This window comes from Ixodes scapularis, unplaced genomic scaffold (genome assembly GCF_016920785.2).
Source record: "Ixodes scapularis isolate PalLabHiFi unplaced genomic scaffold, ASM1692078v2 PGA_scaffold10__122_contigs__length_95168666, whole genome shotgun sequence".
Classification (NCBI taxonomy): Eukaryota; Metazoa; Arthropoda; class Arachnida; order Ixodida; family Ixodidae; genus Ixodes; species Ixodes scapularis.
In genome coordinates this window covers 92,804,998-92,924,657 of record NW_024609836.1, presented here as the reverse complement: position 1 = coordinate 92,924,657, position 119,660 = coordinate 92,804,998, and the positions used below count along the sequence as shown (strand labels likewise).

At 45.7% G+C, this 119,660-nt stretch overlaps 3 protein-coding genes across 4 annotated transcripts; 2 read left to right on the top strand and 1 right to left on the bottom strand.

The window, feature by feature from the left end:
• Positions 1-37,956: 37,956 nt before the first annotated feature.
• LOC115316775 lies at positions 37,957-61,844 on the top strand. 2 transcript variants are annotated; one of them, XM_029976261.4, is made up of 8 exons: positions 37,957-38,319; positions 40,466-40,685; positions 41,782-41,926; positions 44,680-44,801; positions 48,026-48,152; positions 55,500-55,661; positions 60,031-60,150; positions 61,426-61,844. In XM_029976261.4, exons 2-8 carry the CDS (start codon positions 40,525-40,527, stop codon positions 61,573-61,575), a joined length of 987 nt encoding a protein of 328 aa, XP_029832121.2. In that variant the 5' UTR covers positions 37,957-38,319; positions 40,466-40,524; the 3' UTR covers positions 61,576-61,844. The 2 variants fall into 2 exon arrangements, with proteins under 2 accessions (XP_029832121.2, XP_042144667.1); XM_042288733.1 differs by lacking the exon at positions 55,500-55,661 and having other exon boundaries at positions 61,426-61,831.
• A 4,483-nt stretch (positions 61,845-66,327) lies between these two features.
• Positions 66,328-115,321, top strand: LOC8026098 (cap-specific mRNA (nucleoside-2'-O-)-methyltransferase 1). Its single transcript, XM_029976263.3, has 27 exons — positions 66,328-66,553; positions 68,285-68,398; positions 72,266-72,328; positions 73,142-73,198; positions 74,424-74,513; positions 76,670-76,735; positions 77,843-77,941; positions 80,315-80,352; positions 80,662-80,823; positions 81,988-82,080; positions 82,291-82,362; positions 82,460-82,554; positions 83,912-83,984; positions 86,805-86,997; positions 88,046-88,164; positions 89,724-89,820; positions 93,315-93,447; positions 95,953-96,138; positions 101,343-101,399; positions 102,105-102,162; positions 103,787-103,855; positions 104,323-104,478; positions 106,539-106,664; positions 107,419-107,510; positions 108,688-108,810; positions 113,850-113,980; positions 114,937-115,321. Exons 1-27 carry the CDS (start codon positions 66,520-66,522, stop codon positions 115,161-115,163), a joined length of 2,823 nt encoding a protein of 940 aa, XP_029832123.2. The 5' UTR covers positions 66,328-66,519; the 3' UTR covers positions 115,164-115,321.
• Positions 98,913-100,627, bottom strand: LOC120847883 (tigger transposable element-derived protein 6-like). The gene has a single exon (XM_040219810.2). The coding sequence runs from the start codon at positions 100,470-100,472 to the stop codon at positions 98,934-98,936; it is 1,539 nt and encodes a 512-aa protein (XP_040075744.2). The 5' UTR covers positions 100,473-100,627; the 3' UTR covers positions 98,913-98,933.
• Positions 115,322-119,660: the final 4,339 nt, after the last annotated feature.

The window sequence follows — 119,660 nt, the reverse complement described above, 5'->3', positions numbered from 1 at the left end:
AATAGCAAAGGTAGGACATAAAGTGCGCGAACTGAGTGCCGGTTGTCTCCGTTGAACATCGCAGTGCTGACGATGAGAAGACTGACTGCATGCTTTCGAAACGTAAGTTTCTTTACCTGCAGGGGTAAAGAAACTTCGGAAATAAATACAGTTCGCGGAAAGCTCGTGTTACGTTTTTATTTCCTGCTCCTCTCGCCTCGTGCAATAGACTTAGTGTTCTCGTTAAGCCTTACCGAGCTCGATTTGCTCGATTCGTGGCCGCCATAATGAGATGCAGTCGACGGAGGAACTTTTCCTCCCCTGCTTAAGGGACGAAAGTTTCTCCCTTTCTGAAGGAACATATGTGTCAAGAGCGTTCCTCCCTTTAGGGAGGACTATACTGACCCTTTTTTCTAAGAGTGCACGGTCTAGGGCACATCTCGGCGGCACAAGCTCTCGTACGTTAAGAGCAGCTCCCAACGCTACGAGCTCGCGCTTCTAACCTTGTCTGCGGTACAACATAAGGTGAAACGGAGTATATACAAACGTCGCAGGTCACTAATACTGCTTTACGGAAAACGTTTGAAGCAAAGGAGGCAAAACAATCCGATGCACCACATATTTTTTATATACTGACGCAGGTGTTCTGTCGGGCCACTCACACACTCAGTAGACCTACAGCCTCCAAATGAGCTACGCTAGAGCCACTAAGTGAGCGGCGTTTAGAGTATCACCGGCTCTCTGTTCCCCGACATTGTTGTGGGAGCCGTCATTTTGGTGCTTGTGCAGAGCAGTCGCAACCGCCGATCGCCAGGATTCAAAAGTGCGATTTCCTCAGCATTAAATGCGGTGTTAAGAAGCTCATGCAATATTGCCTTGCTCTGTCGCGAACTGTTTACAAATCTATGGAGGGCGGAAAAGCATTTCCTCTGATTTCAGATAAAACTTCAGATAACTGGCCACCGTGATTTTAAGCCCCAATACGGGCAAGTGTCGTTACTCTGAAGCGTAGCTTATATAGTGACTCTATAGGGTGGGGATCATAAGCAAAGATTCCTGGGTTCTGCAGCGCGAGCTTTAGCTTCTCGTGGTAATAAAACCCGAGACTCAGGAACACAGAAGGGGACGAGTCTCGGGTTTTATTACCATGAATCATCATCAGCTCGCTTGTTTTTTAAGTATTATTTTAGCTTCTCGTTAGGGTATATTCTCGTGCTCCGAGTTCGTGTAGTTTGACAGTTGACAATGAGGCTCATGCATATGGTTCACTCTTGAACAAAGAAGAAAAAGAGAGACGAAGAAGTGCTCGCATGGTGCTCCTCCCTGTGTCATAGGCCGTCCCAGCTCAAGATGGAGGAGTTTTCAAGCTTCGGTAAGCATCCTAATTGTAATGTATGCATCCTAAGACAACACGTGAGCGTCCACGTTCCTGCGGGGCACAGGTTCAGCAGATCACTGCGGTCTGCGGACTCCGGAAGTGACGAGCCGATGGAACGTTTTCACCTTGAGGCCTTCGTTCTGGCACTGAGCACGGCATTTCTTCACGCACTGACGTCGCACACGCAAAAGATTTTACGCCTCTGAAGGTAGCACTTGTAGCCGTGGGAGTAAGTTCAGAGACTTACTTCCACTGCTACAACTATTTAGCACCCTTAATATAAGTAACACACCCTTTTCAATTGCTAAGACTAACCAGAAACAAATATCAATCGAACCCCATACAGCAGTGAGGGTTAAAAAAAAGCCACTTTACCTCGCTCCCTCTAAAATCTTTACGCATGCAAAAAAAGAAAAAAAAAAAAAGCTTCGGTTTACCGTTGATTTTTACTAGACTTTTATAGCGGTCCTTCCCTTTGACACGTATAACCTCAAAGACTGTTTTGTAGACACACTGTGCAGTCAACCCCTTATGTCCTTGTTCTTTTCATAACACGAGAGAAACCGACGCTTGGTCCTGCCCTTAGCCACAAAAGAATGAAAAGTGTTCTTTGGAGTCCCTTTCCGGGCTAGGCGGCACGCGTGGGGTGAACTAGAAAAACTGGTTCGCATATTTCCGTTTGACTGCGGTCAAGTCCATTGGGATCTCTTGTAAACGCTTAGCACACTGACGCCACCTGACGGGTAGACTTGGAATATTCCAGACCTGCGTACATTTTTGTATAATTTTTTACAGATCATTTTTCATATCTGTGGGCATGGGCGTATCAACCGGGGGGGCAAGGGGGGCGCTTGCTAGTTATACACATGTTGGAGCAGTTCCAGGTCTACTCGAAAGTGGCGCCTAAACGGGACACGCCTATGATACCCAAAAATCGTTTCCCGGACTACTTACGTTGCTAGAGGAAATTTATTGGAGAAGGCGGAAGCAGGGACTCAAACCGTAACCGTAACCGAAACCGAAAATCGTTTAGGAACGAAATTTTTTCTGTAACCGTAACCGGAACGAAACCGTTATTTGATATTTATAAAAACCGTAACCGTAACCGGAACCGTAAATTATTCACCGGTAACCGGTTTTAACCAATATTAACCGAAAAATAAGCTATTAGTTTTTCTGAAGTATGACCTGGAGGAGGGATCTTAAATTGTTGTGGCCATTTGACAGAGTTACTGTCAGCGAGTGGTGCATCTGGTTACATATTTCCATTCAATCTGACTTTAGGATTAAGAACACTCAGATTGAATTAGTGGTCGAGCTTATAATTAAAAAAATTCTATATTTCTAAATCTGCCACACTCCTACATCGCTACATGTATTCAGTACGTGTCGCTTTCAGTGTATTAACTAATAAGTTCGAATTCTCAGATGTCCATCCAACTCGGTTCTATCAAAACCACCTATGTTCCTGACATGCAGTAGCCACTATAAAGAAACGAGGTAAATTGGTCATCATGCAGAGCTGGCGGAAAAGAAAACCTGGGCCCGTTTGCTCGAAGCGCTAACCGCGGCTAAAGTTAGCAGCAGTACCTAGGAGAGGGAGTTTGAAATCACGTGACTAGGGGCTGGGATGCCGGGAAGCATGGCGGCGCCCCGGTGCGTGAGCGCCGCTCGCTTTGTAACTAATATGTCGTTGTAGCTGCACTATCGGGCGCGTTAGTCAGCAACGAATGGTGCAGGAGGCTTTCGCTTTTCCTTACCTCGCTTAAATCGCAAAGCACGAGCAATGACTCCGCGGCATTTGTTGCATAGTCTTTCGATTCTGGCCTTTCTAAGCCTAAATGAACGCGATAAGTGTCAGCATGGCAACGTCTTTGGAAAGCGGATTGCCTTGACTCAATCGACCGGATATTAATAGTACACAAAAGAAGACCAGCGTCCCGCCCCGACAGACCTTTTTCTAAATTACCCAAGCATCGAGAAGAACGCTGGAAGCGTAATTCTATGGTCCGCGCTCGCTGTCCTTCCTCTTATAAAAGATTCGAAGTAAATAATCATTATAAGACTTGGACGAACGCGCGTGCAAGGCCAAATTTGTTTTAGACTTTTTCCTTTAGAACGATAGGCCCGTAGCTCACAAGTTTTGAGAAGCGCTGCAAGCGAGCAAAATAGAATATTTGGCTCGCGTTTCGAACATGCATCAATATGCTTCCCCACTAGAGTTTTTTCTACTCAGTTCCATTCTAAGTTCCAGCGTACCAGAGGCTACAAGAGCGAGCTGCGAGCTTTCCTCGTCCCTGCCAAGCACGCGCGCTCGTGCAGTGCGAGCATCGTTCAGGATGACGCGCTTTTCCGAGTAGCTTCGGTTTCACTATCACGTAAAGTGAAATATACGTGCTCGCGGAAGCTGTGAAAGAAAGCAAATATGAAAGGAATGTTTAATGGAACGCTGCGGCCGCAAGCAGCATAATTCTGTTCTTTTTTTAAACTTTTTTTTAGACGTTTTGTTACCGCACATCTACAGATGCTGACAGTGGCTTGTATTCGAACGTGGCACGTGCAAAATCGAACGTTACAGCGCCACACGGATGATGCAGCCAGCAAAACTTGGTCGCGTCTTGCGTAAGTCTTCCGGACGCGCTCGCTCCCCCTGCCCAGAGCAACGGGTATATTACTACTGCATACGCCAGCACGCGCAATGCCTGCAACTACACTCGTAGCATGCACCTCGGTGCTTGGGAAATTTGTGTGCTATCAATACAAGGCCGATTGAGTCAAGGCAATCCACTTTCCAAAGACGTTTCCATGCATGCCGACAATTATCGTGTTCATTTAGGCTTAAGAATGGCCAGAATCGAAATACTATCTAAAAATGCGGCGAGGTCATTGCTCATGCTTTGCGATTTAAGTGAGGTAAGGCAAAGCGAAAGCCTCCTGCACCATTAGTTACTGACTAACGCGCGCGATATTGCAACCACAACGACATATTAGTTCCGAAGCGAGCAACGCTCACTTTGCGGGGCACCGCCATGTTTTCCCGCATCCCTACCGATCCCTGTCACATGATCTCAGAATCCCTCTCCTAGGTGCTGCGGCTAACTTTAGCCGCGGTTAGCGCTTCGAGCAAACGGGCCCTAAAGCCCCTGTATCCTGGGAAAAGTGGCGCCTTCATTGTTGTGGAAACGCGCGAGACACGTTCAGCGCGCCACTTCTGGAAAGAACATGGTGTCTGAAATCTAGCTCAGTGCTGCGCTGTGCCGCCATGACCTTCCCAAGGGATGCACGTTGCACGTGCCTCGTGCATCGACGCACTTTGCGCTACTTTTGAAACATGAAGGGGCTTTAATGGGCCCTGCTGTTCATTAATAATGTTTATGTTGTTCATTTAGTGTGAAACGTGTCGCGAGTGACGATTTTGAAACAACACAGAAAGAAAAAAAAAAAGTCAGGGGTTTGACATTGGCGTTTTGTATTACATATACAATATATATATATATATATATATATATATATATATATATATATATATATATATATATATATGTGCTCGGGCTGAGAGTGGTGGAAGGAGCGAGGAAGCGTCAGAAGGGTGTCCGAGTTTTTTTCTTTTCCTTCCCGCGCCGAGACCCTTCTTCAAACCGAGTGGCACCCGCCGCCTAAAGCCCTTCATGTTTCAAAAGTAGCGCAATGTTCGTCGATGCACAAGGCACGTGCAACGTGCAGCCCTTGGGAAGATCATGGCGGCACAGCGCAACACTTAGCTATTTCAGACGGCATGAATTTCCCAGAAGTAGCGCGTCGCACGTGCCTCGAGCATTTAACAACAATGAACGGCGCCACTTTTCCCAGGATAGAGGGGCTTTACCGTCGCCGGCACTGCCACGCCTCTCAGCTTCTCAACATGACAAAAGAAAAAGCCAAGGAGAAGGATGCCTCCTCGTCAAACGCGCCAACGCGCCACCCTCGTCCAACAGACATGGGATGCAATTTCTGCCTCCTTCGCCTGAACCTTGGGAGCTGCCCTGCTTCCAATCGTCGATGGCCTGGCCAATCTCGCCCCACACGGCCAGCAGTCTCAACAGTCTCTCTCGCAAAACTGTGAACGCGAGCTATTCGAACGTCGGCACGGTGAGCTCGAACATCCACAGACGCGCCGAGAGATCGCTTCCAGCATCGCGGGAGGCCTCCCCCTGCCACCGCCGAAGGTATGGCTTCTACGAGAATCATTTCTACCAGAGCCACCAGCGCAATCCAACTACCTCTGATAGAGCCCCCACCACCCATGCCGGAGCGAGGGTCCGTCATGCCTACGACATTCTGAGCGACCTCGCCCAGGACACCATAAGTTTCTCCACGAGAGATGTCCATGAGATCAGGCATCTCCCCCGCCATCGGTTCTACTGGGATGACATGCTCCCCGAACACCAGCACCTCATTTTCGATAGACTGGAACTCTTCCACGTCGTCGCGAGAGGGAACTGTAGGACGGCAGTCCTATCCCAGACGTCGAGGATTCGAGTCTGAGGTTTTCAGAGAGCTCCCCGACCAGCTACCCAACCAGCCTCGACGCGGACGCCACACGCCTCGTGCTCCCGCGCACACCAGCTACCGCCCAGACACCAAGTCGAAGAGGCCCCCTAATCGTGAGTCCGGCAGCTACGCTGAGTCTTCGAAACCCACCAGTGCCGTCATCGACGGCACAGTCGTCTCCTCGACGCTCCTGTGCGTTTTTCCTGTCGAGGACATTCTCGCCCATGCTCTTTGCGAAACTGGCGTCTCGGCCGACCGTGCCCGAGCTTGATCTTGGATCGAAGAAAACGACCCAATGGATCCCGACTCGACAACCACCGCCACCGAGCGAATCCTGGAGTGGCTCAGCAGGACCGACAGTTATTGAGCCCCACGCCGATGACGGCTCCTTCGACACGTACGATGGCAAGGAGGAAAACCACACCAACACAAAGGAACACACTACAGACAAACAAAGCGTCGTCGAAGACTCTCAGTCGGACCTGGGTAGCACTGCTTACAAGTCAAAAGCGACGGGACCTACACCGCCAGTCCACTCGACCCAGCAGGCACCTGAAGTCGACTGGGCAGTGTTTAGTGAGGCAAGTAGTTTTCACGGGCCGCCCGACTACGGCGGACTTTCCATTCGCTGCACGAAGGCTTCTTGCCTCACGGCCCGCCCAGCCCAGCTCTCAATTTTATTACTTCATTCCACTTAGCAGTATTTTACTAGTGGATGGCTGTAGTTCTGTTCCTTCCTTCAGTGAAGCGAAGACTCGCCTGCATGTATGAGGTTGAAATCAACTGTAGCGACTAGAAAGTGCGAATGGTTCTTCCAGCATCAAGTGGGAACTTTCTTAGGGTAATTGTTTATAAATGGTGCCAAACAACAGACTAGCGGTGTTTATTTTAATTTTTATTATATAGAACGCGATGATCCCCGAGTACTAGAAGTAACATGTATGTTCGGGCATCAAACTAAATAATGTAAGTAGATGTAGTGAACAAGAGTTGGAGCTAGGAACGTGTGCAACTTCTGACCAATTAGAAGTATTAAGACGTTTCTAGGTTCCTTGTATTTCACGTTATTGTATATCTGAGACTACTTTAAACAGTTTTTTCTAAAATGGCTGTCTAGCATTTCAATTAGACAAATTATTGGAAAAACCGAAATAAACCGGTTTTTATGAACGTGTAACCGGTAACCGAAACCGTAAAAATTAAAACCGTAAAAAACCGAAACGAAACCGTTATCAACACGAAGCGGTAACCGTAACCGTAACCGAAACGTTATATTTTTCGGTTTGAGTCCCTGGGCGGAAGTCTCGGCCCACTCTAAGCCCCGTCCAGTGCTTATGCCGTGTGTTACACCTCTAATTGACTGGAAAGATGATTGCAATGTTGGTTGTAAAAATGTTTCTCAGTGTCGTGATATTCTTTGGTTTGACATATGTTTACGCTTGAAAAAGAAATTATCTAGATTACGACGGATAGAGAGAAAACTGGCGCCATCTGTCGGGTATAGCCGTGGAACACTTGGCATTTCCTTATATCCATTTCGTTTTTTTTTTTTTTTTTTGTCGGGCATCCTTCTTTTTTTTCTAAATATTACATAAATTTGATCTCGCAAATCCCGCAAAGACCTTCGCTTTCGTGAGATGCAATTCCTGGTTCACCTCATAGATGGCGCCAGCGTGCCAGTTGGTTTTCTCGCCGTAAGAGGTCGCAAGAAGTCAGTCGTTAGTAGAGTTCCTGTATATGCTACCTACGGTAGCAGAGTTGCGCATTCAGCCTCGGCGCGTGGCCGTAGCACCGGCTTTCCCGCACGAGCTGGATGCTTTGCTCCTCACGTGACTAAATTTGGCGAATAGGGGCGCCGCGCGCGCCGCCACGCATGGAAAACAGGAGAGGAGGAAAAGGAGGCGGAAAGCAGGGAAACATACGCCGGGGCAAGAGAAACGTCGGCGGAGCGACCGTAAAGGTGGCTTTCTTGCACGCCAACGGATGCTTTGCTCCTCACGTGATGGATCTCGGCGAATAGCGGCGTGGCGGCGCGGGGAAAACAAATGCGCAACTCTGGCTCCCGTAGGGAGCCTATACAGGAACTCTAGTCGTTAGCAGAGCCGTATATTGGGAGAGTTTGGCCAGTGGGTGTGGCGACGAAGGCGCCGGAGAGGAGAAAAGAAAATGAAAGGGAGAAGGGCGCCGGAAGGAGCGAGAGAGAAAGAAGGGAGCAGAGAGGAGACGACCGCCATTTTTTAGCAACGCTGTCGGAGACTGGTCGGAGAAGAGCACTGCTGAGGCTACGCGTCGTCTGCTACGGGCCGACTTCTTTTTCGCCTAAATAAAAGTTTGTGGCCATACGCCGAAAAATCTTCATTTATTAGCTTTTTAACCCACCGAGGAATAACAGAATATCATTTTCCTGCCAGAGCCAGCGATATAAAAGGCAATAATCGAGATTTAGATGCCGATCCCACGCATTCCGCCGGGAGAATGATCGAAGATGGCGGCCCAACCCCACTCAGGTGGGAGCAGCCGGGAGTTCACGCGCATGCGCTCATGCCTCTCGCTCTACGCCGCGTGCTGATTGGCTCACTTGGTAGGAGAGCGTTACGGCGGCGAGATCATAGACTGACCAAACTCTCCCCATATACGGCGCTGGTCGTAAGCAAGCGCAAGTGAATGAACGGGCCTTTAGAGTTCCTGGGGAAAACAATAGGTGTTCATCATTTTTAGGAAGAAACGCTGTAGGTTGTGGCTTATTATACGCTCATGCTCCTCGCTTCGTGATTGGTTCTTCCCGTTTCTTATGGCCAAATGCCGCCACCTCATTGGCTTGGAATCGATCATGAGGATATGTTCAGGTTTTACCGCAACCTATCTTTCTTATGCCGCCAGTGACTGTAAACACTGATTGTTGGGCGTAAAGTGTTGAAGTTACGTTCAAGTCTGCAGCTGCAAGGCTTGGAAATACTTATCACCTCGATACACTTAAGCGTAGGTTGTTACGGCTTATTCTAAATGGTGTTCTAAGCCACGCATAATTTACGACGTGACTAAGAAAAAATATGAAGTGTTTTTTTTTTTTTTATTGCAAAATTAAACTATGCATCGTCGAACGCTCATTCTCCGCTCAACTGCGGCACTATGTGGTTCCAACCAGATGCCAAAGGTTCAGTACTAACCGTTATCTCTTTCGAAAGTTACACGATTTTCTGAAATTTTCAATGGAAAAATGGAGGCCGACAGAACTCTCGAATACCGGGAGCTCTATGGTGCAAGTTACCAAAAAACGGACGAAGGTGATTCCCTATTTCCTCACTGAAGATGTCAAAAAATCGCTTATGACTTTTGAATGAAACGTTGGCGCCTGGTTCAGACCCCGCTACATTTTGAACGTACAATGAGCGTTCGGCAAAGAGTAGTGTATTTTCGCGGTAGAAAAAAAAAAAACACTTCGTGCATTTTTTTTAACACGCAGTACAAAACATAATGTAAAACTAACAATTATAATGTATTCTAAAGCTGTTTTTTGTATTCGAGATTTTCTTTTTCTTTTTCAGAGGACTACTCTGTCAAGGAGGACTTGACGGAAACGCGTAAGTTATAGATATTGAGCTTAAAAACTTCCCTGAATCGCTTTACGACATTCTTACGGGCTTATGTCGCAATTTGACCGTCTGCGTTGTTTTAGCTCTCAGCAACTGTACTTTGTTTACCTTGAAGCTGAGACTGCAGCCAGTGACACAAGCACGAGAGCACGAGGTCGCTACTTTGAAGCGTTCTTCCGCTGCAAGAGCACTCGCACTGGAAATGCACGTCTCAAAGCCGGGAGCGCGAGCTCCTGGATTTTGCTGCAGTCTCAGCTTAAAAAAGTGTCGTTGAACACGTCGAAGATAAAGTTCGTAACCTGCTTTATTTCTTTTCAGCTTTGCCACCGTAAGACAAAACCTTCCTTGATCAGCAGTCGTCAATATTTTTACACTTTAAAAGACGTCTTTGGGGTCACACTCCCGCAGAACAAAGAGACCGCCGAACGCGGCGAGCGAGAAAGGAATTCCCGCGATTGGCGCATATACCTCGGAGTAAATTGACACAGAACAGATGCATTGTGCGGGACAATATGAGCGTGGCTTTTGACTTGCGCATTGTTTCCGTTCATAGTGCATTTTTCAGATCTTATTTCATTCTGAGTCCTGTCATTCATTGGGAAGCTTTGGATGTCTGCCGTGATTGACTGTTTCTGCAACCGGCAGAAAAAGTGAACTCACACGCGTTTTTAAGAATGTACTGTAAAAAATAAAGGCTCTAATTGAGAAACAAAAAAATAAATGAAGATTGCCCTTTTGGCCGCGTTAGCGTGACAAAGGCAGTGGTAACACGCACGGGAGTGTAGTATAGTCTCTAAGGGGTATTCACACGAGGGAGGAATCCCGGGGATTTCTCCACGGCACGCGCATCCCACGACGAAAACGTCAGGCTTTGCGATGTGCAAAAGCCTCGCGTTTTCGTCTCGTGATTCGCACGTGCCGGGGAGAAATCCCCGGGATTTCGCCCTCGTGTGAATGCCCCTATAAAAACAAGGGAAGCTCGATGGTACAAATAGCTTCCTTGACGCCTCGCCTCTTTCTCATTTTCCTCCTTACTCTCACCACATCACGTGACCGTAGCTAGCCTTCGTCTAGCCTTCGATTTGACAAAAACCTACCGGACAGAGAGCGCGCAAGCCTGCAAGGAATCCTCCTACAATCAACCATCCATCTCGCACGTGACACCGCACGCCCACCAATCGCCAGAGAGATCTGCGGTGCACTGCCCAGTGCACTGGCGGGAACTTTGAATTGGGCCTTGTATTTCTATTTATATAAAAAAAAAACAAAAAAAAAAATGAAAGCCGCTTACAACTCCCTGTAACGCCGAATTAGAGCGCAGCTCTTGAGGAGGAGGAGGGAAGGGCACGGGGGGGGGTAAACTAACCAGGGGGGGTCACGTGACCCCCAATGCCGATGATGTCATCACTGACGTCACTGATGACGTCATCCGTGACGATGACGATGCGGGTACCGATGACGTCATTAGTGACGTCACTGATGGCTTCACCAGTGATGATGACGATGACGATGCGAATGTCGGTGACGTCATCAGTGACGTCGCTGATGACGTCATCAGTGATGATGACGATGACGATGCGGATGCCGGTGACGACATCAGTGACGTCACTGATGACGTCATCAGTGATGATGACGATGACGATTCGGATGCCGGTGACGTCGCAGTGATGATGACGATGACGATGTGGATGCCGGTGACGTCATCAGTGATGATGACGATGCCAATGTGGATGCCGGTGACGTCATCAGTGATGATGACGATGACGATGTGGATGCCGGTGACATCAGTGATGATGACGATGACGATGGGGATGCCGGTGACGTCATCAGTGATGATGACGATGACGATGCGGATGCCGGTGACGTCATCAGTGATGATGACGATGACGCTGTGGATGCCGGTGACGTCATCAGTGATGATGACGATGTGGATGCCGGTGACGTCATCAGTGATGATGACGATGACGATGGGGATGCCGGTGACGTCATCAGTGATGATGACGATGACGATGTGGATGCCGGTGACGTCATCAGTAATGATGACGATGACGATGCGGATGCCGGTGACGTCATCAGTGATGATGACGATGACGATGTGGATGCCGGTGACGTCATCAGTGATGATGACGATGTGGATGCTGGTGACGTCATCAGTGATGATGACGATGACGATGTGAATGCCGGTGACGTCATCAGTGACGATGACGTCATCGGGGGGTCACGCGACATCGGCGGGGGTCACGTGACCTCGAGGAGGGGGTCACGTGACCTTGAGGAGGGGGTCACGTGACCTCAGGGGAGTCACGTGACCTCGGGGGGGGTCACGTGACCCCGGTGGGGGGCTCGCGCGGTGCATTATGGGACATTTCCCATGATGCACCGCGCGGTTACGCCGACGGCGACGCCGACGGCGACGGCGACGGCGACGGCGACGCCGCTCAAGCCGGAAACGGGCCCCTAAGAGCTGCGCTCTAAAAACTACGCAACTAAATCAATCAATCAATCAATCAATTTATTTCCTCTCCATCTGAGAGGGGAAGGCAGGGAAAAAAGCAGCATGTCGCTACTTGACGAAGCCCCCGCCTCCCCTTTACATCCGCAGAAGAAACACAACATATGAGTGAAAGAACAATGCAACATATATAAAAACAGATAATCGAGCGCTTACACAGGACAGTGGTGTCAATTATATACAGTGCGAAAGAGTTAAACAAGGTAAACATAATTCAGAGTAGCACACGCTTGCTCCAAGAGTTTAGTAATGAGCACATGCACTACAATGCACATTGACTTTGAAAAATATATACGCAACTGCCTCTGCACCTTCAAAACATGACAACACCTATTCAATAGATCACTCAAATACGTCACGAATTTCCTTTTTGCTTGTGTTGGCCACGGAAATTCCCTTTGCCTCAAGGTTGTTTAAAATTCTTGGGAGAGTAAAAGCCAGTCTCTGGTCACCATAAGTAGTTCTGGAGCGCGGTACGGCCCAGTTTCGAGAATGACGAGTGCTGTATGTTGCGTCTCGCGACTCCAAACCTGAGACTGAATTAAAAACGCTAATAGGGTTGTTTAATGATCTTTTATATGACATCAAAAGCTTGTAACTATAGTAATTGGTGATTTTTAACGTGTCAAGCTTTTTAAACAAAGATTTTGTGGAGTGATCATACGCTACATTACATATTCCTATATAGTGAAACAATTTTTTTGTAATCTCATGATATGCCATTTCAACGCATAGCATGAATTTTTTTTTTTTTTTTGGCGTGTCATAGGCTCTTTACGCTGTAACGAAGTATATCATATAATCAAAGCCTGCGTACAATGCGTAGAGGAAGTCGTCTGCTTATTGCAGAGGGGTTGCAATGATGTCACAACACCGAGCTCTTATTGGCTGACTAAGAAAAATAGTGGTTAGACCTCAAGGCATCTAGCATTGAGGTCTACTCACTATCCTTCCAATCGGAGCCAATCAGAGCGTGGCGCCTTTCTGACGTCACCGCAACTCCCGTGCAAGAAGCAGACAAATTGCTCTCCGCATAGAATTGTGACGTCATCAAAGTGAGATCCAGCGATTGGACACGAGCGCCGCGTCATTGCTCGGCTGGTCCTCGTGCTTAATCGACGCGTCGAAGGACGTACGGCATCGGGCTCGGGTCCAAACGCTGAGTTAGCGCCATCCGACTGCAATGGCGTTGCACGGAGAAAGAGTGGGGTGCGCGGAAACCTTCATTGGATGGTATTTGCAATGGCCGCCAGGGAATAGCACTGTCGACAAAACCTTGCCGACACCACGTGTGGGCAGGGCTCGTGCGCGGGAACCAGATCCGCGTCGGGTGATATACATCTGCGCATGCGCGGCGTGGACAGCGGCGCCGCCGCAGCTGAGTGACGCTGCAGAGCCGCGTGTTGATGTTGAGTTGCGCCCTCTTTGTGCAGTGTCGAGAAACCAGCCAATGTCGTCAAAACGGTGATTGCGATGATCGTTGTCCTTGTCCTTCTCGCTGCCCTCGTCGTTGCCTTGCTCATCTTCTCCGGCGCATGTGAGTCACACGAACAAGTTATCGAACTCGTTTTCTGGTTTATAATCAGTTGATCTTTTCAGTGCGAATGACCTCAATTGCGTCCTAGAGTTGTAACTGAATGCTGTAAATCCGTCTGCAATACCCCTTACGGGTTGTCAGCATTTCAAATAAAAAATAAATAAATAAAACGAAACGTACCAGTCAAAACAAAAAGTAACGATGGAGATATGCTGTCGCATTAAAACATGCATTAAAAGATTTAAACATCTACGCAAAACTCTGCGTCGCTAGATAAGCAATAAGAAAGGGTTACTTATGAAAGGGCTAATTACTCTAACCAATTTCTTTATCGCGCCCGTCGTTTCGAAGCTGGCTGCTTCAAAATATGCATCGCGCAGTATTTTAGTATTATTATTATTATGATTAGCATCATCATCATCATCATCATCATCGCTGTACCCATTGAGAGTTTTGCTAAGGCTTTTGATATTCTAAACCAGGAACTATTATCGAAAAAGCTGGAATATTATGGAATTCGCGGACAAGCTTTAACTCTTCTTCAATCCGATCTTGGAAACCGCAAACAATACGCTTGTTGTAATAATTTCATTTCCACAATCAAATCGGTAATATCGGGCGTACCTCAAGGCAGTATCTTAGGACCTTTTGTTTTTAACGTTTATGTCAATGATATCGTGAACATTGACCAGACAACTAAATTTGTTATATATGCTGACGATGCGACGCTTCTTTTTACTGCTGATAAGGCAGACCAACTTATATCTATGGCCAACACAGTACTAGATAAATTAGGAGAATGGACCAATAAAAACGCTTTAAAAATAAATAACTATAAAACAAAAGCTATAATATTGAGGCCAAAAAAATGGTTTTCTCCATTTGAACACATTTATATAAACTCGGTAAATATTGAATTGGTTGAGTCATCCAAAACGCATGGCGTTGTGTTTTCACTAAACATGTCATGGGACCACCATATTGAGTATTTAAAAAAAAATTAATTAGCAAAGGTTGTAGGTCTGGTACACTGATCTCTATGACAATTGCTGGATCGCGCTTCCCCGCTTGTTCGCTGCAGCGCAAGTGAAGCCACCGGGCTTCACTCGCTTGGGATACGATTTGCCGTTTTTGCTAGCCTTTGCTGCGGTTTTCCAGCGTGCTGACGACACGTTTTCTACTCGTTCGTCGTCATTCGCCGAAGAAGTTTTTTGAAGACTCTGTGTATTGTTGAGACTTTCCGCTGTGAACACGTGGAAAATTTTACGAAAGTGCAGTGTCGCAGGAAAAAGGCACAACGCGTCGAAAGGAAGGGCTGGCGGCGTGTTCAAAGCATCCTTGGCACGCCGAAGTGCCGTGTCTCTGTGCCTTCGCACGCTTGGATACCGACCAAGAACCGACGCCGTGTGTATGTGTTCAGCGAGTGCAATGTGCGTGAAGCTGTTCGTGCCTCTGGATCAGCGTCTTTTCCCCTCGCGGTTTAGGAACGAGCTTAATCCAGCGTCCACTAGCGACGGAGGATGGGGAGAAGGTACGTCTTTTTTTCGTCCTTAGACGATTTACACAATACCGTGCACAACAGCTCCTCATCACTGATCAGTGCCGGCTTATTATCAACCTACGCGACTCGCCTAATTGTAATTGGTCAACAGATTGCACACGACCATATCGGCCGCGCTTCAAAGATTTTCATTCTCGCCGTCTTGTACTTTTGCTTTCGAAAACCCGCCTGGCTCCACGTACAACGTTGCCCTATTCGTGCTCCCACGGAATCTATTAGAGTAGATTTGGGACCTAGCCATGGTTAATATAGAACATAAGAATACGTACAGATCTCCCCCTTTTATTGATAGCAACTCACCGGAACAGCTGGACGATCCAGAACTCCGTGGCCGATATATATAAATGATCTAAAGGCATCTACGCGCGACACACGTTCAGAACTTTGGCGCGGCGTCAATTCTTGACCGGTATCCAAGCGTGCGAAGGCACAAAGATGCATCACTCAGCGTGCCAAGGAAGCTTTGATCACGCCGCGACACCGGCGACACGTTTTCGACGAGTTGTACCTTTTGATACGGCTTCACGCACATTGCACTCGCTAAACACATTCACACGGCGTCGGTTCTTGGTCGGTATCCAAGCGCGCGAAGGCACAGAGACACGGCACTTCGGCGTGCCAAGGATGCTTTGAACACGCCGCCAGCCCTTCCTTTCGACGCGTTGTGCCTTTTTCCTGCGACACTGCACTTTCGTAAAATTTTCCACGTGTTCACAACGGAAAGTCTCAACAATACACAGAGTCTTCAAAAAACTTCTTCGGCGAATGACGACGAACGAGTAGAAAACGTGTCGTCAGCACGCTGGAAAACCGCAGCAAAGGCTAGCAAAAACGGCAAATCGTATCCCAAGCGAGTGACGCCCGGTGGCTTCACTTGCGGGAGCGGCAAGCGCGATCCAGCAATTGTCATTGAGATCAGTGGTCTGGTATATCGGAATCGACATATATTTCCGAGGTGGGTTAAATTATTACTGTATAAATCTCTATTTTTTTTTGCTGATTTAAATTACTGCCACCTGGTTTTGGGTACTACCACGGCAACAAATCTTAAGATGATATATTTACTCCAAAAACGAATGTTACGTACAATTGCTAATGTGCCGTTCTGCTTGCTTACAGAAAACCTGTTCAGAATCTATAACATATTAAGTATCTACAGCATGTATAATTTTCGGCTTTCTACAAAGTACAAACATGCATTGTTCAGTAACCGTACCTACATAATTGAAGTTTCTGGTTTAAACTAACGCGTTCCCAATTATCAATTTAAAAACCCTGAATACCGGAATGTACTTGCCGATTAAATCTAGGAAAAGAATGTTATGGTACAGATTATCTAAACTGCTTAATTGTTTTATTCATTGATGTTCACGCAGATACCATCAGCATGAAAGAATTGCGTGCGCTGACCTGCCATTTTGTTGTAGAGGACTAATGTTTTTGGTGTGCGCGTGTGTTTTTTAGTTCTCTCTCGCCTTGTCACTGCTGCAGAATGCAATTTGGGGGCCGAGAGCTAGTCAAGCAGTTTCGTGCGGCTTTTTTTCTCAGCCTCCACCATTGTAAATAAAAAAAAATATATACATTAAAGATATTATGTTAGTAAGCGTAGTCAGCTTGATGTGATTTATTTTGCCCCGAGCAAGGCATTTGATGTAGTAGACCATAATCTTCTCTTGAACAAATTACAGCAAATGGGAGTGAAAGGATTAATGCTTGCTTGGTTTTCTTGTTACCTAAGAGGCAGAGAGAATAGAGTTCGAATTGAGGGTGTGTATTCTTCTTCATATCACACGTCTTCTGGTGTCTCGCAGGGCTTGGTTCTGGGGGAGGCACTCACTTGATCGAATGACGTTTTAGCGAACGCCCACGTTTCATCGAACGACACTTTAGCGAATAGTCGGACGCCGCGAAGCGGCGTTTTCGGTCGGGCCAAATGAGTTCATATTTTTGTAATGAGTTGCCGCAGACTGTCGCCGCGAAGCGGCGTAAAGCGCAGCGCGACGGATGGGTTAACGTGCGCCCCCGTTATTCGCTAAAAGGACCATTCGCTCAAATGTCGCCGTTCGCTAAAATGTCATTCGCTCTTGTGATATGGACCCTGGTTCTGGGGCCCCTATTGTTCACATTGTTCGTCAATGATATACAGTCATGCCTATCCTACTCATCTGTTCTTCAGTTTGCGGATCATGAAGATATTTCGAGAAATCCAGTCAGAGGCGGACTGCCACGAGTATAGTTGGAGTTGGAGAAATAGACAGATTTGGAAACTGGTGCTCGGTCAATCATTTAGTGCTCAATAGAACAAAAATGAAAGTTGTCACTCTGAGTCGTTAAACGGGAAAATTTACGTTCCCCTACGAAACTGAGTCAGAGAGAATTGCGCATACTGAAACAATTCGAAATCTGGGTGTTTACTTCGACTCAGAACTAAAGTTTCGCTCTCATGTAGAGAGACAACATTTGTTACTGCTATGAGAACGCTAGGACTGATCAGCCGTATAACAAGTGAGTTTTTGGAGCCTTTTGTATCTATCATCCTCTTAAAAAGTCTTTGCCGGTCCCGCTTGGAATATGCATCTGTAGTCTGGAACGGGTTGGCGAGATCAAACGAAGCTTTACTGGACCGCGTTCAAAAGAAATTCGCCTACATTCTTAACTTCCGCTACTTGCAAAACGAGCACTACAGTTATTCCAGTGTCTGTAGCCACTACAACAGCGAATATTTGTATCACCGCAGGCTCTAATCACGATAAATTCAAAGATCTTTGCAACGCACACCTTAACACTTTTCATAATTAACATGTTTTGTTACCATCACCTTTTGTAGCTTTTTGTTTAGTCTTGTGTTTCTGTTGTCGATATTTGAATGCACCATGTCCCTAATTATTGAGCGTTTTTTTCTGATATACTTGCTGCTCTAATTTTTCTTTCTGTCACCCCCTCGTGTAATGTACTTCCCATGTACGTTTGAGGAATAATAAAATGAAATTAAATAAAGTGCCGTTGCCACAAGCATAATAAAATGAAATCACGTGCAGGCCATATCTTGTTATTTCTCTTAACGTCGCTCTTCTCTTGTTTCCTCGGGTTCAGTTGGCGATCTCGAGTCGCAGGCAGAAGACAACTCCGGGGTTTCTGGTGGCGGTGGTGGTGGAGGTGGAGGTGGAGGTGGAGGCGGAAATGGAGGTGGAGGTGGAAAAGGAGGTGGAAGTGGAGGTGGTGGTGGTGGTGGTGGTGGTGGTGGTAGCAACGACGGCGGTCCAGTCTTGCCAGGACCATACGAGACAGCAGGGCCGATACAGGACAAGACAGGTGGCCCTGGTTTGCCGAGACCGCCCACAAGAGGTACAGGTGAGCGAGATTCCGCTCAACTTCACCGCGGTGCGTCACTTCCATGGATTTCTCTTTAGTCCCACCAGGGTTGCTTGAACTCGTCTCTAACTGGTGCGCTGTAGTTATCGACAACTCAAGAAACGCGGGGCGTGAGAGTCCAGAGCGTTTCATTATCAGTCCGCAGCCAATGAGATTGGAGCGTTAGCCGATAAAGACGTTGGAGGAGGACCAATCACGAAGAAGCATGAACACAATAGGCCGCGCCCCGCGTTTCTTAAACTCTCGGTGATTATAAATATGTGCAAGAAGTCGCGCTTTAAAAGCTGGACTGGCCACAGTGAACGAGACACGCTTTCTTGTGGCGGTGGCGGTGCGGGATGTCGTGGTGATATGACCCACACCGCCTGGTGATAGTTACAGAAAGTGCAAAGGGAAACCACCATTTCAAACAAACCGTTGCTAGGGCCTTCTTACTTTTTATCTTTTTTTTTTTTTAATTGCATAGAGGCTTGCATTGCCGTTCGGCATTATAGCGAGGGTGAGTACATAAAAACATTAATTTCTAACAAAAACATCGAAACACAAACAAACTTCTATGAACGTCAAACACATCCTTCAATAGCTAACCTATTGCATTCTTTTATTGTTTTCGGGGGAGAAAAAACGCCAAACCATCAATACGGTAAAAGTAGGGTCGAATTTTGTTCTGGTGGTCTGCCCTTCCTGATATATCAAAAGGTTACTGTAAAAACGTTTCTCGACTGATTAGAAGTCGATTGTTAAATATGTCAAGTAAAACTTTTAACGTAAACATTTTCGGCGTTCAACTAGTGATTCCCAAGTTAGATTATCCTTCATGATGGTGACAGCCGTCCCGCGTTGGTAATCATTTAGAACAAATCTAGCGCACTGATTACGTGCCTAATTATTCAAGTTTTATATTAGGTCATTGTGGTGGGGATCCCACACAACTGCTCTATATTCAATACAGGGGCGAACACGCGTAAAATAAAAAAAGCTTTTTTTTAAATTTTGCATGAACCCTGTAGAAAATTTCGTCGTATAAAATTAAGCATGCGTACAGCCTTGTGAGTTATCATTTCCACATACCCTTTCCACGTTAAATCGTTAGACAAAGTGACCCCCAGTTATTTTACGCTTGTGCTAGCCTGAAGTATTTCATTATTTATTATGTAGGTAGAGCCGATGATTCTTTTCTTTCGAGTAAATCTCACTTGAACACATTTTTTAACGTTCTGATTAATTTTCCGATTGTTGCAGCACATAGAAATATTGTCAAGATCAGTCTGTAAGAAATTTACATCATTCGGATCAATATTTACTCTATAAATAATGCAGTCGCCTGCAAATAGTGTTGTATTTGATTGTATTATATTAATATCATTTATATATACCAGGAAGGGTAAAGGTCCCAGAACAGAACTCCGGGGAACACCAGATGTAATATCAACGTAATAGGACTTTTTACCATTCAGCACAACACACTGCTTTTGTTCTCTCATGTAGTTTCGGAGCCAATATAAAACATTGTTATCAATAGCAAGTAAGGTAAGTTTGTAAATGAACATTTCATGGTTTCTTTGAAGTCTAAAAACAAACAGTCTACTTTATTGCCAGTACCTACGGCGCCCACCAAAAAGTAAAAAAGACATCAAAAAGCACAGTCACAGGATGCTCCAGAACGAAACCCATGCTGACCTTGGTTAAGAAAACTATCCGTGTTCACTCGAGAAATAAGATTACTATAAATCACGAGATCCATAGGTTTGCAGCATACGCACGTTAGAGAAATTGGTCGGTAGTTTTCCACGCAGTTTTTAGATCCTGATTTGTGTCTTGGCACCACATTTGCGATTTTCCAGTCTGTTGGAAGCTTTTGATCCCTTAAAGATTTGTGGTAAAGCACACTTAAATAGTTTTCCATATTTATGAAACAGTTCTTTAATTTAAGTGGATAAATATTATCAGGCCCGGATGATTTCTTTACACCGCCATCTCTTAGTAACAAAAGCTATACATCTGTACGTAATATTTATGGTTGACATGACATTTTTCATTACCGATCGCACATTAGGGTAACAAATTGTCACAGTAGCTTTCGAGAAAACACATTCAAATTAATTATTTCGACACGTAGCTTCGTTTTTCTCGTTCACTATCAGCTGTTCGTTTACTAGAGGTGGAGGAACAGACGTATCAACCTTCTTATTACCTCAACTACCTTCCAAAACTTCTTAAGGTGCATTTTTTGTTGTGCTTCTAACTCTTCGTAGTACTTTTTTTTGGCTCCCTTAATTGCCGTTTCAATAAAGGTGTCACTCTGTTCTAATCTCGACCTGTTGGTTGCGCTCCCGTTATCTCTGAATCGCATATAAGCTCTTCGTTTTCACTTAATTATCTGCTTTGCCTCCCTCATCACCCAAGGTTTGTCTACCGTTTCAAAAGATTGTATTCTAGAGGGAGCGTAATTGTCAACAAGCTTGTGAACTTTCAGTTTAAAGATGTTCCAGAGTTCATCAATGCCAATATCACCTTCTTGTTTTAAGAAATAAGGTAGGAAACCAACCAGTTCATTTCTTATGGCATCATATAGTTTCTTTCGTCATAATATACACTCTCCCCTCTTGACACTTTCCTTTATGCACCATTGGGTGAGCTAGCGATGCTGTCACTATCCTATGAGCTTAAATACCAGGTATTACTCAGACGTTGTCAATCGCTCCTAGCGAATTGCAAAGTAGAAAATCTAAAATATTTAAAAGACGTGTTCCCTTTGTGACATAATGCGTTAAATCAAACATTTCTTGAATAGCATTAAATTTACTATGAAGTGAGCTTCCCAAGCCATGGGCCTTTCCATTCTCCTACACCAAGTAGGGGAGATAAAAATCTCCACCCGAAATGACATATTCCTTAGAAGCCGCAAGGACTCCATCCGTTAGTTCTTCTAAAGTTTCGCTGCTCTCGTTTGGGGGACAATAAAAAACACCTACTGAAATATGTTTACCATTAACAGACATTAGGCATCACACTGTTTCTATGTTAACATCTTGGAAGAGCATTGGCGTTGTAGGAATATTCTTATCCACAAGTATGAAGACACCTCTTTCATGTAGGTTTTTATCCGTTCTGTATAAGGTATAATTTTCTGGAAAAACATCGCTTGAAACTAGATTGGCATTTAACCAAAACTCTGTAGCTAATATAATTGCAGGTTTAACTGTTTGAAGTAAGCGCATAATTTTATTCACCTTATTTTTAATACTGCGGCCATTTATAACCATTACTGTCCCAACGTCCAAGTGTCCGTTGACAGTGCTTTTTTTATTCTGTCTTGATCTGCCATTTGAGCCGGAACAGCCAAAGTGCACAGCGTGATTTGCAGAGTCATTCTGTATGGTGTTATGTTGCAAGTTGATTGTTGTTTGGCGACCTGGCAGACATTTTCATTCTCAAGGTGAAATATAAATCATTTTTCATTAATATATTGTAGGTCCATACGCAGCTTGAATCGGTAGCCCTGGGTGTTTGTAAATTTAACTAGCTTTCTTCTTGCCACTGAATCTATATGCATGAAAAAGCAAATTTAACTACAATAGGCATTTTCTTTTTTTTTTTCATTGTACGCGCCGATTCGATGCGCCCTATCATTGGGTTGGGGATCTAGTTTTATTTTCATTTTGTTGGCGCAAAGTTTCCAGATAAGGGATTCTAATTCCGCCCAGGTTTTGTATATATATATATATATATATATATATATATATATATATATATATATATATATATATATATATATATATATTTCAATCCGAAGAGCACGAGATTTGATCTGCGTGAGTGGCTTTCCCCATTATTACAGCTCGTTTTGAGGACAGAGCTCGGCGTGCGCTGCTTTCAATTTAAAATCGTTGCTTTGCGTAACTTGCGTATCTTCTCTAGAGACAGCAAGTCCTTTTTCGAGCGTGCACACACCTTCTGTCACTTCTGATCATTCTTTTTTTGGCATTCGTACGCTCCTCGGAAAGTTCTCTCGCTTTCTGTCTCAATGCCTCATACCTGGCATACCTGGTTTCCAACCGTTGAACAGTAGCTTAAAGGGCGATTACTAACGCATTTAATTCTGATTTAGTTCAAACGTTTACCTTCGAGGTGCCAAAAGAGAGGTTACTTCAGTTCCTGGATCTTTCACTTTACCTGGGTGACATTCATGTTTGTTGGTCGTACTGCCCACGATCCAAGATGGGCATTCTAGACTCTGACTCGGCCCACTCAAAAGTCATCAAGAGGGGTATAGCTCTAACGTGTCTGGGCTCTGCACTAAAAATTGATCGCGTTCATATAATGGCAGTTAGCTTCAATATGCAAGCCGACATGCTAAAAAAAGCAAGCTATTCGTCAGCTCTATTGGCTAATCTGGCAAACGCTGTGGTAAAGAAAGCAAAAGGCTTCCAGACCAACAAGAGCAGAGTCAAGAAGACAAGGCCAGTTGTAATACCGTACCTGCACAAAATGCCCCATAATTTAAAATATTTTGCAAGCCGCTATCGAGTCAGAGTGGTTTTTCAGCACCGCAAATAATGAGTCAAATTTGCGCTACAGTGAATTCGAATGCTGAGGGTGCCACAAAACACAAGTGCACCAAGAAGCATGCAAAGCAATGTCTTCCATGCGCTTCGGGCATCGTATATAATATACAACTTTCGGGTGGTCGAGAGCTACATAGGCCTAATGGGCAGATGCCTCAATGATCGACTCCGTGAGCGTGATTACTCCTTGAAGGGTACAGTGGGCGGACGTCTTCCAATCCATTGTATGGAGTGCACATGCAGACCGTTATTCGGCGAGACACACATCTTGGGGAAGAACAACGACATATTGACCCGCCAGGTGCTGGAGGCCTTCCACATCCTCTGTGAGGACATGGACTGTATTACTGTAAAATCCCTGACGCCGTCAAAAAGGAAAGATAATTTCTTCAACAGACAATGAAGGGACCACACGAGCCTGGATGAACGAGCCGCTATCATTCACGGGATCATTTTGCCTTTTTTCTTTTTTTTTTCTTTCCTGTCAGTAAACGCAGTTGTGAGTGGCGCTCTTTTCTGTTCTGTTCTAGCTGTTCTTTTTTTCTCTAATTTGTGCGCCTATACCTTAATATGTTAGACTACCAACTAGACCAAATATCAACTTTACCCTAAACGTTATTTTCCAGGCTCGCAATATAGGCGTGTGTTTTGTACGTGCTTGTAATCATCCCACCGAGGCAAAATCCTACCGATTCTTCTGCTTTATGTAAGACCCCACATAGCGAAGAAGCTGGGTAATAACATCGGGTAAGTTAATTTCCGCGTGCACGACCAAAAAGAAACGCTTCTCCTTACACCGAGAAGTTTCGTGTTAACTCTTACCACGAGTGCATAAGATGAGAAGCCCAGAATGGACCTTGCCCAGTCAGTCTCAAATATTCTAGGTCGAATGTTCGAGATCCCGAGTCTAGTAGATAAGGATTCGAATGTGAGCTTTGCCAACTCACTCAGGTCCACCGGCGATGAGGCACATTCCCTCTCGCTCGAGTCAGCTGTCACGCCGACGCCGCGACGTTCGCCGCTGCTGTTACGACGCCTTCCTTCCTTTCGTTTTTGGCACAAGTTCGCCGATTAAACCTCTATTTCAGGTTACGCGCGTCGAGCCTTTTCCATCGGCGAAATTTTCCGGTGAAGGTGCGGGCTAAAAGGGAGAGCTTTCCTTCAAGGTTATGCACGGGGCAATACTGTATATGTGTTACGGACAGTTCGTTTGATCACACAAATGTGTGCTGAATAACTGTGCTGTCAGGAATCTTTGAAACGTGTATTGGCCTGCACTTCGACCTTGATACACTTCACGACGTCGTCGTCGTGCGTGATTGGGGTTCAGAGTGTTTTCACCTTGTCAAATATTGCGGAGGCGACCTCCGTACGGAAAGGCGTTCGCTCGCTCGCGCACCTCGACTGTCGATGAAAGCTGTGTACGGGCCACCGTGGTACGGGTACTCTTCGCTTCCGAGATACTACAGAAATTTTAACACCGACAATAGAAGTTCTGTCGATCGCCACCAACTTCATTCAATGCAGTCGCGTACTCTCTCAAAAATAACCACTGAACCCCCGATGCGACCGTGTCGTAAGCTAGCAAGGCAAAACCGGCTGTGACACTTTATTAGGGGCTTTTGTAGTCGCTTTATGACAATAGAAAAAGTCTTCCCTGCTGGAAATGGCAGGCCTGTTCCAATTGAAATGCATAGCCAAAGCCTATGAGCATGAATGTGCAATTGGCGCCGATGAGAAAATCCGATGTTTTGCACATTGGTGCAACTGGAAATGCTGCAGAGAAGCCGCAACACGGGGGAAGGCCAAAGAAGCGGTTGAGGGAAAGCCAACTTTAGGGGGCAAGCGCCATGATGCCAATTGCGTCAATGTGCACGACACTCAGTTTGCTCATTACCGCTCATTGCAGCCAGTGGCGCTATGTGGCAGAGCCATTGTACGGGAGATAGCAAAGAGCCATGCACTGCAGAGAAGTGAACTCGGTGCAGTATGGCAGTGACAATGCTCAATCGCCAAATTAGCACACCCTTGCAAAAATTTTCTAAGGGACCGATAGAGATTTTTATGCGATCAATAGGATTTCATCGTACCGATGGGCATTTCTACTGGGGCGATAACAAGTTATATCGTACCTATACAGACTTCTCTTGTACCATTAGGAACTTCTGTGGGACAAGCAGGAACTTCTATGGGACAAGTAGAAACTTGTATGGGAACAACACGAATGTTTTCTGGTCCGGAATACAAGTGCCTATTGGTCCTTCAATAGGATCAATAACAAGTTGTACTGGTTAAACTGAAAGCTTCATTGGTGAAATGGAATGCATTTCGGATCGAGAACTTTTAATGGTCGACTGGGAATACAGAACATAAAATCTATTAAGTGGGCATCTATCAGGTTAAACAGTATGCTTAGTGGAGAAATTAGAGTTGTTATATACTAAAGTTTTATGTTTTGAGCACAGGAAAATAATTTTTGCCGCAAATATACCCGATGGCAGGCACGCGGCCAGGATTTTGATTCGCCCATGACAAAATACTGTATGAGGGGGAGGGGGGAAAGGAGGCCCCACCAAATGAAAGGTTTGGGAGGAGGGGGGGGGGGGGGGGGTCCCCTGGTTCCCCCCCCCCCCCCCCCGTGCAGATACGTGCGTGCCCGATGGGTTCCTCTCTGTCAAATAAACATTTTTTTTAGCTATATAACTTGGGTTGGGCCATGTAGACACTAATTAAAACATTCAGTTAATAAAGTGAATATGAACTCTTTTTGTCACGTGTTTTAGAATTTCCTGATTACGTACTGTCCTCCTTCGTATTATAAAACATGCGGCTGCCAGTAAAACATAAAGAAAAGACTATGGGGAACGGTAACATTGTGTGTGCACATAGTATGCACAAGCTAGATTCATGAATAATTATATATATAGGCAAGCCACGAAATTCAGGTACCATCGGAACTCTGCAGTTTTAGCGGTGTATTCTGTCCTTTTGTTTTCCAGGATGTTTCAGTAACAGTAATAGCGTAAACGATTGCACCAACTGGATTATGTATTCACATTAGACTTTGCTCCGTTTTATTCAGTTTTACCTGGTTTCGGAGTGGAACGTTCTCGTTTTTGTATAAATTTCGCTCCAGAACCGAGCAAATCAGAGTAAAACCGGGTCAAAAACAGAATAACACTGACTCAAAAATCCTATTATCATCTTTCACGATTGGTCCAAAGCTCTCCGACTTCCGACGTCGGGACTTTAAAACTTTGGCAGAGTTGGCGAAAAAATGCGATACTTCAGGCTTCCATTTTGCCATGTGAACGTATCCTGTTTGAGCCCTAGCAGAGGCTACGCGCTCGTTCTGGGGCGGCAGATCACGTGCACATTCTATCGTGGGCATGCTTTTTATTAACAGAAAAGAAAAGCCGGTAGTGCCGAATAACATCCAATAATTATTAACACCATAGAAGTCATTAAAAAAAACACATAAAATGCGCGCACACACACACACACACGAAATAAGGATGACCTTCCCGAAATTATGATTGCACATTGTTTCACGCACAGTAAGTGTCAGGCAGCGCTTTCCACTTTGTAGTTGAGCAAGGAAGTTCCTTTTTGAAAGGCATTTTACGCGCTGTTGGCAGTTTGGGCCTTTAGTTTGGCTTCTGGCTTCCCAATGTTGTAGTTTTCCTTGATGCCGGGAAGAGTGTACACTCCAGCAATGAAGTTTTCGAGATTCAAAAGCCCTTCATTTTGCGTCCAATTAAAATGAAGGCCAGCCGAAACAGGGTACGTCAGACTCGTTACATTCGTCTTTGGCAGTAGCCTTTTCGGAAACTTGGACAGGAAATTGGTCTTCAAATCTCCCGTCACTTTCACAGTTTTATCACTTGTGTCTTCACTAACTGGCCCAGTACTGTGACCGCTTCTGGTTTCATTGGTACTACTTAGTTGACGGGGAGTTTTTGTCTCGCCGTGTTCCGAGACAACCGAGCTTACAGAAACTGCTGTCGGCGACGTCGGTTCTGGTCCCTGGCCGGTTGTAGCATTTTTCAGGACACAACTTCGTCTCAGGACTGTTGTCCTTGGCAAGCTGGGTATACTTAGTGGCTCCAAGTATATTTTTTTGTTTGGGTTCATGGTCGCACAGCGCGACACCCTACGTGTCTCAAATCCAAATTTTAAAATTCGCGCCGACGTCGTCCCGCAGCAAATGCAATTTTCTAATTAAAATGACAAATAAAAATTACTCCGTTATAAGTTTAATATATATTCAGTATTTACATTTGACAATTAAGTAATACCATAATTTTTAGAAACGTTTATTATTTTCTTAAGTGCATCAGTCACACTTGCGGGCTTGCGGGTTACACCACGTGACAATATAGAGTGAGCTGGAGTCAATAGAGTGAACAGTGGGGTCACCCGCATGCATATAGCCCGCATGACATATAAAACCAAAATAAGTTTTCAAAGTGCAATTTATGCAAATTTTTGCTAAATTAAGGTCAATAAGTAAATTTTTTAAGTATTCGTTTACTTCAGCAAACAAAAACAAGAGTTAAAATACGAAGTATTATAGTCACGTGATACATCCCCTGCGTCAGGAAGTGGTTCGACGTGAAAAACCGAACGGTCCGGCCGGAGGACAAGGAAGCGTGGAAGAAGAACCGAAGCTGCCGAAGCAACGTTCGCGGGAAGTCTAACCGCTTGAAGCACGTTGCAGAGTCGAGACCAGTTGAGCGGCCGGAATTTTACGAACGATTATGCAAGCGTACGTCTTGAGGACGACTATGAGCCACATATCATCTCAAATTTCTGCCCGTCAAGCCTTGTGACGAAACGGAATCGGACTTCTTCAAGGCGCGGATCCTAAAGTTGTTTGGTAAGTTCCAGTCTCCACACGCGTTGTGCCCAGTCTAGTGACCATCTCCTTTAAGTTAAAAATTGCAGCTTTAAGCACAATATGTGGGAGTAACTCTCGGCGCCGGTTGTTTCAGGATCGCCGAGTGACGCGGAAACCCAGTGACAGTAAGCGGGTGCTAGTACCTCCGACGAGATGAGTGACTGCCCGGGAGGGCTGGTGGAAGCTTGTATGAGACAGGTAATTGTAATTTCATTTTCGCGCTTGCGAAGCAATTCATAAGACGTATTTTAAATTTGAGATTTTCTTTAGTTATGCCGCCACAAGTGCAAGGAATTTCATTGATGGGGGTGCCGTGTGTTTGTTTTCATATGTCCAGAAACTAGGTGAAGGTTATGTGTTTTAACATTTTTTCTGTGCTGATAGGCTTAAGGTTAGAATGAATTATATCTGTCAAGGCGTGGCGCAGTCTGTGTGTGTGTGTGTGTGTGCGCGCGTGCGTGCGTGCGTGTTCATTTGTTTTGTTAGTTCGTTGGGGGAGAGAGAGGAGATGAAGAAGAGGAGGAGGGTGAGGGGTCACGGCGAATCATTCAAATCGTTAACTCTGACAGTAATGAGGTAAGAAGGATACCTGCTAGTTACACCAGTTTGGTTTTGTGCCAAACTCTAATTGCGTTATGCCGCGTAAATATTGCTACAATTTTTTTTTCATCAACAAAATTAATTTTGAGGCATGCCATTGACAAATAGGACCCCTGTTTTCAATCCCAGTCCAGGTTATTCGCGACTCCAGCGAACTATAGATGGCGCGCTGCTCAGGCAAAATTCGGACGAAAGAAGGTCGTTTTCGTTGTTCAGCATGCGGACCATCACAAATTCCTGCACTGCAGCGTAAAATTGGTGTTACATTTGAATGCAAAGCGATTTTTCGACCCTAGAAACGTTCGTCTACTCAGTGCGTAGGAAGGACCCGGTGGAATCATTAAAATAATTACTGGAAACAGTGTTTGTTTCTATGCTGCCTACGAGAACCAAGCAGCGATAGCAGACGACAGAGTCGGGACAACCTCCTCTCCTGAGCTTCTCGGCGCTGCCACTACGAGGCGTCGATTTCGCTGGAGTCACGAATATTGCGCTGGTAAATTTCCTGTACATAGTGCTGCTTCAAAGATGAACTGAAGTTTATGTCTTCTATGTGTGCATTGGCAATGGCATGTGGCTCAACAAGACTTCACACACAAAAGTTCTCAAATAGAAGAGGGAATCAATATTCATCCGGTAAGGTTTGGTAATTATCTCCGCCACAGATGGCCTCCTTGGCGAATTGTAACCGGCAGACCTTCAAACCGCACAAAGGCTAAGCAAAGCCACAACTGGATGCAGCAAGACTAAAAGCTTTATAACATACTGTAAGGACTATGGCTTTATAATAAGCCTTTTATAGCAAAACATACTGATCTGAAAAGCGTTGTTTGTGGTTATTTTAAAGTGGTATACGGAAACTTCGTCGTATTGTATTAATTCTGGTTCACTGCACAGTTAAAAGGTTTGTCTTCGTTTGCTGCCAGAGAAATATAGCTTGCGATGAACTAAATCAAAGTTATGACTGCTGGTGTCATGTACATATTCAGAACTTTTTTTTATTAAAATAATTGTAATCAAGTGTTTTTATGGGTTTTAGCACTGTGATTAAGATACGTCAATGTGTTTTCTAAGAAAGACTACTAATTTGCAGTTTGTATGTTCTCCTAAAATATTTTGTAGATCTGAGCATGTATTCATACCTGAATATGTGCCAGGCATTCCCCAGTATGTGTATAATTGTTTACTAGGCCTGTAAGCTTCCCCACTACATCATTGCCGCTATGTTAGCGCTTCCCAGCTTATTCGAGAGAGATAAGTGTTTCTCATGATCAATTAGGTTGAGATTGTTTAGCGTTAATGTTTTTGAGTCCCCCATTTTTAATTCCTGACAGAGCGCTTCAATGTCCGTTTATTTTTGGTTTGCCGCTATTTATCACCACAAGCAAAAACATCACGCCACTGGGACTAACCTGAAGCTCACCTCATGATGAACGACGCTGCCGTCCACTGTCTTAAGGTGGGCCTACGTTCATGGGTACTTGTCTAGTGGTTCTGGAGTTGATGTTGCTGCGATAACCGAGACGCCGATTTTTACGATGGCCTCTGTCAGCATCATGGTCAATTACAGCTGGCCCGAGCCCGAACCAGGCCAATCGACGTGCTGGCCCGAACCAGGCCAATCAACGTGCTGGCCCGAGCCCAGCCCGGGCCCACAGTCAAAAGTCCGAGCCCATCCCAGGCCTGGGCTTTTGGGTAAGCCCAAGCCCTTGCCCAGTGGTATAATCTTTAATCCAATCGCCATATTGAGATAAAGACGTCAAAATTCCTCAGTTTAAATGTCGGAAGTGCCTCAATAAGAGCAGGTATAAATATTAGTAGCAAATTTAATGATAAAAAAACTGCGCCGACTTTACTCAACAAGATTAACAATTTAATCAAGCGTTTCGTCTCCCATGCGGGGAACATCATCAGTGAAACCTTCAAGCAGGAATGAGCGAAAAAACTTCAACAATCTTATTTAAGCAAGTCCGCATAAACATTGGGTGAGGGGGCCGCGGGTGGAGTTGCAAGCTGATGAGTCACTTCAGATGAACCATGATTCCACCAACCTTTGTGGACCCCTCCTTTGTTCACACGCCAGAGTGGAGGCATTCTCAAAGTCGAAACTGTGACCCGTATTCCAACAATGGTCTACGAGTTCCGTCTTCGCTGTGTTTGTTTAGGCGAGTGCAGCGCTTCCAGCCTGTCTCCCCAATGTATGATGTGTCACAGTCTAGACAGTTCACTTTATACACAGCACCGCACTGGGACTCTGGGGGGGTGTAATCTTTAGGTTTAGAAATGAAGTCACATAGTTTATGGTGGGGTTTGAAAGCTGTGCGGATATTCAAAGGGGCGAGGGCCCTGCGAATGGACAAATGGACTTTTCCCCTTATCTAACCGTGTTGTTTAAAAAGTCTTTTGAACAGAGCAAACTTCCTCTCGACTGGAAAAGCGCCAACGTGGTTCCAGTACATAAAAGTGGAGATAGAACCAGCACATCCAACTATAGGCCTATTTCTTTAACAAGTGTTTCTTGTAAAATGCTAGAGCACATCATTTACTCAAATTTAATCAATCATCTACAAAATAATGCATTCTTTTCTCCTATGCAGCATGGTTTTAGAGCGGGATTTTCTTGTGATACGCAATTAGTAGAATTCACACATGACCCCTCTTTTTCAATTAACAATGGTTTCCAAGTCGATTGTGTCTTTTTGGACTTCCGGAAGGCCTTTGACTCGGTATCTCATAGTTTGTTATTAGAAAAGATGGCAGCTGTAAACATTTCGGATTCACTTTTAACCTGGCTTGAGGTTTATCTTGTTGAAAGGAAGCAATGCGTAGTTCTAGACGGTGTGAGCTCGTCAAATGTTAGTGTTTTTTCAGGTGTTCCGCAAGGATCGGTGTTGGGCCCCCTTCTTTTTTTAGTTTTCATAAATGATCTTGCTGGTCATCTTTCTAGCCACGTCCGACTGTATGCTGATGATTGTTGTATATACCATGATATCACGTGTGAGGATGACTCCCAGATACTGCAAGACGATCTCGATTCTGTGATGTCATGGTGTCAAACATGGAATATGGCCTTGAATCTAAACAAATGTAACATAGTCAGATTTTCTAACAAAAGACAAATTCTGGCCACAGAATATTTCCTTGGTGTCACACGTTTAACGGTTGTACCTGAATATAAATATCTGGGAGTTTTATTTTCTAGTAACTTGTCATGGAATGCTCATGTTGATTATTTGCCATCTAAGGCCAGCCGCACATTCAACTTTCTGAGACGCAATTTTAGTCAGGCACCTACTAACCTTAAAGAAACATTGTACATATCGAATGTACGTCCCATTTTGGAATATGCATGTGCCGCATGGGATTTACTTACCCGTCACACCATTGAACAACTCGAACGTATTCAGAAACGGGCAGCTCGGTTTGTCTCCGGCAATTATGATTTCTCTATAAGATCATCTGAAATACGCCGCAACCTGGGATGGCCTCTGTTGGAAGACAGACGAAGGTTCCTTAGGCTCACTTTATTTTTTAACATAGTAAACGGTAGGACCGGCATCGAGGAAGAACGTTATATTAAGGAGCCCAGTTATGTGTCGCCGCGTACAGATCATCACTTAAAAGTACGAGAATATAGATGCAGAATTAACGTTTTTAAGCACTCATTTTTTCCACGAACAATACACGAATGGAACAATTTACCAACTGAGATTATCTCTGCGGCTCCTTCATCCTTTCCTACTGCCCTAAAAGACTTGCTGTTGGAATAATTTTTCACTTTGCCCTTCTAATAGTGCCATTCACTATACTTTGTTTTCATATATTGTACAAAGTGTTGTATGTTGTATTTTTCTCCTAAGATGTCATATCCACTATTTCTGCATCACAATAGTTCTTGTGTATCTCTATATGTATCGTTTGCTATTGTTTTGTATTGCCTTACCCCCCTACAATAATGCCCAGATCTGGGCGATGTAGGTATTCGAATAAATAAATAAATAAATAAAAAGCACCTCTCAAATAGGGTATTGTTGCTTGCCCTGTCCTAAGTTGTCCATTATCCTGACTTCTTTGTCCCATCTGTTTGTGCAAATTATCAATAAAACGTTTCGGATAATTCCGCTTCATCAGCAGGTCAACGATAACAGCATCCTCAGAAGCGCGCAAGCCGCCTCGGTGGCTCCGAGGCGAGAGCGCTGGCCCTTGGATCCCCATGTGGCGGAGGCTTATTGCGGAGCAGGCGCCGTGTAACCGAGCTTTCGGTTGCACGTCAAAAGGTCCCCAGGTAGTCTAAATTAATCCTCAGTGCTCCGCTGGGGCGTGCCAGATGCCCGTCGTTGGTTTAGCACGTAAATCCCCCAAATTTGACTTTTTTCTCAGAAGCGCGCAATTGAGGATTAGAAGAAATGCATTCGGACCGGTGTAGTAGGTTTTTTACGACAGCCCTTTTATGTTCGACAGAATGATGCGAGTTAAAGCTTAAGAGGTTGCCTGTATCACAGCTTTGCGGTACACTGTTGTATATAAGCGAGCGGTACTATTTCGGAACACATTAACATACAGAAAAGGCTTTGCACCGTTCTGTTCAACTTCATGTGTGAATTGGATTGATGATTCAATGCTGTTTAAAGCTAAATGAAAGTCACAAAAGGGACATGGCAAAGGCCACGCATGCGACAAGAGCGAAGACGGAACTCGTAGACCGGAATACGGGACACAGTTTCGACTTTGAGAATGCGTCCACTCTGGCGCGTGAACAAAGGTGGGGTCCAAGCAGGTTCGTAGAATCATGGTTCATCCGAAATGACTCATCAGCTTGTAACTCCAGCTGCGGCCCCCTCCTCAATGTGTATGTGGACTTGCTTAAATAGGACTGTTGAAGTTTCTTTCGCTCATTCCTGCTTCAAGGTTTCACCGACGATGTTTCCCACATGGGAGACGAAACGTTTGATTAAATTGTTAATCTTGTTGAGTAAAGTGGGTGCAGTTTTTTTTATCATTATGATTTCCGGCTTTTGGAATATTTTTGCAGCACATTTAATGAAGAAATGGATGCCGATAAACACCTGCCAAGGTTGACTAAAAATAAATAGAAACATCCAATCAATAGTTATGATTGCACTAAGCGGTTGCTATGTGGATGTTTTTTTATGTTCGACAGCTGGGCAAAGTCTGCGGATCTGGTTATGCTTCCTGTACGAGACAGATCACGAAGCGGTTGCTGACTGACCAGTTGGGGCGAAAATTTTTGTGGGAAGGACGTAAGGGAAAGTTGACATTCAGGAACCTTCACCTTGCTGAGTGCATCATAAGTAAGTAATCTCTGGAACAATAGTGCAGATCGCTTCACATGGAACCAGATTTATGGAATTGTTGGTGTCATACTTCTGTTGCTTTCTTTTATCAGATGCAGTGCAGAGCTGTCATAAATGTGAAGACTTCAAGGTAGAAACCATGGTCACGGATTAACTTCGCCACGCACCTGCCTGACATCAGTCATCTCAAATGGTAAGCTGGTCTTATTAAGCTGATGTTAGCACAAAAATCAAACTTTTCTAGAACAGTAAGTATGGTGTGCAATTTCTTCAAAGCACAATTTCTATATGAGAGTATTTGAATGCTTTAAATATTAAAGCCAGTGACACCTTTTTTGGTTTAATTTGAGAGCAAATACTACAGGTGTGAACAGTATTGAATAATTTTAAATTAAAAAAATTTTGTTTGGAGTGTTTATCTAAGAGGAAAAATTTCATTATGTAATAGTACCTTATTATGGATTAAAAAGAATGCATAGACAACGAATTTTAAGAACACTGATATTTGATGTAAATCTAACAAACAAAAGTTGGCAATACAGTACACACATCCAGCATGAATGTGCTTTAAAAACAACTTGTGATTTATTTACATCAGTTCCAATTCTTGCATATTTGAGTCACTTCACTTTGAACTTCTCTGTTTTATTAGTTTTGTTTCAAAGAATGGTAAACCACTGCTTACATATCTTTAACATAACATTTTTTCGTTGCTTTTCAGGAACATTCTGCACCACAGGAGAGAGAGATGTGAACTGCCTTAAGTGGGCCTTGAATGCGCTGAGCTTTTTATTATGTTTATCAGACATTTTTTAAGCAAAGTATCCTGCATTGTTCAGTAAGTATACTTTATTTTGAAAACCTCATGCAGCATTGCTCAAAAATTATACTTTATTTTAAAAGCATCAAGAACTGCTCGTCTGTCTAACAGTAACAATAAAGAGTTAATGGCGATTTGTTTGGCACTGCAACTTTTTCTACAGAACGGATGTGCATGCCTTACAGGCTGGGGAGGAATTTAGTGCGCTACTCACGTTCAAAGTTACGCTGCAAGACTGCAGCGGCATCTTTTGCCATGCAGTCGGTGCTACAGCTCTCATGGAATTCTGGTGTCCTCGTCACTAGAGCATATGACTACTGAAGCCTTAGACTTCAGTAGTCAATTCCTCAGGGCCGTTCGTCATAGCTTATGACAATGTTTGTGTCCAGTATTTCAGTTCTCTCGCATGTGGCGAGGTCCACCTCACTAAAACGAGTCAGCATCAGTAGTGTCGCCTTCCTTGTCAGTGTCGTCTGCATTGATCCTGTGGTAAAGCTTCTGAGCTTGATGGTGAAAAAAAAACTTCAATATAAAGAATGTCTGCTGCGGGCCTGATTGCTACATTATACATCTGTAATGCGCCATTTGGGTATACATTGAGAGCATGCACGGGCCATACAGCAAATCTGCCCTCTGAGCTCTTGTTTTGTAAAGAATTGGACTCTTATCCGTTTAAATTTTTCTGTAGGACAGTTTACACGCTATATGCTAGCATAAAATGAAGGCTGCTTAGGCACTTCCTTGCCCTCCTGGCATAGGGCTGGTCCCTATACCAGGAAAGGTAATATTTCTGAGGTATGTACATGGTACATCCACAGGATCAGGCTGAACATCCTACAATGGTCCTGAATGTCCAGCTGCATCAACCAGATTGCGTTAGTGGTACGTTTTCTGGGGAACCATTTTGCACTGCACAGTAGATACTTTCAATGTTGGATGAATCGTAGCAGATATCCACTGGATATGTTAAATGTCCGAACAACACATCTCTTGGATGTTTAATAGACGGTTGCTGGTTGACTGGGTACCATCAAACCAATGTGCACCGGGGCACCTGTTGTCAATTACCGCTCATTGGTTTTCGCCCCCTAAACGCCATCAACCCAATGTGCACAGGGGTGCCTGTCGTCAATTGCTGCTTATTGGTTTTCGCCCCATAAATACCATCAATCCAATGTGCACAGGGGGGCCTTTTGCCAATAGCCGCTCATTAGTTTTTGCCCCATAAATACCATCAACCCAATGTGCACAGGAGCACCTGTTGCCAATTGCTGCTCATTGGTTTTTGCCCCATAAATACCCTCAATGCAATGTGCACTGGGGTACCTGTTGCCAATTGCTGCTCATTGGTTTTTGTTTCATAAATGCAATCAGCCCAATGTGAATTCCCTAAAGGATTACCAATTCAGCCCAATGTGAATTCCCTAAAGGATTACCAATTGGTGCACATAGGTTTTTGTTTCATAAATGCATATTGCTCAATGTGTCTGGACCTACAGTTGCACATTGGTTCAATGTGAATTTTGGCCTCATTTCACATCGCCCATTTCCAGCAGGGTTAAAGGGACCATGAAATGACCTTTTTACTTTTTCCAGATAACTTTTACATTAAACCGTCAATGTTCACTGAATGCCGAACAGGCATCCGTTTTCGTCTCGGTTTATTAACTTTTACACAAAAAATTATTGAAATATCGACTTTTTCATTCTCTCCAACTGACCGCAAAAGAAGCCGTGACGTAGACCGTTTCCGGAACCGGAAGTTCTCTCGGCAGTAGGAGAATGGGAGTGTTAGCGGCAACGAGTTGGGGTGCGCCGGTAGGTTTTACTGCGCTGATGTCACCGACGTATTTTCTGAATCGGCGCCTCTCATCGCCGCATCGCAGCTGAGCGAAATTCAATGAGATATGTTGCGCTACAGCGACAGCATGGGACTAGTCCCATACGCCGGTATGCCTGTTGGGAAGTGCAGCGAGTCTTCCGGTGAAGACTCCAGAAGTCAACCACCCCGTCATTGTTGGCAGAAGGGCCGGCCCGTGTCAGTCGTTTGCAAAGCGACGTAGATGGCGTTTTTCGCGGCCTCGGAGATGCAGGAGCGGGCCGACGTTAAAAAAGATACGTTTGAACTACGAGTGTCAGCAAGAGCCACGTAAATACCTGTTTACACTCGGAGCGGACGCGCGCGCTTGATGGAAGTCTTGTATTCGCGCTGTTGGTAAGCGCTTCGGGACCGTTCTTTTACGATTGCAACTCGATACTGACGCGACACTCGGCAAAGAAAGGTTGGACCGGGGTTGTACGTATACCTCCCACGAACTGTTATAGCTCGACAGTGACGTGCAGTCTGTCAGAATAAAAATGGCATACCAATAACAAAGTGTACATACCGTGTTACGAAGGTAATCCATACGGCGTTTATTTCAGCTCTATATCACACAAAACAAGAAGATAGAATCGACGAGAGTCCCTTTTCGACGAGTGTTCGTCAACACTGCCTCGGAAAACAAGGGGAAGAGATTGACCTCCTCACCTCTTAATCTAGAATTGAGGTCAGTGATCAAACTATAATACGGGAAGGGTCCACAAGGGTCGCGCGGGCATATTCCATTTAGCACGCCAGCCAGTCGTAGGCAGACGGTCTTGCGACGAAGCAACGCAGCGCCGAGTCGGAATGCCTGCTAGGCCTATACGCTTCGTCGGAGTCGGTGAATCCAGCGTTCTTGTTCGTCGTGGTCTGTTTTAAGTACTGTTTTCTTGCTGCTTGAAGTCGGCACGCGCGGGAAGAACACGTAGAAAAATAAACGTTCAGTCAGTCAGAGTTTTGAGAGGAAGGAAAACAAAGAAAATAAATGTTCGTCGGTCGCCGTCGCGCGCAGTAGTTGCTTCGTTTACCACACGATAGATGGCGCTTGGCTCTCAGCATTATCAAATTTGGCAATTTTCGCCACACATCTCTAATTATGCTACAAAATGTGGATCTGAATATTATTTAACAAAACTTTTAGGAAGCATTCGCCGGCTATTTATTGTTTACGATCGCGGTGCTGGTGAGGTAGGCTCTTACCCAATAGGCGACCTGGATTTGACTGACGTGCTCCATTTCCGCGGATGCATCGTAGTGAACAGGCGAAGGAAGGAAGGCGCAAAAGAGTCCAGTTTTCTTTTAAAAGTTCTATAGCAAATAATTTTTTTTGGCTCCCTATTTTTGTGTTTTTGTGTTTCTTTTCACACCTTTTACGACGTACGGTGGATGAAACTCGATTTTAAAATCATTTCATGGTCCCTTTAATGATCAGATGTTCAGAAGACACAATTCTCACAAAAAATATTTTTATCAGACAATTTGTAACCTCACGTCGGGCCCCCTCGTCCATAACAACGACCCTAGCAACGGCTTGTTTGGAGCGGAGCGTCATGCTCTGCCGTGATAACTTACGGGGTCGATTGGTTTATAAGGGCCATGGGAGGAATCATGTTTTTGGTTTTGAGTTTCTAGGCTAGGTGGCGCAAGCTACCACCGGTTATGAAGGGTAATAGCCGTTAGCATCTATCCATCCATTCATACAGGTCGGCCGCATCCAGCAGTTCCTGGACGGCCGCCTCCAGCAGTTCCTGGACGGCCGCCTCCAGCAAGACCTCCCCCAACAGCCACAGGTGAGCGAGGCTCAGCTTAACTTCTTCGCGATGAGTCACTTTCATGGATTTTTCTTTAGTTCCATCAGGGTTGCTTGAATGCGTCTCTAACTGGTGGACTATGGTCATCGACAAATCAAGAAACGCGGAGTGTGAGAATCCAGAGAATTTCATTATCACTCTTCAGCCAATGAGATTTCAGCGTTAGCCGAAAAGGACGTCTGAGGACCAATCACGAAGAAGCATGAACACAATAGGCCGCGCCCTGCACTCCTCAAGCTCTCAGTGATTATAGATGTGTGCAAGCAGCCACGCTTCAAAAGCTCGTCTGGCCACCGTGGACGAAGCACGCGTTCTGGTGGTGGTGGCGTTGTGGGATATGGTGGTGATATTCCACACCGCCTGATGATAGCCACAAAAATGCAGAGGGGAAGCAAATTGGCTTAAAAGGGCGGAGGGAGGAATTATACTTTTGGTTTTGACTTTCTAGGCTTTGTGGCGCAAACTGCCACCCGTTATAAAGCGTACAGCCGTTAGCATTTATCCATCCATCCATTCATCCAGCTTGAGCGCAAGTCTGACAACCGTTGGGACGCCTCAGCAAGGCTCGTCTGTCGACAACCTACACGCGAGAGCACCAAGATGGCGGCGCCCAGAGGCCGTTCTTCCGAACGTCTATACACAGAGAATTCAAGTAGAGGAGAAGGTGCGAGCGTGTGGTGACGTCAGATGACCGAGCTCTGATTAGAAGAATTAGTGGGTAGAGGCAAAGGCTAGCTTCGGCGTTTGGCGTTTGAACGCCATACACTGCGCGTGGAGCAGAAGACACTCAGTGGCTGGCGTGAGACCTGCGAATTGCAGCAAATACAAAAAACAATAACTATGACATTTACTAACCGCGTTTTCATTCTACGTAAGGAATATACTATCATGAATTCAAAACTAGATAAAGTAACTTCATTAAAATATCTGGTATTTCATCTAACTACCAGTCTTTCCAGGTATGCTTACATAGAGTACATTCTTAACGAAGCTAAACAATCTTTAGGTTTTTTTCAAGAAGGGCCCTTCTACATGCCCCCCCCTTCCCCAACAGCAGAAACCAAACTATAGCATATACTACCCTGCTTCGATCTAAGTTGAAGTACGCATCTATAGTTTAGGACCCGCATCAAATGTATTTAATTGACGGGCTAGAATCTCTACAAAACATGGCACCTCAGTGCATACCAAAGTTTTATACAATTGTAAGCGTCACTCAACCTAAAACATCAACAGGATTATTAACGCTTCGGCAGAGAACATATCTTTCTAGGCTATCCCACGTCCATAAAATCTATGACACACCAACTGAATTTCGCGAAAATAACGTCACACCACCCACTCGTATCTTTCCTCGTCATGATCACCCAAACAAAGTCCATATTCCCTTTGACAAAACTTAATTGTATAAATTCTCTCCGCTACTACAGGCTACGGCCGACTGGAATGGGCTGTCAAACGAAATTGCTCTCACCAGAAACCACGACGCTGTTGTAGCACAGCGTGAATCATTGCCGGGACAAAGGATTTGCGTTTATTATTATTTTTTTTTTTCATCTTAAACATCCCTTCTACTTTTTGATGCGAAAACATTAACTGTCCCATGAAGCGAAGCCGGCGGTGTCCGCAAACGTCTGTAGCAGCGAAACAGCAGTTAAATTCCCATTGGCCAAAAGCGCAGCAACGCACTGCTTCTTCAAGGAGGCCATCGTGAAGCCGCTGGGGTTCACCGCGCCTGCGCAGTGGGGAAGCGTGATGATGTCACCGCCGGAGCGCCGTGTGAAAAAGGAAAACGTGGCACGCTGCTTGTAGGAATGCACTGTGTGTAGGAATGTTTTCGCATTCCTACTTGCAAGCAGTCTGAAATGTTCTTGTATTTCAGTATGTGTGTGCGTGACCGAGGCGTTTGTGTGCGCGACCATGAGCAATGCTATTCTTCGACGTCTTCGTTAAGTTCTGTTTAGCGTGATTTTCTGTCTCTTTTTATACTTGTTTTTCAGTTTAACAACATTGTGCGATTATGTAAACGTTACATGTATCGCCCCTCTAGGGCCTTTAGGGGTGTTTAAAAAAAACCCTATCGCGAAATTACTGTTAGAATTACTTTTCTCCCCTCCTTTTTTAGGACCGTCGGCTCCATCGATTCTGCTGTGCACTTTCGGAGCGGCGGGAGTCGTGAGTGCGATGATGCCGGACGACGGAATTTGCGACGTCATCTTCTACACGCACGGATTCGAGAGCAACGGCACTTTCCTGGGCACCGGTGACGAGATGGCCTACGGCGTCTTTCTCGAAGCGGCGGGGAACTTCACCCAGACTACGTTCGGAGTGTCCATCGGCGTAAGGTGAGTGCGGATCCCTCAAACACGTCACAAGTTCCTGAGCGCGTTCTTCTTGAGCACTTGCATAGCTTCCTATGTACTGACAAAGCCTGGCAGATCGTCACGAGAAGCGGCCGCCGAAATGCAAAAAGGTGGAGCGGCAGACAACGGATGAGAGGAGAAACACGTAACTGGCGCCCCGCTGCGGCGAGACGCCGAAACACACTTCTCCCGAGCGAAAAAGTGTGTTTCGGGTCCTCGCCGCTGCAAAAACTGTGCGCTGACGTCCAGGTTCCCCGAGATTGGCTCTTTGATGCTCTGCGCTACCAGATCCTCGCGCTCCAAATCTGCGGCCGGGTAATCTATGGCTCCGTCGTCGAACTGCCAGGCTTTGTGAGTATAGAGGAGGCTATGGCAGTTGTAACCGTTGTCGCCGACAGTTTAAAAAACGTGGGGGCGTGGCTTCTTGTGTTCACGCTTCTTGCTACCTGATTGGCTCGCCGGCGTCATTGTCGCTGGATGCCACGATCCCAATGGCCACGGAGCATTAATGAGGCGCTGGGGACCCGCCCCGCCCACTTAAGCTCGCAGTTGCTGTAGTTACGATTACGAGTTCGTAGACGGTTTGCTTCACCTGCGGATGTATCTCACGCGAGTCGTTCGACAGCTCCCTTCAAATAAAATGATTGAGTGACAAATTTCTAAAGCGAATTGCTGAACAATTGTGTTGCATATACATAAAACGTTCTAGCATTACGTGACATCAGGGCAGGTGACGTCAATGTCCCCGCTAAATTTAGCGGGGAAACTGATTTAGAAAGGTAGATCACGAGACGTCAATTTTTCCGCAAAACATAGCTGGGAAATTGACTTCAGATGACCTGATGCCAGACGACATATGCGCCGATGTAACTTCCGCGCTAAATTTAGCGAAGAAACTGACCTGGTGCGTAGGTCTGTGACGTCCCATGATGCAACACTACGCACGTTGAATTATGGCACGTCACAGGCCGCGGCTTCAAGAAATCCAAAGCAACTAGCCAAATAACGTTTCACGTTAAAAATTGGGAATGTATACTTTAAGATGCTATATTTAACATCACTGCACATATTGCTGCAGAAATGCACGCGACCGCAAAACTTCCGACATCGTAAAGGGATGTCAAGAAGCTTGGGATGCCAACGTGAGACACTTTGGAATGCTGGACGTCTGGGAACTTGAGGACTACGAAGGCGCAAAAGATAACGAAATGATTACGCTTTTGGTAAGTAACTCTTGTCGGGCCATTTGTTTCGTCTCGTTTATTTTTTTTTTTTTATTTCTTTTTATCGAGAAGCGGGTACCGTATTACTTGAGCAATATATACTGGAGCAATATGGGAAATTATTCAGGAGTTCCAGCCCAACAAATGATTGCTTGAAATTATCGTTTGTTTCTTTGTTTGTTTTTTTCAATTGCCGATGAAAAATGAACCAGGTTTCCCGAACACGTTGTCCACGCGAGCTCGCTCTCCCTTTTATTACAGCGGTGTTGAGTTCATTTTAATGCAACAACATTGTTTTTGATCTGTACCTGGTTCCGTTTGTGCACATGTGCTTGTAAACCACCCTACAAAAGTCCTCAAATTAGCATTAGTAGTATTGATAAATAAATAAAAAAATAAAAATGAAACATAATAAGGCTGGTGCACACACTTGTGACTGCTTCCGACCGAGGGCATTAAAACTTCTTGGGATCTTTTATGGCGAGAGAACTTGCTGGCGCCATCTATCGGATAGCCGTGGAACATTTTTGATTTTCGTATATTTTTCCACTTATTTTCCTCATCATTCCTTTTTAATTGGCTTTATGAACCTTTGACGGTGTTATTAACGACCATTTCTTATAAATACTGCCTCTTATCCCGCAAATCCTGTAAAATCTTTGCTCTAGTGAAGTGCAGTTAAAGGGTCCCCTCGTAGATGGCGCCAACGTACCAGTGTATTCTTTAGTCGTAAGAGGTCACAAAATACTCGGTCGTACGCAAACACAAGTTTGCTTACGCTGGGCTCTGCTGATTCGGAAAGCCAGTCCTACCTTGGTGCACTAGCCTTGACAGACACGTCGTGATTCTTTCAGACAGGTTGTATTTGAAGACTTGAGTACGCTCAGTCTCGCTCTCTTGATGAGGAACTAAGGGTTCGATGTCGTTGTTCACGGCATCTAGTTCCACCTTAAGTCCCGTTAGTCGGTCGCGTAAAACGTCCGCACTGATGTCAGTTGCTGATTGAGTGGTTCGTTGCACTCTGACGCACCAGCGTACGGGCTTTCGCCTTTCTGTTTCGCCTCGCACGCCCCCAGGAAAACACCTGCTTGTGCAAATAAGTTAAGAAGATTATTATTATTATTATTATTATAAGGTGTGTCGTTTGAGTGCGAAGTACCTTACGTTTCTTGGCCTACCGATTCATCGTTTGACAGTCTCGCTGCAGATGTCGCGTTGAGAGTCTCGTTCAGGGCTTTACTAGCAGCCTTTGTCTCCACTGCACTCGTGGAACGCATGAGAAGGCGGAACGCTGGCGTCTGCGTTCGGCTCTAGCATTCGAACACATTTGACGAGTGCAGTTGGGATAAAGGCAGCTAGTTTTTTTATCTGCCCACTAACCATTCGAATCAGCTAGAGCTCGGCCTTCTGACCACAGCCATATGTAGAAAGAGTTTGGTAAGTGGGAAGAGCGGTCAGAGCCCGAGCGTGCACAAGACGCAGATATAAGACGTGGCGTGCTCACTTTGCCAACCAGAAGCCGAAAATAATCCCCTAGCGGTGGTAGTGAGAAACAATTTTAATAAGTGCGCAAGAGTTAAATGGAGTAACTCTTCATGGTTGAAAATAAAGTGTACGTGATGTTTCGATTATGTTCATGCAAAAAGATGTAAGAATCGAATGTTCCGCTAGAGCTTTTTTTTTTTGCTCGGTCGGAGTCTGACCGCTCGGACGGCATTATCCCGGCCGTCGGCGCCTGGCGCACGGATTACGTCGATCGTTCGCCTAGAATTTGATTGCATGACCGTGATCGAAAAATCACGTGCAATATATTCTCAGTCACCGAGGGCTACTCTGACGCACTTATTAATTTTGATTCGCGCGACAACCGCCAGGTCATTATTCGTTGTTTCTGACTGGCCACATTCGAATATGTGAAGACGCCCTGGAACACGCCCAGTCCGTTCTCGGCCAATGCAGCCTCGTTGTTTGCCTCCTCTACTTCCCAATGAATGGCCGAACTCCCTCAATATACGGCTCTGGTTCGCACGTCTCCGCGCTCTCGTTTCCTCCTCTCCATCACTTTCTCGGCACATCGATAATATTCCGTCGTCAGCAACATAACAGCAAAAATGTATCCCGAATTGCCCTGCAATGGTTTTGCTGCATGGAACGATCTTGGTTTAGCGCTAGTAACCCGCAGGCATTTCTTCTCGAGCTGTGCCGTACCCGAAACATGGTTTTGAAACCCGACAAGAAAAGAAGCGGTAGCACGAGGAACGCGAGAAGCACGAGCGGACATTCCATCGCTCGGGGAAGCGTGTTTTGGCGTCTCGCCGCAGCGGGGCGCCCGTCACGTGGCTCTCCTCTCATCCGTTGTGTGCCGCTCTACCTTTTCACTTTCAGTGGCCGCTCCTCTTGGCGATCTGCCAGGCTTTGTCAGTATAGAGGAAGCTATGATAACTACGTTCCCGGCATTATTTTTGACGTTCGGGTAATTCGGCAAGATTGGTGTTGAGGTCACGTGACGTCAATTTCCCCCTAAATCTAGTGGGGAAACTGAATTTGCGCATTGGACATGTGACGTCATTTTTCCGGCTAAATTTATCGGGGAAATTCGCGGTTACGCTTTTTGAGGCTTCACTTCACCTAAAAACCTAGCCCATAAACGTTTCACGTTAAAAAAAAAAAAGATATATATATCCATCATGGGGTCGTCAAAGAGTCGCTGAAAAGTCAAACAGCGATCACCTTCGAACATTGTACGCTTGCAGGACTTCAATGGCTTTCACAAAACGAAGCGAGCGCTGTACACGGGCCCGCTCTATATTGCCTTCGCGGCGTCGTCGACAACTGACCAGGCCGGCACGACCAAACTCATGAAACGCGTGCTCAAGTGAGTGTTGTCTACTGTTACGAGCGCACAAATCGACGCAGTAAAGACTGGTTCACGCACTTGCACCCGCTTAAAACTAGGGCTGGGCGTCGAATGAAAATGTTAGCTCGATTATTCGGCACCCTTTAATCGATCAATTGATCGGCTAATCAGTTGCGCTAATTTTTTTAAGAATATTTAAAGAGGGGAAGTTTGCATTTCTTCTCTTTGCTGATTTTATTTACTTTGGTAAAGAGCGCAATGTATTCAATATTGCTTGTTGTTGTTGTTGAACCTTACTTGAATATTCATATTGAAGTAGGGTTCAGCTTCGATGTGTATCGAAGAACAGTCAAAGAGACTCGCAGACTTATTCCTGTGGAAGTAAATACGTTGTTGATATCCTCCGGCAAGAACGAGCTCATAGCTTGTTCACAGTAGTCACTGCTGCACTAAACAGACACTCGCTTGGCATTCAAGTGAGCCTGTCAGATGTAATCTCCTCGCCTTATTGTGGGCGTGGGTTGCAAACCTTGGCCCTGCTGAATTCAAACAAGTTAAATTAAGAAACAAGTAAAAGTAAAAAAAAGAAAAACGCCACGCCTTTTTCCTTTTATGGTACTTAACAGTTAAAATGTAGCGTTGCTCATATGTCCTCTACCCAACCATCTGCAGATGAGGGCACTCGTTAAAGGGAGGTAGATGGCTTCAATCATTGTTTTGTCCAAAATCCAGATTAAAATTTAAAAACAATACCTTAATTGGTGCTTTCGATCCCCTTGGACTATTCCGCTGCCTTCGCTGTGAGTAATTTCGAACATTGTGGACTTGCAGTTATTTGAAAGTGCCCCGCGATATATATATATATATATATATTTTTTTTTTTTTTTCAAGGTGGGACAGCGTTTGGCGCGAGCCGAGGAAATGTCACGCCAGGCGGCTGCCGGCAGGTCTTCCTGCCCAACGGCTCAATCTCGCTAACGGCCAGCGTTACTTAAGTACTCAATTGGGAAACTCATTCTTGAAACCTGGACCGCTGGCGTCCACCGAGACCAAGCTAAACACGATAACAGCGCCACCCTTTAGTGACGAGTTGAAACATGAAAGTTCCTTTATATGGCTGCTGCTATAGTCACCGAATGTTCCCAGAAAACTGACACCCCCAGGCTCGAGTTGCAAAGATGGCTGCTCAATCTTTTTTTCTTTACTGTGGTCACCATGAGCTTTTAAAAAAGCATGTTTTTACGTAAAAACAAACTAAAAAAGCTCGTTTTGTAGGAACTCTTATTGGAGATTCGTACAACAATACAGGAGCGTAATGGTTGCATAAACTTTTAGTTTACAGGGTTTTGCGGCACAATGAATATTGTTTTCATACAACCATGTCTCACCGGTGACCTCAGGTAGCGCGTCCCGACCTGGGTACGCCCTGCGGCGCGTTCGCTCGGGAGACGGGGGTTGGCATCCCTGAAATTTCTTCCATCGTATGTGTTTCGGCGACAAAATGGCCAATCAAAGCCAATATAAGACAGTCACCGTTACAATGCAATTAAATGCGAAGGTGCAAGCAATCTGGGCAAGAATGACGAAAATAATCCCTGGAGAAGGGGAACGAGAGGGACAAAGGACAAAAAAGGATCGCAATCAAATGCGATAATCCCGAACCAATGCAAGCAGCCCTCCAGTTCCCTGAGTGGCCGCTGCGGGAGAAACGGCGGGGTTGCAATCTTCATGAGTTCAGGTCCCGAGTATGGATCGGAGCTACTCTTTCAGGGCAGGCTCTAGGGCAGTTTCCCAACTGAGTTGTTCTAGTAACGTTGCTAGAGACGTAAATGCGCCGTCCTCCCTCTCTGGATTGAACCATGGTTAAAAGCGCTAGAAAGACGTACACAAGATAGAAGACAAACTCGGGCGTGGTTCAATACAGTCAACATTAACTAGCCCTACAACAAGTTCTTTTACAGTTCTCCCACTCTGGGCTCTCGCTAGTTTGACTGGAACCTCAGCCGGCGGAATGCCCAAACTTGACCCCGTGAATATCCAGACCATTGTCCAGATAAGCCGCCAGGCTTTTCTGTCGGACCGCCACCGCTAAACGACTCGCCGCGCCAGTTTCCCATCGGCTTCGCCGGCGACCAAACTTGGTGACCTTGGATACATAAATCGCGATTAAAGCGTTCATCGATTAAATGGAACGTTGATCGATCAATTACACAGTCCTACTGAAGTCCTCTTAGGACCCGGTGCAGCGGAATGACCCACAGGCGCAATCCATTGTGTAGCTGTGGAACACTTGGCATTTCCGTATATTTCTTTTAACCGCATCATACTTTCTTTTCTGACTTAAAAAACCTTTTTAACGGTGTTACAAACGCCAATTTCTCATAGGTTGTACGTACATCTGATATCGCACATATTGCAAAATCTTCGCTCTGGTGACATGCTGTTCCAGGGTCACCTCATAGTGGCGCAAGCGTGCCGGCGTGTTTTCTTTTCGTAAGAGATTACCGGAAGCAAGCGCAAGTGTGTAATCGTGCCTCTAGCGCAAACACAACATTCGAGCTTTTATTTTATTTTATTTTTTACTTTTAGGCAAGACGTTTGCAGTTTAGTGGTTTTTCAAACATTTTGCCACCTGTAGTTTCTTTAAAAAAGAAATAGGATTACTAAGTAAGTTACGCTTTGAAGTAACGACACGCCAGTTAATTAAAGCTTTACCGGAAATCGCGGGAAACGCTGTTCCGTCCTCTAGAAATATCAAAAACAATCTGCGACAACGCAAAACGTGATGTCGTCTGAGCTTTCTTGACACCGCATCTAAAACTTACCGGAAGTTTGATACTTTAGATCCATGTTACGAATAAAAAAACAGGGCGCGGGATGGCCAAAGAAAAAAAAGAGAACACGCTTTTCGTGTAAGACTCCTCAAATTCTGAGGCGCTGGAGAAAACCAGCCTGCTGTGTTAGGTCCTTATTTCGAACTATTTTTGCTCGCATTCCGCCCATTGAAGACCATGCAGAAAGCGACTCAGCACGCACCTCGTATCGCTGCGCCGCAGTGCTCTTCCGCAACACAAAAAGCCGTCTGTAACGAACGCAGAACGACCTTATCGGACGGCGCGTGTATCACTGGGCGCGCGTATCACAAGGTTAAGTCCAGGAATTGTGTCCCCCAACATTCTCATGGCGCGGCCGTCGCCACCTAGTGACGGAGAACTCCCAATCAGTGCTCGCACATGTTCCAGGGATTACAATTTCCTGAACCTGGTGGTACTCAAGAGCCACGTGTCCCAATGGATGAACCAATCGTTCCTCGTGGCCGTGGGACCGAACACCAGAACCACGGCTTCCATTCCTTCACAGCCCCTCAGCGTAAGAACAGCGCCGATTTATTGGCTCGTTTACGTACTCTATACACTAACACAGTGTTTAGAAACAAGCCTGCGTTTGCCCACAGTGCGTGCGCAGAAACTAGATTTCGCGTGAAGCATCTGCGCATGCGCAGTGCCGACACCAGCGCCACCGCAGTGCCCTGACGTCAGAGACCACTGTTGAAGAAGAGAGAGAGGGAGATGTCTGAACGGCGCCCCCTTGCTACAGAGCGAGTGTGTCAAAGGTTTGCTCCCATTTCTGACAAACGCCGCGAGATGGCGCAGCATGACAAGAGCTCGAGAGACATTCCTCATTCGCTCACACGTTTTCAAGGCATCGAGGCGAAACATCACCGAGACCCAACCGGACAGCTCCCCACCAGGTGACGCGCGAAGCCCGAGTGGAATTTCGACACCCTTTCTGTCCTTGTTCAGACAGCTCTCTCTTCTTCCGCCGTGCTCTATTGACGCTTTACACACGCGCCAAATTACAGCCGCCATTGCTGACCTTCTTTTGTCTTACCGAGATGCCGAGCAACTGAAACGGTAGTTGACGATTCTCTACAAAGGCCGATGCTTTAGAAAATGACACAGTTGAATCTAATATGCCAATAACCTGGCCTGCTGTGGCAATGATGAAGTGAAATAAACGGAATAAGAGGAAACAAAAACTGAAGGTCAGTTATGGCGGCGTCCATGCACAGCTACTGCAAAGCGTCTATATTCTAAACCAGTAGTTCTCAATCAATGATGTTTGGCGGACCCTTTGTGGATCGGCGGAGATGATGGAGGAACTTGTTCGTGGTGAAGGGAAGAAAAAGGTATAGGTTATTTATGATAATGATTTTAAAAATGAATATAATGAAGAGCTGTGTGAAGTACACTCCTCTCGTTGACGAGAAAACTCACCCGAGAAGTGGAATATTTCTTCCCAATCTGAATAAAGACAACTTTTATTGCCGGGCTTGACTGATGAGGTAGGGCTTCGCGGACTAATAGAATGCCATCGCGGACTCCTATTTAAGAACCACTGCTCTGAACAAAATCTCTGAGTTCCTTTTCTTGCAGAAGAGGGAATCAGCCACTAATGCCCGGACCATAGAAGGATCGCGGGAAATGATAATTAAAGCTCAGAATATTTGACCGAAAAATTCGATGCGATCAAGACTTTTTTTCTTCTTCTTTTTTTTTCTGCTTTAGTTTAGGTTATAGGAGTAAAACAAACATGCCGGTGCGTCTATGGGCAACTCCAGAGGAGGGGCCACCACCCAGCGGCCTATACCGTGACTTTTTGAAACGGGACCCTCTCGCTTGTCGAAATGTACTGCGAAAACTTGCGCGATTCGTCGCCAGAAGTGTGGAAACGGGGATTAAATAGAGACCTCAGGGGTCACATATACATTGTATCACCCCACTTCAGAGTACAGTCGACGTAAAGGGGTGTCCAAAGAGGATACTTCGAAACGCATGGGGCGACAGTTCTCGCATCATATGAAGCAAAACTTGAAGTCCGGCAGTGCACTCTAAGCCCGGTCCCACTTAGTAAGAGGGACATTTCTTCGATTTTTTCCACTTAACTTTAAGGGGGGCGACAGACCTTTTAATATTACATGGAGATGCTCCCTCTTAATTAAGTGAGACACCACCCCTCTTAAAGTAAGCGAGGCGGCGTCTCCCTTAAATTTGAGGTCAGAGTCCCTTAGTAAGAGGGACAGTTTTTAGATAGTTTCTTCCTTAAATTCGGAGGGACGGTGGCCCGCTTAAAATGCAGGGGTATAGTCCCCCTTAAGTCGGGGTCACGCTGCTTATACTTCATACAAAATACATTCTGCAGACATTTTCCGAAGCGAGTCGCCTCGACATCCGCGCTTCGTACGCTACGAGGTAACCAAATCAAGAGGTTACTTTGTCACGAGGCATATAAAGCACGGATGTCGCGGTGACTCGCATTGGAACATGTCTGCAGAATGTATTTTGTATGATGTATAAGCAGCGTGACCCCGGCTTTAAGTTACCTCTGTTATTGTATCGTACAATTTCTGCTCCTTCGTGTTTTGAGTGTCAGGTGACATGCTGCACTGCACTTCTCGCACTTTCGCTGATATTGTTTAACCAAAGTTATTCTGTGCTGCGTAGCAGAATTGAAATTTGATCTGTATATCTTGTTTGATAAACGGAATCAATGTGTTAAAGAAAACAGTAACAATCTTTAAGAGTAAACACTGTTTTATTTGCCATGACACAAGAAAATATTTTGATATGTCTTTATCAAAATAATAATTCTATAACGATGTTCTGGTAGCTTTTACGAATAAAAAAGACTTAGAACGACGCCAGAAATTGGCGTTTCTTGGAAACTATCACCCAAAAAATTTCGTGCTGCAGAGTGACTCATTTTGCCTGTCATAAACAATAACAATACAATCGTGCTGAAAAAAAAAGTTTTTTTAGCGGATAACAGAAAAAGAAAAGTACATTCTAAAAAAAAGCCCGTGCGTCTACTTTCCCGCACAACACTTGGAAAGACAATCACCATAACTCTCGGAGGCAGCTCAGCGAATGTAGATGCCCAAACATATGATTATACCAAAAAAATGAGTTGCGACATTAAGCACAACAAGCGTGATGTTTTGCATTGGTTAATGTCACAACTCGGACTGGCTTTTTTGGTCTAATCTTATGTTTCGGCATCGTGATTCGCTGAGCTGCTTCCGTGAGTTACGGTGATTGACTTTCCAAGTGCTGGCTCGGGAAAGTAGATTCCTGTGCTTTTTTTAGAGCGTAGTTACCTGCTTCATAGCATTAAAAACTAATTATTCGGCGTCTCTTGCCATCAGCAGAGGCTCAGAATTTCTGTTGTTTTTGAACGGCCATAAGCGATTTTATGAGCTTCTCCGACATAAACTGAATCGAAACACTTTATTTTCAACGAGCAGCCCCTAGAGGAGTCCAAGAGTTTGTCCACATGCCACAGGGTAGGAGAGTCCCGTTATGTAATACACCCATAAGCACATGACTAGTGCCCCCTCCATAGTCGTGCTAGCGGAGAGTTTCACTGACCAGTTCCCAGAAACGATCCCTTTCTCCGAACCGAAGAAAGTCTTGGGTCTTGGAACTTTTTCGTCAGGGGTAAAATCGTCCTGCAAGCAGCAATTGTTAAAAAAAAAAAAAATTGCGTCAGCGTCAAACTTAGATTTCTATTTTTGCATTCGCTTTTTCACATACCATAGGTGATGAAAGAACTTCTGGCCAATCGAGGCCGGAGGATGGTCTTAATGTTCAAGAATGTTGTTGGGTTGTCTCCGCAGAAGGCCCCTTTTACCTCCTCCAGGTTTCCCAGCATGGTGACGATCGTGTTATGGAACCGAAGTTGTGCATCCACCTTTAGCTGAATGAAAGACCATATTGTTTTCCTTTAGATACAGAGAGTGGGAATTAGAATAAAGGGAATGAAGCGCTTTCACCTGTTATCAAGCAGGCGCTAGGAAACAAATGCGAAAATAAAGTGCAAACAGTTCAAAGATTCGGAACCCAATCTGTATACGATGAAATAGCGAGTGACATTAGCTTATGACGTAACTTCTGCTACTATTAATTTTTGTACGAGAATAGACTGCAGTTTTAATTAATTTACGAGAATCAATCGTTTCTGTATTACCAAGACAAAACGAAAACGCAAGATGAACTTTAGAAGCCCCATGTGCTTTGGAAAGCACGGATTGCATTTGCGGCTCGAAGCTGCAGAAGAGATCTAGTGCATGTTTTAGAAAGCAACATAATCAAATAAAAAATTACATTACTGTAAATATTTCGCCGCAAGCCATTCATTTTTTTTTTTTTTTTCAGAAGCAGTGCATATGTTAACAGAACGTAAATAGAGCCTACCTACATACCAGAATACAAAAAGTTAATAATTACCGAGTTCGTTGTGAACCGTGTGCGGGTGGCCGCAGTAGGCTCACCACTCAGGGTGGTGCGTTCCACCGTGCAGAGGGTCCCGGTAGAGCTCTTTAAACGAGCAATCCGAGCGGAACCCCCGCCTGATTCCCTTCATGTCAACGTTCGTTGCCATTGCCTCACTCTGAAAACAAGATTGTTAATAACGGTCAGTCATTTAACGCCCATAGTCAATTTAGCCCTAAAGCGCATAAGAAAGAAAAAAAAAAAAAACTTCTGTTTATATATTTTTCGCGGATGTACCACACAGAAAAAAAATATATTCAGCCAGCTACAGAAAACAAAGAGGATAATAAACATCATAAATAAAATCTCCAAAAACAAAAACATGGTCGGCACCAAAAAAAAAAAAAAAAAAAGCCGGTAGCTGTGCCGGCATAACCGTCAAAATATAACGAACAAAACAGTACGCCAAAGAAATAAAAAAAAAAACAAAAAAAAACAACAATGTACTCCCTGGCCACCGCTACACCCTTCCCCCCTTTCCGCAGACGCCGCGACGCCGACGCAACGCGAACACATTATTTCTTCTTTTTGTTTTGTGCTCGTCCAATCCCCCTGCCCTTTTCACAAACATACATACACATTATGGGTTTTTGCTCGCCGCCCACTTGAGAAAAAAGTGTTCATAATCACTGCAACGCTAACGATGTCTACAACATAACGTTGCAGTGTAAATGGCAGTAATGAATTGTGAAGGCCAACAAACGCAAAATCGCCAACATTGTTTCTGTCACTCAACGCTCTCGGGCGGTCAACCTCAAGCATTTAGTGTGCACACAGAGAAAGAAATCGGCGAGCCAAGCTTACAAACACTGACTGCCCCAGCTAGGGTGCCTCTATGTTGGCTTTGCCCAAGGGAGGGTGATGCCATCCTTTGTAGTACCCGATGCCGACAGTGTACGCTCACGGATAAAATACCAGGAAATTGCCGGTAATAAAATGCCGGCGTAGCACTGCCAAAGGTAGCAGCTCGAGCTGGGAGAAGAACGATCGCGCGTTCGAAATTAAAAAGTAGACAAAAGCGTCGGACAGAAAATGGTCTGATATCACCAGCTTAAGACAGACGCGTACACACTGGGACACCCTAACCCGCTAAAAGTGTTTTGTGCGAAAGACAGCCCGGCGGCTCACGGCAGGGCAAACGATTAGCGTCGCTTTGTCCTAGCTGAACGAGCAGATCCAGGAAGCGACCGCGTCCGCGGACTACAGCTGGACACTCTCACTCTACATGCAAAGCTCGTGCATCTCACAGCCAGCGTGAAAATATTGATGGCTCGTTATTCCCACCCGCAATGCACCCAAAACAAAAGCGCCAATATGACAGGATTACTCACCCGAAGGAAGTCAAACGAGCAGCATGACGCTTGCGACTCTCCGGCAACGACCGTTTCCAGCTCTCCGTGAATTGGCGCGAAGCCTTAGCACCGTCCGAACTCTTTGCCGTGGATTAGTGCGCCTGCCCCCCTCCTCCTGACCGAACTACATTGGTCCAGTTAAGAGGGACCAGTCCCCTCTTAATATGAAGGGACACGCGTGAATCTTTTTGTCTGTCTTTCCTGTTCAGAGGGACTAACGAAACGGTTTCCTTGGTTTCTCTTAATATGTTGGTGTCCCTCTAGATGTTGCTATTTTATTTTTCAATTTCCCTCTTAAAAAGGGCTGACCCCCTGAAAGCATTGTTGTCCCCTCTAAAATCAGAGGGACAGCGTTTTTTATGAGAGACCGGTTTTAGAGTGTGCGCCTTCTGTTTGGACATCCAGCAGGCAAACATCACGGCAGATTCCCTTCTCGCCTCCTCTGCTTTTCTGTGATGCCGGTGCGCAGTCAGACTCAACGTCTCACACCACTTGCCGATGGTGTGCCTGTCGCCTGTCCATCAGTTGCGTCGTGCCCTATTTTCCGTTTTCGGGACTTCTCTTTCCCGCTTTCGGGACTTGAAGAACAACAGAGGCCTTGAGCGACTGACTGAGAGCCAACAGAGCGTGAGACGTCAGGACATGCGTGATGAGAATGCTCTAGGCCTCCATGAAAGACAAAAGCAGACGGAAGGTGGTGGAGCACCACGTCACCGCGTCTGCCTGGCGATACTTACACTGCCTGGTGATAGTTACAAAAGGCAGAGAGGAAGCAAGTTGGCTTAGAAGGGCGAGGGGAGAAATAACTTTTTTTTTTTCCTTCTTAGGCTAGGTAGCGCCAGCTACCTCCAGTTATAAAGGGTACAGCTAATAGCATCTATCCATTCATCCGTAACCTTTTCATATTAATGTGTGTGTCTGTATCCGGAGGTCTTGTAGCCTTTGACCGCGCCCTGACTTATGGCAGAACGAAGTATTCGGTACTCCAGGAATGGAGATGGCACTCATCGGTAAGGGCGCGAAAAAGCAGATACCGCTTATCCACGCACGCAGCAAAAACTGGAGTGACCTTGCGGCTGATATGTGAATCAGAGGAACAAGAATTGAATGCACAAGGTTTGAGATGAGATTACTGTTTCCAAGGTGGATCATTTCGAACGAATAGGTGATTGTGGCTGCGAAGCTTCTCTTTGTACAGTTCTACGGTTTTCTACTCTCGCGAGCACGAAAAATGCGCGACACTGTTAGCAGAAGCACGACTTCAGCGCGCTTCTTTTTTTCGCATTTTATTTTGAAAGAGTGCTGGCCGCCATCAAACTTTATCACTCAGGCTAGCATCCCAACTGAGCACTTTCCACCACTATTAGCGATGTGCGCGACCAAAAGCGTCGCTGTGGTCAGCTTTCCACGATTGGCCAAACCATGGGCATATGAGCACTGTCAGATTGTCAACTTTGACGGTGTTAGTTTCGGATTGCGATGGCTCCTAGCTTCTACTGTGCTTTTTAAACACACCATCGAACTCGTCGTCGCACCCGATGGTAAGTAGCCAGAATAACAACTGGTGACGTCACGGTGAGGCCAATCCCAGTCGTGACGTCACGGAGGGAAACCATAAGAGGGCGCCACCAATACATCTCGGCGCTAATACTAGTTTTCATGACAGTTTTAATACTGAAGAGAAGACAAAGGAAACCGGCGATGCCTTGTTCGTGCTAACAGTCATGGAGCTGTACCCTTTGGTCTTTCTTATTCGCTTTTTACTACATGTTCATCATCGCTCAAGGGGAACATTTTTTTTTTACATCGGCATCTCCTCGATTATGGCAGGAAAACAACACCTTTCGCATTAATTAGCATATTCGCCCTTCCCGTTTCATACATTTAATCCCCTTTGCCCTGTTCCTTTTACATTGGTATCCCCAAGACGAGTGGACCGTTTCACTCGCTTTTTCTTCCGTCTCTTCTCCCTTTATATTTTTTCTTTTTCTTTTTCTCTCTTCCCGCATGAACTTCGTCTCTCCCACCCAAAGACCGTAATCGGGCCGGGGCTGAAGACGACCAGACTATCCAAGAATGGCAGGCACCTGATGATGTCGCTTACGCTGGGCAGCGCGGGCTACCGCATGCCGAAAAACTGGACCGGAGGTACCGCGGAACAGCCTTCGCACTACCATCTCATGTTCTACATGCAGGTCGGTCTCCCCGCCCCCGAATTTTCGGCCAGCGTAGGCCGCAAGCTGGGTGCAGCTTTCACGCCCTTCACTCTAGCGGGAAGTTCCCGTGGTAGATTTGAAACGGTTCCGGAGCGCTTTCTGGTTGGAAACTTGAGGGTGCAAGTGGGCGTTCGCAGCTGTACCGCAAAGGCTCGAGCACGGAGCGCTTTTGGATCTCTCCAAATCCACCAAAGGAATTTCACATGAGAAATCAGGAGAGTCTGCTTTCCCCCAAATCACTTGTGGGAGCCAATCGCTGTATTATACAAATGGCTTAAAAAGTATAAAGCGCCGAGAACAACAAGGACCAAGACGAAGTGAAACAACACAAGGCGCTTTTGTGTTGTCTTGCGCTGTCTTCATTCGTCTTGGTCCTCATTTTCGGCGCTTTATACTTTACAAGCTAAGAACCAACTAGTCCTATTAACCACTTTGCTACGGATGAGTCTCAAAGAATGACGAGGCTTAATATGTGTTTATACCTAAGAACCTAAGAAGTTGATACCTAATGGTGAAATATCATGTTCAATGCCATAGCCCAGACTTTTTTTAAATTAGGTCTAAACAAATTATCGGCCTTCTAATTTGCTCAAATTCCTCCGCAGATTGCAGTGATTGGCTGTCCCAAGCGTTTGGTGGGAAAGTAGACGCTTCAGATTGCTTACAGCCGGAAAGCCTCAGAACCACAGCCGACGTTCTGACGAAAGACATTCGAAGCTAAGTCATTTAACAAAACGTCCGCTGCCACTCTGAGGCTTTGAGGATGTTTCCGTGTAAGTTCTGCATATCAACTTCGATTACCTTTGTTCCAATGTATGTGTATGACTTGCATTGACGACACGTGAGCTCTCCATCGTGGCGGCCTTACCGCTCATTCACACTGGAAGCGGATCCGCGATCGCAAAGCGGTTGCGAACGCGGTTGCATAAAGATCCAGTGCAATTGCACGCGCACTCGATGACATCGAGTGCGCGTGCGATTGTACTGGATCTTTATACAACCGCGTTCGCAACCGCTTTGCGAACGCGGATCCGCTTCCAGTGTGAATGAACGGTTACTGATGAGCGAGTTGCTCCTGCAGCATACACTTCGCACCCCCAAATTCGTTTCTATGGGAAAGAACAAGCAGGAATGGCCCACAGCACAATGCGTTGACGTCACGCCGAAGTCATATATGTGTATCTGTCTAAGGACCAACGTTACTACAGTCCCGAACGACTTAAGAACGGCAGGGGCGTGATGAGCCCCAATGACATCACTATCGCTCCACAGCCAATGAAATCGCACCATTCGGTGATAAGAACACGGAAAAACGTATTACGAAGCAGGAAGCATGAACATAATACGCGACGCCCTCAGTTCCTGAAACTATCAGGCTGACTATGAAACAACCCAGTTGGGAAACGTACACCTGAAACGTGGGCCCCTCACGCCGACCGGAATGTGGGCCAGGTTCGATGACAAGGGCGCTCTTTGGCGCAACCAACTAGATTTTTTTTTTTTTTTTTAATTGGCGGTACACAATGCGTTTTGACGGCGGAGGGAACAGGGCTTAAGAACAGTTTACATTGTTCACAAAGGCAAGATGTTCCTTAGTTGTTTTTTTTTTTTTGTTGTTGTTTTTTTTACTTTATTAATGTCATTTCTGGGATGGACAATTCGTGGAGACGCCGCAGCGTAGAGTGGCCGTGCCATCTTCGTTTCGGTACGCGTGTAGCTTCCGAAGTGCCGCTGCGGCAGCAGAAGCGGCAGCGCTGCGTTTTCATCCATCTCGGCATTGAAGTCCGGGTTGGAGCCAGTCCTCCAAAGCAGGTTCCTATGGATGTCTCCCAACGAAGTTGTTCTGTAACATTGCTTGTGACGTACATCGTGTCATACCCTGGAAGAGACGTCCTTTTTTTTTTTTTGTTTTGTTCTCGGAGCACTAGAAAGAGCCCCTCTAGGATTGAGCTCTTCCCTTTGACCGGTTGCTCGATGCTGTGCATTTGACACTTGTTTCTACAAAAAGTGGTGCGACCCCAAAAAGAGCACTTGAGGCCACCCTGCATTCTTAGAAGGTGACTGCATACGGCATCACAATGCCTTCTAAACACTAGTCAAGGGTCATTTTTTAATTAATACAGACAAAATGAAAGGTCGAGTGGTGTCCAGTATTACTTACAATGCAGTTTCAGTGACGAAAGCTCTTCACCCCTTTTGACACTGACACAACGTGGCGCCATGTAGTGTAGCAAAGTGGCCAGTTGGGCGAATTGGTAGGCATTGAGTATGGCAATAAACAGCGCACAGGAGACAAAAACACAGCGCTTGTCCTGTCTGTTTTCTTCTACGGTTTCCTCGTCTCCTGCCCGCTGTTTATCACCTTGCTGTCTGAAGGTTGGTACCGATCGCCCCTCTCATTGGCTAATCTAATTCAACAATAACCACAGATTTCTGTTTTAGAGCGCAGCTCTTAGGCGCCCGTTTCCGGCTTGAGCGGCGTCGCCGTCGCCGTCGGCGTAACCGCGCGGTGCATTATGGGAAATGTCCCATAATGCACCGCGCGAGCCCCCCACCGGGGTCACGTGACCTCGTGGGGGGGCACGTGACCCCCCCCCCCCCCGAGGTCACTTGGCCCCCCGAAGTCACGTGACTCCCCTGAGGTCATGTGACCCCCTCCTCGAGGTCACGTGACCCCCGAAGTCACATGACCCCCCGAGGTCACGTGACCCTTGCCGATGTCGCGTGACCCCCCCGATGACGTCATCGTCACTGATGACGTCACCGGCATCCACATCGTCATCGGCATCACTGATGACGTCACCGGCATCGTCATCGTCATCATCACTGATGACATCATCAGTGACGTCACTGATGACGTTACCGACATCCGCATCGTCATCGTCATCATCACTGATGACGTCATCAGTGACGTCACTGATGTCGTCACCGGCATCCGCATCGTCATCATCACTGATGACGTCACCGACATTCGCATCGTCATTGTCATCATCACTGGTGAAGTCATCAGTGACGTCAATAATGACGTCATCGGTATCCGCATCGTCATCGTCAATAATGACGTCATCAGTGACGTCAGTGATGACATCATCAGCATTGGGGGGTCACGTGACCTTGGGGGTCACGTGACCCCCCCTGGTCAGTTGAACCCACCCCCCCGTACCCTTCCCTCCTCCTCCTCAAGAGCTGCGCTCTAATTCGGCATTACAGTTAGTTGTAAACGGCTTTCAATTTTTTTTTATTTTATTTATGTGCCCTAAAGGCCCTCTCGGGCATTGCATGGCGTAGTATAATGAATTATACGAAACAAAAAAGTAACACTCAAAAAGGGAGGAAAAGAAAACGGGGCTGAACAAACCTAATAAGATGAGTCGTATCACACAACCAGAAAATATACGCCAACAAAAGTTCATAGGCTGTCGCACTGCGGCTAGAAGAGAGAGGTGTCTCATAGCCTCCTCTATACGGAGAAAGCCTGGCGCGTCGCGAGAAAAGGCGGCCGCCGTAAATGGGAAAGGAGGGGCGGAGAAACGGGAGCGGAGAGAACCTTATCCGCTAGCGCCACAAAAGAGCGAGCGGCCAAACGCAGAAACAATCTTTTTTTTCTCTCTCTTTTCTTGTCGCTATCGTGGAGAGGAGAAACTCAACGTCCACCCTTTCCCGTTTCTCCCTGCGCCCTTTCGAATCGCCGCGCCCGTTTCTCCCGGAGTACAAAAACGACGGTGACGAAAACACAAAAACAAGCGTGGTTCGGGGAGCGGCCGCTCATGACCCAAGCGCTCGCTGTCTAGGTCTGCCCTTTCTGCTCTGCGCTACCATATTAATCACCGTTGGGCGCGCTCCTCCTCTCCTTTTTCCTGCGGCCGCGCGCGCTATGGCTCCGTCGTCGATGTGCCAGGCTTTCTCCGCATAGAGGAGGCTATGGGTGTCTGAATAAGGCCGGAAAGGGGGGGCTGATACTTCACCGGGGCTTCGGCCGTCTCCCGGCAGGAGTTGGGATAAGCCCCCGCGCACGCGCAGTCGTGCACTGCGCGGCCTTGAAAGGCGTGTGCACGAATAAGAACGATTCCTCGTGCGCATCTCATGGTGTTTGCCAAAAAATGTAAGCAAACTTTTTGCAAAAAAAAAAAAAAAATGTGAACGAACCGTTGACACACTTGCTCCATGGCGAAGCGACGCCGTTCAGACGCCCATCTCTTCTTCCACCGCGGATGCTGGAAGCGGTAAGAAACTTCCAAAAACACTGTTTTGCAAAAAAAAAAAAAAAAAAAGTAAAAAGTAAAAACACATTTAATGGTTGTTTCATGATCTCTCTAATGATGTATTCCTTTCTAAAAAAAAAATAAAGACGTGTGACGCCAACTTGGGACCCGAGATCGAGACTGCCGACGACATGTCGAAACGGAAGGAAAACACGGCGGTCAAGTTCATGATCATGTACGACGACGCCGGTCTGCTCGCGAACAAGGTAAGGGCAGTTTCGTCCATGGTGCCCGTTACAAGCTAACAGCTATTGGTTCGAACCTTAGGACAAGCTAAGAAGCGTATGAAATGGCTGGTCCCGATCATCTTATCACCTCTCGGCTGCCAATCAGTACGGCCGTAACCGATAAGAGCTTCCAGGGTCCAATCAGGAAGCAAGGGAATAAGCTACACCCCGTTGGAAGCCTTGGTTGGATGCGATACCTCTCGCCCTCCTCATTAACCGAACGGGTTAATTAAAAAAATAAAAAAGCTAAAGAGCTTCTTAAAAAAATAAAACGAATTAGAGGTGAATTATACAGTATTATTATCCCGTGAATCTCAATATCACGTTCGTTGTCCCCGAAGATGTAGCTAATCGCAAGAAAACACAAGAAACCAAAACCTTTGATGAGTCGTTACGCCATACCCAGATCTTTGGGCCGCCAAGCGCGTGTCGCTCGTGTGGACAGCTCGTGCGCAATTGCAAGCTTCCCAGGTCTTTTCTTACCTTATCTGAAAATAGCAAGGGTGCGCGTGCACAGCTTTGATATGCGCTGAAGTTGCGCGAGAGCGGAGATTCCAAAACCTTTGGATGTGACGTCACGCTCCGGAAAGAGGGGCTTGAACGGTACTTTGAAAATTATATTCTGCAGCCTTTGTGCACCAAATTAAAAGAATTACCTTGATATTCGTGATCCTGGAGGCCAGATGAAGACGATTTAAGTGTTTCCACTCAAATACAGAACCGCTTCAGTTTCTCTTTAAATAAAAATCAAGGACTGACGTTTTCATCGGAAGGCAGTATATAGCTGCTGGGAGTACGCTCATGCAAATTACCATTTCCGAAAGTGTGCGCCATCTATACTCGTCACTTCAAGAAGAAAGAAAAAAGAAAGATGTTTTACGTATTATTCCTGCGCTGCACGAAATAGTTCTTACAAGATTTGCTTGTCGAAGAAAAAAGCAATGATTATGACTTCTGAAACGCGTGAACGTCTGGATAAATCGACAGGGGGGAAACTAGTGAGGTTCAACGAGGAGCCGGATTCTTTTTTGACTACTGTTCTTGAGGTGAATACAAATATAGTGGCTGCTGCGACAATCATTCGGTTCCCTCATAGTTTGATCAGCTACTCGTGCGTGAATTCGATAAGAGTGCAGGCGTCAGGGTCCGGTGAGGACTCGGACGCAATCACGCGCTTTGTGCTCAACAGACGGCGACGGCCCATATGTTACTCGATGAACCTTTGAAAGGTGTCTATTGTATTTGTCTTTACAGACGAAGCTCTTCTTGAGCAGTTACCTGAAGCCGACTTCCTCCGGAATCGCGGCGTTCAACGTCGAATACGACGACTTCTCTGGCGTGTGCGCCCAGGGGAGGTTTGCCAGACTCCGGGCAATCAAGGCAGCCATCGCGCCCCACGCGTGACTCGGTCACCGTCTTCAGGTTCCCACGGTCCACCGAAGAGAACAAAGACCGCTCGCGTACATAACAATTTGATTGTGTGTCTGTGTGTGTGTGTGGGGGGGGGGGGGGGACATTTTTATGACCAATGGAAACTTGCATCTCTATGAATTATGCGGCCTCAGAGTTTTCATTGAAGGATAACTGACAGTTTGCAAAAAGGCTCTTGGCGACGTGAGGTGCCACTCCGATGATTCCTGTAGGTATAATAAACATATTTAAAAAAAAAAAAAGTTATTTTCGAAGCGAGGAGCTGTTATAGTATTCAAAACTGCAGCCCACCTGTCGCCCACTCGCCAACGTCGGCGGTGGGGCGCACTGTGAAAGACGAGGAACGAAGAGTTTTACTATGGTGCGTAGAAGGCCTCTCTGTTGCGTCCCAAAAAGTGGTCCCTGAATTTCCGCACGACGACGGCATAGGAGTGTCAAATTGTCACCGGCCGCGATACTGGCAGCGTTCCAGCAGCGGACCAGCAGCTCTCACCAACCGCCAGGATCGCGACATCCGAGAGCGTGGCACTCCGGCTCCTATGACGTCATTCGTCATAGGAGCCGAAGTGCACCTATGACGACGCATGGGCAGTCTTGGACGCTAAACACACTAGTCGAAGACTTAAATATGTAGATGCCTATGTAGACCATGTGGACCGGGAGTTCCGTAAGCCCCCTCAGAGTCTCCGAGCCCGGGGTTCGGGGACTTTCGCTATGGTGTAAGCGCAGCAGAGCGCTAAAGTGGTAACTTTAGCGCACTGCTGCGCTTCCCATGAGCTCAAAGTCCTTCTAACAATTATGATCTTGTGGTTATCGGTGACGCCAAGCAACTTTCTGATTGAAATGGTACGTTTATTTTCACAAATTAAAATGTTAATGAACTCATCTTAGTTGATTTGCCGCTTATCATGACGATTAGGCCCCTATATGTCATGGGGTCCATATCACAAGAGCGAATGACATTTTAGCGAACGGCGACATTTGAGCGAATGGTCGTTTTAGCGAATAACGGGGGCGCGCGTTAACCCATCCGTCGCGCTGCGCTTTACGCCGCTTCGCGGCGACAGTCTGCGGCAAACTCATTACAAAAATATGAACTCACTTGGCCCACCCGAAAACGCCGCGCGTCCGACTGTTCGCTAAAGTGTCGTTCGATGAAACGTGGGCGTTCGCTAAAACGTCATTCGATCAAGTGAGTGCCTCCCATGTCATGTCCCCCTGATCATATAACCCGCAGGAAGAGACCGGAAAAGTCTGCACATGTGAGTTTGGCTTTCTTCTTTTTTCTGTAAAGCCTATTCTGCAGAGCCAATTCATCCCGTGCACCATTTCGCCCTGAAAAGATACTTTTCCTCTTAGCACGCGGCGGCATACTGCGGCGAAGCATAACAACATCGCGATGGATGACAACTCTGCGGATGTCGCTTCCCCGCAATACATCGGTGTGAGAGGAGAAGCGAACTTAACGGCGCAAAAACTAGCACAATCAGGTCTTCGAACAATACGAAACTCCATAGATGACTAGAATATTGTTGCAATCGCTGCGAATTTGACAGTGGAGTTGTTAAGGGCTGGTTTCCCCAGGATCGTGTCCCCCGCAAAGAAATTAATGGTATATTCGGCTGGTCGCTTTTCAGCCTCTTGGAGCGCTCTGAAAAGCCGGTGTGCATTCGGCTGGTCGATGCGAGACGCTCCAGGTATATTCATCTGGTTCTTTCGGAGCGCTCTCGAAGCTCCGAATCTCGCCGTCCTCCGAATCGGAGCAGTTTGAGGCGCTCTGACATGGAAGTGGGAGCGCGCGAGAGATCTGGCTGCCGACCGGTCACGTGACTCCAGCCATTCCGCCATTTTGCTTTTGTGTCGGAAGCGGACGGCGAGAACGCAGCTACTCCGCAGAAAAAGGTCTGCGAAAAACAGCCGTCAGTCTCGACGCCGTCACCGTTGTGTTGTGCTCCCCGATTTGAGGTGAAATGTCGTTGAAACGAAGACGTTTAATGTTAGTGGTGGCACCGTCAGTGCTGCTGGCGAAGCTAGCAGACAGCGACAACACCAGGAGCTCAGACGACGACGACGAGGGCCGTGTTTACGAAGCGAAGTTTGTCGAGTTGTTTGACGAACCTTGTACGATGCCCAAGGTCGTGGTCAAGGCCTATGTTTCTATAGTGCGAACCTACTCGGACAAAGCGGTAAAAACAAAAGTACGAGAGTTTTCAAGCTGTAATGTTGTCTTTTTTATATAGTTTCGCAGGAACTTCCGCTTGGCACGGCTGGCTTGCGATGTCCTTATCAGCGTCCGCGTTGACGGCTGCCATTTTTCAAGGATTGACGCTCACAAAAAGGAAGTTCTTTGAGCGATGCAAGTTCAGCGGCGTGATCGATAAATATTCTAAATACTCTTACACGATTCAACACGATTTTGTTTTCATTTGACTGCACCCCATATAAACGATTTGACTGAGCGAAAAGCCAAGCAAGCAACGGTAACAGGCTTAAGTTGAGCTAGTTCGTTCATACTTCAGGATGAGAGAGAGGGAGAGATATACTTTATTTTAAAGCAGCTACTTCAGGTGAGGCCAGCTGAACTAGAATAAACATACACATAAAGAAAAGATCATACACACCGTGGGACTAACAACTGATTTTCGTTTTCCTCCTCTTCTGCTACAAACCCAACTTGAGGGAAATATTCTCTTTTCTTCTTTTTTGCTTCCTACTTCAACGAAAATTTAACCCCAGAAGGAACATTTTTTTTCTCGTGCCGGCACGAGAGAAGTTGCACTAACGCAGTCAAATATAGCCAAAAAGTAAAATTGGTCGTTAGTTGTTCTTACAGCAGGAGGTTAGTCTGCCTGAACATGGCGACATTGTTACCTACTGTAGACAAGCAATTTCCAGTGCAGTACGAATGCTAGCCCGGGGTCTTTAACGTGCACCACGCAGTAGTGATACACGACCGCACGCCGGTACGATGCTCATCCAGATCAAAACAGGCAGAGGCGGGGATTGAACCCAGGATCCCTGTGTTCTGCAGCGCGAGCTTTTGCTCCACGTGCTCCGAGCTGGTGTGCGCTAGCCCACTCGGCGACTCTCCGAAATTCCCTGTAGGGAAAAAAGAAACGATGTAGTTTCAACTCAATCGCCACTGTTCGGCGACGTCACCGGGCACGTCACGGTGCAGTTCTCTTCCGATGTAGTTTGTTGGCGATGGAGATTAGGCTCCTCCCACCGGCGACGTCACGATGCAGTTTCTCCACCGCTTTTTCCAGCATAGAAAGACTGCACAGGGAAAAACTGCATTTCAACGTCATGTCACGTGACCCGAGAGAATAGCCAATCAGTGCCCAATGCAGTTTTCTACATAATTTAGTTTGCGTTCCAGCATAGATAGACTGGGTACGTAGTTGGGCTCTCATATATCACGTACAAACAAAAACCTTGGCGAGCTTAAATACCCTGTCAGTGTCCCTTCAATCTTGTGTTACATGACTTGAGCCGGAACGTGAACATGTGCCGTGACTTCTTGAGCACGATAACTGATCTTTGTAACGTCCTTCCCAAAGCGTGTTGGTTTGTTTCAAGCGCTGTAACAGGAAGACGAAAAAATAGATTTTAGAACATTTTGTCCCACAAGGTGGACCCCCGGGCTGCTTCTGCCCGCTCAGTACTTCTTCATTATAGAGAGGTGATGGCATCTTTCAACCACCTAGCATCTGACGAGCGGAATGACGCTAGGGCAAAGGCAAGTGGATTCGTGAACGTGTTGTAGAAATTTGACGCATAATAATGCGAAAGCATTAACTGCCCATGGGGCGAGCTGACGTCATCAGTTTGAAGCGCGAAAACGGTACCTATAGTTTCTGCGATCTCAATAGGAGCGAAGTAAAGCTGACGGATTTCGCCTTCGGTTCCATTGGATGACGGTGCAATTGTAGCCAAGACGTATAAAAGAACCAAGTGCAGACGTTGTGCACATAATGATGGCATTCAGTTAGGTAGTAAAAATTAGTATCGCACGACATTTCACAAAGCAAGACAAAAAAAAAAAAAAAAAACGCACAAAAAAGCGACGAAAAACGCTTTGCCAATGCGCGCGGAGGGGAGAGGGGAGCGTGAAGCTATCTTATGGCGGCCGCGTCAAGTAATTCCATGATATTTTTTTTTATCTCAATAAATGTTAGTTGCGTGTGCGCAAGTGTTTACGTCTTCTTGTCCGTCTTTTTTCGGCGCTTGTCTACGACCATGAGCCAACTGGCCCAAATTTCCTAAGATGGCAGCGCTGATGCGGTCCCGTTCACACAGCCAGCATAAAGGTAGGAGGTTCCTTTGCAATCTGCGAATCAGCAAGTGCCCTTGCTTTGCGAGCACATACCACGCGCGGAGGATCACTGATTCGCAGCCGACCATAGAGGTTCCTTAGCTAAAAGCTGCCACAAAGTTGGAGCCGAAGTTCACGGAGCGCGCCGATTAGACTATCACGTACTATCACGACGATGACTTCGCGCTTTTGTCGCCAGCATCCAATCGGCGCGCTTCGCGAACTTTCGTTTCCAACTTTGTGTCTGACGAGTTTGTCTTTTGTGCGCTAGTTAGTGTGTGTGATCTCTATGGCGCTAGCCCACTCGGTCACCGATCCCTCATCTAACCAAAGCGGGACCGAACTTTGAAATCATAGATGGCGCAAGCTGAACCTCAATTCAAGTGGTTGTCTGTTTAGCCCTGCAGTCCAGAACTCTGGTGCAGTCCCAGTCGTGTCTATCCATCCACCCATTCAGCCGCGGCAAATATGGCGGCGCCCAGGTTTTTGGCATGAAGTGTCGTGGTCCAAAGTTCTGGATACCGATTTCGCCGTTTGTTTCTATGACGCAAATCAGATAATCCAGGTGTCGCGAAATCGCTCAAGATCATTTCGGATACGCGATGGCTGCGTCTTTCAAGCCCGCATCGCTGTCAGGTGCGGTAGTCGCGTTCTTTTGTTTTCTTTCTGGTTCTCTGCCTGCCCGTCTGTCAAGATCGGCGACGCATTTAACCGATCTGTCCCCGTACAATTTTACCCATGCACAACTTGCTACTTCGCAATGAGGAATAAGTGTACGCGGAAAGGAAATTGTCTCCCTTTACGCATCGAACGTAGTCCACGCTTTCACGCCTTGCGCCGGACGAACTCTGTCCTCTGCGTCCCCCGATAGCGTGTTATCCGATCTTGCGAACCGTTATTGTGACGTACTGTTTCATTTTTTTGTTTGTTTTGTTTTTACCTGAGCGTTGGCACGTGAAGCACCGCTTGAACTCACACGCATGTACAAACGCACGAATTTTGTTAAAAGGCTCGCGTTTGACGCGACGCAGTTTTAGGATGAACTCGCGTTTCCGCAATCGTGTGCTTCCTGCGTGTTTTTGTAACGTTCACTCGTTGTTTTTAGTAACGGTCGACAATTTTCGGTTTTCATTTGCTGTCCCGATAATCCTTAACATAAAGTGTGCACAATAACGAAGGCAAACAGGTAGTATGTCCGTCAGTTGCATTAATGTAACGGTATGCCTTTCATCGATTGCTGATCGTATTAATCTCTTCGATGCATGCTGAGGTTCGCGGTTGCAGGCTGGCGCACATGTGCTGCGTTTATCTTATACCGTGATGCCTCGTCGAATGAAGCTCTACTCGTGACGTCATATCAAGTGGACCTTAGCGAATGGCGTTTCTATTTGTACACTGAGAAAGCTCTACCAGCAAATGCAAAAAGAAACAAAAACAACAAACGTGTGTCACCAGTGTGATATTTATTTTTGTGCAAGTGCAGCAAGTAGAATATTTCAAGCTTTGTTGCTTTTTTTTGTGTTTGTGAAAGAGTGTAGTGCCAGTTGATCTGCAACTGCTTGAACGGATGGGTGGTGTTTGGCGATTCTTCCATCTTTCTGAACTTCCCATTCCTTCTGCTTTGCTGTTTGAAGAACATTGCTCTTTCTGGGCATGTGCTCAGGCCAATGTAGGGTTGGAGGAGTTTCAAATCAATCAAATTTGAGGTTTCTACGTGCCAAACCGACGACGGGTATCTGGCGCGTCCCAGTGGAAGACTGAGGATTAGTTTCGACCACTTGGGGATCTTTTGCATTGTGCCATGCTTGCATTGGCACCTCACCATTGTCTTCTTCCTGAAGCAAAATGCTCTGAGAAACCGCAAAATGCTCTAAGAAACCAGCGCCGCTCACTCATTTCCACGGTCTGTGCTTTCAGAGGGGGTCGTAGCATTATCTGTGATCAAAGTGAGCATCGTCCTTGTTTAAATTGCGGTAGTAGTTCGTAGCCATTAACACGATGAAAACGACGGGACCTCTCTTTCAAATGCCCGTCCTCGTCGCCATCCTAACGAGACGCCCAAAGCGTTATTGAAGGAAGGTAGCTAGCACTAGAGGTGGGACAAATGAAGCTCCTTCCTACTGTTCTCTTGCTGTCAGTTACTGTCGCGTCTTCAGTTTGTGTCCGTAAAAGTGGAGATAGACGCTCCCACACTCGATGCTACGTGTTGCTTAGTGAAGCCCTGCTTTCGCGGGAAGGACGATCCCTTACTCAGTCATTGTTTAGTGAAACAGTACTTGCCGAGACGGCGGGACCCCCTGCAAAATCGGAAAACCAAGCTATGTGTCGCGTGTGACTCGTGATGTTAACACTCTATTCGTTTTGAAGATTCCAGCGACGAAACTGATGGAGACCACGAGCCAGCAAAGAAAGGGCATGCCCAAACAGCAAAGAAGTGGAACAACGAGCCCAACAGGAAGAAAAGGCAGCTATCACAAAATGGTAAGGGACGTTCCGGCGTTTGTAACAGACTTTGTAACTTTTGTCGCTGCGGCGGGATGCATTTAGCAGGATCTCGGTTGAGACGGGATTCGTTTTCGGTCGTAGCTAGGAAGACGAAATTTGTTCTTGCAGCCAGCTGCGATAGAATGCGACGTATCACGAATGAAACTTCAGTAAATATCCGAAATTGTTATATTTGGGAAATGTTTTTTAATTAAACCGAAAATGAGAATATCCTCCGACCTGCAGCCGCGAGCGGCGGCCATGAGAAACACGTGGTATGACGTCAATGGGGGTCTTGTAGAAGGATAGAAGGTTGCGCGAATACCTGCTCGATAAAAGGCAACTTTTCTATAAATCTTGTAGTTCCAACATAAATATAAATACGTCAAAAACCCGGTTTCATCGACAAAACTTTTAATACATGGAGTTTTAGTGGCGCCATCTATCCTCGGTCCACAAAACCGTCAGCTCTATCTGCTACTGTGAACAGCTGCCAGAAGCAAAGAGGGAGGGGGACAGAGCCGGACGGGTATGACCGGACCCGGATGAGACTTTCCTCCTTTCAGCATATTGTTCGCGCTGCGCCAGCACGTGGTCACGCGGTCGCGAGCGGATGAGTTCTCGCTGTTCACTGATGGCTCTAAAGAGAGAGCTTCACCGGAACCCCGCGCCACCCCCATTGACGTCACAGCGCACGTGACTCGGAAGATGGTGAAGGAGTTGAGAGGTGCCGAAAACCTCAATCTTTGTCCATTTTTAAAATAAAAACTGGGACATGCAGGCAAAAGCGGTTTTTTGTTCTTTACTTCAGAAAGGTGGAGGCACCAACTCCCAAATTATTTAAACAAAGCACTGAAATTGTTTTACAGCTCCTTTAAGGGGGGACACTACCTGGGAATGTCAACATTTGAACCGCTTACTCAATCGGCGTGATATTTTCGGGTGGTGTTTGCAGCCATATAGCAGGAGGGCATGCAAAGCTTCAGCCCTGTGAACCAATTTTATACCCCCAGAACGAAGTAAAGCATTGCTTTGAATGGAATCTGCTCAAGAAATCTATCGTTGAGAAAGAGAAATGATGCTGATAACCGTATATTTTTTTGGTGAAATGCATACTGGATGGAATACTTGTTGCCGGTTACTATGAAAAGAAATTTAAGAAAATATGCATTTTCAGGTAAAAGAATGGTTGAAAAAAACATTTTTTTTTTTACATTTACCAACTTTTGCAAATTACAGTTTTTCATAACAAAGGAACATGAAAATTCAAAATCAAAGTTCATAGTAAGCGGCTCCATAACGTTTCGGCATATAAGCCGCAAATATTAAGTCTCTCGATAGTTTCATACTGAAACGATAGTTTTATTAAAGGGACACTGACAGGGTATTTATGCTCGCCGAGGTTGTTAGTTGTACGTGACATATGAGGGCTCAACTACCCAGAACAGAATTTGCGGCTCGAAATTCGGTTTCTTTCCGCCCGAAAACCGCCGATCAAGAATTGGCCGGTTCGAGTCTCGCTCACTCTCTTTTCTGTGGTCACGGGCCGTTTTCTAAGGTATCGATGCGACCACCAAATTTAATCAAAGTCGTGGGTCACTGAAGGCACACACTCAATATTAAAAATAGAAAAAAATATGAAACCCATTTTTTGGGGCTTCTAAAAAGCTGTAAATACGTTGATTGAAAAAAAAAGTTCCACAGACAACCGGAAGCATTCTGTGCGTTCGTCGTTTCGCGTATCGTGGGACTCGCGGGGACGGCGATGGCAGCGGACGACGGGCGTAGGACCTCTATTTCAGAACTGTCGTTCGCGGTACCGGCGAATTCTGTCTACCGTTAAAAGAGAAATTTGGGACTGATCAAAAGAATTGGTATTCACCCCGTACGACACGCCCGGCCACCAAGCCGATTTGCACGAAGACGTCGCCGAGCCGTCGCTCCCTTCTCGTGGCTGAAGACAACGCTCGCGCAAACGTCAAGCACGACGTGTCTACTTCGAGTTGAATATGCACGCGTACGATTTCTTTACTAGGTGCGAATGTCCCCAAAGCGTGGTGCTTCCCGACTTCGACCCGGGAGTGCTTTTGCTAGAGAAAAATCGACAGCAAACTTTCAAACTTACAGTTTACCGGCTGAATTATTACTAAGGAAAGAGATCCACCAGAAACGAGATGCCCCAGTAGCTCAGTGGGAAAGACGTCCACTTCACACGCCGTAGGACCGGGTTCGATCCCCCGCGAGTTTTTTTTTTTTTTTTTTTTTGCAAACAATTTCCGATGTTTACATATATTTTTCTTTTTTTTACAATCATCACTGAAGAAACAAACAAAAAAATAACAAACAAATGTTGTGGACGATACTTCGCTGAATTAAACGGTATGGCATTTCCGTTTTGACACCTGCGAACTCAATGTAATCACCTTCCACAAAATGCAAGGAGCATATAAATCAGGTAGCATCCGCTTTCCGAGGTGCCCGTAAATGTTCTACAGGAATTGCAGCCAGCCATTGGTCCCGATCCCGTTGATCTTTCGACAATGCCACTTTTTTTCGGATGCAGGACATGTGAGCCAGCTCTTCACGCAACATCTTGGGTTTATTCTTTTCGGAGCCGATCATGGAAATTCACCACGGGCACTCACTACTCATCTCTAACTCCTCAATGTACAAAACAACTCATCTTGGAGTACATAACAACGAGCGGAACAAACATAACTGCAAAAGAATCGCACGGCAAGCAGTTCCCGCACGCCGCATCGCACGCCGCATGTCCTGTCGTCTGCTACCGGAAAGGAGAAAAAAAAACAAAAAAAAAAAACGCACGGTCGGGTGTAGCCACGTGACTTCCGCCAGTCACTCTCTTCTCTCCACTTCTCCGACCTCCGTCGGGTTTCGGTTTCGGTTTCGAGCAGTTGCGTCTTTTGGCTTTATTAAAGAAATACGCTACTCTGTTGCAAAATATTAATTGGGTAGTCCTCCGACACCATAATGAAGCGCCTGGCAAAAAATAAAAAAAATTTTTTGGGGGGTGTCAGTGTCCCTTTAAGGGAATATTTATGCCGAAAAGTGGATTGGAGAAAAAGGCATTAAAAGTGCTTGAACCTCTATCTTTTCTTTAACATTGGTGAACTGAAAATAATTATAAAAAAAAGAACTATGCACTATATACAAATGAAACTTTCTGGGAGTACTCTCTAGATGTTGGCAGATGTAAATAGGGCATTCTTCAAAATCGCCTTTTTTGCAATTTTTCTTTTTTTTTTTTCTGACTTCTAACTTCATGTTTTGCAAATAGGTGTGATAGGGCGCTTATTCGAACATTTCGATGGGTGGTGTTTATTGAGATTGAAGCTCAACACCTGTCTTCTTTCATTATGTTTTCGAAACCGTAAATCTAGATACATAGTTTCCTTTTTAAGAAAAATTGCTTGGAGGTGTTTGGGGCATTTCTTTTTAAAGAATGGTCCTTGCCTTTCTTTTTACTTGATATTTTTGGCTCTTTTGTTAGCCTTTTCAGCATCAGCATGGGCTCTAGATTTGTTCTTGTCTTGTCATGTTTCTTTTCATTATTAAAGGGTTGTTTACCTATGTCCTTTTATTTTTAATGCTTGTTACCTCTTTGAATAATTAGTAGTAGGTGTGTATATAACTAGATAAGTGAACAAGTAATACATAGCAATATATTTATCACACGCAAACATACATGCGTGTCGCTTATTAGCATTACAACCCTCTTTCAAATGAGCGTGCTGAATTTGAATACCAATCCAAATGAAATAAGGACGTCCTGCCTTTGCACGTATTAACCCTCTTCAGAACTGTCCAGAAATTTATTTGAGCCATCACTTTTGTGCCCTTTAGAGTCCAGCGATACGGATTCGGAGCTTCATTCTCTGAAAAGGGTGAAAGGACCATCACAGAATGGTAAGGAATAAATCTCTCTTTGTTGTAATGATAAGGAATAAATCTCTCTTTGTTGTATCCACAGTAAAATTATCTTCAACTTTAAAAATTGACCAATTTTGCAACATATACTATGTTTCAAAAGTAGAAACATGATCAATTTTTAACCTATGGGCACGAAAGTTGGCAAATTTTCAAACCTTTCTTATTCTTTCGCTTGATTTTTTAACTTCAGGTTTGGAAAAGATTAGCAGCATCTCTAATAACAAGTCATTGAACACATAGGAAATGAGTCAGGACTTCGTCAAACAGAGCCTCGTTATGCTTTGTTAAACGGGCATTTTCAAAGTAAAACCATTCGTTGTGGAGAAAATGAAACCCCGAGTAAATTCACCAACTGTTTAGAGCACCCCTATACAAGTGTTTTACATTTATTTCTATTTATTTTTTTTCTGCTTGGGTTAAGATGGTTGACATCAGCTAAGCAGAAAGCTCAATTGATTCAATTCTCTTGTTCCAACAAACAATATGGACTGCATAATCTTGGAACATTGATTGACTTTAGTGGATGCTTCTCCAGCTGAGCAGAGCAGTTATATTGAAGTTTTGACCACTGTGGTCAGAACCACTTTTTGTGGTTTTTACAACAGAAGCAGCATTTGGACAACCAGATGCTGTTTTTGTGTCAGGAAACATGTGGTTTAATAAAAAAAGTTAAAAGAGCAGTCTTTAGTGAACTTGCAGTCATTTAGTGCTCTACCTAGAGCATAGAAAGAATTGAAGCCTACAGTTTGACAATTTATGATTGACAGCATCAATTTCTGGTTTTTGCAGATGGCTACAAGAGACCAAATGCCCTGCCAAAGTCAAGAAAGGAGGGTGACAGTTTTGGTAAGGGCAGTAAGTGGTTCTGACATCTTCTTGGGCAAAGTGAATTTGCCCTTTATGGTGTCATGTTCATTTAATGGATAATTACCAGATCTTAACAGTATGAATTACGGATACAATACTACAAATTACAACTCGATACAAGTACACTGCTACAAGCAGCCACAATAATGTAAGTACTGTGGGTGGCATTGGCTGCAGTTGGACGAAAGTGTGCCATCCTAAGAGCGAAAAGTGAAAGTTAGCTAGGTGGCGCAAGCTGGCACCCGATTTGAGAGGTTCAACCGTGTCTGTCCATTCAGTCATCCAGCCGCTGCAAATAGGACAATGCCCGGATTTTTGGCAGGGAGTGTCGCATTTCAAAGTTATGGATCCCATTTTTGTTTGTTTCTGCTATGAACATCAGATCACTCTGAGTTCTTGAACCCACTCATAAAGCTGTTGCATATGCGATGGCTTTATTTTTCAAACTTGCAGGTGCATTCTTTAGTTGTTTTTTTCTGGTTCTTCGCTTGTCAGTAAAAATTGTTAACGCATTAAGCCAATCTCTTCCGAACGCTTTTACAGTTATATAAAACTTGCCACTTGCCATAACAAAGCACATGTGTTCTTTATACTTGTACACATGCATCCATGTGTGCAATTATAAAGTAGTATCCATTAATGCCTCCAACATTATCTGTGCTTTCAAGCCAGGCACTATATGAAAGATGTTTGAGTGCAATGACCTATAACTTCCTATTCATTCTTGTGAACTGTTATCGTGAGAAACTGATCTTTTTATCTGGGTGTTTGCATGTGAGGCAGTGCTCAAATTTACATACAGGTATAAACACTCGCATGCATTTTATCAAACGACACTACTCTTCTATTTTTCAAGTGACAGTTTTTTTAGCAGCTCGTGCTGCTACAATTGTGTACTATGTATTGTTTTTTGCAGTATTCACCTGTTTGTTCAATTAATGTTTGATGACTTCCAGTTTCTCCTTTCACAGTTGTCTTAACCTGTTCGGTTCATTTCTATAAAAGTTCAGACAAAAACTGTTACACTTGATGTAATCAAGCAGTTCTTTGGGGGAAACAGCAGTCCTTCGCTGAATTTTCATCCAGTGAAACAGTATTTGTTGTGATGATCTCAGCCCGACAAAAACTGAAAGATTAAGTTATGTGTTACATGTTGTGGGCAATATGTTGTGTTGTACTGATGTTCGTTAAATTCATTTGAAAGGTTTTGGCCGGGAGATGGATGGCGACCATGAGCCAGCAAAGAGGTACAACAATGAACTTAGCAGAAAGAGAAGACTGCCCCCACAAACCGGTAATAGACATTTTCGTGTTCGTTGGAGCTCTCATGACCATGCCTCCGTAGCCCTAGGCATGTGTTAGAATCTAGGTAGAGACAGGATTACAGTGTAAGTTACAGACTTTGACAGTGATGAAGCTTTTGGTCTGTTGTAAAAGAGGTATGCAGAATGCAGATGCTCTTATTACAGACTTTGACGTGGACTATGACTGGAGTCTGTACTAGCCATTGAGACTCGTGAAATGTGAACGGATATTAGAAAAGAACTGGTGTATTGAAACTCGTGAACTTTGAAGGGTAGTGAATATTTTACTGAGCTTTTACTGGCGATCGTCATCACTGTGCTCTTTTCGTTGCAACCGCACCAAAGTTGAGTAGCGTCCGGAATACTGACTGCTGTCAAAGGGTCTGCTATGATAGAGTAGTGAACTACTTACAGGCTCCCTAATATATTCCATTCTATCAGAATGTACGTTCTAACAGAATATATAATAAGCGAAGTTGGCTCAATAACACATATACGGAGGCCAACCGAACATCACAAATCATTATGTTACAACCGAATGTCTGCTGTAACGCGGTTGTACAGTGGAATCTCGTTAATTCAAACTCGCAGATAATTGAAACTGACATGCAGGTCCCGTCCTATGTGTTTCTAGGGACAAAGCTACCTGTAATTCAAAAGGAGGAGCTGTATCCCCATCCTGATTCATAATTTCATATATTTTCTGGTTTTGTTCGGAACCGTAGACGTTTTAAACGTGCTCGTTTCTTTTTGAAGGAATGATTGACTCGAAGAAACTTTTGGGTTGTCTGGAATCCTCAACTGCCAAGCTGCTTTTTAATGCTGCTCCAGAGATTTTCTTAATCTCTTTGAAGTTTTGTTTACGGCGATAGCTGTTGTGGGCTCTGTCCCCCACTGGAAATGATGCCCGTTGTTGACATTGTTGTTGCAGTTGTTGACGTAGTAGTTGTCGTTGATGTTGTAGTTGGTGATGTAGGGCGTCCGTTGTCGAGGTTGCAGAATCCTCGAAGAAGATTGCTTGCAGGAATCGAACCTGGGTCCGCTGCGTGCGAAGTGGAGGCGTTATTACTGAGCTGCGCCGCAGCGTTAACACGACGCTTTAAACTTAGGCTTTTTATGATACCCGACTCTGTAGAAAAAAAATAAGAAGATATAGTTGATAACAAGATGTAGCACCGCCAATGCCAAGAGCTCATGCCAGGGACACATTTCACGCACTCCAGAACAAAAATAAGAAACAAAGGCGTTCGGAGGAGAGTCGAGAGGCATTGTCGACTGGCACGAACAGAGAGCGAATGCCGAACACCAGCCAGTGCGTTCCGAATGCCGGCCAGCGCGCGTGAAATAGAATACAGAGTTTTAACTGAATCTTCATGTTGTTTGCTTGCATTTTCTCTGTCGTCCGCTACCGGTCGGACGTCTATTTTGTTCGGAACGCTTTTGTTCGCAGACCTCACGGCGCGTGAACGCGACGCCGAGGCCCAACGAATTCGCCGTGACTTGTCGCAGCTGTCGCTGCGACTGTTCTGTGGGTTAACGCAGGACTGCTTAATTCTTTGATTTTCTTCGAGAATATTTTATATTTTCTTTCTTACCTCTTTCGAGTTTCTGGTTGTTTTACTAGCCTTTTAGGCGAGCAGGTACAAGTAGGCGATGCAAGTGGTGTGGGAAGGCGATTCCAATCGAGCGATGTCGTGGGTAGGAAAGATTGATTGAAACGTGTGGACTGACGGGGGGGGACACCTACTTTATTTTGATGAGTGACATGGGTGGAGATTTAAGAGAAGCTGATGCAGTGTCGGGTTATGGTGGCGGGTCTTATGTAATAAATACGGGTGGGACACTTTCCTGAAAAGTGTGAAGTCGGGCAAATCTAAGGTTTGTTTCATTGCTGATACGCTAAATGCACGGTGATTGTTATGAGATAAGAAACGGGCTGAACAATTTTGAATGAAATTTAGTGATGTTGCAATAATGCAATTCTAGTGAGAATGTTTCAATTTAAGCAAAGGGGATAAAACCTGCAGGTAGGTAAGCCCTTTAATGTAGTTTTCAGGATTGAGAACTGCTCTACACGGAGCATATCCGTGAACACAGAGTGAAGCGTTGCATCATGGCCGACGCCATCGCTTTCTGGCTTTTGCAGATGTGTACAAAGAACCGAATGCAGTGCCAAAGTCGAGGAGTGAGAGCGACGGTTCCAGTAAAGGCAGTAAGTCACACCAGCTCCGTTTTCCTCTCAAGCGTACTGAATTCGCCTCGTCACGTTTGTGGAAAAGGTGCGCACCAGTTTTGCACGGTATGAATTACTGAACCGGAAAGAACATCACGATTCAACAGGAATTCCCAACTTACGGAAAAGGGGGTAGAATATGTTTCGGCGTGTGAGCACGAAAACTTTGGAAACGAAGAAGACCGAACCTATTAGTACTACAGTATAGTCCCTCTATTGTAAACCCAGGTTCTTGGGAAACATCTTTATAAATTTTACAGGCATACTTCATCTTTGGTTCACCATATCCGCGCCTTCGCTTTATTTTTTTTTCTGTACGAAATTTGTACTCCAATATTGGTTTATTTATTTGGTTCCTTGGGACGAAACGTTGGTCTTGTGTATGGTTCAACCGGACGGTCACCATAAGGAGACCAGCCAACCTAGCCCTAGAAAATAAATTCTCGAGGGAGCGGAACTTTGGCAGCCGTAAGTCTCGCATGAGCTCCGGCAATACAGCCTTCGTGGCTGAAAGGTCTGGGGAAAGCAAGTTTCTAGATGCCCACGGGACCACACGCAGTACCAGAGGAACAGTACCTACTGCCGTAAATTGGGTACATTGACCACATTAAAAAACGCTCGTAACCTTAAGATCAATAGTCCCCGACAGTAGGAAAACTGCAGGAGGTCTTCTTTTGGTTGTACTGCTTCGGCCTCTCGCGAGCTCTGAATGTGCACGTGTAGCCAAAGCATGGCAAAAGACGCCAAGTGCGTGCCAGAGGCCAGGCACCCAAAAGAAACGCCCCTCCCTTCACATCCTGTCGGTTGCTATGCGGAGAGCAAGTCGTCTGCTTCTTGCGCAGGATTTGCGGTGATGTCAGAACGACGCCGAGTTTTAATTGGCTTCAATTGAAAGGATAGTGGGTAGACCTCAATATGTACTAGATGCCTTGAGCTTTACCCACTATTTATTCAAACAGCCAATAAGAGCTCGGTGTTCTGACATCATCGCAACACCGGAGCAAGGAGCAGACGAACTTGCTCTCCGCATAGGAAGCTCAATGGGAGCCGTTCTCTAAAGTCTCCGGCGACGTCCTGTTGCAACAGGTCCCACCAAGTTCTCGCACTTCATGCCCAACTCCAGCGAGGACGACGACGAAGACGCCCGGAACAGCGAAGACGGAGGAGATGCCAGCAACCAGATCGGTGAGACCCGTTTTGCAGTTTTGCCCGTGCCTGGCTGCGGCGACCAATGGTGGCATCCCGCGGGAACTCCGACGTTTTTTTTAGCTACCCGAAACTAAACACGTTTTCTAAATATAGCTAGGCTTTACTCTTCCCGGCATTCTACATATCTCTCATATCTAACCTCGAGATAGCTGTTGAGAAAACAGGAAATATGTAGAGGCGATGCCAAAACCAACGTTTGAATTTCTCCGCACCCTCCGGCGGTGAGACGTCGCACGTCGTATGACTTGCAAGTTGATTGGGCAGCCTAGAAAACATATTTTGCGCTCAATATTTTATGCGCATCTTTTCGTTTTGTTAGCATGAGCTTAACCAGCATTCATCTCAAGCCACCAGATTTCTGGAAACCCTTTGGGAACAAGCTGTACTGCCTCCATTTTGCCCCATGTTTCATCTGGCGTCACATTTTCAGTGTGGCCAGTAGAGTGTCTCTGCCTCTCAGTCTAAATTTGAAACTTAAGTACCATATTTGCACGAATATAATGCGAAGGCAGGTTTTGATGCCTTCAAAAAGAAAAAAAAAAATATTACTATTATAACGTGAACTGAGGCCGCGTCAATTTCTCGCACTCGGGGGCATAGCAGATGTGAAAAGTCAATGGAAATAGAAGAAATATCAGTTTGTTTTGACTGCATTCATCCTCACTGCTCAGGTCCTCCCGTTTACAATCCACTTGGCGACTACGCAGATAAGCAGCAGCACGGCACCTGCTTGTCTGGTAGTTCCTTTTTCTTCCGTGCGAGCTTCTCGGCAGCCCACAATCCAAGCCAGGCTCGAAGCAGAAGCACCAACACACCAACACCAGATCACTCTGGAGCAGAAACTAAACAATGCGCAGGCAGAAAAAAAGACTGCTGAATCCGATACACGATCACACTTCTTGTTCTGGTAATAGGGAGTTTTAGAATAGCGCACGCTAAAGCGTTGCGTATGCAGAGAATAGCGTCGTCGCCACTGCGCATGCTCCGAACACAAACCAGGTTTTTGTGCTTTCCGTGCGCAATTTTAGCGTGCGCTATTTCTCGGAAATAGCGTGCGTACGCAAAGAGTTTTTGCGCTTCTCTAAGGAGGATTCGTGGGATTTGTGATGTTAAGTTGGCTAAAGCCAAGACGAGCAGAGTTAAAAAAATGGCGGCTTCCAGGATTATGTCGGCGGCTGCTTTGGCGGCATCGTGAGTGCGACGTCGGCGGCATCCTCGCGATTGCGATTTTCAATACGGGACGACATTGTACTCGGTTTGGCAACGATCACCGGCAACTTGATGCTTGCGACGCGCGAACATTTCTCGGCGAAGGTACGATGTGCGAAGGTCAGTACACGAGACCTCTCTTGCCGAGGCGACGCAAGCGGACACGACCGGTCAACCGCTCGTGTTGCATTCTTATGTTTAAACAAATCTGAAATGCTACTCTGGACCAAAAAAACCTGTTTTTTTTCTAAAGTTACAGCATTTCGTGCGTGAAATAAAAAGTGTTACTGTGTCTTGGTGGCGTCGCAGGCGCGAGATGCTTGGGCTTTTGCGTCGGGACAGAGAAACGCTATTTTACAACTCTTGCTTCGCGTGCGCTAATACAAGCGCTAAATTTAGCGCTAGCGTGCACTAAAATTGGATACGTTATTCTAAAACTCCCTAATGCCTCGTGTTGCACGATTGTGTAATTGCGGTCGGTGGTCTTGGCTTGGCTTGTGTTGACTTGACTTAGCCCGGCTTGGCTTGGCTCGAATTGGCCGGTGCCCGCATGGCGCGCACGCGTGCGGCGTGCGCGCGTTGTAAAAACACAAAAGCGATAAAAATGCTTTTTTTATGTTTTCTATTCGCCCCTTCACGTGGCCCAATGGCTAGAAAATGCCCCTCCACACCCCCACTTCTTTTTCCATTGGATCTTTTGCATTGAGCCGGAGGGATGACTTTCTCCTCTGGCTTTCTCCAGACTCGCGCGCCTCGTGGCTGAACTCGATTCCGAATATAACGCGAGGTGCGTTTTGGAGCACGTAACTTCGAAAAAGACTCGCGTTATGTTCGTGCAAATACGGTAACTTCAAGGGAGACAGACGACGCGGATCTTCAGAGTTGCCCTTGAAGACGTTTGTAGCGCGTGTTCTTCAAATGGTGAAATATTTTATTGCTCTTTTGTCGGCACGCGCTTTTCCCAAATTCAGATTTGACTGGAATATCCAGTCATAGTTCTCAGTCATTTGAGACATTGAAAAGTATTAGTACTATACCTACAGTATGTACTTTTGGGGAGTGTGAGTACCTTTTAACTTCGAAGTTTGTTTGTTGCTTGTTTCATGTTTTTGAAAGTGGTCTTGTTTTCTCTCCGACCAGCTTCTGGAAACTACAGCACCGCTTCAAAGAAGATGATGGCAAGTTGTCTGTTCCTTCATTTATTTTATTTTGCCACATGTCGTGGAAAAGAGTCAGAAGTGCCGCAGGATAGTGAGGGAGCGTATGTGGCGACTTTGTGACTACGACATGTGACCACGAGAAGCGATTCAACATTACAAAAGGATTCGAAAGCAAGGCAGAAGCTCAACGGAGACCATCCACTCATGAATGGTCTGCATTGAGTAGAATTTAAACTTTTAAACGCATATAATCCTCAAAATGTGGTACATACATACTTTACCCGTGTGATCAAGGTCAATAGGGGTTTCCCTCTGTGCCTCTTGCAGCAAATAATGGGGTACACGAAGGGCAAGGGTCTGGGCAAGCACAACCAGGGCATGAAAGACATCATCCATACCTCCAAGCAGCGGGGTCGCCGGGGTCTTGGCCTCTCCATGGATGGCCTGGAGCCCAGCACGGATGTCACCTGGGATTTCGAGAAGGAGGAGGTGAATACTCTCTTTTTCCTGGTGTGCTGAAAACTGTAAAGGCTCGGAGAGTGCAGGCATCATGTTTTTGACTCGAAATCGAATATACTAAATATTCGAATTCTACTGCAAGTTGAATTTTAATATTCAGAGCTTGAATGTGAATCGAATTTTAATATTCACACGTGACAGCAAATCAAGCTAGAACGTTCAAATTGGACGGAGAATCAAAATAGAATATTCACATTTGACCGTGAGTCAAATTAGAATGTTAAAACTTAACTGCGAATCAAACTCTAATATTGAGTGCAAAACGAATTTCGATATGCAGACAACTAAAAATAAAATTTGAATATTCAAATTTGACTTTGAGTTGAATTTGAATATTCAGATTTGACTTTGAGTTGAATTTTAATACTGTAAACGACTTAATTTTTGCGAGGACCTAATTTTCACGGATTTTGTGAATTGCCCTCAATTCGCGAAAAATAGGTGCTGAAAACAATTCCGGTAAAATGTAAACACATTGGAATCTATATTGAGATCCCATGGCTTTCGCGAAAATTGGGACCCGCGAATTATTCAAAAACTTCAGCTCTGACCTAAATCGCGAAATATTGAGCCCGCAAAAAATAAGTCGTTTACAGTATTCAGATTTGACTGCAAATTGAATTTGAATATTCCAGTTTGACTAAATTAAATTTAAATATTCAGATTTAACTTCAAATTGAATTTGGATATTAAAATTCGACTGCAAATGAATCATTAACTGGGAATCAAACACTAATCTTCAAATATGATTGTGAATAAAATTTGAATATTTAAATTTAACTGCAAATTTAATTTGAACATTCATATTTAATTATAAATTGAAGTTGTAAATATTAAAATTCGACTGCTAATCGAATTTGAATGTTCAAACTTGTCTGCAAATCAAATTAGTAGAATATTTTCGAATATGAATATTTTACATTTTATGCGAATCGAGCATGGATATTGTAAGAAATGACGACTGTAAACCATTCCTACTTTAACACCCGTTGAAGTAGAAACAGTTTCGTGAAAAATCCGCACCACGTGAAGAGGCCTACGAGGCCACTGCATTATTTTGTCTTTTCGGCGTAGAAAAACATCTTCGATTACAGAATGCTCTCCTCAAGTTGTTTTTCGTTTGCGGCTTTGTAGATTGACGTCAGGGAGTATTTGGATTGGATGCCCCAGTGCACCGAGGAGCCGCCTGACATCAAGGAGCTTCGGTCGTGGGTTCAGGAAGGGAAGGTGGGTCTTCCTCATGCCATTGTGTCTAGAATGCTTCTTCGATTGGTGTCTCTGTCATCCTATACCACCCTTAAATCAAAAGGGGTCGCAAAGTGGCAACAAATGGCCATGTCAGCCAAAGTTGATCTCAGATTGGGTCTCCTTTGTCGCGGTTAGGCATGTAGTCTTTAATCATTTCTGTGCCGCGCTGTTTTTTTTTTTTGCACTCAGAAAAAGCTTAGCATCGACGACGAGACGCTGTTCTGCGATCCTGAGGTCCTCAAGAACGTCCTCGACTCCAAGGTAGTTCCGGGCTAGCGTTTTCGAAACATTGGGAGAGGGGAGGGGGGGCGAGGAAAACTTGCCGGTCATAAACCTTGGGGTCTCGATCTCATTGCAGAACATCTTCGACAGGCTCGAGCCGGAGGAGATGCGGAGAGCGCGCACGCGTTCTAATCCCTTCGAAACTATCCGGGGGGGCATCTTCCTGAACAGGCAAGTGCTAGCCTCGAATCTCGATTTTTCGTTTTTGGGTGCAGCGGCACCAAAAGACCCGACCTGCCCTCGAGCAAATCGACGGTGTCTTTCGGCGACGTACATACAAAGTCCGATCGAGCGAAGGAAACCCGACTTTTCGACCCGCATAAATGAACTGCGATGCAGAGAGCTCAAACTCCGTGAGAATGTGACGTGTGCTCAATGATGAGGTGAGAAAGGCAAAGAGGAGCTTCAATCCAGTTTCTGGCGCGAACTCCCTAACTTCGACAACGCTCGAACGTCTTGCGCACCTCTAGCACGCACGTGCAGCCGAAGCATGGCAGAAGGCACGGAGCTTGTGCTGGGGGCCGTGCAGGGTTCGTAAGACGCACCCTGCTGTTCTTGCTCTGTCAGTGACTGTGGCAGTGGTGATAGAATCAGAAAGTTTGTGTCCATGACGTCACCTGGATCAAAAGATACAAAAAGAAGAATTGGGGCAGAACCAACTATGTTGTTGTCTAATGAAGCAATTAGCTGCGGACAGAATTGAAAAGGCCGCTGGCGGTCACATGTCGGTTTTCTCGCTAAATTTAGCGGGTAAACTAAATTTGTGTGTAGATCACGTGGCGTCGTGCCACGTATGGTAATTTTTATCGCTAAATTTAGCGGAGAAAGTGAATTGGTGTTGAGGTCACGTGACGTAATTTTCCCGCAAAACCTCGTGGGGAAACAACTTCTGTGTAGGTCACATGATATAGAGTGATCTGACGTCATTTTTCGCGCTAAATTTAGCGGGGAAAATGAACAGCCACGTACATCAATGTGGCCTGAAGATGCCAAGAAAGCTTAATCGCTTTAAGAAAACAAATTTGTCCATGAGCCAAGGGTCACAAATTCATTGAACCAACCAATTAGATTATGGGTTCCTGTGGCGTTTATTTCAGTGAAAAGGAAGTTGTCAAAAAGAAAAATGCTCGCTAACAAGTAGTATCTTTCCCCGAAATAAATGCTAGAGGCGCCCAGCGTGTCGTTTCCTGGGTCGATGAACACTATTCCTAGAGGTGTGTGTCGGCTCATGGAGAAGTTTGGTCATCTTTTGACTTGGGTAAAGTCATCCTCTTCAAACTAGTTAAAAAAAAGTTTTCTTTTCTTGCACTCTTTTTTTTCCAAAAAACTTACATTCACGAAATTTGAGCATGATAAAAGCACCACCCGAAGACATCTTTGCAAAAAGCTTAATTGCACTCCGTTCATTGGTTTATTTGTACAAAATTCTTTTATGCCCGAATAGCTCTCGGAAGCACACCGTATGTTCTGACGAAGTGACTTTTCAGGAGAATGGACTAACATTTCGTGTCTCCCCCGCCGGTTTCAGGGCGGCGATGAAGATGGCCAACATCGACTGCGCCTTCGACTTCATGTTCACTAACCCCGTGGACAGCGAAGGGGTAAGAAGAGTGTGCACCACTTTTATGAAAACTTTATCGGGAATTGTGTTAGCTTACCTCAAGCGTCTTCTTCTGTATCCTCGGTGTAATGACGAGACCTGCAGCCTACAGAATGCCAAACAGAACAGAACCGTTTATTGAGGACGCCATACTTTATATACACACACAGGGACACCATGTTGCCAACCGAGCATCTGAAACCGAAACTGGACAATTTCAATAATTCACACAATACACAACACTCGGGTGTCTTCGAGCTATGCATATGTGCAATGTTTGTTTGTCTTGACGGTCTGTCCATATTTACTTGCTTTCCATCCTTGTATGAAGCCTTGCTTGGGGGCCGGCACTTTGTCTCTGCACCCTCTCATTCTATGTATTACCACGGGGGACACTTTCAAGCGCATTACGGGCGGGTTTGGCAAACTAGAAGTGAACAGAAGCTACAAAACTTGACTTTTGATGATACTTTGTTTTTTTAAAGCGTAAAGGCTGGTTCGCACGCTTGCAGCCGCTTATGACCGAATGCCTTAAAACATCTTAGGATCTCTCGGGTAGCCAAGGAGCACTTAGCATTTTCCTATTTCATATTTCTTTCGTGCATCATTCTTTCTTTTTTGGCTCGAATAACTTTTGACAATGTTATGGTGGACTATTTCTCATAGATAGTATGTACATTTGATCTTGCAAAATCCGCAGAACCTTCGCCCACTGAAATGCAGTTCCGGGGTCACTTCATAGATGGTGGCAGCATGCCAGTTTGCACTTTCTCGTCGTAAGAAATCGCAAGAACTCGCTCGTAAGCTGTCGCAAGTGTGTGAACGTGAACTTGAATTCAAACAAACGTTAAAAGCTGTATTGCAGAGACCTTGTAAAATTATGCTTCTTAAGTTTTATTTCAATCTTATTAGTAGGAGCATCGTAATAGCCAGTTAAAATTTCGACGTAGACCCGCAATGCAGTGGTGTCACTTGGAGGGGGGGGGGGGGGGGGGGGTGATGATGATGATGATAGGTGGACTGCCCCAATTGCAGTTCTCAGGGAGGGTGCAGCTGGGCAGGGAAAGTGTGGGTGGGGGGGGGGGGGTGTTGCCACTGACCCTAGTGACTGCTGCAACGTGTAGGAAAGCGTGAGAGTGGAGAGAAAAACTAGCAAAAGTGATGTCATCAGCGGGTTTAGATGACCCGTTAGCTGACTCGGGGATGCCGTCAATGACGTCATGACACTGGACAGGCGAGAAGACAGAGAGGATTGCCGCGTACCCCGACGGCAATCGCTGCGCATAATTTTTCATATAAATATGGTTTACATTTACTTTTGCCCAAGTTAAATGCGGTAACCAAATGCACAGGACCAAAAGCCATAGAAGTTTGCTCCCAACTCTTATTTCTTGAAAAGTGCATCAACTTCCATTTAAGGGCTTGACTTTAGTGCACAGTGCAAGATACTATATTTTCGCGCATATTACCCGCCCCTGCATATAACCCTCACCCCCAACCTATTACTCCCAGAAGCACAAAAGAATTCCTCGCATATTGCCCAATCTAGCTACTCAAAGTAATGTCCAGATCTCGCTAAAAACCATATCTTTATTTTGAATACACTCATGGCGGTGCCTCGTCGCAGATGGCGTCGTCATCCGTGTTGTCGAGGCAATTTCTAATGCTGTACTTTTTGAAGCTGTTCTCCACCATTTCGTCTAGAAAAGTCGCGGTAACGCGACTTTTGGATTGTCGACATGATGTGACCGCAACCTCTTCTTTCCTCTATTAACTTCGCTATCGTTTCTTCAAGGTCGGGGTGGGCATTAGTCTTGGGAATGCAAAACAATCTGTGGTCATGGCTTGCAGTTTGCGGTTTCTCATTTTTCCTCCATTCTCGCACGCACGATTCGTGAACGTCGTAGCTGTCGTAGTTCCAGCTCGTTACTTGATTTCCGATCTCTCTGGCAATGAACTCTTCGACATCATGGCATGGCCATTGATTTCTTGGAGCTTGCAAAAACAAAACAAAAGTGGCTACCCGAAAAAAAAAAAAAAAAGAAGGTGGGGAGAAGGAACTTGTGAAAAGTAGCTTTTTAGGAGGGAATGGAGAAGAGGGACTCTGGAGAATCTATCCCTTCGACTTTGTGCGAGTTGCCGCAAAGCTACACTGCCTACCAAAATTTGTGTGTAACCCACATCCCAACTACGCCTTCAATTTTCTTTAAATATTGATGCTGGTTACGTGAGAAAATACGGTACTCTTTAGGCGAGGGCGCGTAGCACTGCGAATGCTGCGACGCAGTCGACCAGATAAAGTCCTATTGGTGCTCATTTGTGTAGCCTATGCCAACAGCTTTTCCGCCAACTAAGCAGTGCAACTAAAAGAAAAAGGAAAACAAAAAGTGTCTTGTTGCCGCGACACTTGGGTTCACGCACTTTCCGCTCGGCGCGTCTGCTCTGACTTCAAAGGATCCTGGCTTGAATGCTGCTCTGGCAATCTCTCTGCTTCAGTGCGCTCATAAAGCTGTTCTTGCCGCCGTTGAGACACAAAACTATGATTAGTTATGAAAACACGCGTAACGCCAGCGCTAAAATTTACCTGACACAATATACTTCCTGAAAATGACTTTAAAAACAAGCATGTCTCCTATAGAGACGCATGAGACGCTGGTCCCGTGACAGCCCACCATTAGCTGCTTATCAAAGAGCCACCTGGCGGCACCGCTTGCAACCACGTCGAGGCGAGGACTTTATCTGGCTGCTGCGACGCATGCGCCGTACACACTTGTATATCTTAACACTGTGGTTTAGTGTGAAGGGTGCTGCACGTTGGCAGAAGTCACTGGTGGGTCCGGACGAGCTGCTGTACTTTGCGGATGTGTGCGCGGGCCCTGGCGGCTTCTCGGAGTACGTGCTGTGGCGCAAGGGCTGGCAGGCCAAGGGCTTTGGCTTCACGCTGAGGGGCCCCAACGACTTCAAGCTGGAGGAGTTCTTTGCGGGACCCCCGGACACCTTTGAGCCCCACTACGGTAGGCGCTCAGTCTTTTTTTAAAGCGTGAAGTGACTTTTAACGGGACCCCTCAATCTCAAAGTTTTGTCCATCCATCCGTCTCTGCATTTCCTGCTAAATCTGCAGAGAAATTGAGGTCGCATGATTTGACGTGACGAGACCTATATACAGTAAAACCTCATTATAACAAAGTTGAAGGAGCGGTCGTAATTATTTCGTTATAACCATTAGTTTGTTATAGCCAATGTCCATTTCTTCCCACTATTAGCAAGCAAGGGGAATTATGATTGCTTTGTTATATCCATTAGTTTGTTATATCCCGTTTTGTTATAACGAGGTTTTACTGTACACCAATTTAGTCTCCCCGCTAAATTTGGTGGGAAAATTGATGTTACGTGATTTAAACACCGATTCAGTTTCCCTGCTAAATACAGTGCAATGTGCTTATAACGATAATGTGAAAAACCCGAAATGTCAGTCGTTATAACCGGTTATAGCAGTATAAGGACTTGAAACTAATCGTCTTTAGTCTAGAGACTAGAAATTGATTGTTTTAAGCGGTACATCATTACATGTGGTGTCGTTATAAGTGGATTGCGCTGTACAGCGGACAAATTGTTGTCACGTGACCTGACATCATGGGACCTATACAGCCATTCGGTTTCCACGCTAGATTTAGCTGGGATACTGATGTCATGATGTCACATGGTCTATGCACCAATTCAGTTTCCCTGCCAAATTTAGCTGGAAAATTAGTGTCACGCTAAATTTGGCAGGAAAATTGCTGCTGTAAGTGTTTCTGTTCCCGTCTGCCATACCAGATGCCCAAACGGTTACTGTCGAGACCGGTTATAACGAAGTCGGTTTATAACGAAATAGCGGCTACAGCGAAGCGATCACGATTTCCCATTCCCTTCTGCACTTCGTTATAACCGAAGTCGGTTATAACGAAATAGTGGATATAGCGAAGTGATTACCGATTCCCGTTGACTTCTTTATAACTGGTCTTGACGGTACTGCTGTCAGTACGACTTCAAAGCATTTTGCTGAACAAAACTGTGTTGCAGGTCTCAAAGACATTGATGGCGATGGCGACATCTACGTCCCAGAAAACGTCAGGGCTTTCTCGAAGTTTGTGAAGAACAGCACAGACAACAAGCTGTGTCACTTCGTCATGGCTGACGGTGTAAGTTCTTATTTTTGGGGGGGGGGGGGGTAAGGGAGTTTCATTAGGTTTTAGTAACATTTCTTGAGCATGTAGTTGAGTGCCTACGACTACAATTTCAGGCCTTTGGTTTTCACTTTGTCACAAGGACCGATGTTACGAGTCGACTGTTAAGACGCGTCAAGCGACCCTGATGTCTCGGACGGAATGTCTTTAATCACGTGCGCTCGTGACCACATCACCGTCTGTGCTTGGCAATGGTGCTGCAAGCTTAAAGGGAAAATAAAAAACATTGAAGCACAATGAAGCCTCTAACAGGTACATCCATCTACAGCAAAATCGACTTGGTAAAAGCGTATCACCGAATTCCTGTGGAACCGGCAGACATAGTGAAAACGGCCATCATTACACCGTTCGGACTGTTCGAGTATGTCCGTATGCCCTTCGGTTTGCGAAACGCTGCTCAGACGTTCCAGAGATTCATTGACAAGGTCACGCGAGGTCTGCCTTTTGTTTTCAATTACATGGACGAACTTGTAGCTAGTGCCACACCAGACGAGCACGAGCAACACCTCAGAGTTTTATTCGACCGGCTACAGGAATTCGGCCTTGTCCTGAACCCTACTAAGTGCGTCTTCGGAGTGGATAACTTAGAATTCCTTGGCCATCGCATGACACAGCTAGGAATCCAGCCGCTGGAAGACAAGGTAAAGGTGATTCGCGAGTTTCCGCTACCACATCACCGTTTCTGCTTGGTGATGGTGCTGCAAGCTTCAAGGGAAAATAGAAAACAACGAAGCACAGGGCCCCTACATCGACAGTTATGTGGCAGAATCCCTTTAATTGCTCGAGTTGCAAGGAATCTTATTTGGTGAAAGTATAATACGGGTATTCCCTTGATCTCTGTACAAATTTGGGGTATAGACGCTTTGGCGGAGTCAGTTACTGGAGCCGCCACCAGTCGGTGCGCCCTCCGGGCCGCCATGGCCGACCTTCAGTTTCTCGTTGTATGTGCTGCGCCGGCCGACACCGGAGCTTTGTTTTTGTGTTCTTTTACGTTCCGCGTTGAAATCGTGTGTTTTCTTTAAGTCTTCTCGATATTTCGGGCTTTCTTTTAATCAGTTGATATCTATATTCGAACATAGCTCTTGTATTTTCTTATTTATGGTAAGGAATCGGACAGCGAATGGGTCGACGATGCAAGATTAAGAGTCTTTAATGACCATATAAGTTCATCCCATTCTTACGTCTTTGTCGCTAATAAAGGGCAGTCAACCCCATTATGACATATGGAAATTTCAACTGACGCAGTAAGGCTATCGCAGTCATGCTTCTCGCTGCATGAGCGCGCTTTAGACAATTTTTCTGTAGGTAAAAGCCGGACCGCATGTAAGCGCTTTAGCGAGCGACGGCGACAACCACGAGAGTCAGCGATGAAGATTTCTCACCGTCACCCTTTTCCCCATGTGTGTTGCCCGCATGGGGAACATTTGTCCCCGTGTGCTCCGGACGGGTTTCCCTATTTGGTGCTGTTTGGGTCGTTGCACCGTGGTGCAATTCATCCCCGTTTTCCTATGCAGGGATTCTCGGTGGAGGGTCAAGAGAACATCCAGGAGATCTTGTCGAAGCGTCTCTACCTCTGCCAGTTCTACACAGCGCTCTCGGTGCTGCGTGAAGGTAGGTTCCCAGCGTCGGTCGGACGACAAGAAGCCGATTTTCGCAATAGCACGCCCCCGGAAATAAAGCATTTTCTGGGACGGAAACTCCTGCAACGCAGACGCAAATGTTTACGTCTTAGTATTTTGGCACAACCTCGATTATGGTAACACTGGTCTTAATATATCTGAATATACCCTAGCACCCCTACATTTTTCAGGCAGTAAATAATAAAAGATTTGCAAATTTTTTATGCAAACTGATGTGCTAAAGTAACCATCTTTTCCCCTTAAATGGTTCACGACTGCAACATGCTGCCCGGTTTACTAGTAAAGCTACCTTCTGTTTACTCACTTTTCAATGAAATACTAACTGTTGGGAAGTTGCCGTTTTATCTCTTGTTTTGTTCTGTGCTGTGTTTGCTGTATTTATGTGTTCCTTTATGCCCTCCCTACTGTAATGCCTTCTGAGCAATGTACAGCATGTTCTCCCAATAAATTTACGAGGTCTTTTTCGCTGGAAAAATGAACTATGCTGCACCAAACTCTCTTTCTCTGCCGAAGTGTTACGCTAGCGGTCCAAATTAAATGCCAAAGTTTCAGAACTTATAATTTTCAAAAGGAAAACGATGGAGATAACAAGGAAAACGATGGAGATAACAAAATAAAACTTTGTATTGGTAACAAAAAAGTTTGTTCAAACAAAAACAAAAATTTAGGAAGATAAGCAGTAACCGATTCAGGGATTGTGAGCCGGTAGTGCAAGTTAAAGATGTAAGGTCAAAGTCTGTTTCCCCCGAAATAACGTCACCGTGAACCCACTCCTTCGGAGCGTCGCTACCGCGGTTGGTAAGGCTGTGCAATGTTTGAGACAAAGCCAACAGGTAAATAAAGATTTGCTGGAATGCCGCACACAGACGTTTGTAAAACGTCCCATTTCGAGCTTCGTGTTCGTGATGCCGTCCATGCCATGCCTTGCTGCAAGGCCGCCACAACCCTCGTTGATAGCACGCCGTGCACGGGTGCACGGATGTATGCACCAAACAAGGAAGTTGCACAAGAGCCCACTCCTTGTGATTCACAAGGCGCCCAACTTGGCCCGACGCCTAAGCGTTTGCTGACGCAATCGAAGGTTTTCCCGCTTCCCCAGCATGGCTCTTCGTGGCTTCTTTCAACTGTTTGCTCGTTGCGCCTGGTTGGTTTTTCCATTTTCTTGTTGACTCTTTTTTGTTTGTTTTACCAACGAAGGTAGCATAGCGGTGTTAGAAACGTGCTTTCACAGAACAAACATTCGCTCTGTATGCCGATCGGCAGTGCCCATCGCGCGTATGCAAGCAACGGACTTTGCGACAGTAAGACATTCTTTCGTCAGCATTTCCTGCGTAAAACAATAAAACTTATTCGAGTTTTTAGTTAAATGTATCTCTTGTGCAGCCGTGCTAGGTATGTACAGAAAAATGGGAGTTTTTGTAATCTCTTTCATAAAGTTTTGTGCTTACCCCCCGAGACATGGCCCACCCCACTTTTTTTAGGAATTTGGGGTGGCAGGGGGTAGGCAATGACTCGGGATATTGCGGCATTCATATTTTTCTAAGTGTTGATTGCCATTGAGCCCCATTGAGCCCCATTGAGCGCGCTTCTCACCGAGCACCAATGCACTGTGTAGAAGCATCACCTGCGGATGCGAGCTTCGCGAGTGTTGCTTCTCTGCAGTGCATTGGTGCTTGGTATGAAGTGCACTCAATGGTCTAATGCACTGGGATGAACACTTGGAAAAGTATAAATTATCGCAAATGCCCGCTTGGGAGAAAAGCACACTTTCAAAGGAGGATGGTGTACGCGTGTGCCTCGTGTATTTGGAAAGAAATGGAAACTTTGTGAATACTCAAAATTAAACTCTGACTGTTATGGAAGGGTATATGTTAGGCAGCGATGCTCTGACAACCTGCGTTCATCATGCGCAATTCCTTTTTTTTTTTTCTTTTTTTTTTTTTTCTCACATTTGAGATTGAAGGAAGAATATTGTCATATAGCAAGATTTACATTCACTCCATTTGGTATAGTTGAGCTTCTCTATAGAAATAATTTTTTGTCTAATCCGTCTTTAACTTGCCATCTCAAGACATCAGACTTCCTAAGATCACAGTCCATAAATATAGATAGATTAAAATTAGCTTATAAATGGACAAGTGGAGGCATGGAAACAACCTTCATGAGTTTAGCTGGGTTTTCATTTAAGCATGGTGCAATGGTAATCAAAGGCATGGAGGCACTACAGTCGAACCTCGTTATAACGAGCATCAGGAGCAGAAATTTGTTTGCTATATGCAATATTCGTTATAAAAGTACACACAGAAATCAACACGAACGTTCTCGCAATCGAGCTTGTGCAAGAACGTGCACAGCACTAAGATATAAAAACACGCTTTCGTGGACCACAAGATCCTTACCTGTCACTAAGCAGCATTAAAAAAATAAATCAAAGCGTGAGGATATCAGTTTGCGACACGGGAAACAACGTTAGCTGGATCTATTATTTAATTTATTTGAAGACGTGATTTTGGGCTGGTGCCTCTTCAGCTGGAGCCACCGTGCTAGAGCCAACCTCTGCTCGTGCTAAAATCCTCATGTCCTAACAGACACGGCAGATTGATTGCTTTTCTTTGAAGAAGCTGACCAGACACTTGCAAATTTCGCACTGTTACTTCTTTAGACCATGAAAACAGAGTCTCTTTCACGTCCGCGTCCTGGCAAAGCCCAAGTCTTGACAGTCTTGTTTGCATAGCAGACTTCAATCTTCTTCCTTGCACTCAGGACGGTAGATATCGTGCTTGTTGCAAGCTCAAAGTCCGCAGTGATGTCTTTTTTCTTCCGACTGCTGTCCACCGCCCTCAAAACCTTCACTTTTTGTCTCCGGAGATACAGCTTTTCGCTTCGTCGCCATTTGGAGCTCCGCTACGACTGGCGTGGTTGGCAGTTGGCATTAGTTTGCACTGGTTCTTGATGCCTCGCATAGGAGCCAGCAGTGGCATAACTGCCGTTATTTGCTCGGTTCATTGGTGGCGCTACCTTCCAAAACATACATTTTTGCACATTGGGCAATCAATACTTAAGGAATTTTTTGTTTAGAAATTACTTTTTCTATTTTTTAATAACCTTCATAGTATTTTGTGAGGCAAGAAAAGCAGGAATTGCTTTGCTATAACCGATAACGTGTCAAATTTCACGGTTTCGGTTTCGTTATATAACTAGAACTCCCATAGAAATAAAGCATGACCAAGCAAACTTCGTGATTAGTTCGCTATATCCGATAATTTGCTATATCAGTGTTTGTTATAAAGAGGTTCAACTGTATTTGATATTCAATTAGAAAATATTCAGTCAAAACCACTATTCGCTTTGAACTGAGAATTTTCTATATATTTGCGCATGATCACTACAGTAGTCGCTGTACAATTCTTTCCAGGAAACATCCGGTACTAAAACAATACTTAAAAAAAAACTATTTTTTCTCAGGTGGCCACTTTGTCTGCAAGTTGTTTGACATCTTCACCCAGTTCAGTGTGGGGCTGGTGTACCTCATGTACCGGGCCTTCGAGCAAGTCTCCATCTTCAAGCCCAACACCAGCCGGCCTGCCAACTCGGAGAGGTTCGTGGTCGCTCCTGCTGCAGTTGTTTGCCAGCTTAAAAGGGATACTGCAACGAAGTTATAGCACCTATTGATTGCCTAAACGTCAACCACGTTCTGGCCACACCATGGAGACGCCAATTTTTGTATCGAAAAGACACCAAAACATAATTTAGGGGGGGGGAACACTACCCAGAAAAGTCAACTTCTGTACCGCTTGCTTGATTTCAATCAAATTTGCAGTGCAAGCTTGTGAGTGGCAAGACCATCCCCACCGAATTACATTGTCCTATTTCAATTCTGAAACTTGTTACGAATGTTACAATATGGAAGTCAGTGTGTACGCTTAAAAAACTATTGTTTCAAAACAAAATAAAAATTTGTTTTTTTATGTGTAATATAGTCGTAGGAATACCCTAGCACATACCCAGCTAGTTATTTTGCTATATTACATTTTTTTTTCATATGTTCACTTTAATGTATAAGAGGATTAAAATGTTTTTTTTTTCATGTCTGCACTTTTTCACAAACATAGTTTTTTAGCGTAAAAGAATGTTAAAGTAGAAAAACTAACCAGCCAGGCATGTTCCTCACAAAATTCTATCCCAGAAAACCACCTAAGAATAATTCTCTGTTGTGTAATGGAAAAACTATAGTTTTCCTAAAGTGAAATTTATGCCGAAAAGTGGAACTAGAAAAAAGGTATTCAAAGTGCTTCAACCCCTACCTTTTCTTTAGCATTGGTGGACCGAAAATAATTTATAAAAAGTTAACTATGCAATGTAAACTAATGAAACTTTCTAGGAATACTCTCTAGATATTGGTGGATGTAAATATGTATTGTATTTTTTCAAAATCAACTTTTTTGCAGAAACTGTTTTTTCTGGGTAGTGTCCCCCCTTAAAAGGAAAAATCCGAATGTTGTTATGTAACTCTGACCTTAAAAGCAGTGCCACTCTAAGCTGTGTGTGCATGAGCCCTGTTGAACCGGATTTCTTTCTGTCCCGGCCTGTTTAACTCTTGCGGGGAGGGGCGACTTAAAACGACCAGGTTGTTACGCGAAGCTCGACGCACTAGACACTTCCAATGTCTATCGGCGGCAGGTTTAACTAGGCAAGCCTGGTCAGGACATCGTCTGCGAAAGCCAAAACAGGCAACCCGAAACAGGTTTGTTTTTTTTCTCTTTTTAACGAGGTAAGTTTTTCCATTGATATTTGTACAGCTCCGCCGCTCGGCAACAACGAACGCGTTACAACCTGGCCGTCTTAGTTGCCCCTCCCCGCTCCCCGCAGGAGTTGAATGGGCCGAGAGAGAAGGGAAATCCAGCTCGACAGAGGTCGCGTGCACGCAGCTTGTCGTCTCGTTTTTGCTTAGCGGCGCTGCTTTTAAGTTGAGAGTGACGTAACGACATTGGGTTTATTCCATTAAATTCATGTTTTGGTGTCTTTTCGGGCAAAAAATTGGTGTCTCCGTAATGTGGCCAGGACATGGTTGACATTTAGACAATGTAATGGGTGCTGGAATTTTGTTGCAGTATCCCTTTAAGGCTGGTTCACACACTTGGAACTGCTTACAACCGTGTGCACTGAAACCTCTTGGGATGTCTCACGACGAGACAACTCACTGTCGCCATCTATCGGATAGTTGAGGAAAGCATTTTCTTATGCTTTCTATTTTTTTCACGCATCATTCTTTTTTTTTTGGCTCTTAAATTTTTTGTCAATGCTACTATAAACGACCATTTCCCATTGGTAGTATGTACATTTGATGTCGCAAATACCGCAAAACCTTCGCTCTAGTGAAATGCAGTTCCAGAGTCCGTTCATAGAGGGCGCAAGCGTGCCGGCGTGTTCTCTCGTCGTACGAGATCGCAAGAACTCAGTCACAAGCAAACGCAAGTGTGCAAACGGGCCCTTAAGAAATGCAGGGTGGGGTGAGTCCCACGCATCTTATTATGGCTACAGCGAGAATACAATGTTACTGGCGAGCATTACCCAAAAAACACCCGCCGGTAAAAGTTTAATTGGTTCAGATTTATCCGCAAAAAGAAAGACATATATTTCGAGGTAACGACGGCAGAAAGATTAAAGGTTTAATCACAGCACCGGCTCAGTGCTCCTGAAAAGAGGCCACCCAAGTTTCTTTTTTGACAAAAAGGGTGTTCATTCTTTATCTCATCAAGGTTTGTTTGAGGCAGTTGGTAATTGTGGCATTTTGGTAGCAGAGCACTAAGTTTACTTTTGTGTCGCAACGAAAGCCATAGAGGCCGGTTTACATGGCGCCATTTTCTTATATTACGTTATGGTATGGAAGCTCACGTCTTCTTACGTTTTGAGTCACCTGGACATCCGTGCTTTGTACGAAGCGTGGCAACCAATCGAAGAGGTAGCTTTGCACGCAACGTAGGAAGCACGGATGTCTTGGCGATTCGTAACGTAACGTAAGAAAACGTAAGCAAGTTACCCCCGTGCGAACGAGCCTCAAGGGCCGTCGTTGATGGGAGCGTGTGCATGGCTCTGTTCCCAGGTACATAGTGTGCAAGTGGCGGCGGAAAAACACCAAAGACATCGAAGACTACATGTACGAGCAGTGCTGCCGCTTCGAGCAGATCTCCAGTCCAACGACTGACACGGACATCATAGAGGTCGTGCCCCTGGAGATCCTCAACGACGACGACCGCTTCTTCAACTACATCCTCAACTCGAACAACAGGTGTGGTCGGCGGCAGTAGGTGGCGCTGTCCGTCACCCGGAATTGTAACGTTCGGTTGTGGAGAATGTTCAATCAGTGCTCGTTTTTAGCAGCCGTATGAAATTCTTTACCATGCTTCATTAATTTCATATTTGGAAATGAACCGTAAAGAGGTTTAACCTTACTGGGTTTTCTGTTATTTTTCAATTGGAGACCAGTTAATTGTGGAAATTAGAAGCTTTGGCTAGATGCTGCAAGCTGCCGCAGCGTTAAGAGGGTTCTGCTGTGTCCATCTGTCCAATGCAAAATTGAGCAAAAGCATTCCAATTGGCTGTCATAGAGTGTACAAAGGAAGTTTTGCTGTCTCTGTTACCCCAATTTGCTTCTATGCAGTTTTCTAGTATTTCTAGATACAATGATCAGCTGTCAAAGGTGTAGAGAAACTGCCTGAATAAAAGCAGCATTCTTAATTTTGTCAAAGAAAACCAGGTGAAATGTAAATTTTGCATTGGCAAGGTGTGCCAGCACTACTATTATGGGACTTAACGTCACATGACATTGTACTATGTAACATGACGGCCCGTGACACCAAGATTTGACACCGTGACGTCAGGTCAAAACTATGTTGTCCACTTCCTAAAACAATTCTTTAATGTGTTCTAAACAAATTTGCATTGTCACGTTTTAAACGCTGTATTCGAATAATATAGCACTTTAGAAATTAAAGGGGTTAGGACAGGCCAGAAATGAAATATGAGAACTGTATGACTAGGACCCATTGTATGTTGCTATGATCCTGCTAAATTTGTTTTGAAAATGGCGCGATAGTTTCTCGAGGATAGCATTGGGGTTGCCGAGTTGCTTGAGCGGCTTTGATCGTACCGCAGCAAGGTGAGCTTGGGTGATCAAGGGGGTGCCTAGAATGAGAGAACATTCAGGATTACGTGGTTTCTGGGCACCATGGTGTGACTAACTTCGGTAGTGTGTCGTCGAGTCACCAGATGAAAATGATCGAAATTCGTAAATTGATCTTTGCGATTACTGGAGCCCTAAAAATCACAAGACTGTGTATATGCTAAGTAGCCTTTGACCATTCCATTTAAAGAATAATCTATCCGTTTAATTTTGTAGCGTGAGCCACACTGGCCGAGGTTGAGCAGTTTCGCATGGCTCCCAAAGAGCCGTGCTGCGCATGCGCGAGGAGCAGTGACGTCACACGACGCACAGCTGGCGCGCCGGAGCCGCCGTTGCCACGCTTGCTTTGCCGGTCTGCGCATTCCAGAGGAGTGACGTCATAGCCGCGGCAGACGCACTGGCCCCGCCGCGTACCCAGCTGTGCGCCTCCGTTGCAGCCCCACACATTTTTTTCTGTCCTAACTCCTTTAAGGTTGCTACCATTCTTTTTTTTTTTTTTTTCACATGTTATTAATTTTTATTTGAAGATTAGGGCCCAGGTACAAGAAAGTTCTGTGTCCAGCTTATGCAATTTTACATTCAGAATTATAGTAAACTGTAAGGGCTTGTCAACTACATTTTATTTTCTATTGGCTGCCTCCAGGGATGGGCAAAATACATGCAAATATGTATCGAAATACAAATACAAAATACTTAGTCAAAAATGTATTTAACTACAAATCTAACTACATTTCCAAAAGAGCATTTAATTACAAGATACAAATGCAACCAAATGTATTTAGTCTCCTCCAAATACTTTTCCAAATACATTCCTCAAAATTTGCGTCAGCGACTTCAGGGCACCTGCAACGGATTTCTGGGTATCTCAATTTAATTTTGCATTGCACACTCGGGAGTTAGTGTGCGAGGCTCTAGTAACGTAATAGAAAGATAATCACTAAAAAAATGTCATCAGCTCTGATGTAATAGGTGAAAAAAGTACAGAGCTTCAAGCAGCTTTTTTTGTCGATTACATTTTGGTATAGACCAGGGGTGGCCAAACCGCGGCTCGCGAGCCGCATGCGGCTCTTTACTGGTCCAAGTGCGGCTCGCGGATCCCTCGTAAGTGGTCACCCCCTCCCTCGCCCCTTTCCGCGTTCCCCCAGGAAAAAAAGAAGGAATTTCAGGCAGAATAAAGTATAGCTCGCGGTTTGGCAGCCTTGTACCCCCATACGTACTGTCGTACAGCCTTGTCCACTCATACGTGCAGTCAGACTCCAAACCAAATTTAAATTTGCCCCCCCCCGCGGCTCTAAGAAGTTTCGTAGTGTCGTTTGCGGCCCTTAGGCCGGTTCAGCCTGGCCACCCCTAGTATAGACCAACAAGGAACGAAGACGACCAAGATGCGCAGCACTAGCTAGAGAATTTTTTATTGTTGCAACTCGCACCAGTTACGAAAATCTGGACGACCCGCGCATTTAGAATGTTCCAGGCAAACATATGGATGGAAATCAGGCTGGAAAGCATCACAGGTTGTCACAGGCACTTAGTAATCACAAAGTCACTAAACGCTTGTGCTTGATTGAGAAACACTGCATTCGGTGCAGAACATAGTTTTCTTCCCGCTCTGGACACGTCTTAGGATGAGCAAAATGAGTCGTGACAATAAATTTGAGGGATGTATTTTCGCCCACAAAATTGTATTTAATTACAATTGTATTTGAAATACCCACGTTTTAGTATTTAAATACACACGTCAAATACATTACCCAATTTGTAATTAAATACAAATGCCAAATACAGTCGAGCCCACTTATAACGAACTTGATCGCCACGCGGAATTTGTTCGTTGTATCCAAAGTTCGTAGTAAGTGGACCACCTATAATACAGGCAAAAAGAGCAAGCGAGAAGAAAGTTAACTTTATTTTTGAAAAAAGTCCATGATGCAAGTCTGCTTCTTCAAAGCTGATCGCATCACTGCCGTTTCTAATTTTTCCAGCGCGGTAATATGTTCATCACCAAGACCTCTGCTGCACACGAGTTCCTTAAGCGACGCGATGTAACCGATCGCGGTTGAAGCGTTCACAGCAACCGGCGGTAGAGCAGCATCCTCGTCATCGTCCTCGTCGGTCTCTGGGCAGTCGGGAAGGGCTCGCACTTCACGCACAATAGCTTCGTCAGTGCACGGCTCCGCGATGTCGGCGTCGTCATCAGCAGAAACGAAATCGTCCCAGGCAACGTCAGGTCCGGCCAGCTGCGTGTCAACGACGCGTTGCCACAAGTCCTCGTGCGACCGGCCTTCCTGTGGGTGATCTATGGCGTCCTCGGTGCCTGGGCCCATAAAACCCGCCTTGCGGAAGCAATTTGCTATGCACTCCGCGGTGAGTTCCATCCACGCCACCTTCAACATCTCCACGGCGGCAAGCAAGCTGATGCGAACCGGCATGGCGGCATCTGGCCGATCAATTGCGATCAACAAGCGTTGGATGACGCGCCGCCGGTAGCACACCTTGAACGCATGAATAATGCCCATATCCAGGGGCTGAATTTTGCAGGTTGCATTGGGAGGCAAGAAGAGTACTGTCACCGCACTCAAGGAAAGCTGCACACGGTGTGCCGCACAGTTATCCAGCACGAGCAGGACCTTCCTGTTTTTTCGTGCCATGTCGCGGTCAAACTCGACAAGCCACTCGGCGAATAAGTCGCGGCTCATCCAGGCTTTCGTATTGTTCCTGTAGCGTACGGGCACGTAGCTTCCAAAGCATCGCGGCTTACGTGACTTGCCAATAACAAAAGGTAGCCGCCGGTCACTGCCGTCCATATTGGCACAGAGAAGAACGGTTATCCGCAACTTGCTGTTCTTACCTCCCGCGCACTTGTCGCCTTTCAAGGCATGCGTTTTAGATGGCAACATCTGATAAAACAACGCAGTCTCGTCGGCATTGTAAACGTCCCGTGGAGCATAGCTCGCAATTGTTGGGAGGTTGTCGAAAAGCCATGCATCGACGTCCTCGTTGTTCACAGACGCGGCCTCGCCGACGACCGCCTTGAAAACAATTCCGTGGCGAGCCTTAAACTGGTGGAGCCATCCATTGCCTGGGCTGAAATCGGGAAAGTCCAAAAGGAAGGCGAAGTCTTTAGCCTTGGAGAGCATCAGCGGTCCACTGATCGGAACGTTGCGAGACCGGGCGTCTGCGAACCACTTCAGCAGTGCGTCCTCAACGTCCGCGTAGGTCGCCTTCCGAAGGCGCTTTCTTGTCGGGTTGGCATTCACGGTAGCACCAAGAATCTTTTCCTTGTCCTTAGCAATGGTCGAAATGGTCGATTTCGACAGTCCGTACTTCTTGACCAAATCGCCGTTTTTTGCACCTTGAGCAAGTTCATTAACAATGGCCATCTTCGTTGCAATGTCGACTGCTTTCCTTTTAGCACCTGAAGAGGTCGGCATACAGTCCGCCATCGCACCAGGCGGAAGTCAAGCCCTTGGACTCGCGCGTTGAGGCAACCTTCAAATCCCCGATCTGGGAAGAGCACGAATGCGGCAACGATGTCAACGCAGTGCCATCGCACAGAAAGAATCATCCGCGGGTCCGCGGTCCGGGGTGGCAACGGAGCAGCAACAAATGGAGAACCGGTTTGGGCCGGTAAAGCAGGCGCCGAACTTTCCGGATTGGTCGACGCAGATCACGTGGATGCATCCCGACGACGCGGGCGGCGCCACTTTCTCTTTCGTCACCGCGCGCGCGCGCTTTTTCGTTTTCATTTTTCAACGCGCGCTTTTTCTTTTTTTCTTTATTTTCTCCGCAAAGGAGCGTCCGGGGGACGCTCCGTGGGCGAAGTTCGTCTGCCGCGGGTTCGCAGTCGAGCGAAACCGCGCCAAGCACCGCCGGCTCGGTCAACTACGGGGGCCCGACAGCTTCGCGTTCGCTCTAACCGAGTGGTAAGGCCGCAACAGTTCGTTCTATGCGAGACACTGTGCCATTGCCCCAATGTATATTTTGACGGTAGCACCACCCTTGTTCGTACTAAGCGAGCGTTCGTTATATCTGCGGCCGTTATAAGTGGGCTCGACTGTACACAAAGTATTCAAAATACATATTTCAAATGCTTGTATTTGAAATACTGCCCATCCCTGGCTGCCTCTGAAGATGACAAAACTTTTTTAAACTGGTGTTCTATGGTTGCAACCTAATCTCTGGCTGCTAAGTTAGTTTGTTTATGATTTGTCTTTTGGAAAGCTAGCTGTTTCAAGCTTCTGTTTTCACATTGTAAGCCTGCAAACTTGGGTGGGCAAGCATTTAGTATTTATTACTTTTTTTGGCGGTGATAGGTTGGGACGACAGCAGGTAGTCCATTTGTCCAAGATCAAGGCATTTGCACAGAATGTGTGAGTTTCTTTTTAACTTGTTCTTGCATCTTGTTTTTTGTTGCTTTTTCTGTTTATGAATGTTTGCTTCAAGCACTTTTGTGATAAAACATCACGAACATTGAACCTTCTTACCCCAACTCTGGTTCCACAATCGTGTCTGGTCTGTAATGAATTTGTGGCTTTCTAAAAGCCATCTGCTCGATTAGCTCCTTGTAACTACATATCTTTCTAAGTTCATGGCTTCAAGATTCCTGAAAAGTTTGAAAAGCAACATAAATTTTGATGTGAAATGATCAAATAAAAGTGCAGCTCCATATGAAAGGGGGATCCTGCTAGAAGCCTCAGACTGGCATCTAACATGTTGCAAAAGGACTTGGCTTCTTGAAGAGACTACCAAGCTTTTGGTCACCACTCTGAGACTAGTTCTTACTGACTTCGACTAGCTTTGTGTTTCTGAAATGTCAAGCACATGCTAGAAGTCTAACTGCAAAAAGTTTAGAGATTGAGTTTTCAAAAGGGGTATGGTGTCATTATTCCCTCTGGTCAAATGCAAACATGTCCTCGCCTGGAAATCACTTTCTTGAGTGGGCTATGTCCTTGATCCCAACCTTTTAATTTGCAAGTGCATTTTATGGTTGAGTGTGTTACTTAGAAACTCTGTGTACATGCATTTGACGGCCGGACTAACTCATCTTCAAAACTTGACTTTTTTTCTTATCACAGCGATCTTTACGAAGACCGTCAGAGTAACCTGCGCAAGGAGTCCTTACAGCTTTGGAAGGTATGTCAGTGTACGCAGTCAAACCTGTTCGTAAGCGAGCCAGCGAGAATCGGAAATATGTTTGCTCTGTCGGGGATTTATTGCGTCTAGGTTTTGAGAAAGGAAGATTTTTTTAACGCCCATGGCATGTAATTGTGTAGGCTCGCATAATAGCGGCCGTCCAGTTTATGTTCTGTACAAAGTAGCTACAATGAAGCTGAAATTCTGGTGGTACATATCTCTCTCCAAATTGTTGATATGGTGTGGGTAAGCAGTATAACGGAGAGCAGCAGATTTGGAGAACGCATTTCGGCCGACGTGGCTGGCAACGTCTTTCTGGAAGGCACATCTGGTTGATGTGCTTTACAGCAGAGCATAGGGAAAGTGTATGCTTTAATATAGGCTTGTTAGTTTTGTTGGGTAGTTCGCTCGTGTTTTGAATTTATCATTTGTTTATCACTGTATAAGTTCCTAGCATTTTGTTATCATTGTATAAATTCCTTTGGCGCCTGCATCACGACTGCTGCTTTGGGTGGCGAGGGGCCAGTCAAGCTGTTTCCACAGCTCTTTTCCCTGATCATCCTTCAACATTTTGTTTTGTTGGAAAAATAAAGGAAATATTATTATTATTATTACTATAAGAAAAACAACTGATAATTCTATTTTAGCGGGAGAAGATGAAGCTCTTGCACTATTATTATTATTATTGTTGTTGTAAGAAAAAACACAACTGATAATTCTATTTTAAGTGAAAGGAAATGAAGCTCTTGCACTATAGTTTGGTGCTGTGTGTATGTTTCCTCTTGCAACACTCTGTTTCATTTCACCTTATGTGCGAGCGAGACGAAACTAAAAGCAGAAGTGCATTGCGCCGTACGATGCTTGCAGTGCATTACCGCACATGCTGGGCGGGGACATCGAAAGCCCGTAGCTTGCTCTTGTAGCTTCTGCTAAACTCGCACTTAAAGGGGCAAATTGGTTTCTAAGATTCTCTTTTTATGGTCATAATTGTATCTACGGGGTCTAAGCATTCCAGGAGATCCACAATTAAACCGATGTGCGCCCTATTTCCCTATTAAAAACTAGGCCAAAGACAGCGACACACTTGTTCTGCGATTCGGCACAGAAACCAGAGGATGCCATCAAAGTGTTACAGCCAATCGCAAGTGATCGCTTCCCACGTGGCAAGGGGGCCGATCAGCGGCGGACCAATTTACGAATGTGTTGATTTTGCGTGTGGGAAGCGATTGCTGGCGATTGGCTGTCGTACGTTCGGCGGCGCCCTCTGGTTTCTTCGCCGAATAACTGAAAAATGGGTGGGTCGCAATTTTTCATTTTGGTATTTAATAGGGAAATGGGCGCATCTCAGTATAATTTTGGGTTTTCTAGAATTCTTAGAACATATAGGTGGAGTTATGACCGTAAATAGACAATATAAGAAACCACTTTAGTGCCCCTTTAAAGAAAAACGGATGACAGATGCCACGGTGCTGGCATAACACGGGTGCCATCCCATTTCTATCTGTTTCTATCTGTTTTCACCCATCTTGTTCGTTTGATCTTTGAAGTAACCTGTAGAAGATGTTGACACAAGCGCACTACGAATTCTGCGTCGAGGACAGTTCACTTTTGCCTTTTCCTCCAGGTACCCGATCAAGTTCGATCTGAGCCGAAGAGGAGCAGCCCGGCGGCAAAGTTCAAGGAGCTCATCAAGGTCCGCATAAGTTGTTTAGTGGGAAAATAGTGGCCAACGAAGTTCATGAATACCTGGGGAACTAATGGCGTCAACTTCCTGAAACAGGCCCAGTTTTCCATTGAAAGATTTACGAATGAGGAAACGGTTACAGTTCCGAAACTTCGGCATCTTGTCCTGACCATTAGCACTACATCTGCGCGATACTGGGCATTTGGCGATGTGTAGAAATACTTGCGACATTTGGCTGACGTCAGCACGAGACAACAAAGCATTCTATATAGACATTTGCAAGTACCTACGGCCTCTGGGCGCCGTCATCTTGCTGCTGGTGTGGGTGAATCGTCCGACAGTCTAGCATTGCCGAGGCGTACCCGCCGTTTCCAGACTGGCGCCCAAACGAAGCTTTTTCGTCCACGGTGGCCGGACTCTCGAAGCGCGGCTGCTTGCAAACATCTATAGGGAATGTGCATTGGTTCCCCTTTCAGAACGAGACGAGCTACTTCGACACCAAGCCAGACGAGCTGACAGACGTGGCGTTGCGGAGGATGAAGAGCGTCTACGATTACCGCTGCGTTGTCTGCGGCGAATCGAAGCCCAACCCCCTCATGTCGGACAACAAGTTCTTCTTTTTGGGCCTTGGGGTGAGGAAATCAGTCTGGCACTTACAAGCACAGCCAAAATATGTATGTAAGGAAGCAGTTGAAGCATTTACGTTGTACATTTTAGGCAAAACCCCGAAACTGGGGGGAAGGAAGTACAGCACAACACAAAGTCGCTGGGTTATGTTGTCCTTCCTTTTTCCCAGTCTCGGGGTTTAGCCTAAATGTTAATCCTGCACCAGCTTGTTTCCGCCCTAACTTTTCGTACGTAGTACAGTCTAAAGTTTGCACCGCTTCTTCTCATTACTGTACGCATTCTCAATGCTGTAGACAACTTTATTTTTGCGGGCTCATTATTTCACAAATTCTGCAAAGTGCGGGTTTTGGGACCATTTTACGGGCACAAAATTCCACAATTTAGAGTGCCACACTAGGCGTTTGTTATCATGGGCTATTAGTATGTTTTAAATATTTTCCAAGCAGTGAAAATCACGAAGATGAGGTCCTCATGAAAATGAAGCCATTTACAGCAGTAATTCTCAAACGGTGGTCCGTGTGGGGTCCTTGAAGATATTTTTAGGGTCTGCGGAGCACTGAACCGTAAGTCAAGCTGAGCAATAAATTTTTCTTTTTTAACTGCTAATGGCGTCCCATAATGCTAAATAGACCAATCCATGTGTGCCCAGTGAGTGGCGTTGATTATTCTTTGGTTCAGGGCTCGAAAGCAGGTTTGGATACATTTCTTCATTGACTCTTCTGCCATTGTAATTGTTCATTATGTCCCCCCTCCCCCTGTGGATGAGGTCACCCATCGCTTCCGCCAGTCCAGAAAGCACCTCCGGAACGTCGGTGGTTGAGAACCACCTGTTCACAGTATTCAACCTATTATTCAAAGTCACTTTTTTGCATTCATATTCGATTCGTTTTTGAAAGCTTTTATTCTCTTCATACACCCCTAAAAAACAAAGTGTTTGCAACTTTCACCTTTGTATCGGGAGCCAACACGTTTCAAAAACGTTTTCTGCGTCGGTGAACTCTATTTTACACCTTACGGCAGACTGCAGCGGATGTTACAAGCCATCCCAGCCAACCCAGCGCCGCAAATGCACCCTGCGGTCACACACCCCGCGCGTCGCCGCACCCCTTTCAAAGGTCACGCGACACCTGCATGGCCTTGGATTGGCTCGGACATCGCGTCGCATGGCCTTTTGAAGGTTGCGCGACACCCTTGGATTGGTTCGGATTTTGCATGGAATCCTCCGCGGTCTGTCGTAAGGTGAAACGTAGAGCCACTCAGTAAGCTACACTTCAGCCTCCTCGGTACTTAAAATCACTGTTGCCGGAGTTATCTGAATCCACATCTGAAGCCGCAGAAAATGGTTTTCCGCCCTTCAGAAGCATGTAAACACAACAAAACGACATCGCCCGAGTTTCCTGATGCCGCATCTACAGCACCAAATCCACAACACAATTTTTTGTTTTTTTTTTGTTTTTCAGTTTAAAATTAATTTACGCATTGTTAAATACTCATCCTCCGCCCGAATATGGCGCTAGCAGTCCTAACCAGGCGCCAAAGTTTCATAACTAAGCGTTACTTCATTCAGAAGTTATAAGTGATTTTCTGAAAATAGTAATGAAAAAATGGGGCCAGTTTTTTGGTCACTGGCACCATTCGGCTCCATTTATTTGCGAGCTCCGTCGGCCGCCATTTTCCCATATAAAATTTAGGAAACTCACTCGGAACTTTTTAATTGGATTACGGTTAGTTCTGAAATATTGGCGTGTGGTTCGGACCGCTTGAGCTACGTTTGGGCACAAGAACGAGGGTTTGCTGATGCACAGTATATTTTTTGCGGTAAAAAAAAAAAAGGCCGTAGATTTTTATCGGAGGGACAGCCTGTAGAGCTGAGGAATGCACATTTTTAAGATAGTAATGGTCATCGGTTGTGCGCCCATCCAGCGCTAAGTACCGCAATGGCCACACCCACGAGAAGATCTAGGAATCGAATGCCGGTAGTCTATGCACAGCTAAACTCGGTCACTCTAGTGAAACGGAGCTCAGCAGTCGTTTACTTGAATCGGTTTGTTTTCTTTCGTTCCAGCGCAAACACGTGTACCAGTGGACAGGGGACACAAAGGAACAGTGGAAGAAGCCCGTGCAGGAAACTCTGGAACTTCCTGCGGACACCCTCTTCTACGGCGAGGTGGTGCAGGAGTTTGAGGGCGAAGTGAGTGGGAGGGCTTCTTTTTTCTTGCGTACGAGCGTTGAGGCTGGTTCACAAACTTGCATTTGAGCGTGCTCGAACGCGTTGTGTTTCCTTGTGACCGCTTAGGGGTGCGAGAGCACACTGAAGTCATCTATCTACCAAAGGGCCCTGGAACACTTCAGATATGCGTATAACTAGACAGAAGGTTTTGCGGCACTTGCAAGATCAAATCTACATACTGCCAGCATACGAGTCCCTGGGTGGGGATTGTAGTCACTTTGGCGGCCTGCATATCCCTAGAGTTGGCAGGTTTGAATCCCGACCGAGATTTCGGAGGCACGTCAAAAGATCTCCAGGTTGTCGAGATTAATCCCCAGTCCTTTGGTGGGGGCGTGCCAGATGCCCTTCGTGCGTTCGGTACTAAACACCCTTAAATTTGACCTTTATTTTTCATTTTTTTTTCTGACTGCAGATGTGTTTGTTTAAGCATGACCCTGCTAGTGCTCTAACAACTTTATTTTGGAGGTTCAATATTGTGATTTTTCGAAGGGCTGGGTTTTGGGACAATTTGGCGGGCACAGTATTTTGTGATTGGGAGTGGTGTTGTGTGTATTCGTTACCTTATTGTAACATATTTGCGTGATCGATTTTTAAGAATATTTTTGAGGTTGCACAATGCACAAAAATTAGGTCTTCATGAAAATTAAGCTGTTTAAGTATCCAATGCCTGATAACTTGACCTACCAGACTTGTAATGCACTTCCCTTCACCACAGGGACGGCACCAGAAACGTTTCAACACGGTTCACATCATCGACGCCCTCGTCTTAGGCAAGGTAGACGTCAGGGACATGCACTATGACGAGAGGTGAGATAGATGGATACAGCTAAATGCTTTGAATTGGAGTGCAGCTAGTGCCATCTAGTGAGTGTAGCCGGTGGCACTTTGAAGTGACGTAGCTGCCATCTTGCAGATTTTGAGCAAACTACTCCCAGTGGCCGTTGTGACTGGTGTTTCAATGCAACCTACTTGTCTGCTTTTTTTTTTTTTGGCCTTGCTGTTATGTTGAGTTTTGAGAAAAAATATTGCCTGGCTTACAGATTCTGTTCATTGCAATAAAGGAGGAATATTGCTTGATGGGGTGCTTAATGAGCAGCACTTTCTATCTAAATTTTGCAAAAAGATTTCCCCTCTAAATTTAATAAACAGATTTTGGTGTCACGTCACATGACATCACGACGTCAGATGGTGACACTACGGCACGTGGCATAGTGTCGTCAGCTGACACTGTGAAATCATGTACGGTCAGACCAACTCTAGCAAGAAAAGTCTATGAAGTTTTTGCATATAAAGCTGTTGCTTTAAAGTAACAGTAGTCAAAAATAGTGCGTGTCTGCCTGCCTCGTGTTTTACCTGCCAAGTTGGCAGATGGAACAGAAGACACTATTTTGAAAGAACCTCTATATTGGCAATATCACGCGAAAGGCAAAAGCGCGAAGTATTGAAGGCGTTCTTCATGATATCAGGAATGCACGGAACATGTGTCAGTAAGCTGTCAATTGCCCTCATCGAAAAAGAAAGTTACTTAAAAAGGCAAAGAAGGCATAAATCGTAAATCAGTTGCTCATTCTTTATCTTTGTCTTTCACTTCTCTTCCCTTTGTTCTTCTTCACTTGTTGGAAGAAAAAAGTAAAAAGTTGTTTGCAGTTGTTTGTGTATGTCCCGTCGTCATCCTAGTCTCTGTGTCATTATCTGTAACCCTTTGCGGCACAGTTCAGTCAAAGCATCAAAACCTTGGTTGCAGTTGGATACTACAAAGAAGCAGTTTTAGCCACCTTAAGGTTTGCCGCAAAAGATTTTTCCAGCAGCATTCTCATTTCTTAGGACGCCCTTGAAAGCACAACTGTTTTCATTCCGATGTGATTTTCCGTGGACCGTGGGTCCTTTGGCAGAAGTCTCGCAGGTCGTCGAAGGAAACCTTTTAAAACTTGTGCCTTCAAAGTTTGTTAATTGCCGTAATCTCTGTGTCCCTTTCTGCACCTAGGATGAAGTGGGTGAGGAAGTTTGTGAAGGCGGTGTCCAAACCCAGCCGCAACGACCTGATGCCGCTGCGAGCCAAAGAAGTCTTCAAGCTGGAGGATGTGGGCACAAAGCTCTTCCAGGAAAGGTTCCGTCCTTTTCTTAAAGCGATAGCTTTACGGGCGTCACTTCGCAGATATTTCGACGTCGTCTCGTGTCGTCGCCGCTACGGGAAAAATCATTCTGTCTGCTCTTGGCGCGAGGCCAGGGAAGTCTAGTTTTCCCATCGGCCGCCCGGGCGTCCCGCCGGCAACGACGCGATGAAAGGAGAGCCTTCCGTGTCGTATGCTTCAAACAGTTGTTGCCGAACATTCCTCGCGTTATGCAAAACCCCACTTAGGCAGTATCCTGTTGCTAGGCGTAATGTTGAATGGTTTTAAAATCTTTCACTCCGCTCACCCACTTGCTTCATGGATCACTGGTGGCAGTCACCAGTGGCATCCAGAATACCAACCACGACAGCTATAAGAATTAACCACGTCGCACCTCCGTCCTCAGGTATGTGACAGCACCATTCCACCTACATAGCGCAACTGTGCAGCTGCTGTTGCTTTTGTTTTTTTGCACATTGTGGACTAAAACTAAAATTTTTTCTCTTCTTTTCTTGAAAGAGAGAATCCCAAGAGGGTCAACTTTTTAAGGGGGTAGATGGCCCTAAAATGCCCATTTTTCGGCAAAAAATGTGTTTTTCAAGTGTTGCAGTTTTAACCTCTTAACTATTAATCAGCAATGTGGCAAAATTCGGTAAACTGCCACACCGTAATTACAGAGAGAATAAACATTTTCAATGCCTCCACGGTGTTCTAAGGTGTGGCGCGCTCGCGAAAAACGCGAGGAAAGCACCATTTTTTTTATTTTCGGTACGGTACAGCTTTGTGTCCGCGAGGCCTAGCGTGGCATTCGTACCCTCGTTAGAAAGGTCATTTCTCCGACTTTTTAGTAAAATAATAAACATTTGTCGAGGATATGTGTGCATGGGGAGGAGAACCCCGTCGCAAAAACTTCTTCCATGGGAAGAATAATAGGAATTTTGACGGAACTCACCTTCCTATGAGTCGGAAAACTGAAACTAGAAACATGATTGGTTTTCAGCCATCACGTGATCTTTCACGGTGGTCACGCTTCAGACCACGTTTTATCGTCGGGTCTGCTACATCTCGCTGTATCGCTTCAATCTTTGCTATTTTTTTTCGTTCTGAAAATGTCATTGGGTGACATTTTCAGAACGCATTAGGAGCTTTAGAACGACGTTCTAAAGCTCCTAATGCGGCCCCGTCGGCGATGTCGCCTGGATCGTCGCATCTGTCACTGTCTCTAGAGGCCTTTTCTTCTACGCCACATGTTGAAAGTGGTTCAGCATCAAAGGAAGTACAGTAAAACCTCGTTAATTCAACCCCTGCTAATTCGGAAATTCGGATAATTTGAACAGCCGATCAGGTCCCGTCAAACGTATGTATTAGTCAATGGCAGCAAATGCTCATTAATTCGGAGGGAACGCGGCGCACTATGGTTAATTTGGACGAATTCGGCAGGTGGCGCTAGCAACCGTCTGTTCCAAAAGGTATGACTGCTACCCATCCGAAATGCACACGTGGTTTTTCCGGTTTTCCTATGGTTCTTCACTCTTCCGGTTCTCCGTGTTTCGCACCAGTTTTGCTCTGGATTGCCGTGCTTCAGCGCGTTACTCTCCTGGCACGGAAGCGGCAGAAGCATTGCTGCAACGGAAAAAGGGTAGCACGAGTGACCGACGACCGGAATGGCAAAATCGCGACACGCGGGGCTATTGTTCCCGAGCGTGCCAATAGCGAGAGTGACAGTCACGTTTTATGCCTCAACGCGGGGATCCTAAAGCCCGCCATTTTAACAACTATCCTATCCCTCAATTTTTCGCCGGCCACCCCCGCATTGAAAAATGCAACGTGACTGGCACTCCCGCTATCGGCGCTCGGGAAAAATAGCGCCGGGTGTCGCGATTTCGCCGCTCCGATTACTGGTCAGTTGTGCCGGTTGTGCTACAAGTTTTCCGTTGCAGCTGTACTAGGCTAAGAATTCAGCGACGAAAGTGGAAATACTGAGGGCCTTGGAGGGCGGCGTCTCTCGGCAAGTGATGGAAAGTTGCGACGTCAAGAGAAGCATTTGGCCACGTACGTAAAAATTGTGGCCGATACCCTACGGGCTTTTGAGAGCGAGAAGTTCAACGCGAAAAGAAAGCGGCCTTGGAAGGTGGTGCACCCGAAACTAGAAGAGGCCTTGCTGTGCTACATTGTCAGCGCATGGGATGCGTAGCTCCGACAGTACGAGTGCGGTGGAGCACTCGACTGCGCTAAGGAAAGGTGCCGTCTCCGCCCAAGTGTCGCCCAGAAAGCAGGCGGTAATAACAGATTTCTTCTCAAAATAAAGGTATGTCACAGGGAAACGTTTTTGCGCAGCTTTCTTTGTCCCTTCGATATTTCGACTTTCGGATAATTCGGACATTTTTGCCGGTCCCACGAGATCCGAATTAACGAAGTTTTACTGTAGGTGAGTTGATGACCTTCAAGCGGAAGATCACGCTTTTGGACTGACCTGCCGACTTGCCAAAACCAGCTGACGACGTTTGCGACGCGGCATTCTACGGGTATCGGGCATGTAACGGGCATGTAAATGTGTCTGCCGTGAAGACATTGGTGAGTGCCTTGCTGTGTCCTAGCTGCTATGAAAATGTACTGAACTTGAAGGAAAGTGGCTTTGGAGCCAATCTTCACTTCGTCGTCGTGTGCGGAGCTTGCGGGGACATCACGACGATGCGACAGTCGGAGGCCGTCGAGAGACCCAGCAGAGCGAGCTTCCCACGCGCCTTTGTGTCGTCGGAAAGGACTGCGGCATCAGCTTCACAAAGCTAAAGAACCTTTTTGGGGGCCTGAATGCTTCATCGACGATGCATCTAAGGACCTATCGGAAGACTGCAGAGAAGGTGCACAAAGCGTCCATGGCAGCAGCGCGCGACGTGATGCAGGAGGTAGCAACCGCAGTGAGAGGAGCTCAGGTGTCCAAGGATGGAGAAGATCATGTCAACAACGCAGATGACTTGCTCGACGTCTGCGTCAATTACGACGGTACTTGGTAGAAGCGCGATCACACGTCAAACTTCGGGGTTTGCGCAGTCATTGATGTGATAACCGGTTTGGTACTTGACTTCTCTGTTCACAGCAAGTACTGTCAGAGGATGCAACCTGGGCCCAAAGGAGGAGGCAGAAGGCTACCAGGTCGGGATGGAGTCTCATAAAGGTGCTTGTCAGAAGAACTCCGGAGGATTGTCAAACGCTGTGGACGTTGCGGTTGCAGGAGTCATCTTCAGCAGATCTTTGAAGCTCCACAAGCTGCAGTATGTCACCATGCTAAGTAATGGTGACAGCAAGGGGTTTACGCACGTTGCTGGTCTTGGCCTTTATGACAAGGACATCCAGAGAGAAGACTGTGTCAACCACGTGGCCAAGAGGATGTGCAGTGGCATGGAAAAGTTGAAGAAGAGCAAGAAAGGCCTTGGGGGGATGGGGTAGGGGAAGTTGACTAACATCATGATTAGAAAGCTGACAAACTATTATGCGACTGTTCTGAAAGACAACGCTCCTGACGTCACCAAAATGCAGAAAGGTGCTCTGGTTGCTGCTGGGAAACCGTCTGTGTTGTGCCCACATCGCCCAGTCTTCACGAGGGACATTGCAAAGGAGCTGGTACCCATCTACAACCGGCTATCCGATCAGAGCCTGTTTCAAAAGTGCTGCAGAATGAAGACTCGGATTACGAATGAGTCATTCAGTGCGCTCATCTGGAAGAGATGCCCCTAGACGGAATTTGCGTCGCTGAGGACAGTGGAGACCGCTGTGGCCAGGGCTGTTCTCGAATGCAACTTGGGGCCCAATGGCTTCGAGAGGACCCTCAAGACGATGGGCATGTGCCCCGGAAGCCATTACGAGGAGCGCACCAGGAAGGCAACAAAGCAGAAGATCCTGAAGGCCAAGATGAAGTCACTGGACACCTCTAAGATCGCCCAGAAACGTCACAAGCTCGAAGCACAAGCGAATCACAAATGAGCAGAAGAGGATTAAAGGAGGAGGACCAACATATGGAGCTGGAGAGTCCTAGGTCACATGAAGACACCACAGACAATTCTTTCGAGGAAAGAAGTTGAAAAAATAAAGAGAAGTGGACTTGAATTTTGTTTTCAAACGCGTTTTTATCCGTCCAGTTTTTTGGCAGCTAATTCCACCTTATTAAAACTATTGTTTCAGTATGAAACTATCGAGAGATTTAACATTTGCCGCTTATATGCCGAAATTTTATAGACCCGATTATGAGCTTAGATTTTGCATTTTCATGTTCCTTTATTATGAAAAATTGTAACATGCACAACTTTTTAAATTAAAAAAATATATCTTTTTACTTGGAAAATGCATATTTTCTGAATTTTTTTTTCATAGTAATCGGCAGCAGGTATTCCAGTAGGCATTCCACCAGAAAATTGTGTGGTTATCAACACCATCTGTCAACGATATACTCATTGAGCAAATTACATGCAAAGCTATGCTTTACTTTGTTCTGAGTGTACAGTAATACCTCAGGAAGGTGGTTCACAGGGCTGAAACTTTGCATGCCCGCCTTCTATATGGCTACAAACACCACCTGCAAATATCACGCATATTGAATGAGCGGTTCAAAAGTTGACATTCCCATGAACTGTCACCCCTCCGAAATGAATGCTACAGCGTATATTGATAGCCACGATAAAGGACGCAGTAATACGAAATTTCAGCTCTGGACATCAGTTATGAAGGAAATTATGGTAGTTCCTATCAGGGTGCATTAGCTCTCTATCCACATTCATTTGATGGGAAAGAAATATTGATTGATTGATTGATTGATGCTCAGGTGCTTTGAGTGAAGTGTGCTGTGTCTGCTGTTCATAGAACAGAACCTGCAAAAAGGCTGGAGAAAGAAAAAAAAAAATTATTGATGAATTCGTCAATGCTGGAGTACATTGTTTCCTGAATCATTATTTATTTAACGGGAAAAAGAGATTGATTGATTGACTGATTGTTGCTTGGGTGCTTTGAGTGAAGGGTGCGATGTCTGCTGCTCTTCGAACAGAATCTGCGCAAAATTGGAGAAAGGAGCCGCGCGTGCCATGCGGCTCAGCTGCCTCATGCCGCAGGAGAGCAGAGACAGGGATGTGAAGCACTTCTACCCGGCCGGACTTCTTTTCTTCAGGACTACAAAGAGTGAGTTTCATATGGCAGGGCCAACCAGCGCTAATTAAAAGAATCTGGATATCTTAAGGTTTTTTTCCCGATTTTATGTTCCGAAATCACGCCTAGGACGTCTGGAACACGTGTCCAACTGCCGTCGCTCTCACTGTGGCATCTCGGACTACGACCGCTGGAGTTTCCTCGAACCGACCGGATGTGGGGGCGGGCCACAGCAGAAATGGTGGCTTCTGTGACCATTTTTGCCGCTGGGCCAACAACAGAATCACTGCGATTCGTAGTGTCACACACTCGTGATCGAATCGATTGGACGAGACGAAGACGTGCTGAAGACACCAGTCAGAGACACACCCCATGCACTGTAGTCATGCCCTTGTGTAAGAAACGATGACGAGCATTAATTTTCTTCTAGAGAAACTAACCCCAATATATTACGTTGCATTGTCTTTGAAATAAACTCTGAGAATAGGAAACCCTAGTTATGGTACAGTCTCCCTTTGAAGCGACAGCTGTTATATCGACTTCTCAGCTGCGTTCACGGTGTTGGCATTGTGCCAGGCCAGAAGAGTCAGTTTCACACGCACGTGCACTGCCCCGCGACGTCAGGCAAAGCGCACGCACTTGGCTCTCGTCAGGTAGCAGTGCCTTCTACTTCCACAATTGGCAGGGGACGTTTCTACATGTTCCTCGCCGTGGAACTCTATTTGCGTGGGGTATTGGATGTAGAGCAACCCGCCACTCGTAATGTTGCAAGTCTCGATTTAGTCTTGGGCAGGGACGTCGACTCGTACGCAGCGTTTTTTCCTGGACATTTCGGCGACCACAAGGTTGAGTTGCGTGCGACCTGAGTAAATAAAGGGTGGGTGTTACTAGGCACAAAAACAGCTACCGCCGTCACTTCCTCCCACACCGCGACGGAAAGCTGCATATTTTTGGTCCTATGCACCCGCCGACGTTCTCCTCTTCCACAGGGCCGTGGCACGAAGAGGTCAGTCAGAGTACCAAGCGCACCTACTACTTCAACCCCGAGAGCAACCACAGCCTCTACGAGCGCCCCAAAGAGGCCGTGGCAAACTTCCGCACCTGCTTCACGACGGCCACGCTCTGGACGCTTCGGGACACGCCCGAATCTTCGGACAATGGCAAGGCGCGCCGGCAGATGCTGGTGGACTTGGTCAACAGCAAGCTGGGGCGCTGAAGCCCATCGGCGAGCTGGGGCGCCGAAGCCGTTCAGGAAGCTGGATCGCTGAAGTCAATCGGCGATCGCCACACTCGCGGACCTTGTACATTGGCACGGCGGCGTTGGCTGCGCAGATAAAGAAACACGCCGTTATCTATGATCTTCTTTCGGAGAAATGGGGTGTCCTGTCTGATTCTGGTGTTGAGGCTACACCACCTAGAACAATCGAAGCTCGTGCACTAGAACCTTAATGTAAAAGTGAGATGGAGTGCAGACACAGATTGGACACGAGTACTCTGTCGGCATTCAACTTGGCCTCATTTTAAATCGAGTGGAGAAAGACTCAATGTCAGGCTCAGTCTCAACTGCTGAGTTGGCACCATCTTAAAGTTAAATACTGTACTAGTGGGAGTACAGGACATTTGCATTAGTCAAAACGACGGCCGTGCCGAATTCCCCCTTAGTGTAGTGGTTTATTTGGCGATGCCCCTCCCCCCCCCCCCCCTTTCTCTCACCGCCAGAGCGCATTCCCAGGCAACGCCTCGAAATGCGGCGCGGTTGACGAATCGTGGATGCAAAGACGGTACCACTGCCCTTGTCACCCGTGTTACTGTGGTTCTTCATTGTCGCCTTGATGCACTCTCGGGGAGTGTTCTGTATTACCCCTAGTTAAGTATTTGCTAAAGCAATGACATTCTAACGAGGTACACTAGATGTGTTGGCATTTATTGCCTCGGTGCGTGTATCCATCTTTGGTTTGGACTAGACTGGACTAAACTGGTTTTGTGAGGTCGTGACGCGTTTTCCCGCCATGTTCTTTCGCTCTATTCATTCGCTCGTTGGGTCCACAGTGATGGAAGTGCTGCGTCATTTGCACCATGAATGAAAGTCTGCTACATCTTGTGCCAGAGTGCCATTTTTTTTTAATTGTGCCACATTTGCGCTCAGATAGGCTTAAGCAAAATGAAAAATAAAAATGTTCTATTGTTGGTCGACCTTTATATAGAGAGAAGTAGGAGGAAAGGAAAAATGATACATGTATGTATTTCACAGTGTCTACTCACCGTATAGTTTGTTTTATCTTAGGTGAGAGCACTTCCTAAGGTTCAAATAAATACCACTACAAATACACATACTAAAACCGCAACTTGTGGGACATTCAGTGCACTTGATTGGTTTAGTTGATGAAAAAACACTCACAAGAAAATGGACGAATGCCATGATGTCTCGCTTTGAAGTCTAAATTTCCAGACGATTTAGGGGGGTTGGTCTGGTGAAGGCGAGCGGGTTGAACATGAATACATAAAATATAAAGAATAAAACACAGAGGACAAGCACAGAAAGTGGTTGTCCTGTGCTTGTCCTCTGTGTTTTATTCTTTCAATTTTATGTGTTAGGGGGGTTGCTGGTCTTTAATTTTTTATTTTTCATTTATCGTGATGAAATTTAGTATACTGATGTATGTCTCAGTGGTGATTTCAAATATGCAATTAGTTTTCAGATAGCTTTACTAAATTATATATAAATTTTTAATTTTAATTAGGTCCTTACGGGTCGTAAGCGTCAAATTCTTCAGAAAATGTCAGAAATTTTTATAGAATTGCATTCACCATGACATGTTTTGTGCGGTGATGCCCATAAGGAGGACCTAATTGAAATGATATATTTATTGATAACTCAGGATCTAGTAAAGCTAGCTGAAAACTAATTGCATATTTGAAATTATCACTAAGAAATACATCAGTATATTAAATTTCAGCACAATAAATGCAAAAATAAAAAAAAAGTTAAAGACGAGCATTTCCTCTTAGGCAATGTCAGGAGCTAAAAGTCGTGAGGAAACATAGCAAAATAGTTGGATGGCGACTACTGTGATAAGGGGGAACCAGGGTCTTGTACTCGTGATTAATTTGTCTGCCATATGCCTCTGTACCGCCTCTCACGAGTATGCCTGCGCATTGAGCTTCACCGCTTTGCACCGGAGTGGTAGGGGCAGCGGCTGACATGGGCGAGCACCTGAAACGCAACACGCAGCACTTTGGCATTCCAAAGAAGCTTTTATCGCGCCGAAAGACCGGCGAGACTTGCGTTCAACGAGTTCTGCCTTTTTCCTGAGGTGCTGCGCTTTTGTAAACATTTGCACGTGTTCTCAATGGCAATTATCAGCGTTTACACAAGGTTTTAAGAAACTTCTTCGGTGAATGACGGCGAACGAGTAGAAAACGGGCTTAAGCGCGCTGCCGCCCAGCCTCTGCATCGCTCCAAAAAGTCGATTTCGGTACGTGCAAAATGGCCGTTCGGTGGCCGCACTTGCGGAACGCGGAATCTCGATCCAGCTATTGTCTGAAAGCAGACAGACAACCCTAGTGCTACTAAATAAGCTCATTTAGTGACTCTAAACAACCCTACAATCTTTGAGATCATTCAAAACACACACAACAAAGTAGCAGTGTCAATAGAAGTTTATTTCTCATAGAATGACGCAAGTAGAATTTCAAGTCTGCTTTACTTGTAACTTGAGGCAAGCAACTAGAGAAACAATCAGACCAAATGGCAACTTTTGCTGAAAGCATCATTTTAGGTGCTGTCGACTGTCGGTAATTTCAAAGTCAGTTTATTTGAATCTTTGATCAGTGCGAAGGAAGGGTGCGTTCCCGGCAATCATGCATGCATGTCCATGAAAAATGCTATTGCGGCAAAGCGTCGAGATAGATGCGATCACAGAGCCGCCGTTTCTGGCGCCGCGGCAACTCCGCTACCATAACTCCGGGAAGCGTATTGGGATTCCTCACAAAGTAAAGCCATGGGGCAAATGTAGGGCTTCTGATTGGCCTTTCTTTGGGCACCTCACAAACACGCGTCCTTCAACAGCTTGACAGGCGGCGGCTGCTGCTTTTCTGACTCTACAAGTTTCCCTATTTTACGCAGTAAAAAGCAGAGAGGGCTGGGGGTTTAGGCTTGGGTAAACAGCCGCCAGCGTTTCATGCATTCCTCGCAGGGGGCACCTGTGTTAGCAGATGTTTGGCGAGCAGCGTGCTGCATCACCACGGATCTCGAGCCATGTGGGTTCACCCACCGAAGCCTGGCCGTACGTTCATGTCCAGTAGTGTGATTGCTGCGCCAAACAGCGCCAAAATGTGAGGAATTTGTGCCAACATTATGCCAAAACTTATTTCACGTTTATTAATACTGAATATATAATAAATCAGGCTCCGCTAAAACGGCCGGTCGCTACGGTATACGCTTTTGTGAATTTCCAAAACTTTCAAGTATCTCCTCAAAAACAAGTTAAAAAAATTGTAGAAGAGAAGGTTTGTCGTAGCTGTTCTCTTTTTGTTTAAAGAGGTACCCAGTGAGTTTTTGAGCTACCTCAACTATCACCTGCCTTTACACTTTCCGGTATGCTATTTAGCAATAATAATCCCTGGAGAAGGGGAACAAAGTTGACAAGGGACAAACACAATCTCCAAACCTAAAAGCAAATCCGCCTGGTCCGGTTATCGAACCCGGCCGGGACCTCTCCATTTCCAGTGCAGCGCTCTACCAACTGAGCTAACCAGCTAACCCGGGCAAAAAAAAAAAACAACTAAAAACTAAAAAAAATATCACCTCCGCTTCTTCCCCCCGGGCAAGGGAGTCGCCAATTTTCCTCTGGTCAAATCTTGTCGGCATTAACCCAGCATTGGACCCATTGGTGGACAAGTTTGAGACTTTGGGCTGGAGCCACGCAGGAGGGAGCCCCAATTTTCCTCTGACCCGCCTGTCCCCAGCTGTGCTAGTTGTGCATCATTCAATTTTCCCTAGATAATTTCCACCAATTCTCTAATCGCCTCTTTGTCACTGTAATGCTTTTCTCTTCCGTCCGTTTATCGTCACCAGTAGGATCAAAGGCTTCGACCAAATCCGTTACCCCTTCAGGGAGAGCAGGGCGAAGCCCTATGCACTTCAAAACTAAGGGATCTAGTGTCTCGCTCTCATTATAGCAGGCATCACGTAATGTGTCTGTCTCCTGAAATTTAGCCCTATATATACGTCCTCGTCCTCAAAACTCCCGTTCTCGCCTCAGACACTAAAGAACTTCCCAGTGCATTGTCAAACACATTTTCTTTTCTTATGTCCTGTACATTGTTGGAGCTGATTTTTCCTGCATTCTTACCTCTCACGTCTTCCTTCCGGCCTCTTTCACCCCCTTTTCCAGTGAAGTAGTTTGCTCAGCCCCATCACTAGTGTATAGGTACTTAAATGTGAGCTTTCGGGTTCGGTTTGTCCATTTTGTGTTTAAACTTTTCATGTATAAATACTTGAATACCTTCCGTGTCTACCGCGTAGCATCCATTTCGGTCAACCCTTGTTCAAATTTCAAGTTACTAATTGCCTTTCTGTTCTCCAACGACGACCAGCCCGTGCCCCCCTGTACTCCCTCATTTGGTGTCTTTCAGTGTGCTCCCAGTGCCAATCTGCCTACACTTCTTTGCAGGCGCGTAGCCAAGGGGGAGGCCCGCCACCCCCCCCCCC

Bases quoted from the DNA above. Each gene is read 5' to 3' on its own strand.
- LOC115316775 (XM_029976261.4), top strand. From the start codon at position 40,525: ATGATGCCGGACGACGGAATTTGCGACGTCATCTTCTACACGCACGGA. The intron at 41,927-44,679 runs GTAAGTAACTCT...GTACGCTTGCAG, and splicing joins ACGAAATGATTACGCTTTTG to GACTTCAATGGCTTTCACAA. The intron at 44,802-48,025 runs GTGAGTGTTGTC...CACATGTTCCAG, and splicing joins CTCATGAAACGCGTGCTCAA to GGATTACAATTTCCTGAACC.
- LOC8026098 (XM_029976263.3), top strand. From the start codon at position 66,520: ATGGCTGCGTCTTTCAAGCCCGCATCGCTGTCAG. The intron at 104,479-106,538 runs GTGAGGAAATCA...CTTTCGTTCCAG, and splicing joins TCTTCTTTTTGGGCCTTGGG to CGCAAACACGTGTACCAGTG. The intron at 113,981-114,936 runs GTGAGTTTCATA...CCTCTTCCACAG, and splicing joins TTTCTTCAGGACTACAAAGA to GGCCGTGGCACGAAGAGGTC.
- LOC120847883 (XM_040219810.2), bottom strand. From the start codon at position 100,472: ATGGCGGACTGTATGCCGACCTCTTCAGGTGCTAAAAGGAAAGCAGTC.